Here is a 144,179-nt window from a genome sequence, read left to right as displayed (position 1 = left end):
CGTAAGAAATGGTTTGAAGACAGCTTTGGCCAAAGCAGACCAGGAGAGGAATCAGACCCTAGTTGGCTGGAAGGAGGACAAGGGTAGATGGGCTAAGGCCAAGGCTGGCCTACGAAGCCTCTTGGATCAACGGGGGGAAAGGTGGATGAAGGAGAAGGAGGAGATTAAGAGCAGGAGCACGCAGGCAGCGGAGGAGTGGATGACTGAGCTGAGAGAAAAGGAGAGAGCGATAGAGGCTCTGAAAAGAGAAAAGAAGAGGATTCTGTACCTGCATGGACAAGAGAAGAAGGGATGGGAGATGGAAAAGGGAGAGATGGAAAAGGAGAGGTTGGAGTTTACAGGGGAGCGGGAGAGAAAGAGCACTGAAATTGAGAAAATGCAAAGGCTAAAAGAGAGATGGGCAATAGAGAAGAGAGATATTGTGGAGCGGACGAAGGAGGCCCACATAAAGCTGCACCACATGCAGACTGTCCTGAGGTTCAGAGAGCAAGAGCAGGCACAGGTACAGCACTGCATTTAACCAGTCACAGTTCAGATTATACTATACTATCAGATTCAATGGATTAAGTTGTCTGCATGCTAGAGAAGGAGTAACAATAATATCTCAGGTCACTGTCTAACATATATGGGCTTTCTCTTTGTCTTTCTTTCTCTCTTTCAGATGGAAATTGAAATTGCCCAGATAGTCAGGGCAAAGCAGGAGAAAAAGGAGAGGAAAGAAAGAGAGATGTTGGAGAAGAACAAAGTGAAAGAGTTCAGAGCTAGAAAAGCAGCGAGTAAGGAAGAAGTCAGGAAGAACAAAGAGGGTGAAAGCCCACCAAGACGAGGTGGCAAGGATCTATAACGAAAAGAATCAGAGAGAGAAAGAAAGAGAAAAGCTGCTGAAAAAGTCATTTGGCAAAGAAAATCCCATGGTGTACATCCCAGACCGCGTACTGAAAAAGATGTAAGAACAGATTGAACAGATTGAAGAGTAAATATTGTCAGCTGGCATTGGTATTTTTTCATTTAGTGGAATACTTTGTTAATAAAATAATATGAGCATTTGAGTTATTTGTCAGTATTCATTGCCGTATGGAAGAAAAGATACTCAAAATATTAAAATGTGTATAAGATGTGTATTAAAGGTTACTGGATCATGCACTGTGAAGGGCTAGATTCTATCAGATCGGAAGTGGAACTGCGTTAGAGATGTCAGATCCACAAGCGGCTCCTTGCATTAGTTTATTCCGTACACTGCCATTGGATGTAATATGAGAGAGAGAGAGAGAGAGAGAGAGAGAGAGAGAGAGAGAGAGAGAGAGAGCGGCACCTGGGTTCTGTATCAGACTGAGCTTAAATACACTGTGAACATGCCTCTAATACTGCTGCTGTGAACAAGGCCAACAGCTGCTTGCCACATGGTATCGTAGGCAACATGTCTCTTGTTACTATCTCTGCCGATGATCAATACACTACAGAAATGCATCGACAGTACGACCTCAACAGAATACCCTTCGGTGCATTAATGCCTAGTGTGTTTATGTATACGTGTGTATCAGAGGAGGCTGGTGGGAGGAGCTACAGGAGGACGGGCTCATTGTAGAGGCTGGAATGGAATGAATGGAATGGAGTCAAACGGGGTTTCCGTATGTTTTATACTGTTCCATTCACTCCATTCCAGCCATTACAATGAGCCTGTCCTCCTATAGCTCATCCTACCAGCCTCCTCTGGAGTGTGTGCGTGCATGTGTGTGTGTGTGTGTATGTGTCGGTGGTGGACACGCCGCCGATGAGCAACACTGCTCGTATACCCTCATTCCCCATCAGTGACTCTTCCCCCTCCTGCTCCCTCTTCTCTCTCTCCCCCCGCCTTCCTTTTCCTTTCCCTCTCTATCCGGCTCTCTCCCGAGGGTTGACTCTGTGGCCCTGTAATCCTGGCACTAGCTCCGACCCAGCCCCCATCGGCCCCCAGTCAAGGATTAGAGAGTGTTCACCTTGTGGCCCCAACACAGAACAGAGACAGTCCCACCAGGGACCAATGGTCAGGGACCATGGCCACACACACACACACACACATACACACGCATAATTGTAAACAGAGCACTGCTTAATGCCCTTTGAAAACACACACACACATTTACATTTACATAGTGTATACACAAGCAAAAGTTTTAAAAAACTGAAACACGTATCACACACTGGTCTCACAATGGGACCAGTATCTTGACCTCTCCACTACAATAAACGGGGGAACATTTTCAGGTTCAATGTCAGCTATATCAACTCATTAAAGTGCTAATAATAACCCCATGCGGGTACCAAATGATCCCACCCATCTTTTCTGTGTGTACCGGACTATATCTTCTACTCTTCTAGCTACAACAGATGTTCAAACATTTATGAGGGAACAAAACATCTGTGGTAGCCTGGAGAAATCCAGTCTGTTGTGCTAACTAACATTTCACTTCTTGCTACTCCTTGTCATGCCAAACATGGCAAACACAGCAATGTTTAGCATGACAAGGATTGGCAAGGAGTGGAATATCCTATTAATCGTCAAACAGAGCAGTGTTAAATATTCTTCTGAGTGGTCCAACCAGACAGGGTGTTCTCCCTCACAGAGACAGGAGACAGAGACAGGACCGGGGGATGGATGGCAGGGAAGAGAAAGAAGGAAATATCCCTCCAAAAGATTCAAAGACCATCCTGCTCAGGGTGTTAAACACTCCCCCACCCTCTTTCCCTCCCTCCCCCCCTTTCTCTCTCTGTCTCTCGCTCTCTCCATCTTCTCACCTTCTCCTCTCATCCCTTTCATGAATTAAAAGTGCGTCCGGTCTGTGGGGAGAAGCATAGTTAATTCAGAACTCCCCCACCCCCACCCCACCCCCTCCCTACCTGCTCTTCCCGCCCGCTCTCTTCCCTCGGCGACGGTCGCCGTGGCATCTGACAGACGGCGATGGGATCTGACAGTAAACAGGCGTGCGGATGCCCGGGCGCGTGATTGACACGTAGGCAGGTAGGTGGGTGGGGGCAGGCCCCCTCCTAATCTTGCCCTGTCAGCTCTAATTGGGGAGGTGGGGCTCCGTGTCAATGGGGTGACTGATTGGCAGGGCCCCGGCTTTGCATAGATATGAGCTATGGAGGAAAGGTGGCATAACGGCACTACTGCTAATAGAGACGTGTGTGCTGGTGGGTGTGTGTGCTTGTGAGTGTGTGAGTGTGGCAGCTGTGTGCGCGTGCGCGTGTGTGTCTGCATAGACATGCATGCTCGTATGCTCGTGGTCGTAACCAGGCATACCCAGCTTCACACGTGTGTTTATATAGATGAAAATGCATATTGCACATGCGTATACCTACATTACAATATGCATACACTGTACAGTACATACACATAACAGGACACACACACACAGAGAAACAAAGAGTCTATGATGACTCCTTTGACTGCTGGGTTGAGAAGCAGAGGTTGTGGCCCAGTGACTATGGTGGGCAGGGAGGGACATTAGGCAGGGCATCACCTGTTCACAGGGCAGTGACTCAGGGGGTATGGTGGGACTGAGGGGCAGTGAATTCTAACCCTGTATATCAGTGGGTCACACAGTGTGCCCACACAGTGTGCCCCGCTGATATGCAGGGTCAGGTGTCTTCTTGAAGATAGGTATCTGAAATACACTGTACAGTAAGGGTTATTGGCTACATTGTTAGTGCACACTAACTGCGTAGTCAGTGAGCCTTCCTGTACAGTGTATTTCAGTTAGGTCAAGAAGAAGTGTATGTCTATGAGCGCTGTGTTAAATCCGATTGTGCCGCAGTTGCTGTGCAATGCAGTGTATTTGCTGTGAGTATATTGACTTTACGGTGTGTATGCTGGTGGTTTTCATGTGTGTGTAGGTGTGTGCGTGTGTTTGATTGACAGCTGCCACTGACCTGTGGCAGTCAGAGTGGCATGCTACGGGCGCCGGGGTCGAATGCTACAGAGGCGACCTCTGCCCTCATCTGCATCCCGTCTTCATTAGCACAGCTAGGCAGGGAGAATAACAACCTGATAAATGAATAAAAGTCAGGGAGAGAGAGAGAGAGAGAGAGAGAGAGAGAGAGGGGCGAGGTGGAGGGAGGGAGAGGGAGAGGAGAGGGAGGGAGAAAGAAGGTAGAGAGAGAGGGAAGAAAAATGTAAGGTTAAAGGAAGAAGGGAGAGAGAGAGATGGCAGAACAGAGGAGAGAGTGATGAAAGAGAGAGAGAGAGAGAGAGAGAGAGAGAGAGAGAGTACAGCAACCTGTTTAAAAATAGCAGTATAAGAGGTAGGCCAAGTTCATAAAACATCCCAGGCTATTCAGTCATGTAAAACACATAACTCTTTAACCCCTTACACTTGTGGGAATTGGCCTATATGGATAGGGCTAAATTTAAATGTTTCTTACTGAAGAAATATGGAAAGCATATGCATAACCATGGTCTGTGGTGATTTTTACACGTAAATCTTGGTGGGGCAACAACAACAAAAAGAAAGTGGGATGCATGCCAGCAAAGCCACTACAAAAGACAACACGTAACAATACATTAATTGCACTATAGCGGTGACAAACGTGGCCCACAAACTGTTAGGGCCTACATAAAGCTGTCCCAACAGTAGTCCCAACATCTTACCACTGCTACACCTGGCTATCAGTGGAGCCTTGCCTGGCACCGAAACAGTTCATTCAGCCTCTTTTACTGCCTTTGAAAAAAGATCTAGCTGGTATGGCTGACTTGCTTAAACAAATGTGGTTTCAATGACTATTGAGATGTACAAACTATGGCATAAAGGGATGACATGTGGATAAGAGGCAATTCGTAATTTTGATTAAGACATTAATGAGCGAGCTAGGATGGACGTAATCAATATAACTATTTGTTTAGCACTTTTGAAATGTACAGCCACAGAATTCAGAACATGGGCCATTCTTACAGTGTTCTCCCTGTACACCAAGTCAGAACCGTAGGATAAATAAAGGGGGCATATAAGCAGACAATTAAAGCTCTTACAATATTCAGTGATTACATTTCTCTAAAAAAGGTTATAGGCTACATGTGCACTACCAAGTCAGAACAGTAGGCAAAATTAAGAGCGATAAATAGACCAAATCAAATCAAATTTTATTTGTAACATACGCGCGAATACAACAGGTGTAGACCTTACCGTGTAATGCTTACTTACAAGCCCTTAACCAACAGTGCAGTTCAAGAAATCGAGTTAAGAAAATATTTACCAAATAAAATAATGTAAAAAGAAAAGTAACAGTGTAGAATTACATCAATAACGAGGCTACTGTATATACAGGGGACCCGGTACAGAGTGAATGTGCGGGGGTACAGGTTAGTCGAGGTAATTTGTTCATTTGTACATGTAGGTATGGGTAAAGTGACTATGCATTGATGATAAACAGTGAGTAGCAGCAGAGTAAAAACAAAGTGAGGGGGGGTCAATGTAAATTGTCCAGGTGGCCATTTGATTAATTGTTCAGCAGTCTTATAGCTTGCCATGCAGTAGTAGAGAGAACAGTCTATGACTTGGGTGACTGGAGTCTTTGACAATTTTTGGGGCCTTCCTCTGAAACCGCCTGGTATATAGGTCCTGGATGGCAGGAAGCTTGTCCCCAGTGATGTACTGGGCTGTATGTACTACCTTCTGTAGCACCTTGCGGTCAGATACCGAGCAGTTGCCAAACAAGGTGGTGATGCAACCGGTCAGGATGCATTCAATGGTGCAGCTGTAGAACTTTTTGAGGATCTGGGGACCCATGCCAAATCGTTTCATTCTCCTGAGGGGGCAAAGGTGTTGTCGTGCCCTCTTCACAACTGTCTTGATGTGTTTGGACCATGATAATTTGTTGGTGATGTGGACACCAAGGAACTTGAAACTCTCGACCCGCTCAACTTCAGCCCTATCAATGTAAATGGGGTCCTGTTCGGCCCTCCTTTTCCTGTAGTCCAAGATCATCTCCTTTGTTTGCTCACATTGATGGAGAAGTTGTTGGCCTGGCACCACACTGACAGGTCTTTGACCTCCTCCCTATAGGCTGTCTCATCATTGTCGGTGATCAGGCCTACCACTGTTGTGTCATCAGCAAACTTAATGATGGTGCTGGAGTCATGCTTGGCCATGCAGTCGTTGGTGAACAGGGACATTTAACAGAATGTGACTGGCAGAACGGGTGTTGTATGTGGAGGATGGAGTAAATATCTCAGAGCATCAACCAGTGGGTAATGTGACAGGTACAGAGATGACCAGTTTACCGAGGAGTATAGAGTGCAGTGATGTGTCCAATAAGGAGCGTTGGTGGCAAATCTGATGGCTGAATGGAAAGAACATCTAGCTGCTCGAGAGCACCATTACCTGTCCATCTATAAATTCCGCGTAGGACGATCATCTGAATCAGGGTTAGTTTGGCAGCTGGGGTGAAAGGGGAGCAAATTACGAAAGAGGAACCAAGTCTAGATTTAACTTTAGCCTGCAGCGTTGATATGTGCTGAGAGAAGGACAGTGTACTGTCTACCCATACTCCCAAGTACTTGTATGAGTTGACTACCTCAAGCTCTAAACCCTCAGAGGTAGTAAAATCACCCCTAGTTAGCAAACCAGGCCAAAGACCCCTCAGAGACACCAATACTCCTCAGCCGGCCCACAAGAATAGAATGATCTACCGTATCAAAATCTTTGGCCAAGTCAATAATGCTCACACTGCCATAATGCTCACACTGCCCTACCCTGTGCTCTGACCTCTTTCTCCCCTCTCTCTCCAGATGAAATCTCGCTTCTTGTGACGGCCGGCCGCCCAACAACCTGCCCGCTTGACCCTATCCCCTCCTCTCTTCTCCAGACCATTTCCGGAGACCTTCTCCCTTACCTGACCTCGCTCATCAACTCATCCCTGACCGCTGGCTACGTCCCTTCCGTCTTCAAGAGAGCGAGAGTTGCACCCCTTCTGAAAAAACCTACACTCGATCCCTCCGATGTCAACAACTACAGACCAGTATCCCTTCTTTCTTTTCTCTCCAAAACTCTTGAACGTGCCGTCCTTGGCCAGCTCTCCCGCTATCTCTCTCAGAATGACCTTCTTGATCCAAATCAGTCAGGTTTCAAGACTAGTCATTCAACTGAGACTGCTCTTCTCTGTATCACGGAGGCGCTCCGCACTGCTAAAGCTAACTCTCTCTCCTCTGCTCTCATCCTTCTAGACCTATCGGCTGCCTTCGATACTGTGAACCATCAGATCCTCCTCTCCACCCTCTCCGAGTTGGGCATCTCTGCGCGGCCCACGCTTGGATTGCGTCCTACCTGACAGGTCGCTCCTACCAGGTGGCGTGGCGAGAATCTGTCTCCTCACCACGCGCTCTCACCACTGGTGTCCCCCAGGGCTCTGTTCTAGGCCCTCTCCTATTCTCGCTATACACCAAGTCACTTGGCTCTGTCATAACCTCACATGGTCTCTCCTATCATTGCTATGCAGACGACACACAATTAATCTTCTCCTTTCCCCCTTCTGATGACCAGGTGGCGAATCGCATCTCTGCATGTCTGGCAGACATATCAGTGTGGATGACGGATCACCACCTCAAGCTGAACCTCAGCAAGACGGAGCTGCTCTTCCTCCCGGGGAAGGACTGCCCGTTCCATGATCTCGCCATCACGGTTGACAACTCCATTGTGTCCTCCTCCCAGAGCGCTAAGAACCTTGGCGTGATCCTGGACAACACCCTGTCATTCTCAACTAACATCAAGGCGGTGGCCCGTTCCTGTAGGTTCATGCTCTACAACATCCGCAGAGTACGACCCTGCCTCACACAGGAAGCGGCGCAGGTCCTAATCCAGGCACTTGTCATCTCCCGTCTGGATTACTGCAACTCGCTGGGCTCCCTGCCTGTGCCATTAAACCCCTACAACTCATCCAGAATGCCGCAGCCCGTCTGGTGTTCAACCTTCCCAAGTTCTCTCACGTCACCCCGCTCCTCCGCTCTCTCCACTGGCTTCCAGTTGAAGCTCGCATCCGCTACAAGACCATGGTGCTTGCCTACGGAGCTGTGAGGGGAACGGCACCGCAGTACCTCCAGGCTCTGATCAGGCCCTACACCCAAACAAGGACACTGCGTTCATCCACCTCTGGCCTGCTCGCCTCCCTACCACTGAGGAAGTACAGTTCCCGCTCAGCCCAGTCAAAACTGTTCGCTGCTCTGGCCCCCAATGGTGGAACAAACTCCCTCACGACGCCAGGACAGCGGAGTCAATCACCACCTTCCGGAGACACCTGAAACCCCCCTCTTTAAGGAATACCTAGGATAGGATAAAGTAATCCTTCCCACCCCCCCCCTTAAATGATTTAGATGCACTATTGTAAAGTGGCTGTTCCACTGGATGTCATAAGGTGAATTCACCAATTTGTAAGTCGCTCTGGATAAGAGCGTCTGCCAAATGACTTAAATGTAAATGTAAATGTAATAAAAATAGCAGCACAACATTGCTTAGAATCAAGGGCAATGGTGACATCATTGAGGACCTTTAAGGTTGCAGTGACACATCCATAACCTGAGCGGAAATCAGATTGCATACCAGAGAGAATACCATAGACATCAAGAAAGCCAATCAGTTGATTATTGACAAGTTTTCCAACATTTTTGATAAACAGGGCAAAATAGAAATAGGCCTATAACAGTTAGGATCAGCTTGATCTCCCCTTTTAAATAGGACGCACTGTGGCTGCCTTCCAAGCAATGGGAACCTCCCCAGAGAGGAGAGACATGTTAAAAAGGTCAGAGATAGGCTTGGCGATGATCGGAACCTTAAAGAACCTTAAAGAAAAAAGGGTCTCAAGTTTAAGGAGCTCCTTTAGCACCTCAGACTCAGTGACTGCCTGCAGGGAGAAACTTTGTAGTGGGGCAGGGGAAAAAGAGGGAGGAGCATCGGGTTTCGTTGCATTAGAAGGGGTGGTGAGGAAATGTTGGACGGTCATGGAGGCATGGCTAAGTCAAATAGGAATCCTGACTTACTGAAGTGGTGATTACACAAGTTAGCCTTGTGTTTCTTGTCAGTAACAACCACATCATCAACATTAAGGGACATGGGCAGCTGTGAGGAGGAGGGTTTATTCTTCAGGTCTTTAACCGTTTTCCAGAACTTCTTGGGGTTAGACCCACAGAGAGAGAACTGCTCCTAAAAGCAACTAACTTTGGCATTTCGGATAGCCTGAGTACACTTATTTCTAATTTGCCTGCAGTAACCGTTGCTAGGTGAAACATACTTGGGGGTTCACACTTGAATAAATGATTAAAAAATATTATTTAACCTTTATTTAACGAGGCAAGTCAGTTAAGAACAAATTCTTATTTACAATGACGGCTTACCTCGGCCAAATCCGGACGACGCAAGGGCCAATTGTGCGCCGCCCTATGGGACTCCCAATCACAGCCAGAACCAGGGACTGTAGTGACATGTCTTTGCACTGAGATGCAGTGCCTTAGATTGCTGCGCCACTCGGGAGCCCGATGATGACCATGTACGTATCATTGGAAAAAGTGTTGGTTGAGACTTTTCCCTAGAGGAGTGCAGACAGCCATGAGACTCGTGCTTCTGGAGAGTTCAACAAACCAACTTCATCTTCTATCATCATCATCACTGTCTGTAGGGATGGAGGAGACCTTCTTCACAGCAGATGAACTGAAGCTCAGTCTAAAGCTAGCCTGTTTTCAGGAGAACTCAAATACAAGCCTTCTCGCGCTATAAAAGAAGCCGTTTCGACTCACGCAATCAACAAAATAATGTTTAATCCCACAGCATTAGTTTACTTGTCCTGGAAAGTCTGTCACCTGTTATCAAATCAAATCAAAGTGTATTTGTCACGTGCGTCGAATACAACAGGTGTAGGTAGACGTTACCATGAAATGCTTACTTACAATCCCTTCACCAACAATGCATTAAGAAGTTTTCAGAAAGAAAATGTCAAGTAAAAAAATAGATAAGTAAAATAAAAAAAATAAAAGTAACAAATAATTATACAGCAGCAGTAAAATAACAATACTGAGGCTATATGCATGGGGTACCGGTACAGAGTCAATGTGGGGGCTATATGCAGGGGGTACCGGTACAGAGTCAATGTGGAGGCTATATGCAGGGGGTACCGGTACAGAGTCAATGTGGAGGCTATATGCAGGTGGTACCGGTACAGAGTCAATGTGGAGGCTATATGCAGGGGGTACCGGTACAGAGTCAATGTGGGGGCTATATGCAGGGGGTACCGGTACAGAGTCAATGTGGGGGCTATATGCAGGGGGTACCGGTACAGAGTCAATGTGGAGGCTATATGCATGGGGTACCGGTACAGAGTCAATGTGGGGGCTATATGCAGGGGGTACCGGTACAGAGTCAATGTGGGGGCTATATGCAGGGGGTACCGGTACAGAGTCAATGTGGGGGCTATATGCAGGGGTACCGGTACAGAGTCAATGTGGAGGCTATATGCAGGGGGTACCGGTACAGAGTCAATGTGGAGGCTATATGCAGGGGGTACCGGTACAGAGTCAATATGGAGGCTATATGCAGGGGGTACCGGTACAGAGTCAATGTGCGGGGGCACCGGTTAGTCGAGGTAATTGAGGTAACATGTACATGTTAAAGTGACTATGCATAGATAATACCGTGCCTTGCAAAAGTATTCATCCTCCCTTGGCATTTTTCCTATTTTGTTGCATAACAACCTGCAATTTGAATGGATTTTTATTTGGATTTCATGTATTGGACATACACAAAATAACTAAATAAAAACGGATATGTGGTGCGTGCATATGTGTTCACCCCCTTTACTATGAAGTCCAATAAATAAGACCTGGTGCAACCAATTACCTTCATAAGTCACATAATTAGTTAAATAAAGTCCACCTGTGTGCAATCTAAGTGTCACGTGATCTGCCACATGATCTCAGTATATATACACCTGTCCAGAAAGGCCCCAGTCTGCAACAATACTAAGCAAGGGGCACCACCAAGCAAGTGGCACCATGAAGACCAAAAAAACTCTCCAAACTGGTCATGGACAAAGATGTGGAGAGTATAGATCAGGCTTGTGTTATATTTATTTCAATCCGAAACATCGAACATCTCACGGAGGACCATTAAATCCATTATTTAAAAAAGGAAAGAATATGGCACCACAACAAACCTACCAAGAGAGGGCCGCACACCAAAACTCACAGACCAAGCAAGGAGGGCATTAATCAGAGGCAACAAAGAGACCAAAGATAATCCTGACGGAGCTGAAAAGCTCCACAGCGGAAATTGGAGTATCTGTCCATAGGACCACTTTAAGTACACTCCACAGAGCTAGGTGTTATGGAAGAGTAGCCAGAAAACAGCCATTTCGTAAAGAAAGGCATGTGGGAGACTTCCCCAAAGGCATGTGGGAGACTCAACAAAAGGCATGTGGGAGACTCACCAAACATTTGAAAGAATGTACTCTGGTCAGATGAGACTAAAATTGAGCTTTTTGGCCATCAAGGATTTTTTTTTTTATATCACCTTTATTTAACCAGGTAGGCTAGTTGAGAACACCTTTATTTAACCAGGTAGGCTAGTTGAGAACACCTTTATTTAACCAGGTAGGCTAGTTGAGAACACCTTTATTTAACCAGGTAGTCTAGTTGAGAACAAGTTGTCATTTGCAACTGCGACCTGGCCAAGATAAAGCAAAGCAGTGTGACACAGACAACAACACAGAGTTACACATGGAGTAAACAATAAACAAGCAAATAACACAATAAACAAGTCAATGACACAGTAGAAGAAATAAAGTCTATATACAGTGAGTGCAAAAGGCATGAGGAGGTGGGCAATAAATAGGCCATAGGAGCGAATAATTACAATTTAGCAGATTAACACTGGAGTGATAAATGAGCAGATGATGATGTGCAAGTAGAGATACTGGTGTGCAAAAGAGCAGAAAAGGAAATAAAATAAAAAACAGTATTTTTTATAATCTTTTATTTATTTCACCTTTATTTAACCAGGTAGGCAAGTTGAGAACAAGTTCTCATTTACAATTGCGACATGGCCAAGATAAAGCAAAGCATTTCGACACATACAACAACACAGAGTTACACATGGAGTAAAACAAACATACAGTCAATAATACAGTAGAAAAATAAATCTATATACAATGTGAGCAAATGAGGTGAGATTAGGGAGGTGAAGGCAAAAAAAGGCCATGGTGGTGAAGAAAATACAATATAGCAAGTAAAACACTGGAATGGTAGATGTGCAGTGGAAGAATGTGCAAAGTAGAAATAAAAATAATGGGGTGCAAAGGAGCTAAATAAATAAATAAATACAGTAGGGGGAGAGGTAGTTGTTTGGGCTAAATTATAGATGGGCAATGTACAGGTGCAGTAATCTGTGAGCTGCTCTGACAGCTGGTGCTTAAAGCTCGTGAGAGATGTGTTTCCAGTTTCAGAGATTTTTGTAGTTTGTTCCAGTCATTAGCAGCAGAGAACTGAAAGGAGAGGAGGCCAAAGGAAGAATTGGTTTCGGGGGTGACCAGAGAGATATACCTGATGGAGCGTGTGCTACAGGTGGGTGCAGCTATGGTGACCAGCGAGCTGAGATAAGGGGGGTACTTTACCGAGCAGGGTCTTGTAGATGACCTGGAGCCAGTGGGTTTGGCGACGAGTATGAAGCGAGGGCCAGCCAACGAGAGCGTACAGGTCGCAGTGGTGGGTAGTATATGGGGCTTTGGTGACAAAATGGTTGGCACTGTGATAGACTGCATCCAATGTATTGAGTAGGGTATTGGAGGCTACTTTGTAAATGACATCGCCGAAGTCGAGGATCGGTAGGATTGTCAGTTTTACAAGGATATGTTTGGCAGCATGAGTGAAGGATGCTTTGTTGCGAAATAGGAAGCCAATTCTAGATTTGATTTTGGATTGGAGATGTTTAATATGAGTCTGGAAGGAGAGTTTACAGTCTAGACAGACACCTAGGTATTTATAGTTGTCCACATATTCTAGGTCGGAACCGTCCAGGGTGGTGATGCTAGTCTGGCAGGCAGGTGCGGGCAGCGAACGGTTGAAAAGCATGCATTTGGTTTTACTAGCGTTTAAGAGCAGTTGGAGGCCACGGAAAGAGTGTTGTATGGCATTGAAGCTCGTTTGGAGGTTAGTTAGTGTCCAAGGAAGGGCAAGAAGTATACAGAATGGTGTCGTCTGCGTAGAGGTGGGTCAGGGAATCGAGAGCGACATCATTGATATATACAGAGAAAAGCAGAGCTGTTGGCCGGGGTTGGAGTAGCCAGGAGGAAGGCATGGCCAGCTGTTGAGAAATGCTTATTGAAAATTTTATTTATCATGGATTTATCCGTGGTGACCGTGTTAACTAGCCTCAGTGCAGTGGGCAGCTGGGAGGAGGTGCTCTTGTTCTCCGTGGACTTTACAGTGTCCCAAAACTTTTTGGAGTTAGAGCTACAGGATGTGAATTTCTGCTTGAAAAAGCTATCCTTTGCCTTCCTGACTGACTGCGTGTATTGGTTCCTGACTTCCCTGAACAGTTGCATATCGCGGGGACTATTCAATGCTATTGCAGTCCGCCACAGGATGTTTTTGTGCTGGTCAAAGGCAGTCAGGTCTGGAGTGAACCAAGGGCTATATCTGTTCTTAGTTCTGCATTTTTTGAACGGGGCATGCTTATCTAAGATGGTGAGGAAATTACTTTTAAAGAATGACCAGGCATCCTCGACTGACGGGATGAGGTCAATATCCTTCCAGGGTACCCGGAAAACGCTATGTCTGGTGCAAAGCCAACACCTCTCATCCTCATGCATGCTGTGGGGATGTTTTTCATTGGTAGGGACTGAGACACTGGTCAGAATTGAAGGAATTACGGATGGCGCTAAATACAGGCACATTCTTGAGGGAAACCTGTTTCAGTCTTCAAGTGATTTGAGACTGGAACAGAGGTTAATCTTCCAGCAGGACAATAACCCTAAGCACACTGCTAAAGCAACACTCGAGTGGTTTAAGAGGAAACATTTAAATGGCTTGGAATGGCCTAGTCAAGGCCCAGACCTCAATCCAATTGAGAATCTGTGGTATAACTTAAAGATTGCTGTACACCAGCGAACCCATCCTACTTGAAGGAGCTGGAGCAGTTTTGCCTTGAAGAATGGGCAAAGATCCCAGTGGCTAGATGTACCAAGCTTATAGAGACATACCCCAAGAGACTTGCAGCTTTAATTGCTGCAAAAGGTGGCTCTACAAAGCATTGACTTTGGAGGGTGAATAGTTATGCATGCTCAAGTGTTCTGTTCTTTTGTCTTATTTCTTATTTGTTTCACAATTAAACACATTTTGTATCTTCAAAGTGGTAGGCATGTTATGTAAATCAAATGATACAACCCCCCCCCCCCAAAAAAAAAATACATTTTAATTCCAGGTTGGAAGGCAAAGTAGGAAAAATGCCAAGGGGCGTGAATACTTTTGCAAGCCACTGTAAACAGAGAGTAGCAGCAGCATAAAAGAGGGGTCTGGCTAGCCCTTTGATTAGATGTTCAGGAGTTTTATGGCTTGGGGTAGAATCTGTTAAGAAGCCTTTTTGGAGCTAGACTTGGCACTCCGGTACCACTTACCGTGCAGTAGCATAGAGAACAGTCCAGGACTAGGGTGGCTGGAGTCTTTGACAATTTTTAGGGCCTTCCTTCCTTTGACATGCATAGAGGTCCTGGATGGCAGGAAGCTTGGCCCCAGTGATGTACTGGGGAGTATGCACTATCCTCGGTAGTACCTTGCAGTCGGAGGCCGAGCAGTTGCCATACCAGGCAGTGATGCAACCAGTCAGGATGCTCTCGATGGTGCAGCTGTAGAACCTTTTGAGGATCTGAGGACCCATGCCAAATCTTTTCAGTCTCCTGAGGGGGAATAGGCTTTGTCGTGCCCTCTTCACGACTGTCTTAGTGTTTTTGGACCATGATAGTTTGTTGGTGATGTGAACCCCAAGGAACTTGAAACTCTCAACCTGCTCCACTGCAGCCCCGTCGATGAGAATGGGGGCGTGCTCAGTCCTCCTTTTTCTGTAGTCCACAATCATCTCCTTTGTCTTGATCACGTTGAGGGAAAGGTTGTCCTGGCACCACACAGCCAGGTCTCTGACCTCCTCCCTATAGGCTGTCTCATCGTTTTTGGTGATTAGGCCTACCACTGTTGTGTCATCAGTAAACTTGATGATGGTGTTGGAGTCGTGCCTGGCCATGCAGTCATGAGTGAACAGGGAGTACAGGAGGGTACTGGGCACGCACCCCTGAGGGGCCCCGTGTTGAGGATCAGTGTTGCGGATGTGTTAGGAGGGGGGGGGGGGTCCGTCAGGAGGTCCTGGAACCATGTATCAGAGCGAGGTGTTTAGTCCCAGGGTACTTAACTTAGTGATGAGCTTTGAGGGCACGATAGTGTTGAACACTGAGCTGTAGTCAATGATTAGCATTCTCACATAGTGTTCCTTTTGTTCAGGTAGGAAAGGGCAGTGGTGGAGTGCAATAGAGACTGTATCATCTGTAGATATTTTGGGGCGGTATCCAAATTGGAGTGGGTTTAGGGTTTCTGGGATAATGGTGTTGATGTGAGCTATCACCAGCCTTTCAATGCACTTCATGGCACCAGACGTGAGTGCTACGGGTCAGTAGTCATTTAGGCAGGTTACCTTAATGTTCTTGTGCACAGGGACTACGGTGGTCTGCTTGAAACATGTTGGTATTACAGATGATAGTATACATTTACATTTTTTGTCATTTAAGCAGACACTCTTATCCAGCGCAACTTACAGTAGTGCATTTTACATTTTTGTAATATAAGGCCGTGGTTTGTAGGTGTTGTAGTTGAAGAAGCTTACATAATGCATCATCAGTACATTAATGCTGAGACAAAAAAGAGGAGCGGAATTCATGTCACCTCCACACATTACATCCCTCAAATTAAATTTTGGACATCAAAGCCAGTTCCGCTGCTTTTTTAATCGGAGAAGGATTTAGAACTTGGACACCAGCTGGGTGCAATTAATTAATTATCAAGTAGAACAGAAAACTAGCAGTAGTCCAGACCTTGTAGGGTAAGACTTTAATAACCTTGCACTACATCAAAGATTGTCTATTACATTGACAAGATAGACATGTGACCAATCTAGCAAAGGAAATACATGTCTTCAAATACGGAAAGCAGGAGGAAGGAGGCAAGATCAGCTGGGACCATTGTAGCCAATGAGAGGGCAAATACACATGTGAACCACAGGCCATAGATAATAGAGGACTCATCTTTGTATCCTCTGTTCTGTTCTGTTCCTCTGTTCCTCTGATGATGTAGAGGTGAATCCAGGCCCTGCAATGCCTAGCTCCACTCCTATTCCCCAGGTGCTCTCTTTTGATGACTTCTGTAACCGTAATAGCCTTGGTTTCATGCATGTTAACATTAGAAGCCTCCTCCCTAAGTATGTTATATTCACTGCTTTAGCACATTCTGCCAACCCGGATGTTCTAGCCGTGTCTGAATCCTGGCTTTGGAAGACCACCAAAAATTCTGAAATTTTCATCTCTAACTACAACATTTTCAGACAAGATAGAACAGCCAAAGGGGGCGGTGTTGAAATCTACTGCAAAGATAGCCTGCAGAGTTCTGTCCTACTATCCAGGTCTGTACCCAAACAATTTGAACTTCTACTTTTAAAAATCCACCTCTCTAAAAACCTCTCTAAAAAGTCTCTCACCGTTGCCGCCTGCTATAGACCACACTCTGCACCCAGCTGTGCTCTGGACACCATATGTGAACTGACTGCCCCCCATCTATCTTCAGAGATCGTGCTGCTAGGCGACCTAAACTGACATGCTTAACACCCCAGCCATCCTACAATCTAAGCTTGATGCCCTCAATCTCACACAAATTATCAATGAACCTACCAGGTACCACCCAAAAGCCTTAAACACGGGCCCCCTCATAGATATCATCCTGACCCTCTAAATACACCTCTGCTCTTTTCAAACAAGATCTCAGCGATCACTGCCTCATTGCCTGCATCCGTAATGGGTCAGCGGTCAAACGACCTCCACTCCTCTTTGTCAAACGCTCCCTGAAACACTTCAGCGAGCAGGCCTTTCTAATCGACCTGGCCGGGGTATCCTGGAAGGATATTGATCTCATCCCGTCAGTAGAGGACGCCTGGTTATTTTTTTTAAATGCCTTCCTCACCATCTTAAATAAGCATGCCCCATTCAAGAAATGTAGAACCAGGTACAGATATAGCCCTTGGTTCTCTCCAGACCTGACTGCCCTTAACCAACACAAAAACATCTTATGGCATTCTGCATTAGCATCGAACAGCCCCCGTGATATGCAGCTTTCCAGGGAAGCTAGAAACCAATATACACAGGCAGTTAGAAAAGTCTTGCTTTTTCAAGCAGAAATGTGCTTCCTGCAACACAAACTCAAAAAAGTTCTGCAACACTGTAAAGTCCATGGAGAATAATAACACCTACTCTCAGCTGCTCACTGCACTGAAGATAGGAAACACTGTCACCACCGATAAATCCAATATAGTGGAGAATTTCAGGAAGCATATTTCTACGGCTGGCCATGCTTTCCACCTGGCTACCCCTACCCCGGTCAACAGCACTGTACCCCCCCACAGCAACTCGCCCAAGCCTTTCCCATTTCTCCTTCTCCCAAATCCAGTTCTGAAAGGGCTGCAAAATCTGGACCCCTACAAATCAGCCGGGCGAGACAATCTGGACACTTTCTTTCTAAAATTATCTGCTGAAATTGTTGCCACCCCTATTACTACTAGCCTGTTCAACCTCTTTCGTGTTGTCTGAGATTCCCAAAGATTGGAAAGCAGCTGAGGTCATCCCCCTCTTCAAAGGGGGGTACACTCTTGACCCAAACTGCTACACACCTATATCTATCATACCCTGCCTTTCTAAGGTCTCCGAAAGCCAAGTCAACAAACGGATTGCCGAACATTTCGAATCTCACCATACCTTCTCCGCTGTGCAATCTGGTTTCAGAGCTGGTCATGGGTGCACCTCAGCCACGGTCAAGGTCCTAAACAAAATCTTAACCGCCATCGATATGAAACAATACTGTGCAGCCATATTCATTGACCTGGCCAAGGCTTTCGACTCTGTCAATCATCACATCCTCATCGGCAGCCTCGATAGCCTTGGTTTCTCAAATTATTGCCTCGCCTGGTTCACCAACTACTTCTCTGAGAGTTCAGTGTGTCAAATCGGAGAGCCTGTTGTCCGGGCCTCTGGCAGTCTCTATGGGGGTGCCACAGGGTTCAATTCTTCGACCGACTCTCTTCTCTGTATACATCAATGATATCGATCTTGCTGCTGGTGAGTCTCTGATCCACTTCTACGCAGACGACACCATTCTGTATACTTCTGGCCCTTCTTTGGACACTGTGTTCACAACCCTCCAGACGAGCTTCAATACCATACAACTCTCCTTCCGTGGCCTCCAATTGCTCTTAAATACAAGTAAAACTAAATGCATGCTCTTCAACCGATCGTTGCCTGCACCTTCCTGCCGTCCAGCATCACTACTCTGGACGGTTCTGACTTAGAATATGTGGACAACTACAAATACCTAGGTGTCTGGTTAGACTGTAAACTCTCCTTCCAGACTCACATCAAACATCTCCAAACCAAAGTTAAATCTAGAATTGGCTTCCTGTTTCACAACAAAGCATCCTTTACTCATGCTGCCAAACATACCCTTGTAAAAATGACCATCCTAACAATCCTCGACTTCGGCAATGTCATTTACAAAATAGCCTCCAATACCCTTCTCAATAAATTGGATGCAGTCTATCACATTGCCATCCATTTGGTCACCAAAGCCCCATATACTACCCACCACTGTGACCTGTACACTCTCGTTGGCTGACCCTCGTTTCATCGCCAAGCCCACTGGCTCCAGGTCATCTACAAGACCCTGTTAGGTAAAGTCCCCCCTTATCTCAGCTCGCTGGTCACCATAGCAACACCCACCTGTAGCACGCGCTCTAGCAGGTAAATCTCTCTGGTCACTCCCAAAACCAATTCTTCCTTTGGCCGCCTCTCCTTCCAGTTCTCTGCTGCCAATGATTGGGGCCAACTACAAAAATCTCTGAAACTGGAAACACTTATCTCCCTCACTAGCTTTAAGCACCAGCTGTCAGAGCAGCTCACAGATTACTGCACCTGTACAAAGCCCATCTATAATTTAGCCCAAATAACTACCTCTCCCCCTACTGTATTTATTTATTTATTTAGCTCCTTTGCACCCCATTATTTTTATCTCTACCTTGCACATTCTTCCACTGCAAATCTACCATTCCAGTGTTTTACTTGCTATATTGTATTTACTTCACCACCATGGCCTTTTTTTGCCTTTACCTCCCTAATCTCACCTCATTTGCTCACATTATATATAGACTTATTTTCTGTTGAACCCGGAATGAGGCAGCGCTCAGTTCGCTGGTTAGGAAAGTTTTGAAAGTGTCTGAATAGGTGATCTATTGGAAAAGTTTTGTTACTAGTTAGCTACCTTTTGATTTTGGATCCCGCAACGCGGTTGGTATCAGTTGCTGGGACCGCTGCTATCTGTCCAGGGATCCTAACGACAGAGAGGCTGATGATTGAACTGTTTGGCGTAGCAGCTAGCCTAGCTCCAATGATAGCTGCCTATCAAGCTAGCAGGGTTTCCTTGAGGGATTGAACACAGCCAAGCCTCTGGGTTCATAGCTTTAACACCGCAGCACACACACACGCTCACACACACCAACTGATTAATGGATTGCTAAATGTGTGTTTTTTTTCTATTACTTTGCTTGTTATTTTCCATATTATGTCTATAACTTGCTGACATTAGATAACATTAATATATTAGCCATTTATGAGACTCACTTAGATAATTACCTTGATAATACAGCAGTAGAAATACAAGGATATAACATCTATAGAAGAGACAGGAAAGCTCATGGGGGAGGTGTTGCTATATACATTACCAGTCAAACGTTTGGACACACCTACTCATTCAAGGGTTTTTCTTTATTTTTTACAATTTTATACATTGTAGAATAATAGTGAAGATATCAAAACTATTAAATAAGACATATGGAATCATGTAGTAACCAAAAAAGTGTTAAACAATCAAAATATATATATGAGATTTGAGATTCTTCAAAGTAGCCACCTTTTGCCTTGATGACAGATTTTCACACTCCTGGCATTCTCTCAACCAGCTTCATGAGGTAGTCACATGGAATGCATTTAAATTAACAGGTGTGCCTTGTTAAAAATTAATTTTACTTCTTATGCGTTTGAGACAATCAGTTGTGTTGTGACAAAGTAAGGGTGGTATACAGAAGATAGCCCTATTTGGTAAAACACCAAGTCCATATTATGGCAACAACAGCTCAAATAAGCAAAGAGAAACTACTGGCCATCATTACATTAAGACATGAAAGTCAGTCAATACGTAACATTTCAAGAACTTTGAAAGATTCTTCAGGTGCAGTCGCAAAAACCATCAAGCGCTATGATGAAACTGGCTCTCATGAGGACCGCCACAGGAAAGGAAGACCCAGAGTGACCATTGCTGTAGAGGATGAGTTCATTAGAGTTATAAATGCTTCACAGAGTTCAAGTAACAGACACATCTCAACATCAACTGTTCAGAGGAGACTTCGTGAATCAGGCCTTCATGGTCGAATTGCTGCAAAGAAACTACTATCAAAGGACACCAATAATAAGAAGAGACTTGCTTGGGCCAAGAAACATGAGCAACGGACATTAGACCGGTGGACATCTATCCATTGGTCTGATGAGTCTAAATGTGAGATTTATGGTTCCAACCATGTCTTTGTGAGACGCAGACTAGGTGCTTCTACACCTGCATTGCTTGCTGTTTGGGGTTTTAGGCCGGGTTTCTGTACAGCACTTTGTGACATCAGCTGATGTAAGAAGGGTTTTATAAATACATTTGATTGAATTTGATTGATAGGTGAATGGATGATCTCTGCATGTGTGGATCCCACCGTGACGCATGGAGGAGGTGGTGTGATGATGCTTTGCTGGTGACACTGTCTGTGATTTATTTAGTATTCAAGGCATAGTTAACCAATGTGGCTACCACAGCATTCTGCAGCGATAAGCCATCCCACATGGTATGCGCATAGTGGGACTATCATTTTTCAACAGGACAATGACCCAACACACCTCCAGGCTGTGTAAGGGCTATTTAACCAAGAAGGAGAGTGATGGAGTGCTGCATCAGATGACCTGGCCTCCACAATCACCGGACCTTAATCCAATTGAGATGATATGGGATGAGTTGGACCGCAGAGTGAAGGAAAAGCAGCCAACAAATGCTCAGCATATGTGGGAACTCCTTCAAGACTGTTGGAAAATCATTCCAGGTGAATCTGGTTGAGAGAATCCCAAGAGTGTGCAAAGCTGTCATCAAGGCAAAGGGGTGTCTACTTTGAAGAATCTCAACAATTTTTTGGTTACTTCATGATTCAATACATGTTATTTCATAGGTTAGATTTATTCACTACTATTCTACAATGTAGAAAATAAATATAAAGAAAACCCCTTGAATGAGTAGGTATATCCAAACTTTTGACTGTAACTGTATATATTCAGAGCCATATCCCTGAAAATTCTTAGACAAGATCTCATGTCAAGTGTTATTGAAGTACTGTGGCTGCAGGTTCACCTGCCTCATCTAAAGCCAATTATTGGCCACCAAGTGCTAACAGTCACTATCTAAATAATGTGTGTGAAATGCTTGATAGGGTATATAATGTAAACAGAGAGGTCTACATTCTTGGGGACCTGAATATTGACTGCTTTTCATCAAGCTGTCCGCTCAAGAGGAAGCTTTTCACTGTAACCAGTGCCTGTATTCTGGTTCAGGTTATTAATCAACCTACCAGGGTGTTTAAAAACACGACAGGAACAAGATCATCCACATGTATTAAATCACATTTTCACTAATACTGTAGAACTTTAATCTAAAGTTGTATCTGTACCCCCTGGATGCAGCGATCACAATATAGTGGCTATATCTTGGAGAACCAAGGTTCCAAAAGCTGGGCCTAAAATACTGTATATTTTTATTTAATCTTTATTTTACGAGGCAAGTCAGTTTTAAGAACAAATTCTTATTTACAATGACAGCCTAGGAACTGTGGGTTAACTGCCTTGTTCCGGTGCAGAACGACAGATTTTTACATTGTCACCTCGGGGGTTCGATCTCACAACCTTTCGGTTATTGGCCCAACACTCGACTGTGACTCTTATGTAAATGATCTAAAATATATTTGTTGGTCTGTTATGATTAATAAGGAGCATCCAGATGCTGCACTTGATGGATTTATGAAATTGCTTCTTCCAATTATTGATAAACGTGCACCTGTTAAGAAACTGACTGTTAGAACTGTTAAGGCTCCATGGATTGATGAGGAATTGAAAAACTGTATGGTTGAAAGCGATGGAGCAACAGGAGTGGCTAATAAGTCTGGCTGCACATCTGACTGATTTACTGCAAATTGAGAAATGATGTGACTAAACTCGACAAAAAGAAGTATAAACTGTATCATGAAGTCAAGATCAATGATCAATGGGAGAAAAAAAACTTTTGCATACTTTAAATGAAATTATCTCCAGAAAGACAAATTCAACTCCATCATTTATCGAATCAGATGGCTTATTCATCACAAAACCACTTGATGTTGCCAATTATTTTCATGATTGCTTCATTGGCAAAGTGGGCAAAATTAAACAGGAAATACAAACAACTAACTATAATAATGAAAGAAAAACATTGTAAGTTAGTTTGGAACAGGTGGGACAATTATTGTTATCGATCATTAATAACAAACCTCCTGGCATTGTCAGCTTAGATGGAAGGCTACTGAGGATGGTAGCTGACTCTATGGCCACTCCTATCTGTCATATCTTTAATCTGAGTCTAGAGAAGGAAGGTGTTTGTCTTCAGGAGGGAGGGAAGCCAAAGTAATTCCGCTACCCAAGAGTGTTAAAGCGGCCTTTACTGGTTCTAAGCAGACCTATCAGCTTGCTGCCAATTCTTAGAAAACTGTTGGGAAAATGGTGTTTTTGACAACATTTCCCAGAGACAGCCATGTATGTATGCATTATCGCATCAATTTTAAAATCAAACAATACATTTGACTTTGTTTTTACCAATCTAACTACATAACATAACGGTAGTAATTGTATTTGAATGGTAAATCTCTTGATAAATGAATAAATGGTAAAATAATATGGCATAGGCCTTACTCACAATACAGATATGCATATTCAATATGTGTGCATGCATTGAGTGTGTGCATGCATTGAGTTATTGACCTTGTTTCGGCTGATCAGTGGAGTCTATGGTGCTACAGATGACAAACAATCTTTTGGTCTTCCATTTGGGACTTATATTAGCCTACTGATCAGCAACATTTGCATTGAGGCATCACCCCAGTATGTCACGCCTGTATGGAAAGACATCATATCGGCACCGCTGTTAGTTTGATAATATGAAAAAGCATCTAATCAATGCAAATGGGACCACCGTAAACATCATGATTTGTGATCACGGCTACTTATGAAACGAGTGTTTTTAGTCATTGTCTGTGATCGGGATAAAGTTGTTGTTTTTCTCCAGCTGTCAGGACAAATCTCTAAACAATGCGGCTGCCAGGACGAAATTTGAAACAACTCAATTGGCAATTTCAGCTATCTGTCAAGAAATGGGCGGGTTGGAATTTGATCCTACTGCTACAATTGGATAGAGGCTTTATCTTCTCTATCACTTCTCTATCACTTACTGCTGTTTACTGCTACTATGAGAACTAGCTCAATGGCGATGACATTTGCTACCAAGCCATTAATGTGCATAATGTCTAAATAGAAGTTCGAGGGCAGTAAAAAAAGTTGAAACGACGCTACACGTTCTGTCTGAATGACTCAAATCTGCCCATAGTTTGAGAAAGTGAGAACTCACACACGAGCACTGATCTACACCTTTCCTGGTCCATAAACATGCAGGAAGATTCGCAGGTAGCTAAACCGATTGCCAACCTTTATTTAGGCATTTTAAAACACTTCCTTTTTTCCTATTACCACAATCATCTAATTCAACTATCAGCTGTCAATTTACGGATACGATTGGGGATGGAGTCATATCAGCACATCAGTAAATAGCTAACGTTCCACTGCAAGTCAGATAGCTCGTTGCCAAAAATTGTGCACTTTCAAAATGATAAGCAGTTAACGTTAGCTATCTACATTGGCTATTAGCTCCTATCTGATATCTTAGCATTATGTGTATCTAGCCAGCAAGCTAGATAGCTAACACCACAGATGAAAGGGTTAGGTATTGTAATATTGCTAACAGGTCACATAGCTATCTGCTTAGCTTATTTCTCAATACTGCACTTTTCTGTTGGAGAATGATCTGGCTTGCTGCTGCTGATGATTTTCCCAGCTAGACATTTCTCTGCATTGTGCAGAGCTTGAGGCATAGCAGCAGTTTCGCTATGTAGAGGGAATTTCAGCAAAGCCGATAGAGAAAGGCCGATTCAGCCCGATATATCGGCTTGGCCGATTATTGTCGCTCTCTAGTGCATATGCCACATCACGTTAAAGTCCCAAAATAGAATAGGGCTTATAGTGCATACAGCTAGGCCCAGAGTTGGTCACGGTTATCATTTCAGTGACTGATCAATTTAAACAAGCAAAACTGTTGATTGAAAATACATGTTATATTGCAGCAATGGGTCTTTGCTATTTTGATATATTGATCATCTGAAAATAAAATTGTCTCACTAACCAGATTGGTTTTGGTGTTTGGGCTCCATTAGATATTCGTACTCGGTTTCTATTCTTGAATTTGTTAATTAAAGCTTACAACGAAGCTACGATGTGATTATGTTTAAAAATTAAATAATTTTTAGCAATATTTCCCTCGAAAATTGGGATTCGTCAGGTTTCCAGGTCGCAGTTTGACAGGCAAACAGAAGTGCATTTGAGCGTGAAAGGTTTATCCAGTGTTGCTGGTCAGGCTAATGTTTCTAATTCCCAGGGAGAGCATGTCTGTATCCCTATGCTGTTGCTTATGGTTAATTAGGAAATTGGTATGCTCTGGTTGCATTCTGGGTAAGGTGTGTCCTATTTAAACCTGGTCATTACTGTTTTGGCCAGACTGTCAGCATACCGGTGCATATTTGATGCTTGTGTCATCTTTTGAAAGAGCGCTAGCCTACTTATATTTTGAATCAGTTCAGTTTATGTCCCTTTCATCATCCTGCTTGTTATTTTTGTCGAACAGGCCTATACTGAATACAGTTTTGCCCGGCTTTACATCTTCAAATTCACTGTTAATGAAAGCAACATCCTGGGCAATCAAACCGTAGGCTACCATCATTGTCTGCCTCCTCACTCTAGCATCCAGCGCGACGGCCTACCTCACACAGCTGAAGATGCTAATATCGGTTGCCAGTGGTTACTGTGTGAATCTGTTGCAGACAGAATTCTGGAAGAGGAGAGCCTCTGATCACAACTATAGATAAACGCAAGTCACCACCCGCACCTGCCAGAAAAGGTACAATGACTGTTCCAATGATGCAATATTAACCAAGGCAACAATAAACATGTCGTCCCTCGCAAATGATGCAACACCCCCCCCCCCCCCTTGGGCCAATTGAGATATTGTGTGTGACTAACACATTTCAGTTAATTACTACAGCTCCCGCCTTGGGAGAATCAGTGTCATTTTGTAAATGCCGGATCTCTATGGCAAGACGCATCATTCACCCGAGTTACGTCAAAATTAGGCCAGTGCTTCTCAGATATCGGAGACAGATGGATGGCTGGATGGAGAGCCACAGTCCCTTCCTCGATGTCATCGTGGGGGACAATGATCCAAAGAGTCACGAGACAGAGGTAAGGTCAGTTCAAAAGACACAGGAATTTAAAACATCTGCAAGACTCATATTCACAGATGGTCCCTTTCCCGCTCTCTCTCTCCCTTCCTCTATATCTTTCTCACCCTTACTTTCACTTTCTGGGAGCAAGCGGTAGGGTTGGAGAGTGTGTTCACTGTGGAGTGGAGGCCTGCTGTGCCCTAGAGGAAATTCTCAGGGTGATCGATTGGGAGGATTAGGACCGGCTTTGGGGCTCAGAGGCCTGGATCTGAACAGTACTCTCAGGAGAGACCTGGGAGAGCCAGAGGGGAGAACCAGGGGGAGAGAGGGGAGAGTTAGGATGAGAGGGGAGAATCAGGGGGGAGAAAGGAGAGTCGGGAAGAGAGGGAAAATGCAAACTTGTAACTGTCAGCAGGCAGCATGAGGGGCGGCTAGCCTGGGAATGGTAGGGTCAGGTTGATGTGAGTGGCACTCTGTGTCTCCCACATAATGCTTTTTCCATGACTTGAGGTAAGGTGTGGATAAAGATACAAGCCTGTGTTTGTTATGACTTAATGAGAACCACAGATGCCATTATGTTGCCACACAACATGATGAGCCAGGTCATTTTCTGTCTATCTGTGTGTAGAAACTGTTTTTCTCATGATCGGTCAGCTCATTCGCTTTCACGCCGCTCTCCCCTGGGTGGGCACGGTTGGAGCCATGATTGATTTCGGAATGGAGAAGAGGAGAGAGACGGAGAAGGAACAGTAGAAGACCATGGGGAAATTATGGCAGAGCTTGGTGGACCTAGAATTAAACAGCATAATTAATCAAGCAAAAAACAAGCACGTACTGTAGCTCATGCATTTATTATTTGCATTTTTTCCACTTCAGGAAAATGCAATCAGCGCACATGTTGGGGCCAACTAATTCACGGCACACGACAGTTAGGCCAGCCACCCATTTTGATGGACCACTGACCCCTAAAGGTGGCCCCGGTATCAGTTGGACTTAATGGTTTATTTTCACATTATCATCTTCACTCTCCCTTCTCATGACATGAACGTAACTATCAGCAGTTTCTATTGCTCTTTACTATTATGTTCCGTTCCAGTTGCACATTTTACACATGACGGCATTGGCCTATTATAAAACAGTGGAGGCTCCTCAGAGGAGGAAGGGAGGACCATCCTAATCAGTGAATTCCATTTTTTAAAACATTTAAACATAAATATATATATACATACATACATATATATATATATATATATATTATTTTTTTGATAAAACAATACTAAATATATTCACGTCACCAAATAACTAATTAAAACACACTGTTCTGCAACAAAGTTCTACAGTAGTCTCAACAGGACCCTCAAGGGTAGCACCTTGGTGTTGCCAGAGGACAGCTATTTTCCGTCCTCTTATGGATACATTGACTTCAATACAAAACCTAGGACGGTCATGGTTCTCACACCCTTCCGTAAACTTACACAGTAATTATGACAACTTCCGGAGGATGTCCTCCAACCTATCAGAGCTCTTGCAGCATGAACTGACTTGTTGTCCATCCAATCAAAGGATCAGAGAGTAAATCTAGCACTGAAAGCATAAGCTACAGCCAGCTAGCACGGCAGTGTAAAAAGTGTGGTGAGTAGTTGACTCAACGAGAAAAACAATTGTTGATCAGTTTTGAACAAATTAATTTGTTCAAAAATTAAGGTAGAAGCAGCAGAGAGTAATAATTGCATTTTAGTTTACCTTTCACTTGATTAGCTAGCTAATTCCTACTCAACAACCTGATTCAAACAGATTGGAATTGTATGTATGTTAGCTAGCGGGCTAAGGCTATCGAAACACTACAACTCCTCCAAGTCAAGGTAAGCTTTCGGTTTTATTCATTTATTGCCAACGGGGCCCGCTGGTATAGCTGCTAAATTGCTTGCTGTGCACTTTACTATGTGATTGTAAACATAGATTGAATTGAGGGTTTACTAACGTGTTAGTTCTAGTAGCTAGCTATGTCGACTATGATGTTGGCTAATATGGTGACAACGATGTAGCTGTGTAGCGGTTAGCGGTTATGGTTTGAAGGTTTGGCTTGGAGAGATTTTTTCGCCCGGTCGCAGAGACAGCTCAAGGAAAAGGTTGAGAGGAGAAGAGCACATAGATGTGAGAAGGAATTATACAATGGGAAAAGTGAGGATGCAGTAAGTGGCTGCTATGAAAATTAACTGTAAATGAATTAATTACATTTTATTTTTGTGTCAAATCGCCAATTGGCAACCCATCCCCTATGGGATTAATTGACAGATAAACAAACAAAACAATTCACTATGGTAATTAAATTATAATTCTTCTCCCATGTTCTCTGCATTGCAGAGTGAAAAATCAATACATAATAGTAAATAAGATTATCCAAACAATAATTACATCCCAAGAGCAGTAAAAGAACACATACATACATACATACATACATACATACATACATACATACATACATACATACATACATACATACATACATACATACATACATACATACATACATACATACACTGCTCAAAAAAATAAAGGGAACACTTAAACAACACAATGTAACTCCAAGTCAATCACACTTCTGTGTAATCAAACTGTTCACTTAGGAAGCAACACTGATTGACAATAAATTTCACATGCTGTTGTGCAAATGGAATAGACAACAGGTGGAAATTATAGGCAATTAGCAAGACACCCCCAATAAAGGAGTGGTTCTGCAGGTGGGGACCATAGACCACTTCTCAGTTCCTATGCTTCCTGGCTGATGTTTTGGTCACTTTTGAATGCTGGCGGTGCTTTCACTCTAGTGGTAGCATGAGACGGAGTCTACAACCCACACAAGTGGCTCAGGTAATGCAGCTCATCCAGGATGACACATCAATGCGAGCTGTGGCAAGAAGGTTTGCTGTGTCTGTCAGCGTAGTGTCCAGACCATGGAGGCGCTACCAGGAGACAAGCCAGTACATCAGTAGACGTGGAGGAGACCGTAGGAGGGCAACAACCCAGCAGCAGGACGTCACCGATTGAAACACTATTTAGCGCGCACCACCGCTAACTAAGCTAGCGTTTCACATCCGTTACACTCACCCCCTTTTGACCTCCTCCTTTTCCGCAGCAACCAGTGATCCGGGTCAACAGCATCAAAGTAACAGTATAACTTTAGACCGTCCCCTCGCCCATACCCGGGCGCGAACCAGGGACCCTCTGCACACATCAACAACAGTCACCCACGAAGCATCGTTACCCATCACACATACATACATACATACATACATACATACATACATACATACATACATACATTACATACATACATACACAAAGAGAAGATTCCATCCCACTGTGTGAGCGAGGTAGGCATTGATTTTCTGGGTCAGTGTGGAAATGTCTGTATTGTGCACTGGGAGCGCTCGCTGGGAACGGACCCTAATGACCAGTTTTAAGTGAGATGGTTGGTTTGATGTACACGTTAATGGAGGTTGAGGGTTACAATATGTATGTGGTAGCAAGAGGGGTCATGGACACTGATCAAATTCCAGTGGCAGTCAGTGTCGATTACGTTTAAGGAGAATGGCCATATTTCTATTCCAGCATATTGGATGACTGTCATTCACCCAGCTCAATGTAACATAATTATGTTTAGGCTACAACATGATGTAATCGTTAGTCCAAACACTTGCAAAAGAGTTTCGGTTTGCAACGAAAACGAGAGTTTCTATTGGACACATCCAGATAGGTTCATCGCCGTTTCGTTATGTTTGCTTCTATTTAAGAAACGTTTTGCAACAAAATCGGCGGAATTAAAATCAATGCCTACCTCGGGGACAGAGAGGGCACCAAAATGCATCAATGAGAGTGATCGGCCCCAAGTCAGGCTCGGACAGCGCTATTGATAAGAGAATTTCCACCTGTAGCGATGGGAGTGCTTGAGCCGGAGACTGCCTCATCTGAATTCAATACCCCCAGCAGCTGCAAGTGAGCTCCAGAAAGACACGGATGAACGGAGATACGTGCCTCGACTGATCATAAGAGCAGCCGGACCAGAACCAATAATCTTCTCTCTCTTTCTCCTCCACTTTCCCCGGAACTTTTCAATCACATCTTGTGGCATAAAACAACGGTAGCCTACGTAGCCCTATAAAATGACCGTTTGATTTTGTTGTCTTTCCGAAGTAGGCTAAATATTGTTTGACATCTCTGGATTGAGCACCGTGCAGAGGGCCTACCTGCTGCTTTTGCAGTTTCCTGGGTTGAACTTCACGGTTCATGCTGTGAGAGATGTCGAGTCAGGGTTTAACATCATGATTATAAATCTGAGATGGGCCGCTTTAAATTATATTGGTCACAATGTGCCGTATTATTAAGCGTTGTCTCCGAGTTAACACCCAAACCCCGGACCACGTACTACAGTCTCATTGGTATTAATGCACAGAGGCAATGGGACAGAAAATCTGAATGTGTGACAAGGAAGCCGCCTAGTGGTAGCCGTGTGTAAGCGCAGCACAGACCCATAGTGTGTTTCGGCCAATGACCGGTAATGAGGACTATATATACCTGTGGTGCGCGGGTCAGCTGTTTGTTCACCCGCAGCCGTCCGCAATTGCAAATAGCCCATCGGCAACCGCGCTACTATGTTATAAAGTAAAAAATCTGAGGCCCACTGTAGGCTGCAATCAAAGATGACGGAACGTGCAGGATTTTTGGGGGCGTGATTTAGATATGTTTCTGCTTATAATTTTCAACATTTTGGTAGGCTATTTGTTAATCAACTTGTCTATAATTAGATACATGCAGCTTCTCCTCTGGTGCTTTAAAATACTAAATAAACCCTTGATCACCAGAATAATGTTATTTATCAATAGAATTAATGTTTCAATCTCGTTGACATTGGTAACGTTTTCTGTCATCTTTTTCAGAGCAGATACGTTTAGGGGCCGGGGTGAAAATGCATTAACTCCCCCAAGAAACTGGAAAGATTTTCTGTGCAAAATTTCCAAATTGCATCAGTTTGACTAGTTGTAAGGTAAATAGAAATGTGTGAAACGACCCAAAATGTTGATTAAAACACACTTTTGCAATAAAGGTCTACTGTAGCCTCAACAGCACTCTCTGGGGTAGCATCATGGCGTAGCCGGAGGAAGGCTAGTTTCCATCTGCCTCTGGGTACATTGACTTCAAAAGAAAACCGAGAAAGCTCATGGTTATTATTATATTATAGTAATTATGACCATTTCTGGAGGACATCCTCTAACCTATCAGAACTCTTGCAGCGTGAACTGAAATATTTTCCACCCAATCAAAGGATCAGAGAATCAATCTGGTACTGAAAGCAAAAGCTACAGCTAGCTAGCACTGCAGTGCAGACAATTTGTTGAAGTAGTTGACTCAAAGAGAAAGACAATATTTGAACAGTTTTTGAACAAATACATTTTTTCACTTTCCCTTACTTAGCTAGTGATTGCAGCTTGCTAGTTTAGCCTACTCAAACACCCTGCCCCATCAGAGAGGGGTGTTATGGAAGCTAGCTGGCTATGGCTATCCAACACTGGAATTCTTCCAAGTCAAGGGTAAGCTTTTGGTTTTATAAATTTATTGCCACCAGGGCTCACTGGTGTAACTGCCTGCTGTACACTGTACTGCATGGTTGTAGCGGATTTACTAACGTGTTAGTTCTAGTAGCTATGTTGACTATGACTTTAGCTAACATGTTAACAACGATGTAAGCTGTGTGTAGCGGTTAGGAGTTATGGTATGAAGGTTTGGCTTGGAAAGTTTTTTTTGCCTGGTCACAGACAGCTGTTGTGTTGTGCAATGATGACCTCAAGCAAAGGGAAAAGGTGAGAGGAGGAGAGCGTGTAGATGCGAGTAGGATTTATACAATGAGCAAAATGATCATGGTGTTTGTATGTGGCTGCTATGAAAGTGAACTGTGATTGTGGGTAATTAGGGGTGTATTCATTCCACCGATTCTGTTGAAAAACATTTTTCTTAAAGCAAACCGAACTAAATGGGGATAAACATACCTGAATTTGTCCAATAAAAACTTTTGTTTGCAACTGTTGGACTAATGATTGCACCCTAGACCAGCTAGATTCAGGCAAGAGTGTGCAAGGTGGTATTGAATGTGTCACTGTCTTGTCACCTTGAATATTCAAATATTTATCTCGACCTGTGCACACACCTATGTTGTAAACTTCAATTCCTAGGCTAGGTTGTAGCAGCCTCATGATAGGTATAGGGAAAATCTAAGTATCATGTCGAAACCTAAACCTATCAATGTTACATTGAGCTGGGTGAATGGAATATGAATAGCAGACATCCAATATGTTGTAATAGAAATAAGGCCATGCTAAAAAATAGCATCCCTCATCTTAAATGGCACCGACTCCCGCCACCCTTCATCCACACAATATATAATGATCTTAAACGCGGCTGCCAAGCAGATATAACCATGGGTTGTGAGTCAACCCGCGCAACACTAATAAACTCAGTAAAAAAATAAATGTCCCTTTTTCAGGACCGTGTCTTTCAAAGATAATTCATGAAAATCCAAATAACTTCACAGATCTTCATTGTAAAGGGTTTAAACACTGTTTCCCAAGCTTGTTCAATGAACAATAAACAATTAATGAACATGCACCTGGGGAATGGTCGTTAAGACACTAACAGCTTACCGAAGGTAGGCAATTAACGTCACAGTTATGAAAACTTAGGACAATAAAGAGGCCTTTCTACTGACTCTGAAAAACACCAAAAGAAAGATGCCCAGGGTCCCTGCTCATCTGCGTGAACGTGCCTTAGGCATGCTGCAAGGAGGCATGAGGACTGCAAATGTGGCCAGGGCAATAAATTGACAGCGCTACAGGGAGACAGGACGGAGAGCTAATTGTCCTCGCAGTGGCAGACCACGTGTAAACAACACCTGCACAGGGTCGGTACATCCGAACATCACACCTGCGAGACAGGTACAGGATGGCAACAACAACTGCCTGAGTTACACCATGAACGCACAATCCCTCCATCAGTGCTCAGACTGTCCGCAATAGGCTGAGAGAGGCTGGACTGAGGGCTTGTAGGCCTGTTGTAAGGCAGGTCCTCACCAGACATCACCGGCAACAACGTCGCCTATGGGCACAAACCCACCGTTGCTGGACCAGACAGGACAGGCAAAAACGGCTCTTCTCTGACGAGTTGCGGTTTTGTCTCACCAGGGATGATGGTCGGATTCGCGTTTATCTGTACTCTGGAACGGGATCGATTTGGAGGTGGAGGGTCCGTCATGGTCTGGGGCGGTGTGTCACAGCATCATCGGACTGAGCTTGTTGTCATTGCAGGCAATCTCAACGCTGTGCGTTCCAGGGAAGACATCCTCCTCCCTCATGTGGTACCCTTCCTGCAGGCTTATCCTGACATGACCCTCCAGCATGACGATGCCACCAGCCATGCTGTTCATTCGGTGATTGATTTCCTGCAAGACAGTAATGTCAGTGTTCTGCCATGGCCAGCGTAGAGCCCGGATCTTAATCCCATTGAGCACGTCTGGGACCTAATGGATCGGAGAGTGAGGGCTAGGGCCATTCCCCCCGAGAAATGTCTGGAATCTTGCAGGTGCCTTGGTGAAAAAGTGGGTAACATCTCACAGCTGCGCCATTTGGAAGACCCCTAATGATCATGCTGTTTAATCAGCTTCTTGATATGCCACACCTGTATGGTGCATGGATTATTTTATCAAAGGAGAAATGCTCACTGACAGGGATGTAAACAAGTTTGTGCCCAAAATTTGAGAGAAATACGCTTGTTTGTGCGTCTAGAAAAATTCTAGGATCTTTTATTTCTGCTCATGAAACATGGGACCAACACGTTACATGTTGTATTTATATTTTTGTTCAATCTAAATGCTATTTCCTGCTGGTAAGTGGTCAAGGTAAGAAACCAGACCATCACTGTCCTTGTCTCTCTTTAAGATGAATTGATTGGTTGAAGGCAAAAAGATTAAGTCCTATCCAGCCCTTGACATACTAATGGGGAAAGAAATGAGGAATGGCGTACCAGACACAACCTCTATTCTAACCGAGTCCCTATACCCTGATCATTAATGCGATGGTGGCTACATCTCCAGGTCATCAAACCATCCACAACTCCCCCTTGACACCCCCTAAAGGTCGTAGTTCAGAGGTCAGTCTTCCTATGCGCTCATGAGGCTGCCCTTTTCAGTCCCAATCAGCAGCTCTTTTTTCCAGTGCCAGAATGAAAAGACGTGTGACAAAGGTCATGAAAATGGATTTACTTTGCATTTGACTGGATGAAAAGGTCAGAGGAAGGGCATCCCAAAATGGCACATAACCCTGCACCCTCACAGGGACTAGGGGAATTGCTTTGCCACCCTGACCTCCAAACAAACCCATCATAGGAAGAGACCAGTAGTGGAAAAATTACCCAATGGTAATACTTGAGTAAAAGTAAAGACACCTAAAAGTGAAAATCATCTTGTAAAATACTACTTTTACAGCAAGTGTTTAATATATAAATTCATAGGATCCATACATACTTTCTTCTATGTGTCCAGAGTGGACACCTTGGCTCTGTGGATCCTGGCTGTGGAGATCTCCATAAGTACAACCAGAGTGGACACCTTGGTCCAGTGTATCCTGGCTGTGGAGAGCTCCATAAGTACAACCAGAGTGGACACCTTGGCCCTGTGGATCCTGGCTGTGGAGAGCTCCATAAGTACAACCAGAGTGGACACCTTGGCCCTGTGGATCCTGGCAGTGGAGATCTCCATAAGTACAACCAGAGTGGACACCTTGGCCCTGTGGATCCTGGCTGTGAAGATCTCCATAAGTACAACCAGAGTGGACACCTTGGTCCAGTGTATCCTGGCTGTGGAGAGCTCCATAAGTACAACCAGAGTGGACACCTTGGCCCTGTGGATCCTGGCTGTGGAGAGCTCCATAAGTACAACCAGAGTGGACACCTTGGCCCTGTGGATCCTGGCTGTGGAGAGCTCCATAAGTACAACCAGAGTGGACACCTTGGCCCTGTGGATCCTGGCTGTGGAGAGCTCCATAAGTACAACCAGAGTGGACACCTTGGCCCTGTGGATCCTGGCTGTGGAGAGCTCCATAAGTACAACCAGAGTGGACACCTTGGCCCTGTGGATCCTGGCTGTGGAGAGCTCCATAAGTACAACCAGAGTGGACACCTTGGCCCTGTGGATCCTGGCTGTGGAGAGCTCCATAAGTACAACCAGAGTGGACACCTTGGCCCTGTGGATCCTGGCTGTGGAGAGCTCCATAAGTACAATTTCCTTAAATGTGAGCAGCAATTGCTGCAATGGTAACTGTACAATCATTTTATTTTTTTCTTTAGGGGATGGATCAGCTGTAATATTGCAGATTTCCAATCCCCCATAGTTTTTTGGGGGAAATATATTTATACGCATGCATGCATGCATACATGCATGCATGCATGTGAGCAGCAATTGCTGCAATGGTAACTGTACAATCATTTTATTTTTTTCTTTAGGGGATGGATCAGCTGTAATATTGCAGATTTCCAATCCCCCATAGTTTTTTGGGGGAAATATATTTATACGCATACATACATACATACATACATACATACATACATACATACATACATACATACATACATACATACATACATACATACATACATACATACATACACACACACACACACACACACACACACACACACACACACACACACACACACACACACACACACACACACACACACACACACACACACACACACACACACACATACACACATACATACATACATACATACATACATACATACATACATACATACATACAGTGGGGCAAAAAAGCATTTAGTCAGCCACCAATTGTGCAAGTTCTCCAACTTAAAAAGATGAGAGAGGCCTGTAATTTTCATCATAGGTACACTTCAACTATGACAGAATGAGAAGGACAAAAATCCAGAAAATCACATTGTAGGATTTTTTATGAATTTATTTGCAAATTATGGTGGAAAATAAGTATTTGGTCAATAACAAAAGTTTATCTCAATACTTTGTTATATACCCTTTGTTGGCAATGACAGAGGTCAAACGTTTTCTGTAAGTCTTCACAAGATTTTCACACACTGTTGCTGGTATATTGGCCCATTCCTCCATTCAGATCTCCTCTTGAGCAGTGATGTTTTGGGGCTGTTGCTGAGCAACACAGACTTTCAACTCCCTCCAAAGATTTTCTATGGGGTTGAGATCTGGAGACTGGCTAGGCCACTCCAGGACCTTGAAATGCTTCTTACGAAGCCACTTCTTCGTTGCCCGGGCAGTGTGTTTGGGATCATTGTCATGCTGAAAGACCCAGCCACGTTTCATCTTCAATGCCCTTGCTGATGGAAGGAGGTTTTCACTCAAAATCTCACGATACATGGCTCCATTCATTCTTTCCTTTACACAGATCAGTCGTCCTGGTCCCTTTGCAGAAAGACAGCCCCAAAGCATGATGTTTCCACCCCCATGCTTCACAGTAGGTATGGTGTTCTTTGGATGCAATTCTTTGTCCTCCAAACACGACGAGTTGAGTTTTTACCAAAAAGTTAGATTTTGGTTTCATCTGACCATATGACATTCTCCTAATCTTCTTCTGGATCATCCAAATGCTCTCTAGCAAACTTCAGACGGGCCTGGACATGTACTGTCTTAAGCAGGGGGACACGTCTGGCACTGCAGGATTTGAGTCCCTGGTGGCGGAGTGTGTTACTGATGGTAGGCTTTGTTACTTTGGTCGAAGCTCTCAGCAGGTCATTCACTAGGTCCCCCCGTGTGGTTCTGGGATTTTTGCTCACCGTTCTTCTGATCATTTTGACACCGCGGGGTGAGATCTTGCGTGGAGCCCCAGATCGAGGGAGATTATCAGTGGTCTTGTAAGTCTTCCATTTCCTAATAATTGCTCCCACAGTTGATTTCTTCAAACCAAGCTGCTTAACTATTGCAGATTCAGTCTTCCCAGCCTGGTGCAGGTCTACAATTTTGTTTCTGGTGTCCTTTGACAGCTATTTGGTCTTGGCCATAGTGGAGCTTGGAGTGTGACTATTTGAGGTTGTGGACAGGTGTCTTTTATACTGATAACAAGTTCAAGTTCCCCTTTTTTAGGTCAGTTAGGATCACCACCTTATTTTAAGAATGTGTACCTGAGGTGTACCTGTGGATGTATTTCAAGGCCTACCTTCAAACTCAGTGCCTCTTTGCTTGAAATCATGGGAAAATCCAAAGACCCCAGAAAATAAATTGTAGACCTCCACAAGTCTGGTTCATCCTTGGGAGCAATTTCCAAATGCCTGAAGGTACCCCGTTCATCTGTACAAACAATAGTATGCAAGTATAAACACCATGGGACCAAACAGCCATCACACCTCTCAGGAAGGAGACGCGTCCTGTCTCCTAGAGATGAATGTACTTCGGTGTGAAAAGTGCAAACCAATCCCAGAACAACAGCAAAGGACTTTGTGAAGATGCTGGAGGAAACAGGTACAAATATATCTATATCCACAGTAAAACAAGTCCTATATCGACATAACCTGAAAGGCTGCTCATCAAGGAAGAAGCCACTGCTCCAAAACCTCCATAAAAAAAGCCAGACTATGGTTTGCAACTGCACATGGGAACAAAGATTGTAGTCTTTGGAGAAATGTCCTCTGGGCTGATGAAACAAAAACATTATGTTTGGAGGAAAAAGGGGGAGGTTTGCAAGCCAAAAAACACCATCCCAACCGTGAAGCACGGGGGTGGCAGCATCATCTTATGAGGTTGCTTTGCTGCAGGAGAGACTGGTGCACTTCACAAAATAGATGGCATCATGAGGAGGGAAATGATGTGGATATATTGAAGCAACATCTCAAGACAACTTAAAGCTTGGTTGCAAATGGGTCTTCCAAATGGACAGTGACCCCAAGCATACCTCCAAAGTTGTGGCAAAATGGCTTAAGGACAACAAAGTCAAGGTATTGGAGTGGCCGTCACAAAGCCCTGACCTCAATCCCATAGAAGATTTGTGGGCAGTACTCAAAGTGTGTGCAAGCAACAAAGGCCTACAAACCTGACTCAGTTACGCCAGCTCTGTCAGGAGGAATGGGCCAAAATTCACCCAATTTATTGTGGGAAGCTTGTGGAAGGCTACCTGAGACGTTTGACCCAAGTTAAACAATTTAAAGGCAATGCTACCAAACACTAATTTAGTGTACATAAACTTCTGACCCACTGGGAATGTGATGAAAGAAATTAAAGCTGAAATAAATAATTCTCTCTACTATTATTCTGACATTTCACATTCTTAAAATAAAGTGGTGATCCTAACTGACCTAAAACCGGGATTTTTTTTTACCAGTATTAAATGTCAGAAATTGTGAAAAACTCAGTTTAAATGTATTTGGCTAAGTTGTATGTAAACTTCCGACTTCAACTGTACATACTATACACATTTTACGGACACAATCTATTTTAAAATAGTTATATTTTGTTTGTTTTTATTCCTGGCCCTCCTCCATTTCTCATGTCCATTCAGTTTGATTTCTATTTGCCATATTTTTGTAACTGTGCTTTTCACAGAAATCCTGAACCTATATACATTTTACAGACCCAGTATGTTTTACATTTGTTATCTTGTTGTTATGAAGTCCCACCCTTCAGCTCCATTCAACACCTCTCATCTATCTCCTAACACAACCCATATTGGATTTCTATTTGCCATATATTTTTCAACTGAGCTGTGGCGCTTCATTTTCTTAACAGCTGTGGTTTCTGCCAACCACACTCTCCGTTGGCGTTCTGACAAGTGTAAATCAGAGTAATCACAAAGCACCATCACTATTGGATCTAATGCCAGTATTCTCCCTATATCGATGACATCGTTGACTTTCCCCCAGAATTAAACAATGTTCGGGCATTTCCACAGCACATGCTGAGAAGTACCAAGGTCCCCTGTGGTGCAGAACTCACATAATGATGATGGACTAATTACCCATCTGATGTAATTTTTGAGGTGTTATTCTTACATTTTTTTATGAGCTAATTGGTTAATGGGGTTTCTAGACGATCCAAATATATTTTTCCAATACGGTCTCCCAATTGATTTTTCTGTCAGCAAGTGTAAAATCCTTTTCCAATACAGTGGATAGAGTTAATGGTGTTTGTGCAGGCTAGAATGAATTGACTATAGATATTAGAAACAACTCCTTTTGATGGGCATCTGTCCGTTAGAAGTTTGACCAATGGGTGTACTGCTAGTTCTGCTGGATAGGCGGAGTTGAAGGTAAAGACAAAATGATTAGCCTGGGACATTAAAACACTGGCGTATTTCCTGGAAACTGAGGAGTCCGTTCAAATTGAATATGTCTTTGAAAGTATAAATACCCTTCTTAGACCAAGAATCTGATAAATGGTTTCTTACACGCTAAGAATTCTTTATTACGCCATATTGGAGAGGATAAATGCCATTTTAGATTAGATCTCATATGCTTCTCTATAGCTTTCCACACATTTACTGAGTGTGCTATAATGGGTCCAAACAATAAGGCACATTTTTTAAGGAGTCAATCCAGAAATTAATACATCTTGTAATCTAATTGGTGAAACTATTGATTATTCTATAGCACACCAAGGAACTCTGGGTTTAACCAGGTGTTCAGGAAATGCATTTGGAATGATGTGGTGATAAAAAAAAAACATTTATTTGAAACTGCAAGTACACCTGAAGCTTTTTGTTCTCTGTTAGTGTTGCATATTTAATTTGTGGCCTCGTTCTCCCCCAAAATGAACTTCTTTCTGACAGTCAAGTTTAGACCATAGGTCTATAAGGGGAGGCAGTGGAAACATGGTGATGCCAGGGAGGACAATCATTTTGATAGCATGCAAAGAAGTGGCCATAGCAGACCATCATGTCTTTTTGAATCTTTTGAAAGGTTTCTAAGTAGTTCTTCCTGCCGGTATTGTAAATAGAGATGGATACGGTGATTCCTAATTAACGGATTTGTTTCTTCACTGGGATCATGGGTGGTAGTTGCACGCTTCCCATAGCTGAGTTAAGAGGTTAAGAGGTCGTAGAGCTGATTTAGACTAGTTGATCTTGGAACCAGACCATGAGCTGAATGCTGTGAAAATATACTTTATTTTCTGGAGGGATTTCTGAGCGTATGCGGCGTCGAGCAGTATGTCATCTGCATCCAGAGAAATTGCTGGTTCAGTTTGCTTGATTTTGAAATGTGAGGAAGCCGAATTTTGACGTATGCTTTGTGCCAGCTGTTCAAGAGTGAGCAAATAGCATAGGGAATGGCGGGACAATCTTGTTTACACCCTCGTTGTATGATAAAGGGATTAGAATGTGTAGTGCCTGTAGATATAATCGAAGGATTCACGTACATGGTGCGAATCATATGTATAAATCTAGCCCCGAAACCAAAATGTTCAAGAACAAGGCCATAAATATTCCCCACCTAAGCAGTCAAAGGCTTTCTCTGCATCTAAATGATAACACAGCACACGGGGTGTCCAGATAGGAAGCCTCAGCAAGCACATGAAACGGGTGGAGCATGTTATCGGCTGCCTGACGACCCTTAATAAACCCCGTTTGGTCAGGATGTACGCGCTTGTTAATAACTTTCTCTTCATGGCTAGAACTTTGGCATACATCTTCATTTCTGCTCCAAGTAAGCTGATTGGCTGAAAATGTTGCGCAATTTGTGAGGTCTTTCTCTTTCTTCGGGATATAACACCTGCGATTGATGTCTCTGTGGAATTGTCCTTTTTCAATAGCAATGTTAAGCGATTGAAGAATAACTGGTCCGAGCTCATCCCAAAAGTTGAGAATGAGTTCAGGAGGTATTCTATCAATACCAGGCACTTTATCTTTATTCATATTTTTTTAAAGCAGCTTTCAGTTCAGATAAAGTATCAGATTGCTCTAATAAAATGGTTTCTTCTTGAGAGAGTTTGGGCAACGGAACTGCCGACTCCAGGAACTGCCGACAAGCAGGAGTAATAAAGCTCTGTGAGGAACTCTATACATCTGAATAACATGCTCTAAGAGTTGTATTTACTTCTGTGGGATCAGATATCAGTCCCTCCGTAGGGGATCTGATCGGCTGTATTGATGATCTTGTTTCAGCTGCAGTAACTGGCTACTCCCGTGAAAATAGTATTTTTTTGCGTAATTAATTCTGCTCTACGTCGCAACAGGTCATGAAGTTCCAACCGACTTGTTTTTAGCTCAAATTCTCTGTTGAATAGTTGCTTTTAAAGAGAATCTTCCAGCATTTTACAACGATTTTCAAATTCACTGATCTTCTGAAGCCTTCATTTCTGTAAATTTGAAGGAGAATGTGTAGTGTTTCCTCTTATGAACATTTTTACAGCTAACCATATCATAGCGGAGTCCTCCGATGAGTGGTAATTTATTCCAAAACATTTTAAATGAAATCTAAACTGAAAATTGCAGTCAGTTGTGTAGTAAAGTATTATTAAACCATCTCAGTGCACACTTGTTCATTGGGAAGATTTGAAATTGACAAAGAATGGGATTAGGATCAGATAGAATGGCCGGTAATGTTTTTACAAGTTCCATGTTACCTGGAATTTAAGTAGACGTTAAAACATAGTAAATTCTCGAGAAAGTCTTAAATGCGAGTTATCTGTTATCCAAGCCTGAGACTGGGTTGGGTCATTTGGAAATTGAATTCATGATAAATACATAGGAAGTTCATGATTCGTAGATTATTATTTGGAGACAGCATTTTCTTGTTTATCTCCTGACGTACAAAGAGGCCCAACCTACTTTTTGATACAACACATACCGGAGTGAACGGAAAGACACCTTAATAGAAAATGACTAATGGAAAAGTGAAAGTCATTCAGTAAAATACTACCTGAGTAAAAGTCTTCACAGTATATGTATACAATGCCTTGCGAAAGTATTCGGCCCCCTTGAACTTTGCGACCTTTTGCCACATTTCAGGCTTCAAACAAAGATATAAAACTGTATTTTTTGTGAAGAATCAACAACAAGTGGGACACAATCATGAAGTGGAACGACATTTATTGGATATTTCAAACTTTTTTAACAAATCTAAAACTGAAATATTGGGCGTGCCAAATTATTCAGCCCCTTTACTTTCAGTGCAGCAAATTCTCTCCAGAAGTTCAGTGAGGATCTCTGAATGATCCAATGTTGACCTAAATGACTAATGATGATAAATACAATCCACCTGTGTGTAATCAAGTCTCCGTATAAATGCACCTGCACTGTGATAGTCTCAGAGGTCCGTTAAAAGCGCAGAGAGCATCATGAAGAACAAGGAACACACCAGACAGGTCCGAGATACTGCTGTGAAGAAGTTTAAAGCCGGATTTGGATACAAAAAGATTTCCCAAGCTTTAAACATCCCAAGGAGCATTGTGCAAGCGATAATATTGAAATGGAAGGAGTATCAGACCACTGCAAATCTACCAAGACCTGGCCGTCCCTCTAAACTTTCAGCTCATACAAGGAGAAGACTGATCAGAGATGCAGCCAAGAGGCCCATGATCACTCTGGATGAACTGCAGAGATCTACAGCTGAGGTGGGAGACTCTGTCCATAGGACAACAATCAGTCGTATATTGCACAAATCTGGCCTTTATGGAAGAGTGGCAAGAAGAAAGCCATTTCTTAAAGATATCCATAAAAAGTGTTGTTTAAAGTTTGCCACAAGCCACCTGGGAGACACACCAAACATGTGGAAGAAGGTGCTCTGGTCAGATGAAACCAAAATGGAACTTTTTGGCAACAATGCAAAATGTTATGTTTGGCGTAAAAGCAACACAGCTCATCACCCTGAACACACCATACCCACTGTCAAACATGGTGGTGGCAGCATCATGGTTTTGGCCTGCTTTTCTTCAGCAGGGACAGGGAAGATGGTTAAAATTGATGGGAAGATGGATGGAGCCAAATACAGGACCATTCTGGAAGAAAACCTGATGGAGTCTGTAAAAGACCTGAGACTGGGACAGAGATTTGTCTTCCAACAAGACAATGATCCAAAACATAAAGCAAAATCTACAATGGAATGGTTCAAAAATAAACATATCCAGGTGTTAGAATGGCCAAGTCAAAGTCCAGACCTGAATCCAATCGAGAATCTGTGGAAAGAACTGAAAACTGCTGTTCACAAATGCTCTCCATCCAACCTCACTGAGCTCGAGCTGTTTTGCAAGGAGGAATGGGAAAACATTTCAGTCTCTCGATGTGCAAAACTGATAGAGACATACCCCAAGCGACTTACAGCTGTAATCGCAGCAAAAAGTGGCGCTACAAAGTATTAACTTAAGGGGGCTGAATAATTTTGCACGCCAATTTTTCAGTTTTTGATTTGCTAAAAAAGTTTGAAATATCCAATAAATGTCGTTCAACTTCATGATTGCGTCCCACTTGTTGATTCTTCACAATTTTTTTATATCTTTATGTTTGAAGCCTGAAATGTGGCAAAAGGTCGCAAAGTTCAAGGGGGCCGAATACTTTCGCAAGGCACTGTATATACACACTTAAGTATCAAAACTAAATGTAATTGCTAAAATATACTTAAGTATCGAAAGTAGGGGCCGGGGCAACACACAATTGGCCTAGCGTCGTCCGGGTCAGGGAGGGGTTGGCCGGTAGGGATATCCTTGTCTCGTCGCGCACCAGCGACTCCTGTGGCGGGCTGGGCGTAGTACGCGCTAACCAAGGTTGCCAGGTGCAGTGTTTCCTCCGACACATTGGTGCAGCTGGCTTCCGGGTTGGATGCGCGCTGTGTTAAGAAGCAGTGCGGCTTGGTTAGGTTGTGTATCGGAGGACGCATGACTTTCAACCTTCGTCTTTCCCGAGCCCGTACGGGAGTTGTAGCGATGAGACAAGATAGTAGCTACTACAACAATTGGATACCACGAAATTGGGGAGAAAACGGGGTGAATTATTTTATATATTTTTTAGTATCGAAAGTAATAAAAAAAATTAAAAAGAGAATGAGTCATTTCAAATTCCTTATATTATGCAAACCAGACGGCACTATTTTCTAATTTTTTAAATTTACGGCTAGAAAGGCATACTCCAACACTGAGACATAATTTACAAACGAAGCATGTGTGTTTTGTTAGCCCGCCAGATCAGAGGCAGTAGGGATGACCAGGAATGTTCACTTGACAAGTGCGTGAATTAGACCATGCTCCTGTCCAGCTAAACATTCAAATTGTAACAAGTACTTTTGGGTGTCAGGGAAAATGTATGGAGTAAAAAGTACATTTTCTTTACAGATACTACTTAAGTACTTCAATCTCTAGCTCTTTCAGTGGTGTACAGTAAAATGTAGCAAATCGTTACTCTAAGTAAAGCTATTCTAATGTTCTAGGCAGTTTTAGTTGGGAAAAGTCACTTGACACCACTAAAAGTTAACTCTGTCTTTTTAGAATATAATGATTAGAAACACCTGTCAACTGTAGAAAAGTACTTAGGCCCATCGCCCCATGGAGCACAGGTCATTAATGACCGCAGCCTCTAGTGAACTCAACATTGGGCAGTTTTCTCCACTTGGTTCCAGGAGAAGCCGATCTTTCTGTGGAAATAAGTTATTCAATTCCTTTCATTCATTCGTTCATTCCTTTCCAGTCAATGAAATATGGCCAAATGTATGAATCCATAGTTTAATATTTGACACCTTCTCACAGTACACACTGATAATACTACATGTATATGCAGAGCTGTGTGTGATGAGCCAGGGGATGAGTCAGTGGGTTTTGCACAGACAGACAGACAGGAGGCAGGCTTTACAAGATTGATTTATTAACTAGAATACAGGTCCACGTAAGGCCTTGCTGTATACACCATTCCTATTGAGACAAATTACCATACTCTTAGCAAATAATGACAGCATTTTTTTGTGTTGACGTATTTTTTTTAGTTTACTTCCATTTTATCTTTTATACAGGTTAACTTTTTCCCCATTATTTCATTGTTTTTTAATCTTCTTGTCTTAAATACTGAAGAGTGGTCGAGCCACCTCCCTTGCCTGGGCAAATATCATGCACTATACCGGGCTGGTCTCTTCACCATTCACAAAATTGTTTAAAAAAAACATTTTGTTTTTTTTTAATTATTAAAAAGAAAAACAATTCTATCACCATTGACTAAAGGGCAAAGTGTTAGACCCCCTAACATACAAATAAACAACCATTTGAATATAGTTTGCTTGTTTCTCATTTTAACTTAACAGACCATTTCTCACCATTGTTGCAAAGAATAAAGAAAAAGAAAAGCCACAAGATCGCAGAACCAAAGTCACATTTTTAATACCATAGTTTTTTTCTTCTCCACTTGTTGCTTTGCTTCCTCTCTCCCCCACCTTTTTTTGTTTTGTTGTTGTTGCAGAGTCTTTGGCTGCCTCACAGTCTGTTCAGTATTAACACATTGATATACACAGGGAATGCCAATGGCCGGCATTCAAAAGTACCAGAGTTTGTGCCCCCCCCCCATCTCCCAAATAATGATCCCATTCACCTCTCTCTCGCTCTCGGACTCACTCTCCATTTGTGAAAAGGAAACCTATAGGTAACTAAGGTCAGGTCCAGTTTACATTATGTGGGGTAATGACCGTGAGGATAAATACATTCTCCACTATAAGCGACATGGTCTTTCTTAAGTGTCGAGTTTACACTGATGTCTGGCTACTGTTGACAGCTCAAATGACATCAGTCCTTAACACACAGACAAACAAACGTCATATAGGTAGTGTATGATAGGTCATTGGGTCGGCGTCAGGGTATAACTCCAGTGATTGGAAGGGAGGCCTGTCAGTCATGACAAAAATTTTTTTTACCTTTATTTAACCAGGCAAGTCAGTTAAGAACAAATTCTTATTTTCAATGACGGCCTGGGAACAGTGGGTTAACTGCCTGTTCAGGGGCAGAACGACAGATTTGTACCTTGTCAGCTTGGGGATTTGAACTTGCAACCTTCCGGTTACTAGTCCAACGCTCTAACCACTAGGCTACACTGCCGCCCCAAATGGGAACTGGAGAGAGGTGGAGACAAGCATGAGTGTGTAAAGCGGAGGGTCAAAATGAAACAAATTACATGACCTTGGATTCACTCTAACGTGCGCGCGTACACACACACACACACACGATCAAACAGGTTTCTATGACAACCACAGACAGAACCATTGGAATTCCGCAGTCATCAACACAGATGAATAGATGGCCTGTTCTGCTCCATCCCGGAGCGCCTCTCTGGACTAGGGAACGGTGCCGTTTCAAAAGAGGGCAGGGGTACCAAGTGGTGCCAACCAGGAAGTGGGACACCAATAAACACAGGATGGCATTGAGGGACTATCAACACCACTGGCTGCGTTTCAATACTCTGAACAAGCTTCCTCATCTCCTTTCCTTCGTGTCCTTCCCGGTCATAGTCAGCTGAATGGATCTGAACCGCTATCCTGAGCCAGCCTCGGTACAAAAACACATGACTACACATCACCACATACCGCCAACTAGCAGAGCCCAGATGGACACTGGACTAGTCACTGGACTAGTCACTGGACTAGTCACTGGACTGTCTGCATCATGGACAGCTGACATGAAATGTCATACGCTCCTTCAACACCACACTCTGGAGAGTATATACATCTGTAGCAAAGTGCTGGCACCCTAGCAACACAACAGATATGAGCCTCATCCACAGGCTAATCTCAATGCAGTTTATATGGCTTTCATAGTATAGACTCTCCATTTACGTTATATACAAAGAATTCCTATTGGGCTCAATATGTCCCATTTGACTTGACATTCAATAGGTAAATATGGGGGATTACGCATGTAGAAAGATCTAATATTACACCCGGGGGGAATGGTGTTCCGCCCATGCAGTGGTGGGTGAGGTCATAGCTGCAGTAACTATGTTGTCCACCAGATGGCAATGGTGTGTTCTCAGTGAGGTGGCTACACAACTTCACAACGCATTAGAGGTGGTGAGAAAGTGTTGGCGCACTTTGCACTAAAGAGGATCCCAAAAGTGCTCTGCAGTCTCTCAATCTCAATAAACTTCAGAGATCTCCACACTAATGATTCTCCCGCTCTCTACCATATTAGAAGCATGTGCACACATGTACGCAGACACACACACACACACAGGTCATGCCCCCCATGTCTCTCCAGGCTTCCAAACCCTTCATTGGTAACAGGAGGAAGTATGAATTCCCTGCCACCACTTCCCAATGCCTCCTGGGATCCTTATGGGAATCATTATGGTTGTTCCTCTTGGCATTCCGTGTCTAATTGTCTAAATGCTTTTCAGAGTCCGTAAAGTGCATCCCTGAATCCCACCCCTTCAAAATCCCAATCCATATCCCAGTCCTTCCTACCTCTCCCTGACAGTTATTCCCACCCTTCACAGAAAGCACATGGGCCAATAAGAAGTAAGCATTGATATCTGATAGGAGGGACTTGCTGTGTGAGAGTGCATTCTGATTGGTCAGTCATCAACAGAACACTCCAAAACTGATCCACAGTTTGAAAATCAAAAAATGGAAGCATGGGGGGGGGGGGCTAAAGAGGAAAGGTGGAACAACAAACATCAGGAAGAAACAGGGGGGGGGGGGGGGTAAAAGATATCCTCTTTAATCAAAAGAAAAACAACAGTCTTCCAGCGTTGCCTGGAGGCTCGGGGGCATGTGTCAGAGGAGAGAGAGCGGAACGGAAGGAGCTCTCCCAAGATGCCGAGGGTGTGAGACCACCCAAAGTTCTGTGCTCTAGCCTCCCCGCAGATCCAGTTAGTTGAGACTTTTGTTCTTGGCATCATCTCTGGCTGTAGCAGACACTGAAGCGAAGGGGGGGGGGGGGGGTTAGGAATGAGTCTATTGAAGTGGAAGCTGGTCCATGGGGGAGAGGTGAAGCATGCCTCTAGTCCATTTCCTGGTAACAGTGGTCAAATAAACATAGAGAAGCTACTGGTCAGGTCCTCCCTCCACCTGGACCCAGGATCAACCTGGGAGGACAGGGCAGTCGCTGGCAAACCACAGCCCCATCGCGGTGAGGAGTGGTGGGGGCGAGGAAAGTGGGACACTGGGCAGTGGTTTTAGAGTCCAGCTAGGAGGTCCATATAGTTCAATGTCCTCCCACACGTCCCCCACAGATACCCTGCCTGGCTACAGTCAGCAGTTCTGAGGTCCCTTATGGTTGGGGAGGGACATGTACACGTGGTGTTTGTGTGTGTTGGATGGGGAAAGAGGGAGGTACTCTCTAAGGCAGTGGAGAAGGGGGCAGAAGAAATGGTAGCGGGAGAAGAGTCAATAGACTACAGTGGTACGGGAAGACACATGTTGTACTAGTGGCTCAAAAGTTTCTCTTTCCCACCCCCTTCCGTGCGTAGTGTGTGTGTGTGCGTATATCTTTAAAATGCAAATGGGGGTTGGATAACCCCCTCTCCCAACAGTTTTCCCCTATATGTACTGCATCTCACTCATCCCCTCATCTTCTCGTTCGCTTTCCCTCTCTCAAACCCTCTCCTCTCGTTCCCTCCATACTTCTCACCACCCCTTCAAAATCTCGTCCACTTACATTCTTCTCTCACCGCTCCCTCATACCTCTGAATCTCAAACTCTTTCCATCTCGCTCTCAAATCTCTCTTTCCTTCCATCACTGGTTCACAGCATGTGTTGTTCCGTGGGGGGGTGATGGGGGTGCAGGGGGGGCAGTAGGGCCTGGATGGGGGACTGGGGGGTGTGGGGCGGGGAATGCTGGATCTGGGTATGGGGCGGCCCGTAGTGTGGGATGACGGGCGGCGTGGCGGGCATAACGTAAGGGGCCGGGGCCGGTGTGAGGGAGGGAGAGTTGTACGCCAAGGAGGAGTAGGCCGAGGTTCCCCCGTGGGAGGAGAGGGTGGCTGTGGGGGAGGCGTGCCCGCCAGGGTTGTCAGACAGGGGCTGGTTGTAGAAGAAGAAAGCACACTGGTGGATGAAGGACTCGATGATTGTCTGGTAGGTTCGTGTGGCCGTCAGGGCGTCCATGGTGGTGAAGTCGGGCCGCATCAGAGTGGGCCAGAAACAGATGGACAGATTCTCACTGGTCATCAGGTTCAAACGGTTATTCTGGCTCACCCTGAGAAAGGGAGGGAGGGTTAAGGGAGAGACAGAGAGAAAACAATGTAAGTTGTTCAGAAATCCTAAAGTAACAATCTAGAAATCTAAACTCCCCAGTGTTTGTGCTATGACTCAACTGACTGAATATAAAGCTGACTCAATAGAGCCAGGGGTGTAGCTGACAGGGTGGAAGGTCAAAGGTTGCGGGGTGGACGACTGTTACTGTGGTCAGCATGACTGTCATCGCCCCGTCACTGAGCCACTCACTTGTTCAAGTGATTGATGACGTATTTGAAGACGTCATAGTTCTCCCTGGGGAAGCGGCGCAGGATGTCCTTCATGGCGTGAACTCGCTGATCCCGATCGTTGATCTCTGATTGGGGCGAAAGGAGACAGGAGAGGTTAGAGAGAAAGGACGAAAGCGCACACATGTGCAGGGGAAGCATGGCACACACTGAGACAAACTGAAATCACAGCTGAGAGCCAGAGATGACTCAACAATGCATAGCAGTGATCACACACACAGAGTTCTAAACCCGCACATGAACACACACACAGGTCCTCTGGGTTGTGCTGAGCCCAATGATAGGAGTGAGTCAGACAAGCTGATATCAGCACTCCCAACACAGCCAGTCTTATGTCTCCATGTGAGCGAGGCAGATGGAGCCACACACACACACCATTTCACATGTTATCCATCTCCTTCTTCAAACCATGTGTTCACTTCTTCTGCAGTCTACAGGGTCATACGCAGAGTTCTTCAATCCATCCTGGAAGCGTTTATTTTCTAACTAGTCTTTAAACGGTGTGTGTAGAGTCTCTATCCTGCTGCAGGCTGCAGGGTTTCATCAGGGTTTTGTCACGGCTCAGGGGCCTCACACACACACACACTCACTCATTGAATGATGACCGCCCTCCGGAGTAGAGGTAAATCTCTGGGCCGCGCGCTACACCTTAAATCTCCACGACAACAGATTACAAAACGCAATGGGAGTGAAAGAACAGAAAGGAAAGCAGTGTACTTGATAAACTAACATTCTGTATGACTTTTGTTTGTCTTGCTTCACAGCAAATTTGTGCATCTTCCATTGGAGGAGGAGGAGGGGGAGGACCATACTCGTTGAATTTCATAACACTATACTAACTATATTGCACCATGGTGTAGCTGGAGGACAGGTAGCTTCCGTCCTCATTTTTTTCACACCTTTATTTAACCAGGTAGGCCAGTTGAGAACAAGTTCTCATTTACAACTGCGACCTGGCCAAGATAAAGCAAAGCAGTGTGACAAAAACAACAACCGAGTTACACGTGATAAACAAACGTACAGTCAATAACACAATAGAAAAATCTGTATACAGTGTGTGCAAATGAAGTAAGGAGGTAAGGCAATAAATAGGCCAATAGTGGCAAAGTAATAACAATTTAGCAATTCACACTGGAGTGATATTTGTGCACATGAGGATGTGCAAGTAGAAATACTGGTGTGCAAAATAGCAGAAAAACTAAAGAAATATGGGGATGAGGTAGGCAGTTGGTTGGATGGGATATTTACAAATGGGCTGTGTACAGCTGCAGCGATCGGTAAACTGCTCTGACAGCTGACGCTTAAAGTTAGTAAGGGAGATATGGGCTGAGGTGCACCTGTGACCAGCTCGGAAACCAGATTGCATAGCAGAGAATGAACGGTGGAATTTCAAATGGTCAGTGATCTGTTTGTTCCTGCCCTGCCTTTCTAAAGTCTTCGAAAGCAAAGTGATGGATATAGGTTTAACAGTTTGGGTCTAGAATTTCTCCCCCTTTGAAGAGGAGGATGACCTCGGCCACTTTCTCAGACGCTTTCTCAGAATCTCAGACGATACGAAAGAGGTTGAACAGACTAGTAATAGGGGTTGCAACAATGGCAGCAGATAGTCTTAGAAAGAAAGGTTCCAGATTGTCTAGCCCAGCTGATTTGTAGGGATCCAGATTTTTCAGCTCTTCCAGAACAGCAGCTGTCTGGATTTGGGTGAAGGAGAAGCGTGGGGGGGGGGGGTCCTTGGGCCAGTTGCTGAAGGGGGTGTGGAGCTGTTGGCCGAGGCTGGGGTAGCCAGGTGGAAAGCATGGCCAGCTGTAGAGGAATGCTTATTAAATTCTCAATTATCATGGATTTATCAGTGGTGACAGTGTTTCCTAGTCTCAGTGCAATGGGCAGCTGGGAGGAGGTACTCTTATTCTCCATGTACTTTACAGTGTCCCAAAACATTTTGGAATTAGTGCTGCAGGATGCAAATTTCTGTTTGAAAAAGCTAGCCTTTGATCTCCTAACTGACTGTTTGTATTAGTTCCTGACTTCCCTGAAAAGTTGCATATCGCGGTGACGATTCAAAGCTAGTGCAGTATGCCACAGGGTTTTTTTGTGCTGGTCAAGGGCAGTCAAGTCTGGAGTGAACCAAGGGCAATATCTGTTCTGAGTTCAACATTTTTTGAAAGGGGCATGCTTATTTAAGAAGGTGAGGAAAGTACTTTAAAAGAACAACCAGGCATCCTCTACTGATGAGATGAGGTCAATATCCTTCCAGGATACCCGGGCCAGGTCGATTAGAAAGGCATGCTCGCAGAAGTGTTTTAGGGAGCGTTTGACAGTGATGAGGGACCCATTACAGAGCCATTACGCAGTGATCACTGAGATCCTGGTTGAAAACAGCAGAGGTGTATTTAGAGGGCAAGTTGGTCAGGATGATATCTATGAGGGTGCCCGTGTTTACGGATTTGGGGTTGTACCTGGTAGGTTCCTTGATAATTTGTGTGAGATAGAGGGCATCCATCTTAGATTGTAGGACGACCGGAGTGTAAAGCATATCCCAATTTAGGTCACCTAGACAATAGATGGGGGGCAATCAATTCACATATGGTGTCAAGGGCACAGCTGGGAGCTGAGGGGGGTCTATAACAAGCGGCAACAGTGAGGGACTTATTTCTGGAGAGATGGATCTTTAAAAGTAGAAGCTCAAACTGTTTGGGCATAGACCTGGATAGTATGACAGAACTCTGCATGCTATCTCTACAGTAGACTGCAATTCCGCCCCCTTTCGCAGTTCTGTCTTGACGGAAAATGTTGTAATTGGGGATGGACATTTCAGAATTTTTGGTGGCCTTCCTAAACTCGGATTCAGACACCGCTAGGACATTGGGGTTGGCGGAGTGTGCGGAAAGTGAATAAAGAAAATTTAGGGAGGAGGCTTCAGATGTTAATATGCCTGAAACCAAGGCTTTTGTGGTTGCAGAAATCAAAAAATGAGAGCGCCTAGGGACACACGGGGCCTGGGTTAACCGCTACATCACCAGAGGAACAGAGGAGGAGTAGGATGAGGTTATTGCTAAAGGCTATAAGAAATTGTCGTATAGTGCTTTGGGAAATGAGATTAAAGGGTGCAGATTTCTGGACGTGGTAGGATAGATTCAGGGCATAGTGTACAGACAAGGGTATGGTAGGGTGCGAGTACAGTGGGGATAAACCTAGGCATTAAGTGACGATGAGAGAGGTTGCATCTCTGGAGGCACCAGTTAAGCTAGGTGCAGTCAGACCAGTCGTGATGGACCGGCGGGGCTCCGTGTTGACAAAGGGTCCAGGCCAACTGGCAAGAGAGGTATTGTAGTTGGTGTACTTCGTTTGCTAGACGGGAGATGGGCCTAGTTCGAGGCTAGCTCGAGGCTAACTGGTGCATGCTTCTGGACAAGGGCGTTAGCCACAGTAGCCACTCGGTAGCAGCTAACTAGCTGCGAAGATCTGGTGTACTGGTCCAGAGCTTGTGGCAGGAATCCGGTGATGTAGTGGGGAAAAAAATAAGTCTGATATGCTCAGGGCTGATATCGCTCTGTGCTGACTGGCAGGTGTTTTCCGGGCTAAAGTAGCTTGTGGAGACGCTAAAGGTAAAAACCACTAGCAGTGGCTAACAATGACTAAATAGCTAGTAGCTAATTATCTGGCTAGCTTCTGATGGATGTTCCAGTTACAAGGTCTAAAAAATAGCAGATCTGTACCACATTGGGTGAGGCGGGTTGCAGGAAGGTATATTTAATTTGAAAATGGAAAAAAAAGAGATTGAAATAAAATGTATACAAAAAATACAATATTTACATGGGACGAAAATAAACACGTCTTACTGCTGCGCCATCTTGGAAGGGTGCATTGACTTTAAAACGAAACCTAGGAGGCTCATGTTTCTTACCCCCTTCCATAGATTTACACAGTAATTATGAGGACGTCCTCCAACCTATCAGAGCTCTTGCAGCATGAACTGACATGTTGACCACCCAATCACATTATCAGTGAATGAATCTGGTACTGAAAGCATAAGATACAGCTAGCTCGCACTGCAGTGCATAAAATGTGGTGAGTAGTTGACTCAGAGACAGAAAGACAATAGTTGAACAGTTAAAGTAAATTCTTCAAAAATGAAGGAAAAGCAAAAGAGCTTTGTAGTTGTCTTTTTTTCACTTTCACTTATTTTGCTAGTGAATGCAGCTAGCTAGTTTAGCCTATTAAAACACCCGGCTCAAACAGAGAGGGATGCTGTTAGCTAGCTGGATATCCAACACTGGAACACTTCCAAGTCAAGGTAAGCTTTTGTTTTATTCATTTATTGGAACAAGGGCCCACCGGTGTAACTGATAAACCGCTTGCTGTTGACTGTACTGCATGATTGTAACGGGTTTACTAACGCGTTTGTTCCAGTAGCTATGTTGACCATGGCGTTAATATGGTGACAATATAGGCTGTGGAGTTTTGGCCTGCAAAGTTTTTTTTTGTCTGGTCACAGAAAACTGATGTGTTGTACACTGAAGTCCACAAGCGGTGAGAAAAGGAGAGCAGGTAGATGCGAGAAGGAATTATACAATGATAAAAAGGATCATGCTGTTTGTATGTGGCTGCTATGAAAGTGAATTGTTTTTGCGTGTGATCAGGGGTGTATTCATTCCGCCGATTCAGTTTAAAAAAAACATCTTAAACGGAAGCAAACGGAACGAAACTTGGATAAACATACTTGCTTATGTCCAATAGAAACTCTTGTTTGCAACTGTTGGACTAATGTTTACACTCTAGATCAGCTAGATGCAGGCAAGAGAGCGCAAGGCGGTATTGAACGTGTCAATATCTGTCACCTTGATTACTCACATTTCGCTTGACCTGTGCACCTAAGTTGTAAACTTTCATTCATAGGTTGTAGCAACCTCATGATGGGTATAGGGAGAATTTGACTATCATGTAGTGGCTTAAACCTAATGATGTTACATTGAGCTGGGTGAATGGAATATGAATGGCAGTCATCCAACATGTTGTAATAGAAGAAGGACCATGATCATAAATTTTAAAAAAGAAAAAAAAGAAAGTGTCCTCCTTTATCTTACACAGCACCGACCACCACTGGTTTCTTCATAGAGCAAGGACAACCCTAATAACTCCTCTCCCCAGCCCCAGCACTCCCCCAATCCTCTCCCCAGCCCAGCACCCCTTTCTCTACCCCCCCTCGCCCTTTTCCCCCCACCTCCCCAGCCCCCTTTTCTCCACCCCACTCTCCCCAGCCCAGCCCCCTCTGTCCCCTCTCCCCAGCCCAGCCCCCCCTCTGTCCAGACCCATGTCTTACTGAAGGCCTCCACCAATTCGATCTGATGGCTGTAGGGCACCAGGGGTTCTGGCAGCTCAGAGAAGAAGGCCTTCATGGCCCCGGCCACCGTGTTGATAGTGAAGTCCTTCTCCACCAGGTCCAGGTTATGGTCTAGCAGAGAGACAGAGAGCGAGGGAGAGATAGAGGTTCATGAGAATAAGACACGGAAGAGACACCTAATTTAGGACATGATCTACAAGAGACAACAATATGAAACGCACACACAAAAGGTCCGCCTTAAACTCGTTCGTTTCACTGCTATAGTGTCACCCCACCTGGTGATGGACTAAAATACCTGACTAAACAAACCACAACACCAGCACACAATAAAAGTTCTGTATATCTTAGTTCCGTATATCACTGCTTATCCCGTTAGAAGGAACTGCACCATATTGGCTCCAGCTCCTCGGTGAGTCTCTTTTATTCAGTGTGGCAGGTCAGCACAAGGGACCACATGGGAGAGAATGGGAATGAGGTCAGCAGCACCAGTAGCACAACTGCTGATTAAAAACTATAAACCAAGAGTAATCACAGGCGACGCCTGTCCCACTTGAAACGGGCTTGTTGATCAAAACATAGAGAAAAGAGTGTGAGAGAAGGAAGGGGTGAAGGAGGGGAGGAGAGAAGGATACAAATATATAGACTATTAAAAACCCTTCTCTGATTACTCTCTCCGATCTATGACAAATGTGGAAGAAGAGAGGCGGGGAGATGGGGGGAGGGGGATTGATTGTGGAAGAGTTAGACAGATATCAATGGTGAGGGAGAGGGGATAAACGAGGAAGGATGAAAAAGAGACCGAAAAGAGAGAGGATGAAAATAGGACCTGTTGTGTGCATAACAGAGCAGCTTCAGTGATGACACTGGTCCCAAGTCAGTTCTCACCCAGTAATGCCTTGTGCTTCTGATTCAGACCTGTTCTCAGACCAGGCCTCAGAGTGAACTCCAGATCTCAGTGCTCCGGTTTAGATAAAACAGCCGACATAAGAAGAGACGAGACAAAACTAAACCGTTTTAGAATTTTGTGTGGAAGAATAGCTGACTAAAGACAGGCCATTCAGATCAAGAAGACGAGATGGGCAGTTGAGACTGTTTCCACGGTAACAGTGAATCTTCACAATGACTTCGATAACAACTTTGATACAAAGTTGCCACTTGTTATAGCACGGTGTTGTAGTGAACAAGTATCATGAAATACATGCACCAGAAACAGGGCACACAGACTTGTCAGATAAATATCAGCAAGCTAGGCTTGCTAACGGCAGCACAATAGCTAGCTAGCGGTTTGCTTGGCTAAACACAGAACGTCAGGGCACTGCTCTCTAATTGGCTAAACAAATCCGTCTCATCCCAAGTCTTTAGCTAAGATTTGACATGTTGAACCTTGGAAACTCCAGCAGCCGGCTGTTGTATCTGAACTGGGTGTGTGGTTCTATCGCCATGGGTTACCTTTGCTGTAAAGGGTGGCTAGGTGATAGCTGATTGGGTGCTATGGTCTACCGGTGCTGTAATTTCACGTGTAATTGTATTGTCACCTTGGTCTAGGGTCCTGTTCGACTGGACACAGGACTTCGCTTCTGATTACCTCAGGCGGATTCAGCCTCACTGATTTCACACACACACACACACACACACACACACACACACACACACACACACACACACACACACACACACACACACACACACACACACACACACACACACACCAGCGAGCATGCTTCATTAACCAAACCAATCTGGGAGGAAATTAACGGCCCACACCACACATATGCATGTACGCGCGCGCTACGGTGTTAGGAAGGCCTCTCCTTCCTGCATATCCATGATACAGATGCTCCCAGGTTAATTAGGTGAATCCATTGGACAACAGGCTTCTGGACAGATACAACACACTAACACTGCACCTCCATGGCCTGTTTGTGCCTAGGTATATGTGTGTATTTATGTGTGTGTGTGTGTGTGTGTGTGTGTTGGTGAGTGAGTGTGTGTGTGTATTGGTGAGTGAGTGTGTGTATTGGTGAGTGTGTGTGTGTGTGTGTGCGCGCGCGTGTGTGCCTGTATGTGCATAGGTCAGTACATGTTTATTTTTATTTTACCTTTATTTGACTAGGCAAGGCAGTTAAGAACAAATTCTTATTTTCAATGACGGCCTAGGAACAGTGGGTTAACTGCCTGTTCAGGGGCAGAACGACAGATTTGTACCTTGTCAGCTCGGGGGTTTGAACTTGCAACCTTCCGGTTACTAGTCCAATGCTCTAACCAGTAGGCTACCCTGCCGCCCGACATGTAAATAGGTATTGGCCACGGGTGGCACGGGGTCTGACGACCCTACAATAATTACACTCAGTCTGACCAGGCAATGTTTTTCCACTCCTCAATTGTCCAGTGTTGGTAAGCACGTGCCCACAGCAGCCAGTTCTCGTTTTTAGCTGATAGGAGTGGAACCCGGTGTGGTCGCCTGCTGCAATAGTCCATCCATGACAAGGACCGATGAGTTGTGCTTTATCAAATGACGTTCTGCACACCACTGTTGTACTGCGCTGTTATTTGCACGATTCGTGCCATTCTCCTTCGACCTCTCATCAATGGCTGTTTTCACCCACAGGACTGTCACTGACTGGATGTTTTCTGTGTGTCGCCCCATTCTCGGTGAACCCTTGACCAGCGTGCAGGGGTGCACGTCCAGGTTTTTTGCCCTTACACGACACAGCGGATTCCAACTATCAAAGCTTGATGATTAGTTGATTATTTTAATCAGCTGTGTAGTTCTAGGGTTAAAAACTAAAATGTGCACTCCTTGGGGTCCCGAGGACAGAGTTTGGGATTACTTGCCATAGACACTCACGGGTTAAAAAAAAGCCCAGGAGGCCGGCTGTTTCTGAGATGCTGGAAACAGCATGCCTGGCACCGATGATCACACCACACTCAAAGTTGCCTAGGTCACTTGTTTTGCCCATGCTAATGTTCAATCGAACAGTAACTGAATGCCTCGATGCCTGTCTGCCTGCTTTATATAGCAACCCACAGCCACATGACTGTAGGAGTGGAGCTTTTTCGTGAACCTAATCAACTGGCCACTGAGTGTAAGGCATATTGTTGACAATTCATTTTGTTGGTGTGTGTTGAATGTCTACGGTCAAAAAGAGAGGTTCTGGTGACTCACCCTGGTCAAACTGCCTCTGCATGCTCTCCATCTCTGACTTGTTCCCACTCACCCTGTAGATCCCTTCTGTAGTGATACCTGAGAGAGAGAGCGGAGAGAGAAGCGAGAGAGAGGGATTCAGTACACTTTATCCACTTGATGCTTTCAACATGACATTTTATCATCAATCCAACACAGTCTGAACACACACCGATAAGTACCCCTATATAACCTCTGCGTAAGCAGCTCCAATAGAGTGCTGTTAGAAGCCTTGTTCTATGCAGAGATTGTGTGGTAATGAAACAACAGACACATTGGAGAGTCTATTAGTGGCCTCCCACCGAGACAGATCATAAGGGCCATCAATGAGACTCAAAGCACCAGGGCAGGCTTGCAGAAAGTGTTCCGGTGCTTTCTGTCCTTCTGGGGCTACTAGGGTTCAAGATCCATAAAAATGACTTAATGAACTCTGGTCCCATGTGTTCCATCATCCCGCTCTTTCTCCTCCTCTCTCCTTATCATCCTCGCCTCTCTCTGCAATCCATGCCTTTACCACAGTCATGGAGAGGACAAGGGTGTGGAAAGGTGGTGAGTGAGAGCGCTAGAGAGAGGGAGGCGGGAGGGAGACAAAGACAAAATCCCGAGACAGGGAGAGGCGGGAGGAAATGAGTCTCTCAGTCAAGACGAGCAGCATCGATCCCCTCCTTCTGCCGATCAATTATCCACAAAAGCTTTTCTAGCCAGACTCCAGGGGAACAGGGGATGGAAAGCGAGATGGAGAGGGGAGGAGGGAGACAGAGGGGAGTGGAGGGAGAGAAATAGAAGAGAATAGCAAAAGAAGAGGAAGAGACATACTATATAATAATACATGCCATTGAGCAGATGCTTTTATTCAAAGTGCAAACCCTTTCCCATTTGTGGCCCCAGCGGGAATCAAACCCACAACCCTGGCGTAGGGCTGTTATGGTGACCGTATTACCACCACTCACGAGTCATGACCACAGTCAAATTGCATGTGACCGCTGAGTCATGGCAACCAGGCTTCTCCAAAACCGCTGATGGTCATTAGTAGCCTACCAAACTTGCTTACGGCCAGTCGCTAATGGCCTGTCGCTAATGGCCTGGTACTCAGTGCTCTATTGTCCCTCTAATCACTCCGACATCAATGCAAATTCAATAGAAAATCAAATCAAACACTCCACGAGAGCCCTGACATTCAGAGTTTGAGCGGAATGGGATCACCTGTTGCTCAGCGAGAGACAGCTCCTCATAGCCGGTTGAGGCACGCGCTTAAATAAGTGTTCCTATAAACCCACGTTGCGCAACATTTCTATAAAGTATGCTAGGTAATTGTGTGAGAAAAAAATTAGTTTTGATTGCCTCTATTAAAAAAGAGGATCTCATCAGCTTTCTGTAAGCTATATAACTATATTTATTTAGAAACATTCCTAATATTAAGCACATTGCTTCACTTTTAAAAATCGGTGTAGACTATCTGGCTGGCATGAACATGAACGGCAGGAAAAGTGTCCTCCATTCGCCCCTCTTTCGACAGGTGCATGGTCATGGAAAGGTGCAACATATTTCGCAGATGTATCTAAATTCTTGTGTTCGTAGCGCCAACAGAGCAGAAATATAAAAAGGAATAAATAAAGGAATGTCACGATGAGCAATGTCAGAGTTCGGGGTATAAATATACACAAACATACACTACCTTTCAAAAGTTTGGGGGTCACTTAGAAATGTTCTTGTTTTTGAAAGAAAAGCAAAAAAAAATAAGTGTCCCTTAAAATAACATCAAATTGATCAGAAATACAGTGTAACGTTGTAAAAGACCAGCTGGAAACGGAAACGGCAGGCCAATTATTAGCAACCATCACTCCTGTGTTCCAATGGCACGTTGTGTGAGCTAATCCTAGTTGATCATTTTAAAAGGCTAATTGATTATTAGAATTACGTTAGCACAGCTGAAAACTGGTGTTCTGATTAAAGAAGCAATCAAACTGGCGAGTTGAGTATTGGGAGCATCAGCATTTGTGGGTTCGATTACAGGCTCAAAATGGCCAGAAACAAAGTACTTTCTTCTGAAACTTGTCAGTCTATTCTTGTTGTGAGAAATGAAGGCTATTCCATGTGAGAATTTGCCAAGAAACGGAAGATCTCAGAACACTGTACTTCTCCCTTCACAGAACAGAGCAAACTGATCTAACCAGAATAGAAAGAGGAGTGGGAAGCCCCAGTGCACAACTGAGCAAGAGGACAAGTACATTAGGGTCTAGTTTGAGAAACGGACGCCTCACAAGTCCTCAACTGGCAGCTTCATTAAATACTACCCGCAAAACACCAGTCTCAATGTCAACAGTGAAGAGGCGACTCCGGGATGCTGCCCTTCTAGGCAGAGCTGCAAAGAATAAGCTGTATCTCAGACTGGCCAATAAAAAGATTAAGATAGGTGAAAGAAAACAGACACCGGACAGAAGAAACTCTGCCTAGAAGACCAGCATCCCTGAGTTGCCTTTTCACTGTTGACGTTGAGACTGGTGTTTTGTGGGTACTATTTAATGAAGCTGCCGGTTGAGGACTTGTGAGGCGTCCGTTTCTCAATGGCAGGGACTGGGAGACTAGTCAGGTTTGATTGAAAGATGAACGGAGCAAAGTAGAGAGATTGAGGACCTCAGACTGGGGTGAAGGTTCATCGTCCAACAGGACAACGACCCTAAGCACACAGCCAAGGTAACACAGGAATGGCTTCTGAATGTCCTTGAACCCGATCGAACATCTCTGGAGAAAACTGAAAATATGAGAGGATCTGCAGAGAAGAATGGGAGAAACTCCCTAAATACAGGTCTGCCAAGATTGTAGCGTCATACCCAAGAAGACGAGGCTGTAATCGCTGACAAAGGTGCTCCAACAAAGTACTGAGTAAAGGATCTGAATACTTATATAAATGTGATGTCTGTTTTTTATTTTTAATAAATTTGCACAAAAAAAACATTTAAAATCTTTTTACCCACTTTTTCTCCCCAATTTCGTGCTATCCAATAGTTAGTAGTTACTCATCGCTACAACTAGCGCACGGACTCGGGAGAGGCGAAGGTCGAGAACCATGTGTCTTCCGAAACACAACCCAACCAAGCCGCACTGCTTCTTAACACAGCGCGCATCCAACCCGGAAGCCAGCCGCACCAATGTGTCGGAGGAAACACTGTACACCTAGCTGCCTGGTCAGCATGCACTGCGCCCGACACGCCACAGGAGTCGCTAGTGCGCGATGAGACAAGGATATCCCTGCTGGCCAAACCCTCCCTAACCCGGACGACTCTATGCCAATTGCGACAGTCTCTGGTGGCACAGTTTTAATTAATCAATTTTAGAATAAGGATGTAACATAAATGTGTAAAAAGTCAATGGGTCTGAATACTTTCCGAATGCACTGTATGTCTATCTACATACAGTGGTGGTTCCTCCTTTAAAAGTTGTGTCATACTGCAGCACACCCAGCATTCTGTGGCACGCCATTTAGTTCTCAGCCATTTCTTCTGTTACTGCAAGTTATTGCTAGTTTGACCACCAGAGGGCATCTTTGAGAAGCATTTGATAATATTCCGTATTGGCATTACCAGAGAATTTAAAACCTTTTTTTATAATAACATAGTATATGGGATTGATTAAGAAATTTGGTTTAATTAATTTGATTAATATTAGGGTGTTTCCATTCAGAGAAAATTGTCAGTTTGTAAATTTGGGCCGTTTCGCTCTCGGAGCGCAAACTGGATGTTCGGGCCAAGGAGTAAGGTTGATTTGAGTGTTCTGGCATTAACGGCAGTCATCACCCAAGCTAATGTTGGCTAGCTACTTCCAGACACAAATGAGAGAACTTTTTTTACAACCATTTTACTCGCCCTAGCAGAGCTGGTAAGGCCGTCGTTTTGAAGTGATCGCAACAGAACAAAAATAGCAATGCTAATAGCATTTCAAATCAGTGACGTCGCTCGCTCTGAGACCTTGGCTTTTGTCGAGCGATGGGTAACAATGCTTCGAGGGTGGCTGTTGTCTATGTGTGCAGAGGGTCCCTGGTTCGGGCCCAGGTGTGGGGCGAGGAACGGGATGGAAGCAAAACTGTTACACGGGCATCATTTTAAAAATCAGGATAATCTCCTCTTTGTACCTATGTAAGTTTGGGCAGCGTGCTCGTTTGTCATCGATCACCAGACCAGAAATAGACAAACGTTTATTTTTTCCCTACTTTTTCATTACGCAGACATAAGCACAGTTGACACCATCGAGGTGCTGATGTATACTTTTACACAAGTTGTTTCTTTCCAGTTTCGTGCATCACTCCAGTCAAAACAAGCTCTGCGAACGTTCGATTCCATTCATTTGCTATGGGCTCGCGCTAGTGTTCCAGTTTAGACAACTTTCTTAAGCCGTTTTTCAGCCTTGGGTGAATTTTGACTCGTTCTATTGTAGCCAGAGTGAATTTACGAAAGCACCCAAATGTCCATTGAGAAATCACAACGACCATAACATTTAGCTAAGCTAAGAACGACGAGAATAATCAAGTCAATAAACGTTGGGTAGTTAGATAGCATATAGGCTAATATACTGGCAAGTTTGATGTATAACTACTAACGTTAGGCAGCTAGCTAACATACAGGTACATACTGCTGTAAATGATATGCTATGATAGCTACCAAATTGTCAGACAACGTTATTTGAAAAGTCATTACTTTATTACATTGTAATACCCCTTGGTCATTGGGCAAATCTGGTCTGTGATAAAGGGGGGGTTTTCACACCTAGCTCAGCTATTAGACTATTCTTTAGTAAAGGTTGAATAGTCAGTCTATTGTTCAGTTATTAGCCCTCTCCCCAACTTGCAAAGGGGTCGAAAATGTATATATTGCCAGATGTTCACTCTCTGAGGAACAGGCAGTGGAAGCTTTATTGCTGGCAAAAGTGTCCATAACCAGAACTAATTAAACTGTTCTGTGTTCTTTTCTCCATCTCTGCCTGTCTTGTTGTACATGGAACCTGTCTCACATGCGTTAATTAAAAAACCCTTTAGATGTCAGCAGCTAATTTTCAGATTTACACCACATAAACACAGCCATTTTCACTGGGCTATCTGTTGCTGCCAAGTCATGATTTCCCTGGGGGTTAGCCTTGCAGTAACCAAGTGGTGAGACACATAGCCCTCTATATTTAAGTGTTTCAGGTACACTCCGATAGGTGTCAGCTTCACATACAGTATCTTCTATTGTTTGTCCTCAAGTGTCTGTTTTTCAGCATAAAGTTCTCCGTAGCCACTTAGTGTGGACACCAGGTGAGACCACACACACAATAACAGTCTCTCTTCTTCACTTCATCCCTCTCCCTAAATCCTCTAGGTTATATCAGCTGTGTTGGTGAACCCCTCCCGCATCTGAACTGGCTGACACAGAGGGAACAGCATGGTCATAGGTGAGAGGTCACTTGGTCGGGTCAACAGGAAGTATTATTAAAGAGATGCTTTACATTGAAATACAGACAGAGATGTAGGAGTCCCAGAGTTAATGATCCAAGGTCAGTTTTGCATTTCACCTCCTGATTTAAGATGACTGACCGTGTTAGAAAAAAAAAACAAGGCTTAATCATGCTCTCTCGTCTGCAGGTATGTTTTGATGTGAAAGAGGAAGGCAGTCCCGTCATTGCCACCTCACCCGCTCTTAAGATAACCCTCGGGCCAAACTGGGTGCCCAAGGCTGGTTAGGAGACACCACAACTGTGATGAACAGAGAGAATATTAGGGTAGCACTGCAATCATACGCTGTCTGCCACTGTTCTTACCTCTTTTACTTTCTGTCTGCACCTCTCTCCCCATCTCATCTTTCTTCCTCCTTTTATAATGCACATCATATGTGCATTGAAGTACAGATTGAACTTGTATTTATAATATTACAATTATCATAATTACAATGCATTCGTAACACCTGGATAATGAACTTCTTTCAATGAAGTGTTTCACATTCTCCACTGGTTGAAATGAAGTACCTCATTGAAATACTATCGTGTCCTCAGATTAATGCAGATGTAGGGAGTTAAATATGCAGTCTTTTCTCTGTAGATATAAATTACAAATCAATCATGTTTCTAGTCTATTGCATCGTTACAATGTGTAATCATTGATGTCCCAGGAGCAGACGTGGTTAACACCGTTGAAGTGTATAATTGTAATACATACATGCAGACACAGCATCACTCAAATAATGGAGTTCGAAAATGAATGTCTCAGAGATTTATACCTGAATTTGCCATTCACACCTTTATTTGCCAAGGAAGAGTACATTATCAGTGAATATATTCAATGTACAGGCTTCAATGTGTGAATGTGGGCTACAATGTACAGGCTACAATGCGTGGTAATAACTACAGTACATGTGTATATAGGACTTGCATCCTTGGCACAATAAAGTTATTATATTCTACTCTATCCATATGCGTCATTAATGCCATTCAGACTTGAAGTTGATACAACAACTATGATAGCTGAGGTTCATAGATAAGTTCTGAACTAATATTCATACCAAACGTTTCAGGGTCCATACACAGATCGGCTACATACTGTAACTAGCTACATATCCAAAGGCATACAGTTATTTTTATCCTCCACTACACAATAAGCAAGTAAACAGTTAGCTAGCTATGTTACTTCAGCTGCATTACAAGGCAAGCTTACACAATTGTACGTTCAATTTGCAGTAAATGCTTTAGCTAGCTAGATTCTTTAATCCACTATTTCACAAGACAACAGCCTGGTTTGCTGGTTTTCTCAGGAGTCCCTAAAACATTAAACAACACAAATTACAAATTAATTATCCTAACACTAGCTAGCTGGCTAATGTTAGCTAGTCATATAACTTGCTAAATAGCGATTTTCGTAAATGAACTTTATGACTAAAAAATATGCAAACGTTTATCTCTACATTAACATATTCCTCTCAATTGTACATTTTTTCCTTGACTCGTTATGACATTATAACAACTTACATCTGGTTCCACCGCAATGTTTTATCAGCCATTTTTGATGAAGAACGCCACATGGCAAGGGTGGCTCGATCCAAAATGCGTCATTGGAACCACGCGATATGATTGGTCATATAAAAACCTTGGGACCCAAATGCATAATGAGTGCTCTAACTCCCCCTTGTGGTGGCCTGGAGCAATGACGTCGTGACACTGGGTACCTCTAAGTCCCGCAGTGCAATCTCGCAACTTTTAAAGGAAGAACCTCTATAGGGCAGCAGGCTCTAAGGTGCAGGATTGAGTAACCGAGTGGTAGCCGGCTAGTAACAGTGACTAAGTTCAGGGCAGGGTACTGGGTGGAGACCGGCTAGTACCGGCTATTTAACAGTCTGATGGCCTTGAGATAGAAACGGTCTCTCGGTCCCAGCTTTATTTTGTTTATGTAAAGATAAGATAAGTGAGAATATTCAGTTGAGTGAGAATATTACCACTTGTGAATGATGCTCAGCTCGTGCAGTCTAAACCAAGATAAAGTGAAAGCCCTATTTGTGACTTTTTCAAAAAGCATAGTTGCGTGCGACATCAAATCAAATTTTTATTTGTCACATACACATGGTTAGAAGATGTTAATGCGAGTGTAGCGAAATGCTTGTGATTCTTGTTCCGACAATGCAATAATAACCAACAAGTAATCTAACTAACAATTCCAAAACTACTGTCTTATACACACAAGTGTAAGGGGATAAAGAATATGTACATAAAGATATATGAATGAGTGATGGTATAGAGCAGCATAGGCAAGATACAGTAGATGGTATCGAGTACAGTATATACATATGAGATGAGTATGTAAACAAAGTGGCATAGTTAAAGTGGCTAGTGATACCTGTATTACATAAAGATGCAGTAGATGATATAGAGTACAGTATATACGTATACATACGAGATGAATAATGTAGGGTATGTAAACATTATATTAGTTAGCATTGTTTAAAGTGGCTAGTGATATATTTTACATCATTTCCCATCAATTCCCATTATTAAAGTGGCTGGAGTTGAGTCAGTGTGTTGGCAGCAGCCACTCAATGTTAGTGGTGGCTGTTTAACAGTCTGATGGCCTTGAGATAGAAGCTGTTTTTCAGTCTCTCGGTCCCAGCTTTGATGCACCTGTACTGACCTCGCCTTCTGAATGATAGCGGGGTGAACAGGCAGTGGCTCGGGTGGTTGTTGTCCTTGATGATCTTTATGGCCTTCCTGTAACATCGGGTGGTGTAGGTGTCCTGGAGGGCAGGTAGTTTGCCCCCGGTGATGCGTTGTGCAGACTTCACTACCCTCTGGAGAGCCTTACGGTTGTGGGCGGAGCAGTTGCCGTACCAGGCGGTGATACAGCCCGCCAGAATGCTCTCGATTGTGCATCTGTAGAAGTTTGTGAGTGCTTTTGGTGACAAGCCGAATTTCTTCAGCCTCCTGAGGTTGAAACGGCAGAAAGTGTAGGCTCATTCCTGGCGCATTCACAGCCATATACGGAGACATTGGAACACAGCGCCCTCAAAATCTGGGCCATTTCCTGTTTGAAATTTCATCTTGGTTTCGCCTGTAGCATCAGTTCTGTGGCACTCACAGATAATATCTTTGCAATTTTGGAAATGTCAGAGTGACTTCTATCCAAAGCTGTCAATTATATGCATAGTCGAGCATCTTTTTGTGACAAAATATCTTGTTTAAAACGGGAACGTTTATCCAAAAATGAAAAGAGCGCCCCCTATATCGAAGAAGTTAAGTGTTCCCTTTATTTCTTTGAGCAGTGTATTATCACTTGTGAAGCATATAATTATCACATGTGAATGGTGCTCAGCATAAGAAACTGCCTTTAAAAAAAAGTGCCTTTTTCAAAATCATAGTCGCACACCTCATGTGGCCTAGCCCATAGGCATATATATTTTGATTTTGTATCATAATGAAAGAGGCCAAATAACATCTTGACATTAAGCATTAACATCTTGGAACTCTAGGGGCAGTATTTAATTTTTTGATAAAAAAACATTCCCGTTTTAAACAAGATATTTTGTCACGAAAAGATGCTCGACTATGCATTTAATTGACAGCTTTGGAAAGAAAACTCTGACGTTTCCAAAACTGCAAAGATATTATCTGTGAGTGCCACAGAACTGATATATTACACAAATGGTTGTTTTGCTATGGTTGAAAAGCATATTTAGAAAATCTGAGATGACAGTGTTGTTAAGAAAAGGCTAAGCTTGAGAGCTAGCATATTTATTTCATTTCATTTGCAATTTTTATGAATAGTTAAACCTCTTGATACTCCCCATCCCGGATCCGGGATCGTGAATAAAGCATCAGGCTCATTAGCATAACGCAACGTTAACGATTTCTGAAAATTGCAAATAAAATGAAAATAATGCGCCTGCTCTCAAGCTTAGCCTTTTCTTAACAACACTGTCATCTCAGATTTTCAAAATATGCTTTTGAACCATAGCAATTCACTAATTTGTGTAAGAGTATGCAAAGCTAGCTTAGCATTTTGAGTAGCATTTAGCACGCAACATTTTCACAAAAACCAGATAACCAAATAAATAAAATCATTTACCTTTGAAGAGCTTCGGATGTTTTCAATGAGGAGACTCTCAGTTACATAGCAAATGTTCAGTTTTTCCTGAAAGAATCTTTGTGTAGGAGAAATCGCTCCGTTTTGTACATCACATTTGGCTACCGAAACGAACCGAAAATTCAGTCACCAACAACGTCAAACTTTTTCCGAATTAACTCCATAATATCGACCGAAACATGGCAAACGTTGTTTGGAATCAATCCTCAGGGTGTTTTTTCACATATCTCTTCATTGATATATCGTTCGTGGAAGCCTGCTTTCTTCTCTGAATTCCATGGAAAAATACTTGCAGCTGAGGTTTGCGCACCAATTTCGGCGCAGGACACCGGGCGGACACCTGGTAAATGTGGTCTCTTATGGTCAATCTTCCAATGATATGCCTACAAATACGTCACAATGCTGCAGACACCTTGGGGAAACGACAGAAAGGGCAGGCTCATTCCTCTCGCATTCACAGCCATATAAGGAGACAATGGAAAACGGAGCCTCAAAAATCCTGCTGATTTCCTGGATGCCGTTTCATCTTGGTTTTGCCTGTAGCTCACGTTCTAGGGCACGCACAGAGAATATCTTTGCAGTTCTGGAAACTTCAGAGTGTTTTCTTTCCAAAGCTATCAATTATATGCATAGTCGAGCATCTTTTTGTGACAAAATATCTTGTTTAAAACGGGAACGTTTTTCATCCAAAAATGAAATAGCGCCCCCAGAGTTTCAAGAGGTTAACGTTGCGTTATGCTAATGAGCTTGAGGCTATAACTGGATACAGGGTTTTTTCGTAGCCAAACGTGAACAAAACGGAGCGATTTGTCCTACACAAATAATATTTTTTGAAAAACTGAACATTTGCTATCTAACTGAGAGTCTCCTCATTGAAAACATCTGAAGTTCTTCAAAGGTAAATTATTTTATTTGAATGCTTTTCTTGTTTTTGTGAAAATGTTGCTGGCTGAATTCTAGGCTTATAGCTATGCTAGCTATCAATACTCTTACACAAATGCTTGTTTAGCTAGAGTTCAATAGCATATTTTGAAAATCTGAGATGACAGTGTTGTTAACAAAAGTCTAAGCTTGAGAGCAAATATATTTATTTCATTTCATTTGCGATTTTCATGAATAGTTAATGTTGCGTTATGCTAATGCGCTTGAGGCTATAAATAGGATCCCGGATACGGGATTGCTCGTCGCATGAAGTTAAGAGGTGTAGAGCCTAACTGGCATGCATAAGCAGCGCGTGCATTTCAAGTTTGGGGAAGATCATTTATCATAATAAAAATGCACCTTTACAATAAAAGCATAATCGCATGTGGTCACTTTTGATAATGGTGTTTTCCCGCTATTGGAACATTTGTGCTTATAGCCTACTGCCATGTGCGCATTGATGCGCTTATAATTTGAAGAAATAGCCTAATAGTTTATCAACATGAAACTAAATGTTCTGATCTGTTGCACCAGCCACATTGCATAAAGAAGTTTGATGGTCTTTACTGCATCCCATAATTGTCCGGGACAGTTTGGAACATTTATTTCTCACACAGAATAGGACATCTTTTGTACTAAGCTAGTGCTTTCGCTGATCGTTAGGCCTACTCATCTTGTGGCTGACAAAAGTAAATGTGGACAGTTCTTCCAATATCTTCAATATGCACCTCAGAATTGGACAAGGACGCGTAGAGTTGCGTCCCCGATGTGTCTGTCTTCACTTGTAGCCTGTGAGAAAGACCTGATCACTGTGATGAGAGCCATGTGAGTGAGATGCTTAGGAGTACGCATCACTCAGGGAGAAGGGCACAACACAGCACTCCGGGCTAAAGGCACAACGGCCACTGGTGCATTAAGGCCAAAAAGGGGATGCCGCTGTGAAATTCGAGGCATTATCAAGTGCTTGTCAAATTGTGAATGAGAGACTGATGAAGTGTGTACAGCCTGTGCAAAAAAACAAAGCAGAGCTCATGCCTTTCAAGCGACTTTTTCAAACCATCATTAGAGTCGCTTCATGAAGCCTTATAATGTATTAAAAATCAAAACATATAGGCCAACGTTTGTAGAACAACTAAAAGTTAGATTAATAACTAAATTAAGCATATAGGAATACCTATTTATTGTTAACAGCTCAAAACAGAATAGCCGCATGCGCGCTCTCCCTCAGGAAATGGTTTAGGAAAAATATCCTTTCTATTTTATTTATTTAGCTATGTTCAATTCTTCTTACGTTAAAATAATGCCACAGAAATTATAGTGTAGCCCACAGCCATATCGTATAGTCAGATCAGGACCTAACATGAGGACGACTCCGAGTATGCTATCCTGTTCTTCTGAAATAGACTACATTTTCTTCATATCATGTTTCCTTAGACCTGACTAAAATAAATAGATTTACTGTTGTGGTGTAGGCATGACAATCACCTGCTTACAAAATGTAATGACCACCACAGCCCTACTCTGGTATGCTACCGCCACGCTCTTACCATACAGAGCCAGAGTGAGGTAACAAGGACAGGGGAGGAAGGGGGAGAGAGATATAGACAGAGGGAGGATGGTAGTGGAAATGCAGAGGTCAGAGAGCGTGATGTCGAGGTCAACTTCCATTACCTTCTTTGTTCTAAGAGCATTTCTGGACCAGTTTCCTTTCCTCTGCAGCGAGGTCAAACCAAACACTAGCACTTCCTGTGAACAGCTCATCTACATCCTGTCTTGAGCGACCATCTCCTGCTTCTACAGGACTATCCCATCTCATAATCATGACATATTTTTATTACATTTTCTTCCCCTCATCTCTCCCAGTCTTTTTCCACCTACAGTATATCAGACACCATCAAGTGATGTCCCAAACACAAACATGCCACGATAAGCATTAAACTGAGAATGTGTGAACAGCTCTCGCTCTCTTCCTATCACTCATTCATCATGACAAACACACACACTGAAGAGAGTGGCAGTTGGCTCCGGAGGCGTGTTGGCAAAGCATCCCCGACACAGGTCAGACTGATCCTCAGCCCAGATGTGGGTTTTGTATCAGGGTCTCATTGCCTCTGGCAACAAGCAGCCGTTTTTCCATAGGCTATCACTGGCTGCTGCCTTTTACGTCGCTATGGAGCTCGCTAGAACAAGGAGACGTGCCCACGCATGCTAACACGCATTCATCATCTCAATACACACAACTCACTGGGCGGGAACAGAAACCTTACTCTGTATGGAGAGAGCGAGAGAGAGCAAGAGAGAGGGTGGAAGAGAGAGTCAAATCAGAGGAAAAGAAGTGGGGGGTGCAAAAGGAGAGGAGTACGGGGAAGACGGATCGAAAGGGAATAGGAGTGTCAAAGGGGTGAGAGGGATGGAGGTAGAGAGGGAGGACAGAGGGAGAGACTGTTGGAAGACGAGTGGGGGTGGTGGGAGCGCCCTTACACAGACATTGAGAGGGGGGTGGAGGAAGGATAAGAGGATGTGAGAGGAGCGGGCAGCTCGGACAATAACGTAAGGCGGGTATGTATTTTTGGTATAGGGTGAGGATGTCGGTCTGATCCATAACGTCACTCATCCCCCTAACGCCCTGGACACCTTTAGTGTTACAATCATAGGGCCGTCCTCTGCCTCTCCTCCGTCACACTCAACAAAAGAGGGGGGCACAAGGAAGACACAGGCCCACGTACACATACAGACTAGAGGTCGACCGATTAAATCGGCATGGTACGTGTTGAACAACAGGCTCTGGACACTAACACCATTGAATGTCACAATGCCGTAAAAAACAAAAACATGGATGTCACTGGCAACATCATCCTTAAAATAGCCTACGTAACTTAAAAAACTGGACGGCACACTTAAGTTGGAGTCGGAGTGTGTGTGTCAGTGTGTGAGTTAGAGCAGAACTGGGTTTCACAGTGAGAATATTCCCATTTATTGCTAGTGTTTCTCATGTAAAACATTTGGGTGTGTCGCCATCTGAGCGAGTTTGTGTGTGTGCATATTTTTGTGCATGCCTTTATTTATTCATGCGTGTGTGTGTGTGTGTGTTATCCAGTGATTTGACAGAGCATCCTAAGGGATTTGGGCAGCAGATCTCTGGCTTGATGCTACGTGTGTGTGTGTGTGTGTGTGTGTGTGTGTGTGTGTGTGTGTGTGTGTGTGTGTGTGTGTGTGTGTGTGTGTGTGTGTGTGTGTGTGTGTGTGTGTGTTTGTGTGTGTGTGTGTGCACTGACTCCATAGTGAGAGTGTAATCAGAGGATGTGGCTAAGGGCTGTGCGTTGTGTTGCTGCAGTGAGTTCCTCCTCCCACCCGGTGCACACAGAGAAAAAAAAAGAGCTGAGCTTGTTCTAATTTCCTGCTCTGTGATATCGATCTGAAGGAGGGAGCTATAGGGCAGAAAATTACCACTACCCCTGAACACAGACAGAGACATTGGCATCACACAGGAGAGCGAGCGAGAGAGCGAGCGAGAGAGCGTGTAAGGAAAAGAGACAGGGGTATAGAAAATCTAAGCAGAGGAGGACAGTGGATCGAGAGAAGTGACAAAAAGAAAGAGACTAGATGGAGAGAGGGTCAAACGAGGACACAAGGGAATCTGCAGGGGAAGACAGGAGGGGAAATGGTGGATTAGGTGAAAAAGAGAGGGAGGCAGGCAGGAGGGAAACCAAGGAGCTGGTGTGTGTGTGTGTGTGTGTGTGTGTGTGTGCCACTCCACTCTGCCCCCTTGTGGTAGCTATATGCACTCAGGTAGGCAAGGGTGGCAGCGAGCGCCTCGCTGGCGCCCTGACTCAAGTGCGTATCTCTGGCCCCGTTACCCGCACATGACAGTGCAGAGGGCGTCTGACTTTAATCCCTGTGTGGGAAAGGTTTAAAATCAGACAAGAGATTACCCAGGAATGCACTGCAAAGAATGTCAATAAGGCATGTCATGGCTTTTGCATCCTCACACAAACACAACAACACGCAGAATACTGTGATCTCGATTTAGCATTCTACAGTCAACGCTCTCATTCGCGTCATGGAATCAGCTTCCTGCTAGAGTGTCAAAGATGTTCCATATAATAACTCCCCTGTGTATTCAGACCTGTCACTTCAACCACCATCCCGACACACACACACACACACCTCCTAGGGGGCTTGAGTAACAGCTGATGTTAGGCTGAGCGACATGCACCTTGTGGGCTCAGGGCAGTGAGGTATTATGGAGGGGCATTAGAGCAGAGTGTTGGCAGCAGGGTTAACTGAGCACAGGCCCATCTGTGCACCCAGTTCCACAAACAGAGAGACACAGACAGACAAACAGAAAGATACACAACGGTCAAGGAACCTGTGCCAGGTTCATCTGCTCCACACACACTGTCAAACTCTTTCACACATCAATGTTCACGTGCATGCACACACACACACACACACACACACACACACACACTGCATAAAACTAACCCTAGTACAGAACTAATGCAGACCACACAGCACAACGAACGCTGCTCCCAGGAGGTTTCCAATACAACAGAGGCCGCTTCCTAAATAATACCCTATTCCCTACATAGTGCACTACTTTTGCCCAGGGCCACTGCTGACTGTCACTATGGCCTCCTACAGCGCCACAGGCAAACACGAACAGCAGAACAATTCCAACAGAGGAGAGAGAGAGAAGCAGAGGGGAAGAGAGAGAGACATCCTGCGCTCTTATCACAGGAACAGGCACAGCTCTGACTTAGAGAAAACTACAGAAGCTTCCTCAGGGGAGAACCACAGTCCCACCAGAAACTACTGATAAAACACTGACTGGGGATTGATAAGAGAGGGAGAGGAATAGAATGAGATAAAGAAGGAATGGAAAGGTAGAGTTATGTGGGCTAAAAGTGAAAGCTGTGAAAAGCAGAAAGAGAAAGAGAGCGAGAAAGAAAAAAAATGCAAAAATCTTAGAAAGAAATTGAGACCCAGCAAACGTGAGCCTATGCCTTCACTATGTTGAATCACTAAAACAATACAGAAATACACTACAGAAAAAGAAGGAACAGCGCATCAGAAATCAGCTCGATGTGATTGAAGAATCCACAAACTAACCACTTCTGTGAAAATACTAAATAAACAACCCAAAGAGTAATTGTACATTTCCTTAGTGAAAACAATGTCCTGAGCAAACGTCAAATTGGCTTTTTACCAAATTATCGTACGACAGACCACACATTCACCCTGCGCACCCTAATTGACAAACCAAAACAGAGGCAAAGACTTCTCATGCTTTGTTGATTTCAAAAAAGCATTCAACTGAATTTGGCACGAGGGTCTGCAATACAGATTGATGTAAAGTGGTGTTGGGGGAAAAACATATGATATTATAAAAATCCATGTCCACTAAAAATCCCTGTCTCACCCCCCGGGGCCGTGGGGTGAGACAGGGATGCAGCTTAAGCCCCACCCTCTTCAACATATATATCAACGAATTGGAGAGCACTAGAACAGCCTGCAGAAGCCGGCCTCACCCTACTAGAATCTGAAGTCAAATGTTTGTTGATGATCTGGTGCTTCTGTCCCCAAACTAGGAGGGCCTACAGCAGCACCTAGATCTTCTGCACAGATTTTGCGAGACCTGGGCTCTAACAGTAAATCCCAGTAAGTCGCCAGGACCACAAATACAAATTCCATCTAGACACCGTTGCCCTAGAGCACACAAAATAACTATTCATAGCTTGGCCTAAACATCAGAGCCACAGGTAACTTCTACAAAGCTGTGAACGATCTGAGAGGCAAGGCAAGAAGGGCCTTCTAAGCCATCAAAAAGAACATAAAATTCTACATATCAAATAGGATCTGGCTAAAAAATACTTGAATCAGTCATATAACCCATTGCCCTTTATGGTTGTGATGTCTGGGGTCCGCTCACCAACCAAGAATTCACAAAATGGGATAAACACCAAATTGAGATTTTGAATGCACAATTCTGCAAAAAATATCCCCGGGGTACAATGTAAAACACCAAATAATGCACGCAGAGCAGTATTAGGCCGATACCCTCTAATTATCAAAATCCATAAAAGAGCCAATAAATTCTACAACCACATAAAAGGAAGCGTTTCCCAAACCTTCCATAACAAAACCATCATTTACAGAGAGATGAACCTGGAGAAGAGTCCCCTAAGCAAGTTGGTCCTGGGGCTCTGTTCACAAACACAAACAGACCCAACAGAGCCCCAGGACAGCAACATAATTAGACACAACAAACTCATGAGAAAACAAAAATATGATTACTTGACACATTGGAAAGAACTCACAACAGAGCGAACTGGAATGCTATTTGGCTTTAAACAGAGTGAGAGAGAGAATACCTGACCCAAACTTAAGGAAAGCTTTGACTATGTACAGACTCAAGTGAGCATAGCCTTGCTGTTGAGAAAGGCCACCAAAGGCAGAAATGGCTCTCAAGAGAAGACAGGCTATGTGCTCACTGCCCACAAAATGAGGTGGAAACTGAGCTGCACTTCCTAACCTCCTGCCAAATGTATGACCATATTAGAGACGCATATTTCCCTCAGATTACACAGATTCACAAAGAACTTGAAAACAAACCCAATTTTGATAAACCCCCCATATCTACTGGGTGAAATACCAGTGTGCCATCACAGCAGCAAGATGTGTGACCTGTTGCCACAAGAAAAGGGCAACTAATGAAGAACAAACACCATTGTAAATACAACCCATATTTATTTCCCCTTTTTGTACTTTAACCATTTGCACATCGTGACAACACGGTATATACACGGACACATATGACATTTGAAATGTCTTTTTTCGTTTGGAACTTGTGTGAGTGTAATGGTTACTGTTAATTTTGTATTGTTTACCATCTACTTCACTTGCTTCGGCAATGTTAACATGTTTCCCCATGCCAATGGGGGAGAGAAAGAGCGAGATCGACAGAGAGAGAGAGAGAGAGAGAGAGAGAGAGAGAGAGAGAGCGACAGAGACCTTGCTGATATTGAGGCTTGCAGCCTTTGCTCTCTGAACAGTACTATGGAATGAGCACAGGAGTAAACCAATAAAGCCACCGTTTCCATCTATATGCCATTATATTGATCTCCTCAATAGTCTCAGTAATCAATAGCATCCACTCAGAACAACAATCCAGCCTCCGTGTAATGCGTGGAAGCTTACCCGTTGCCTCAATATATCGGATGCACTTGTCAATGAAGAGCGGGATGGGTCGATCAGGTGTCACCACGTTGGCCAACGGCACGCCAAAGTAGTTGCTTTCTACTTTGGATATGGAATGCCTGGGCTTGGGCCGTGGTTTCTGCGAGAGAGGGGGAGAGAGAGATGAGAACGGTGTTATCCTTTCTGTTCGTCAACCATCCATGGCGTCGATGGATTTTTAGGTCATAGATATGGACACAATTTTAAAACACACACACATTACCACACTTTCATTCTTTAACATCGGCATCGAACTGTATCAACCAGCACGGCACACATACGCACCCATGCAGTAGATTCTTCTCAAGGCCCACGCTGATAGGAATGTACGATTCCCATCTCTAGCTGTGGGTGTGATAACACATCTTCATTCCACTTTTCACCTCTCTATGTTTTCTTTATCCTCTGCACTCTTTCCTCTCCGTTGTCATGCTCCCTTTCCACTACACTGCATTCCTTGAACATTGTCCCATCCGAAACACACTCATCGCTTCTAGTAAGCCGCTAACCTACTGCTGTTATCAGCATTTAATTTGATCTTATAAGCTACTTGTGCCGTTCAAGCAGTAACTCCACTTGTACGGTGCACTAAAATGGTGTTCAGTGAGAATGTGTTGCTGTCCCGAGAAGCGAGAGAGCAGAGCAGCATGATACTCTCAGAGTGAGCCTAGAAGCCTTGGCCGGGCCCTCTACTCCAGTTACACCGCCCCCCCATTACTTTACCCACCACCACTGACCTGCCCACCACCCTACATTCCCCTGGCTACAGTCACAACACAAAACTCTGCTCTGCTTTCTTTCTCCTTTCTACTGAGACAGGATGTGGCCAACGCTGAGAAGACAACAGACCTCTACCACACAAGGAAAATAATACACGTCCTTAACAAACAAAATAATTAAAAAACACGAGACCAGGGTTCCATCAATGTCTCCCTCTCTCTGTGTGCAGTGCTAGCGGCATATTAGAAAGGAACTAGGAGATGCAGGAATTGAAATTATTCCACTTGTCGGCTGAGGAGGTTTTAAAAAGGCTGGGGAGAGGAAACGTGTCTGGCATCTTGGTGGGGGGGGATGAACGAGAGAGAGAGAGAGAGAGACACACACACACCTCTGCCAAGTCAGCCGGCCACAGCCTGAGGTGAATGTATTTGAACAGGGAGAGAGGGTCAGTTAGTTTCCACTGTGTACTCACTGCTGAGGCGGCCAGGCAGACAAGACTGGCTGGTTCTACCCTGACCTCGGACCAGACTTACAGGGACAGTCTCTGTTTATTATACTGACCAGGCTACAGATGGTTCTATAGCGACCGTCACCAATAGAGTGACAGCTGATCTGGGAACCTGATGAACTTATGGCTCCCATTAAGTAATAAAGGCTTTAATGTACGTGGAGCGGAGACACAGGCCCCAGATCAGCCCTAAGGCTGTGCTCTGCAGTCAGGGGAGTCGCCATCTTAGTCCCCAGTAAGCAGTTTTGTTTTATTTGTTTTGGTGGCTTCAATTAAGTTCCCCCTATACTGGTTCCGCCAACCAAATTCACTCTAGATTTGTGATGTTACGGAGCATCGTTCAGGACATACAGTATACAACTAAACACGTGTATAGTTTATGGGGTAGAGAGACATCACTACTGTGTGTGAAAACATAAAATCTCCCCATACTGACACCCATGGTAATTATCACCCACACACAGCCAGACAGGGTGGTTTGTGTCTCTCTCCCCCAGCCAGTCTAATCATATACACTGCCTTCGCTCCCACTTAGGTGGCACTTTACCTGTCAGCCTCTCTGTGTGAATGAGAGGTATGGCAGGCAGATAAGATGGACGGTGTTGGGTCAAATGTTTCACCGCAGAGTCTGAGGGAGGGAGGGGAGGCTGACGCCCATGTATGAGTCCTATATTCACTGTATTCCCGCTTCATCAGCAGGAAGGTAAAGAGAGAGAATCGGGGAATGAGGGAGGGAAGGAGAATGTGGGGGAGGAGGAGAAAATAAACCCAGGGCATGTCCCACTAGTCTCTGGGCATGTTTTGGTGCCACACAGTTGGATCACTCGGCTGCCAATCGCTCTCTATTCACTTAATGAACAGCCCACCTCGAAACAGAGCATTTCATAAAGCCATTGGGTCTACTCTGCACAGATCTACTTGTTTTTAAAAACAAGCCACACTATGGGACTGCCGCTAGGGCTGTGGAAGTAACAGGTTTGTAATTTGTAATGAGTGAGTGGGTTAGAGCCAGGGCTGCTTTAATCCAGGATAAAACAAAACTGCTGTACAGAGAGACAGTGTGGAGGGGGAGTGAGGGCGGTATAATAATTCTCTCTCTTTTTACTGTAGTTAATGACCTCATTCAGTGACCAGTGAAAGAAATGTCAAACTAAGCCGGCAAAAATGTACCTTCGGTTTTACCGGCGTTCGTGTCAAATTATAATGACCCGTGTCAGCGCGGATTCCAAGTTTGAGAATTTTGTCCATTTGGGGAATAATGGACAGCATACACATAATCACTGACAAACACACACACACACACACGCATATGAAGGGAAACATTACACACATACACAACTAGCCATAGCCTGAGCGTACACTGTGCTCCCGATTCATTAAAACAGTTTCTCCTGAGCTGGGTGACTTCAATAGCTGGAGTTTCTCTGCTTCCACCCATGATTGGGCTGGTTTGGAGGACCACTGCGAAGCAGGAGAAAAGTAGGCCCACAGAGCGAGAGAAGGCAAGGCTGATTTAAAGAGCCTGGAAGGAAACCCAGACCCTCTATAGCAAGTCAGACTCCAATGAGATGGGCTCCAGTGAGCAGGACAACACAGAAAACCTGCGCATAGCTCATGCAATCACACAGGTGAGGAAATACACACGCCAATAAACACTGAACAGTGCATTAGGAACACTGTTGCTAGGTAACTTTGATAAAAAGGTGATAGGTGAAGACAAAACCCTATTAAAACAGATGAAAATCATCAAGTAGTCTATAATAGATTGATCGAGATTGTATATGAAGTCAGCCATAGGGTGAAATCTAAATGAGTACTCTATATACAGTATGTGACCGGTATAAATAATAAAAACGGAAAGTGTGAAACCTGATGTGATGTTGATGAACAATACACACAGACACAAAAACAGACACTGGAGCACATACCTTGGTGTTTCTGCGCAGGCTTCTGAGGATGTTCCTCCTCTTGGGGTCCTCGCCCTCCTCGTTAATGGAGTTGTCCCCTTTGTGCGCCCCGCTCAGCTCCTCTGGTGCTTTGGGCGGCCCCAGCTCGTCGTCACTGCCGATGGAGAAGCTAGTGCGGAAGCTGCTGAACTTGCCCAGGCGTTTCGAGCGGTCGCGGTACAGCCGAGGCTTCACCCCCAGAGCAGACATCTTCCGCCTCCGCTCCAGGGAGCTGCTGTCAGCCTCGCTATCCGAGCCATTGCCCCCGCCGTTAGAATGCTTGTTGGCGTTGCGGATGGTGATGATCTTGCCCTGAGTGCTGTCGTGGGGCACAGAGTAGATGCTCTCCTCCTCTGTGGGCCGCTGTTTGGTCACGGCATCCACGGGCTCGGCGTAGTCCGAGGGGTCGTAGCCACCGTCGCTGCCCGGCGCCCAGGTGACAGCAGGGGGTAAGGAGCGGCGGTTGGTCCCTTGCTGGTCCATGTAGGGCCCCAGGTTGACTTTCCGTATGGTGGGCTTGGGTCGCACCTGGGGGGGGACCTTGTTGTTGAGCTTGCTCTCGAAGGTGCTGATCTCGGAGATGACTGAGAAGGCGTCGCTGGACTCCAGGTCGGGGAGCTTGAAGCCCCCCAGGTGGGAGGTGAGGGTAACGTCAGGGTAGGGAGGCGAGGGCTCCACGTCCTCTTCAGAGTCTAGCAGGGTGTTGATGGGGCTGGGGGAATTGCAGCGGGCCGGGCTCATGCTCTCAGTGGTGCAGGCCTCTGCTACATTATCGTACATGTGTGTGGCCTCCACTATGGTGCGTTTCTCCACAACCTCCTTCAGGAAGGGCTGGAAGAGGTCTATCCTGTGCAGGCCTCCCACCACCCCTCCAGGCCCACACACTACTGTGTTAAACCTGGCCTCGATCTCCCGGGCCAGCTCCTCCCCCTGGCTCACCTGCTCCCTGGCCGCCTCAGAGTCCGACAGCTCAGCCTGGCTCTCCCCCACCGCAAGCAACTGCACGGGAATGATGTCCTGCACCTCACACAGGAACGCACACAGGGTCTCCATGGACGCCTTGCGCCTGGCAGAATACACGGCAATGTAGCCGTGCACCAGCCGACTTTTCCTTAGGGCAAATGAGGAGTGGAAGGAGAGCAGGGAGAGGTCAATGGTGTGCCTCTGGGCCCCCACCGTGAGCTCTAGGAGCACGGACGTGCCACTGCTCAGGCTGGAGGCCGGCCGACAGTGCTGGGGCAGCAGGAGAGGCGAGAGGAGCTGCTCCACGTCATAATCATCGCCACACATCAAGCACATGACTATCCGCAGGTCTGTCTCTGGGATGGGCTGGGAGTGAGAGTCTCTGAAGGAGGGGGGTAAAGGAGGGGAGCTGCTGCCTATGCTCCCAGGGGGCCTACGGCATTCCAACAGACCTTTTAACACCTGGTTGATCTGCTTTTCGTTCACATTGCGTCCATAGCCCACCCCAGGGGAGGCGGGGTCTAGGTAACCACACTGTAGCTTCCCAGCCACCTGCTGCCCCTGGAGGATAAGTGTGTGGGCCGTTTCCCCCCCAATGTCCCTGATGGACCCTACTCCCCGTTTGGTGACTAGGAGCAGGTTCATGGGCAGCTGAAATAGACTGTTTTCCCTTCGGCCTAGCGTGGACTCTCTGAGCTTCTCAATGCTCTCCACAATGTAAGATAGTGACTCCTTAGAGTTGTAGAGACACAGGACGCCATGGGGGGTGAAGGTAGGCGTGTGGAAGGAATTGACCGGCAGACGCACGTTACCCTCTATGGGCCGGAGGGACAACTCATACATTTTCCCATCCAGCACGTACCGGTCATCATTGGTGCACAAAGCCCTGATCTCATTGGCCAGTTCTCTCCCCAGGCCATCTTTACCCAGAATGACCAGGTTTATGCGATCTGCGTTCCCGTCGCCCGGTTTATGGCTATCGAAGAAGGAGTATCGAGTGGGGAACTTGGAGGCTAGAACCTGTTCAATCTTACAGTCCACACAGTGTGGGCTATTTGGGCAGGTCTCCTTGGTGGGGTGGTAGACAAAGTGGATATGCTTGAGAACCAAAGCGTCCCTCTCTGCCTGCAACTTCTGCAGGGCCTTGAACCTTTGCTCCTCCCCTAACACCTCCTGGATGGCCCCCATCTTCTCCTTACTGGGCTTGGCGTCTACCTCCAGCTCATAGAAGAGCTCTGAGTACTCCAGCAGCAGCTCCTGGAAGTCCTCCTTGGCTCGGTCAATGATCTCCTTCTGGTGCCTGTTGTAGATGTCTAGGTACTCTGGTTCCTCGAGCCACTGATAGAAGTCTTCATTCATGATGAAGCTGCGTGCCTCCTCCCAGGGTTTGCCTGCTGTGATGAAGGGAGAGGCACTGAGCTTCTCCTTGAACTCCCACCTCATCTCCGCCCGTTTGCGCTCATTTTTCAGGTGCTCCAGGTGGCTCTCGTAAATCGTCTCGGCCACCGGGGTCTCCAGGAGATCCTGGGGAATCCTCTCATCCTCCATGTTGTCTATGTGTGGCGTGGTCTCCCAGGGGGTGTCATCCAACACAACGAACCAATGGGAGAAGTCTTGCTTGGTCTCCAGAACCTTCTGGACCCCAGACCAGCTCAGGTGGTCAATCTCATCCAGCTCAGGGACTAGGGAACCCAGTGCCTGAGGCAGGGTGCTGAGATAGACCCTCCGCCTTCGCTCAATGTGTTCTTGTTTGAGCCTGTGGACGTGCTGCTGGAAGAGCTTCTTGGCTTTAGCAGTGCCCTCCAGGAAGACATACTCCTTGTACTCTGAGGAAGTCTGCATGCGCCGGTTTATGTTGGGCCACGTCTCATTGTGGTTCTTCACGATGCGGCTGACCAGCCACTCATAGCGGTCTTTAGCCGAGGCAATCTGCTGGCTCTGCTGCTTCAGGGCCTCAAAGTAGGGGATGATCTTGGGTTTGCCCCGGCCCTTGTCTATCAGCTGCACCAGGGTGAGGAAGGCCAGGTCTACGTTGACGTTGGAGCGTGCTGACGTCTCCACCACCTGGAGGTTCTTCTTGGCCAAGGCAAAGGTGTGAGAGTCCTTGATGTAGCGCTCCACCCCCTCGTCGCACTTGGTGAGCACCAGAACCACTGGCTTCTTGTTCTTGGCTAGCTGGTTGTAGAGATTAGTGATGAACTTCATCTGGTCGTCAAAGTTGCGGTTCATGCCCCTGCTGACGTCCACACAGAGGAGGAAGCCATCCACCATTAGCTTCCCCTCTGGCATCTGCTTCTGCTCAAAGTCCTGCTCCAGCCCTAGCTGGTCCGTGCAGAAATACATCAACTTCTCTGCAGAGGCCAGCTTGTTGGAGGCAGCCCTCTTGATGTAGGGCTGGAGGGCTGTGGAACGGTGTGGCTGGAACGTCTGGTCATCAATGAACTCTGTCTGCTCCACCACATGCATCCTGCACTCCGGCCCCTCCTCCAGCACCCGCCCCGTTTCCCCCCAGAACAGGAAGTGGTCATTATTCACCACACGTCCCCCGAAGTCGCTGGTGCTTAGCACGGAGGTGTGGTCCAGGTAAAAGTCATCTGCGCTGGGACGGACGAAGCGGTTGCACAGGCAGGACTTGCCCACACCACACTGCCCCTTCTCCTTCTCTGTGCCGGACAGGCCCACCACGACCAGGTTGTAGGTGGGCGCCTTTGCATCTTGCTTTTTTGCCATCATCATCGAACGCAGACACTCATCCTGCCATGCCCACAAGCTCTAGGGAGGAGGCTGCCGGGCGGTCTTTCCATGCAAAGATTCTTACTGGCCTTGGGTCTGACCCTACAAGAGAAGGAGAAAGAGGGAACAAATATATAAATAATTAAGACTGTGGGAAAGATTCAAGTCATTATTTGGAGGGTGTTCCATGTCTCATTTAAATTCCCACATTGTTGCTGTGTGATGTTAATGTATAATCTGTGACCCCATTTCACCACTGGAAGTTTCCTGAAGAGATTGGGGTCAGAAAGCAGTTGGAATGCTACACCTTACTTAAGACAACTGCAGTACAGTCACTATTAACTGACACATTCTTTCACATTTAACCTCTTTTTGACATTCTACTACCCAGCATCCTTAAAGTATTTTCCTTATGGCTTGTTTGAAAAACGTACAGAGCAGAACCTTATGTAATGATACATAATTCTCTCACAATCTAACAGTGCTGGCTAAGCCAGCAGCAGTTCTAAAAGACGTGATTATATAGTTCTCGCAAACACACAAATCCACATACATACACAGAGAGAGAGACCCTAATTGGGCAACTAGGGAAGACCAACTGCCTTTTTAAAGGCTGCATTGAATGTTGGCTGCTTTCATATATAAAAAAAATGTGTTTTCTTCTGGTCCTGAAAAAAATAAAAATAAAAGACTCCGCGGACAGACTGTAATCGCTAATTATGATCTCAAATTGCACGTCTCGTCACATTTGCCGAGATGTAATAGCGGTTCAATTTGGTATCCTGCCGTCTGGAGATATCACTTGCAGATGTTTCTTTCCATGCCCCGCACAATGTTCTCAGAGCAAAAAAAGTTCACAGCCACACAACATATCCTATTGGCAGAACACAGGCCTACAAATCATAACTAGAGCTACAATGGGTAGAACTGAATGAGGGAGATCACATTCATGCCGTTTCCATAGGCAGGCCCTTTCTAAGCAGTCAGGCTCGCATAGACAAAGACCCAAAGCACTAGACAGCTGTGTACAGTAAAAAGACCCCACACCCAGTTTACGGTAATTCATCCATGTATTTAGTAAACACATTAAAACCACTGTTAATGATGAATGAATGGGGCTTTAGAGGGAGGGTTTGGAGAATACGAAATACCCACTGAATTGATTTAGTCAGAGTCAGTATGAAGAGAGAACTATCTGCAGAGAAAGAGAAGAGTTCAAAGTCCATCTCTCCCTCACACACAGAGAGACAGAGAGAGATGAATCCAAACACTGTAGATAATATATATACACACACGCACCACGACCACAGGTAGGACGGTTGTAGGTTTAATAGCAGAAAGGGGACAATAATATAAGGGATTCAAAAGTTACTGTGCAAAGCTAGTTCCATCTACCCCGACTCTGTTCACTGTAACATTACAGCAGGGCACACCTACTACAGTAGGTGCATCACCAAGTGGCAGCACAAAAGAGATCCATGTCAAAAGGAATGTCTTGTGTTTTGATATTTGCAGAGTAAAACATGCATCCCAAAAAAAGGGTGGGGGGGGTGGGGGGGTGGGCTGGCTGGGAGATCCAGTACACACAGTCTGTGTAACGAAAGGAGTCTGTGCCTGGGCTACAGGTCGATAGCGGGCTGGTTGGTGATAAGACCTGGGCACCCATGGTTAATTCATTGCTCTACATCCCGCTGCAGGGCTCTGGACTGGCCAGCAGTGATTAGCCGGAGCTCAATGAGCCCTTCACATAGAGAAGAGCGCAGGAGAACACTTTTTTTCTTCTTTTTTTTTTACATTTTAGTCATTTTGAAGACTCTTATCCAGAGCGACTTACAGTAGTAGTGCTTTCATCTTAAAGCTGGAATCCTTAAAATGGTGAAACGGCCACGTCCGTTTACATCCTTGCACGCGAGATTGCAGTGCGTATTGTGCTCTGTGTTTTTCGGGAAATGCAGCACAACAATCCTCAGCTCGGCAACAGAAACAATAACAGTGGTGGTGGTGGTGGGGGGGGGATTCCCCTACTGTGGATTACATATTTAAGACAGCTTGGTGAGACAACCACATATCACAGTCGTAGTAACTTCTTTATTGGGGAGAAATGTATTTAACAGCAAAGACAGTGCTCGTTGGAAAAGACAAGTGAATTTAATTGTGTTTATATATTTTGGGGGGGAAGATGGGCAGGGACTCTGCTGTCCTAGCGTCAGGGGAAGTTTGGGGTGTAGGGTTTGAGCATAGCCTGAAGGTAGAGGGGCAGTTCCGCTTGCTGCTCCGTAGGTCAAGCAGCCAGTGGAGTGTACTTCCTCAAATGCAGGGCTGGGCATTGCCTCAGTCTCCTTGGTCCACTTAAAAGGCACTGCATGGTCATTCCAATGTCTACATTGGCTGTGCAGTATTTACGGTGATACGGCCTCTGCAGAAGTCATGGAATTCATACTTCCTGCACTTCGTGGAGCCGCACAAAGCTGTTGTGAAGAAAAAGTTGTCAAGGAAGTGAGTTTGGGTTTTACAGGTCAATGTGGAGCAATGAGGAGTCCTCCACAGCGTTTCAAAATTTGGGGAGGTGCACAGCGATGCGATACGGAGCTCAATTTGGCTTCTGCATGCCTCCGGAGGCTACACAATTGCGCCATACAGAGCCTCCGACCACATTTTCAGGTCAAGCATAATTTGGCATTTAGCCATGCCCACAGCAGGGCCGTGCTCAATTGATAGAATGTTCGACAATACTGACAGGGCATAGAAATTGAGAGCATAGACAAATGCATTCCATGTGGAATAAAGAGCCACAACCATTCTATATTTGATCCGACCTCCAGTACAATGCTATTATCATCGTCAGCGGGGTTAACTGGACCTTTACCGCAACACGGACCAGCTCCAGTCCAGACTGCCGAGAGTACCCGTCTCAATTAGTTCCATTTTAAACCGCTTTGAGCTGAGCCTAATGATAGGCTTAAAGGACAACAATGCTCCCCTGCCTGTCTATTTACCCCTTGAACTGGTTCAGATCAGAGGCATCAGAACCCATTAGATAGACAACCGTCATTCCATTAGATGTACAGTATTCATCAGTCCCTCATGTTATGTTACCACTGGTAATAGTATACTTCACACGGATGACAATTTCTGGGCTGACCTGTTCCACTGTGTGTGGTAAACAGGTGGCCATGGAACACCATCATGCAAATCTTGGCATGTAGAATAATTAAAAGGTAGACTATGGTAAATATAAACAGGGATCTGAAAATGGTTCGCGGGAGTTGCTATTGGTATGTTTTATAGTAGGGCAATTCCACGATAATGGAATTGCGCTGAAACTCAAGATTTTTCACTTAAAATGTATGCCATACAAAAAACATTGAATTAACCACACAACTGTATGCACAAAGACTACTTAACAATTGACACTTAACATTTCACAAAAACACATTTACTGAAAGAGCTGTGTAGATGCAAAGTTTGGTAACAGAATGGCAAAAATCTCACTCAGTTTGTGTGTCCACGTTTTCCAAAAATTAAATATCGGCTTCGAATGAAAGATGTCTGCAGGAAGAATGAGATGTCAGCTATGACATGACACTTTGACTTTGAAAAAATAGATTTTGGTTATTGAACTACAGTAAGTGAAGTGGATTTAAACCCGGTAACGGAATTGCGTTAATGAAATTTCATCACGGGTCCCTGATCTGTAAAATCACAGAAAGGCCTAATTATGGATATGAATGTCATTCTCTTCAGGTGATGTATCCTACACAAGAAAGATACAAATATGCTATATCTTCCTTTTGATATTTGGGTTATATTCTACACACTGGCTATTATTTGAAATGAGCTCCGCCCCAAAACAAGACCAAATTTGGTTGGTCCGAACCGGACTAAATCAAATCATAGATTTCGAGCATCAAAGTACAGCTCAAAGTACAGTACAGGGCTTTAAATTAATCTTTTTAGCCACTCGTCCTTCAGAAAAGTAGGAGAGATTGACTATTTTTTTTACTAAAAAAGTGGCTTGTCCCCCTCTCCCCCAAAAAACAGGTCTGTGACACCATGGACCAAAAAGGTGACAATTGTGTTGTTATCTTCATTACTATCACTGGTATTGAAATGGAAGGCTGCTGCTCTATGATCCCACGTTTAATATATCCTGAGCAAGGCACTTAACCCCCCTCAAAGTAAAATACTGCACTGATAAGTCTACTGTAGAAAACGCATGTGGTCCGTCAACCCTCCATCTGGAAAGCTACTGGTTGGGCAGGGCTTCTTTTTTGTTGAAAACTCTGCTCAAACACACCAGTCAGCTTATCGAGATTCTGTTGAGCGGCTGATTAAAAAAAAAAAAAAAAATTACAACGTTGTGTGTTCGAGCAGGACTGGAGCAAAAGCCTGCACACCCAGTAGCTCTCCTGGAATATCTTGGAGGATGGTTGGCCACCCTGCTACATTACAATTACAACCAAATACTTGTTATGTCTTTATAAAATATTTCCCCCGTTCAATGAACCAGGAATAAAATGGCTAAGGTGAGTGAGGTAGCTAACTAAGATGTTTGTCTATTTGTAAGGTGAAAATATTCAGTGTTTAGGGGAGATCTTGACAGCATAGGTTACATTGTCAATTAGGCTATTCCAATACTTACATAGAAAGTATTGAATAAAGGAGAATCCTAGCCAATTTTGAGCACTTGACTTATTTATACAAGCGGAGTATTACAACATTGTTTTAATCTCCAGCACTCATTAACTGCGCGTTGGCCATTTGCGGTTATACACTTGTGCCAGTGGAATAATACATGCTAAAAGTCTAAATAGTTAGCGAGATAGCCAATTCAAAACATAGTGTAGTTTGGCTAGTGTAGTTTGGCTAGTTATGTACAGTAGTTAGTCTGTTGTATATCATTTTACCTGTTGTGCATCTCACTCACCATTACTTTCTCATTGCTGACCAAAAATTAGCTGTAATTGGGCAAATAACTAATCTAGCAATAATTAATAAACAAATGTTTAAAACGTGGCTATGCTCGCTTTGATCTCAAAAACACACCTCGCGACTGCATGATTGAAAGACCACTCATGCCTGTCAAAGCAGGCCTACAATAATTATACTCCAATGCACTCTGCAGAGATTGGGTGGACAGTGAGCAAAACATCGCATCCGGAGGAGTAGCCCAATTGTTTGAGTCATTTTTTTTTACTTGTCCAATCGGACAATTTAAATCTAGAAACTGCTTGTCCAACTATTTTAACATTGTAATTATTTATTTTAATTTAAAAAAAAAAGTTTTTTGTCCAATTGGACAAGCATTAATGTTGAGCCCTGCAGCACAGCGATGTTCAGTAAAGTAGAGTATAGTTCAGTACAAATAATGTGCTCTAAATACAACTGTCGATATTAGTTGGCAGGGGTCTTCAACATTGTGTTTTGATGCATTTTTGTTACCTTTTAATACTTAAGCCGAAAAGACGCCATCGACGGAGTCAAAATGTGCGCATGAGAGTAGAGCATCAATTCACATAGCATACACTACGCAGTCTAACTTAATTGTCACTAGAATCAATCATAAACAGTTGTATTTGTTATGTTCACTATGTAGCCCTTGTGAATTATTGTTGCGTGTTCCTTTTGTCTCATCTTACATGTCCTACAGGAGCCGCCGTACCTGCCTCCTGTTATGTTGGCTCAAGAATGTGAGGCGAGTTGAGGCTAATAAACCCTAGCAGTTTATATAGTAATTTAGTCTCGTTCCTTCAACATACAGTATTCTCTCTTGAACGGAGTTCCTCGCGTCTCCCAGCTATAGCCTGCCTAGGCTATATGCCTGTGCTCGAAATCAACCAAGGTAGGCATAAAGTTATTGTTTTCAAATATGCATTATTGGCACTAGCAGCTAAACGTATCAACGCTAAATAAAACACTTAACTATACGTGTCACAATTCCAGATGTAAAAAAATGAACAAACTTTCTATTTTCTGGCAAATTATCCGCTGACTTTACCAGCATTGCTTCGCGGAGACGTGAGGACAAACAGACTTGCTTTCTAATTTGAAGCGCGTCACGTCAACCAGCATGTGAACGCTCGTTCACGTGCATAAAAATAAATTAAAGGTTTGTGCTTTATTCCGCTAGATATTTTTTAAGACCCCTTTTCCATCTGTTTGAACAGAAATCAAAGCCTTTACTTATTCCTAAATTTTGGGATGGAAAATGGTTGAAAAATATTTACATTTCTTAAAGATGGACTCTTAGCTTTCATTTGACATGCTCCTATAAAGAAAACGCCACATTGGTGCTCATTGATCCTTTTACGTGGAAATGACCAGTAGCAACATGCTGGAGTGCCATGGAAAAGGCTACATGAACAAATAACCACGACATCTGCAGTGACCACACAGATTAGCAATGACCCACATGAGCTAACCATGTAAACACACACAATTTTATTTGTCACATACACGTGTTTAGCAGATGTTAATGTGGGTGTAGTGAAATAGCTCCAACAGTGTAGTAATATCTAACAAAGCACACAATCTAAAGTAAAGGAATTAAGAATATATAGCAGCAGCAGAATTGGATACAGCATATACATCCGAGACGAGTAATGCAAAATATGTAAACATTATTAAAATGACTAGTGTTTCAAGTTATGTATATTAGGGCAGCAGCCTCTAAAGTGCTAGTGAAGGCTATTTAACAGTCTGATGGCCTTGAGATCAATGTTTTACAGTCTCTCAGTCCCAGCTTTGATGCACCTGTACTGACCTCGCCTTCTGGATGATAGCGGGGTGATCAGGCAGTGGCTCGGGTGGTTGTTGTCCTTGATCTTTTCTGGCCTTCCTGTGTCATGGAGGGCAGGTAGTTTGCCCCCCGTGACGTGTGGGGCAGACCGCACCACCTTCTGGAGAGCCCTGTGGTTGCGCCATACCAGGCCTAACAGTTTGAGGGTTTAAGGGGCCAAGCCAAATTCCTTCAGCCTTCTGAGGTTGAAGAGGCGATGTTGCACATTCTTCACCACACTGTCTGTGTGGACCATTTCAGTTTGTCAGTGATGTGCACACCGAAGAACTTGAAGCTTTCCCCCTTTCTCTACTGTGGTCCGGTCGATGTGGATAAGGGCGTGCTCCCTCTGCTGTTTCCTGAAGTCCACAATTAGCACTTTTGTTTTGTTGACGTTGGGTGAGAGGTTATTTTCCTGGCACCACACTCCCAGGGCCCTCACCTCCTCCCTGTAGGCTGTCTCGTCATTGTTGGTAAATCAGGCCTACTACTGTTGTGTCGTCTGCAAACTTGATGATTGAGTTGGAGGCCTGCATGGCCATGCAGTCATGGGTGAACAAGGAGTATAGCAAGGGGCTGAGAACGCATCCTTGTGGGTCCCAAGTGTTGAGGATCAGCGAAGTGGAGGGGTTGTTTCCTACCTTCACCACCTGGGGGCGGCCTGTCAGGAACTAGCAGCATTCCATCTCAACTGTTGTGAGACCGTTAACAACAGAGATCAAGGAAAATAGGCCCTGACGCGTTAGCGTGCTAAATGACAAAATAACTACCATTGCCATAAACAATTCATAAAACGGTTCCTGGTTAAACAGCAACTATGAAATACATCAAACTACTGCCTTGAGGCTTTAGCCTTAACCTTACCCTGCAAGAGTACATACGACAAGATCGATTACCAAACTATCTGTAAAAGAATGTACAGCGCTAGCTATATACAGTGCCTTGCGAAAGTATTCGGCCCCCTTGAACTTTGCGACCTTTTGCCACATTTCAGGCTACAAACATAAAGATATAAAACTGTATTTTTTTGTGAAGAATCAACAACAAGTGGGACACAATCATGAAGTGGAACGACATTTATTGGATATTTCAAACTTTTTTAACAAATCAAAAACTGAAAAATTGGGCGTGCAAAATTATTCAGCCCCTTTACTTTCTGTGCAGCAAACTCTCTCCAGAAGTTCAGTGAGGATCTCTGAATGATCAAATGTTGACCTAAATGACTAATGATGATAAATACAATCCACCTGTGTGTAATCAAGTCTCCGTATAAATGCACCTGCACTGTGATAGTCTCAGAGGTCCGTTAAAAGCGCAGAGAGCATCATGAAGAACAAGGAACACACCAGGCAGGTCCGAGATACTGTTGTGAAGAAGTTTAAAGCCGGATTTGGATACAAAAAGATTTCCCAAGCTTTAAACATCCCAAGGAGCACTGTGCAAGCGATAATATTGAAATGGAAGGAGTATCAGACCACTGCAAATCTACCAAGACCTGGCCGTCCCTCTAAACTTTCAGCACATACAAGGAGAAGACTGATCAGAGATGCAGCCAAGAGGCCCATGATCACTCTGGATGAACTGCAGAGATCTACAGCTGAGGTGGGAGACTGTCCATAGGACAACAATCAGTCGTATATTGCACATCTGGCCTTTATGGAAGAGTGGCAAGAAGAAAGCCATTTCTTAAAGATATCCATAAAAAGAGTAATTTAAAGTTTGCCACAAGCCACCTGGGAGACACACCAAACATGTGGAAGAAGGTGCTCTGGTCAGATGAAACCAAAATTGAACGTTTTGGCAACAATGCAAAACGTTATGTTTGGCGTAAAAGCAACACAGCTCAGCACCCTGAACACACCATACCCACTGTCAAACATGGTGGTGGCAGCATCATGGTTTGGGCCTGCTTTTCTTCAGCAGGGACAGGGAAGATGGTTAAAATTGATGGGAAGATGGATGGAGCCAAATACAGGACCATTCTGGAAGAAAACCTGATGGAGTCTGCAAAAGACCTGAGACTGGGACGGAGATTTGTCTTCCAACAAGACAATGATCCAAAACACAAAGCAAAATCTACAATGGAATGGTTCAAAAATAAACATATCCAGGTGTTAGAATGTCAAAGTACAGACCTGAATCCAATTGAGAATCTGTGGAAAGAACTGAAAACTGCTGGTCACAAATGCTCTCCATCCAACCTCACTGAGCTCGAGCTGTTTTGCAAGGAGGAATGGGAAAAAATTTCAGTCTCTCGATGTGCAAAACTGATAGACATACCCCAAACGACTTACAGCTGTAATCGCAGCAAAAGGTGGCACTACAAAGTATTAACTTAGGGGGGCTGAATAATTTTGCACGCCCAATTTTTCAGTTTTTGATTTGTTAAAGTTTGAAATATCCAATAAATGTTGTTCCACTTCATGATTGTGTCCCACTTGTTGTTGATTCGTCACAAAAAAATACAGTTTCATATCTTTATGTTTGAAGCCTGAAATATGGCAAAAGGTCGCAAAGTTCAAGGGGGCCGAATACTTTCGCAAGGCACTGTACTATCCAGATTCAGTTTGTCCAGCCACCGACAGTGTTCCAGTGCCGCCTGAGGCCCTCGCTGTGTGTCTAGTGGGCGTGTCCTGCCACACACTCACCGCTAGCCCCTGGCTGAAGGGAATAGGTTAGGGTCTACATTCCATCTACCTCCGACCCAGAAATACATGCAGGGGGAGCGGGGGGGGGGGGGCTAGGTCAGAGGCCTGGGTCATGTGAGCTGTTCTCCTTCCCTCGGGGATGAGGTTGGGACTAGGCCTGGAAAGGCGCACCAGTTCTCCCATAATCAGAAGCACAGCAACGATAGGGACCGGTGCCACAGTGGCCACCTGGCAGTGAAGTTTACCAACACGCGTGTCTGAGGGCAGCTGGGGGGGGGAGACTTAACTAGCCACAGGATCCAAGCATTCCAATGGTTCATAAACAGGGCGTTAGCCAGAGACTGTCAACAAGGCTTGACTTTGAGCCGGCGTCTATTGGGTCTTCTCAGGCCTGTCAAATAACCCATAGCCCTGAGAACCAACCGCCATGAGAACTAAGACAATGTTAGCCTAAGCCTATGTATGCAAGGCATACATTTTATGAGCTGTGCCTGATTTGTTAAGGGGGGGAGAGACTTCACTGTGCACATTGAGTTATTCCAATATTTCACACACAAAAGTCTCTCGCAGTGGTTTCTGAGAAAGAGCTGCCGCTATTTTCATATATCAGGGGACCGGGGGTTGTCACTGACAATGCCATATTTCATAAAATAATCATAACCTCTGTGATGGTGATGATGACAGAGAGCTGTAGCAGAGGTAAACCCCCCTTACTGAGAATGATGCCTTCTCTGGGCCCCATCTCTCGCTCTCTCCCACAGCCTGCTCTAATGCACTGCTAACAGCCAAACTGCTCCACATCCATCCGTCTTCTACCCACGTTCCCTTCTCTCGCTCTCCCGCTCGTCCTCAATCTCTATCTTTAACTTGAACTCAGTCGTCCCCTCCATACATCTCTCTCATCCTTCTCATCGTATCCCCTCCTCTCTCTCCCTCCTCTCCCGCTCTCTTTCACAGGAGGCCTGCCCTCCATTAGTGAGGGCACAGGGGAGGAGAACTCTCACACGGACACCACTTCCTGCCTAGGCGAGGTTCTCTCACAGAAGAACGGATGGAGGGAAGGAGGGAGGGGGTGTGGAAAGAAGGGAGATGCATCTGCATGGTCACGGATTCTCTCCACACACGCACTGTAATACATTAATACAGTGACGCAAGCACTAATAAATTAAAAACAGATTAGCCTCTTTCACTAATGCAATGAATCCCTCTTCCATTTACCAACAGGAAGTGTATACACACACACACACACATTCTTTCACTAATGCAGTGTACACACGCAAACAAACCAGACTACTTTTCAAAATATAGCACACACAAAATTGTTCCTAGTAAACAAACGTGTAACACTAAAACTCGGCACAAGTCATGTATTCACTAATTCCAGAGGTCACCATTGTCATGATATTATCTTAACAGGCACAGTCATACACACACTTGACGCCGATGTCATTGCAGTACACACACACACCTCACAGGGGCAGTAAACCAGGCAGGATGGTCAGACCGCGGGTGGGACAACACAAACTGTGGATTACCAGGGACTATAAGATCTTGACATTTCCTTTATCGCAGCATGTATTCGTACGATGCTCTGCTCACGTAGCATCAAGCCAGAGATCTGCTGCCCAAATCCCCTTAGGATGCTCTGTCAAATCACTGGATCACACACACACACACACACACACACACACACACACACACACACACACACACACACACACACACACACACACACACACACACACACACACACACACACACACACAAAACCTCTGTAACGCTTTAACGCTCCTTAATAAAACAGGCCTGTAGTACATCAAATCCTGGCAGGGTTCTCTGTGGAGCTCTCCGCAGTGGCTTTTCTCCCAGCTCGCAGCTTGTTTACCAGCAGAGTACTGTGTGACCTTCGCCAGGCCAAAGTCCAGCCGCTATTTCATTGGGTTTTACCCTGCCATGCCCTGTCACACAAGACACCACACTGAGGTAATGTCCTTTTCCTCCCTGCCTGGGGCATGAGAGACAGAGTTGGTGTTAGGGCAGGCCACTGTGTTCTTATGTAGCAAGAGATGGAAGGAGGGGGAAAGCAGAAGGGGGGGGGGGCATGGAGGAGAATATTGCTTTGTTTTAGAGCAGGAGATAATATAGGAAAGAGCCCTAGAGAGAAAAAGATAGTTTGGTTAAATATGTAGGGAAACGTAGAGAGGAGGACGAGGGGGAGAGAATGACTGTTGCACAGCAGGAGGGAGAGTGGGAGGGATAGAGGAAAAGGAAGGTGTCGTAGATTGGAAAGATGGAGCAACCATTGTTTGGTTAACACAGAGAGAAGCAGAGAGCAGGGCTGGGCGAAATGGCTTCAAACTCATATCGCCATTTTTGCAAACTTACGGGTGTTTCACGAGAGATCGATTTGTGTTATGGTCTCTCTAAATAAGCGTTGTTGTATAATTAAAAAGGTCAAATCCACCGCATTTCAAAAAAAGTCAACATTAATCTATTGAATTCAGAGCTTGTGTAATTATACCTAGGCTGAATGTATTTCCACAACCTTAAGACCCAGTAATAATTTAATTATTTTATCAAAATACTTGCTTTTTTTTGCAATAATCACTGACCTGGCTTTCAGGTATGCCTTTAAAAATGACATTTTTGTTACACGTGTAACCAGAACCATGTATCATGCTCATTCACTAATAATGTAGCAGGCGTTATAGAACATTAACACAATCTCTCCAGCACAAGCCAACGTGCTAGTGAGTCGCCAGCTAATATTTACATTTCAACCAACTTGGATCTAGGTATAATTTCACAATCTCTGAATTCGGTGAACAAGGCAAAACCGTTGACTAGTAATGAACACACCCTTCTGTCCGTCTCCAACTGTTTGAACAGGGTGCTAGCCTGTCCATTTTGTTCAGATGTTGAAATCAAGTGGCCTATCTTTATTTCTCAGAATGAGAATGAGTTGCCAATTCCATCATTATTTTATGCTTATTGCACATTTCTTAAACGGACTAAACAGCAAGTACAACAAACTTTGTTTGACTAAAATGCCGCTAGCGAAACGTGGTACTGTAATGCGCGCACAACAAACTGAGCCTTCATTTTTCAGAGTCAATGTTCATTGGAACATCTGTTTTTAGTAGTATCTGCTCTGCTTGAAATTTGAGGAGTTGAAACATAACCTTTCTAATCATACCCTGTTTAACTTCTCCTCTATTACAGTCAAATAATGTCTCCATCTGTTTCGGTGTCCGTATGACCGATCTTGTTGGAACAAACCTCAAATGCAAATAGCGAGTTGAAATTGGGGAAAATGGGAAGGTGCACAGCACAGAAAGGAGCGAACGAGACCAAAAAGACAAGTGGACAAACGCTCAATAACTAAAAATACAAAAAAAATATTGGATTCTGCAATACAGGCATCTGGAATATCGAACAAAAGAAAATTCTAATGAATCGAATTCATTCGATAAACAAATACATATCATTAATGGCCCAGCTCTAGCAGAGAGGGAGGGAGATGGTTAAGAGCCTACTAGAGAAAGAGGGGGAAATGAGGGAGAGGCTGAGCAGATCAAGATGGTGTCACCGAGTTTAACCCTTCCAAAGCGTCATGAGGCCTCTCTGACAACACAAGCCAAATGAACGTGCCAGGAACATGCACGGTGACAGCTATTAATCCCACCCAGATGACACGTTCCACACTGATGAGGCCTTCCCTCTCCGGCCACACACCGCGCCGGAGTCAAGGAGTGCCAGGGCGAAAGTGTTGGCTTAGCCACGAGGCGACTCCCTACATGGACAGCCCGACAACCTTCAGCTGACATTATCCCACTGCATACCGCGCCTGCTAAAAAAATGCTACCCACCGTCCTCTGGGTCAGTGTGCGTTTAAAACACAGTGTTCCTATTCACTCAAATTTGCCCGTGCCGACATGGTAAGAGAAGTTTGAGCCACAACAACGTCAACAGCTGCAAGACATCAGCAGGTCAGAGAGACACGACGCTCTGTTCTCCGGGATAAAGAGTTATTTGTATGCCCTCGCTCTCTCCGAGCAGAGCTGCGTGTCTCCCTGACTAACCCTACAACCCCAGTCCCTGTCAGACGAGCAGGGAGGCTGAGCTGGCATTAGCACATCGGATCTCACTCTGGAGTAAAGGGGTTGTCAGCAAAACGCGGTGTGAAGAGACACCGTATACAGCCACCGTCCCAGCCAAACTCAATACAGAGTGGAAACAAACCCTGCACTACACAGACAGATGAGTAATAATAAACACGGGCATGCATCTTTCACTCACCCAGCCACATAAAACAAACATGTAGAAAGGACACACACACAGAGAGAGAGAGAGAGAGACAGAGAGAACTGTAAATATCCCAGCATCCCCCTCCTCCTTTGGGGTAGCTATATCTCCTCATCCAGATGCCAGTCACCCACATGATTGTCAGAGCTTTGCAGGCTAATTGCTCGTGTAATTGGTCTGACAACACAGGTGTTGTAACTTTATACCCCCCCCCCCTCCCCTATTCACTGAGGCTCTGCTTACATCAGAACCACTGTTAAAATGCTGACAACAGACATGCTGATCCACATCTAAATGCTAGCCCAAACTATTAGCAGCAGAGATGTCGAACTGAACCAGAGTCGGGGCTAATGAGAGCTGTCAGGGGCATTTCCCAGCCGGTTCTAGGAAAGAAAGCTGCTGAAATATTATGATTAGCTTCCTGCCAGAGTGACTTGTATTGCTCGACAGTTTTCACAGAGTGCCCATTCATATTCCCCACAGTACACGCACAGCTGCTATCTAGGTTAGGAGTCTTACTCAGTAGTAATCTGCCTGGACCTGCAACCTACAACCTTTCGTGGGAACCAAACAGGTGTTGTGAAGTCCTGGGGGAGGCTTTAAAGAGTAACACCAATGAGAAAGCTCTGTACCCAATAACTATAGCTAGGGGACAGATGGCCTTCACGCGCAGATTCACACATACACTCATGGCACACCATATGCTCCAGCAAAGATACCCGAGATTCACACTTGCTCACACACAAGCCCCCACATTAAACTATCATGCCCTCTACTTAAAACGAGAGCGTTTTAGATAGCGTTTCATCAAGAGAAACATTCATGCACTACTGAATCCCGAGACCAGGGGTGAAAGTAAGGCGGTACCGCGTCCCGGCAAAAGAGATAGGCTCATGTTTTACTGGTACGGCATACCATCACAATAATTCAAACGAAAATATCAAGAAAACCGGAGGATATTACAACATTATTTACCATGACCGTGTGTCAGAGGCATGAAAAATTTGAGAATGGACTTGAAAACGTGTGGTATAACCTACGCTCCAAACAATGCGATGCGGTTTCGTGGAGAACACTTATGTTTTGCAAAGGCATAGATGAGTGGCTGACAAAGAGACTCGCGCCGACAGCAGTTGAGGCATTTATTCGGGCCTTATGACAATCTGCAAATATCATGACACTTTTTGGTGTTTTGTGTCTCTTTCCATTCACCACTGTTTGGAGGCTTGAAGGTAGGAAGTGGATGAACGTGCGCTGCTAGCCTGGTAAAGGAGCCCTTTGAAGTGACTGTTTGAGAATCAGATAAATGTCAAAACAGGTTGTGTTTATGCCACAATAAAAGGTAATGCATTTTAAATAGTAAAATGACAAAATCTTTGACTAGGCCCACAGAGGTGCTATTGAATTAATAGGGATTCTAAATATTCCCCCCCAATTTTTTAACTCTTGTTTAGGCCCCATGGCTGGCCCACCCATTAGACCGACGCCTAGGGCGCCATTTTCCGAGCTAAACTGACTACGAAGCATCTCCAGCAGCACCTCACATTCATTTAGCCCCGAGAACAATCATAACTCCTGTCACCCAGTGGCATGAGGGCTATTTAGGTGAGTGCTGATGTGTCGCACCATGATAAGCAATGCCCACTTCGCCAAAGGCAGTGGAGCAAAATATTTACATTGTCCATTCCCAGCACGCTGTCGGAGAGACGCAGCGCTCCGCCAACACTCCATCAAAATCATTTTAAAATAAATGGTGGTCTACAGTAGAAATAGTAGGTCGCCTGTGTTTTTTTTCTGAAGACCATAGACCAAAATGTACCACAGACATAATACCTAACGTTATATTTCTACAAATATAAAGCTATATTTTTTTTAAGTGTCCAGATAATATAAAAGGCTGCTATAACAATGCTTAACTCTGTTGCCTTATTCTAGAAACAAGCTTTAAAATGACCACACATGACGTGACTGGTCAACATGGGGATATATTGATTCTTCTCTACAATCCTTCTGAAGCTGAGCTGCGGCCTTCAATATTAGACAAAACATTTACTTTGCTATTCTGTCCCTATTAATTGAGATTCTCTTTTCAAGAAAGTGAAAATGTTTCAAAGAAGACAGCTTCTTGGGAAGCACTTCTGGATGCATAGCCAGCAGTTGAGGCTGAAAATGTATCTGGGTCGATCGAGCCTCTGTTCGGGAGAAAAGGTAACTTTTGAAAGTGCCATGCTTAGATTCATAAGGATGTATACAGCAACTGTTTCGTTGCAAACAAGAAACTCTGGTTTGACATTGGAGAAATATGTTAAGAATGACTTTCTCTGTCCATTCTTCCACAAAACTCATTTTCATTATCCACCTTTCTTTTGAGACTTCTCTGGATAGAAAGCTGTTTTTCATCAAATCAACTATTCTAGTTTAGTGGGGAGGCATTTTTTTTGTCTCGCCTAGGACGGCAAAGCGCCTCTGTAAATACTGCCACCCTAGGTTGCATTTGCTTTTTGGTAGGCAGTCATTGTAAATAAGCATTTGTTCTTAACTGAATTGCCTAGTTAAATATAAAAAAATAAAATAAAAAGTTTACAGGACAGTGCCGTACCTGGAAGAAATGTAATCTACCCCTGCCTTTGAACATCATTGCACACAGAAGACACACATGCACACAGAAGACACACATGCACACAGAGGACAGGAATGCTAAATATCCTAAACAGAAACGGAAGGTGAAGGAACGGAATTTTAGACGTTGGGAATTACATATTACCTCATTCATGACACTTCAAAGAGGGAGGCTATAAATAAGGTAGGGTAGGTAGCCCGTCATTTAGAAGTGGGGTTCAGGATTGATCAATTACCTGTACACATGGTAACTCTTAACGTGTCCCTTCTAGTATAATTGTTCTTTACCCAGTTGCGTATCCTAAACTGAACGTATCCTAACTGAAAAGAGGAAGTGCGTCATCTTTGTCAAACTCGCCAGACCCTCAACGATCTTGCCATGGTAGGTCAATTTCTGTTACAAATTGACCTTATCGGCAGAGACCTATTTAGATACATGTATACTGTGAGATCCCGTGTTAAATTGATTCCAGTCTCAAAATAGATTATTATTGGAGTTTGATTCATTCACAAATATTCAGCTGTTTTAACTCAAGACGTGGTGTCTTGTGTGTGTGGTCTAGGAGAGGACACTCAGAGGCTGTATCCAAGAGGCAGAAATGATCATGGTCCAACGTGTTCACTAGAGGTGGTGCTTAAGAGATCATGAGTGGCTACAATTGAATTGTTAGTCTGGTTCAATTGCATGGTTACACAGGGTGTGATTGTGATTACAGGTGTGTGGGGGGGCTTTGGACACTGAGCCTTGCGTTTCAACTAGACAGCGAGCTCTTCCAACAAATCGTGACACTTGTGAAATGGAATACAATCAAACTCCGGGAGCTCCAAGATCTTCTTGCCTGACAAAACATGACTTATTCGGGATGTGTACGTTCCCGTTGCAGTTTAATTTGTTAGCTGTAGCTTATTATTCAATTATTATTCATTTAATCACATCAATATTTATATTAATATTGTTTGTTGTTTACTATTTCAGGTCAGCGACATGTACAGTGGGGAGAACAAGTATTTGATACACTGCCGATTTTGCAGGTTTTCCTACTTACAAAGCATGTAGAGGTCTGTAATTTTTATCGCAACTGTGAGAGACGGAATCTAAAACAAAAATCCAGAAAATCACATTGTATGATTTTTAAGTAATTCATTTGCATTTTATTGCATGACATAAGTATTTGATCACCTACCAACCAGTAAGAATTCTGGCGCTCACAGGCCTGTTAGTTTTTCTTTAACCTCTTACACCTATGGTGGCGCTATTTCATTTTTGGAAGAAAAACGTTCCCGTTTTAAACAAGATATTTTGTCACAAAAAGATGCTCGACTATGCATATAATTGCTACTGTTCGAAAGAAAACACTCTGACGTGTCCAGAAATACAAATATCTTCTCTGTGCGTGCCCTTTAACGTGAGCTTCAGGCAAAACCCAAGATGACTTGGCATCCAGGAAATGACAAGGATTTTTGAGGCTCTGTCTTTCATGATCTCCTTATATGGCTGTGAACGCAAGAGGAATGAGTCTGCCCTTTCTGTCGTTTCCCCAAGGTGTCTGCAGCATTGTGACGTATTTGTAGGCAGATCATTGGAAGATTGACCATAAGAGACCACATTTACCACGTGTCCGCCCGGTGTCCTGCGCCGAAATTGGTGCGCAAAAGTCACCTGCCAGTATTTTTCCATGGGGCACAGAGAGAGAAGCAAGCTTCCACGAACTGCATGTCAATGAAGAGATATGTGAAAAAACACCTTGAGGATTGATTCCAAACAACGTTTACCATGTTTCGGTCGATATTATGTAGTTAATCTGGAAAAAGTTTCACGTTGTAGGTGACTGCATTTTCGGTTCGTTTCGGTAGCCAGGCGTAATGTAGAAAACGGAACGATTTCTCCTACACACAGACGCTTTCAGGAAACACTGCGCATCTGGTATGTGGCTGGGAGTCTCCTCATTGAAAACATCAGAAGCTCTTCAAAGGTAAATGATTTTATTTATTTGGTTATCTGGCTTTTGTGAAAATGTTGCGTGCTACATGCTACACAAAATGCTATGCTAGCTTAGCATACTCTTACACAAATTAGTCAATTTCTATGGTTCAAAAGCATATTTTGAAAATCTGAGATGACAGTGTTGTTAAGAAAAGGCTAGGCTTGAGAGCAAACGCATTATTTTAATTTTATTTGCGATTTTCAGAAATCGTTAACGTTGCGTTATGCTAATGAGCCTGAGGCTTAGTCACAATCCCGGATCCGGGATGGGGAGTTTCAAGAGTTAAGAAGCCCTCCTGTTCTCCACTCATTACCTGTATTAACTGCACCTGTTTGAACTCGTTACCTATATAAAAAGACACCTGTCCACACACTCAATCAAACAGACTCCAACCTCTCCACAATGGCCAAAACCAGAGAGAGTGTAAGGACATCAGGGATACAATTGTAGACTTCCACAAGGCTGGGATGGGCTACAGGACAATAGGCAAGCAGCTTGGTGAGAAGGCAACAACTGTTGGCGCAATTATTAGAAAATGGAGGAGGGTTAAAGATGATGGTTAATCACCCTCGGTCTGGGGCTCCATGCAAGATCTCAACTCGTGGGGCATCAATGATCATGAGGAAGGTGAGGGATCAGCCCAGAACTACACCGGAGGACCTGGTCAATGACCTGAAAAGAGCTGGGACCACTGTCTCAAAGAAAACCATTAGTAGCACACTATGCCGTCATGGATTAAAATCATGCAGCGCACGCAAGGACCCCCTGCTCATGCCAGCGCATGTCCAGGCCCATCTGAAGTTTGCCAATGACCATCTGGATGATCCAGAGGAGGAATGGGAGAAGGTCATGTGGTCTGATGAGACAAAAATAGAGCTTTTTGGTCTAAACTCCACTCGCCATGTTTGGAGGAAGAAGGATGAGTACAACCCCAAGAACACCATCCCAACCGTGAAGCATGGAGGTGGAAACATCATTCTTTGGGGATGCTTTTCTGTAAAGGGGACATGATGACTGCACAGTATTGAGGGGAGGATGGATGGGGCCATGTATCGCGAGATCTTGGCCAACAACCTCCTTCCCTCAGTAAGAGCATTGAAGATGGGTCGTGGCTGGGTCTTCCAGCATGACAACGACCCGAAACACACAGCCAGGGCCACTAAGGAGTGGCTCCGTAAGAAGCATCTCAAGTTCCTGGAGTGGCCTAGCCAGTCTCCAGACCTGAACCCAATAGAAAATCTTTGGAGGGAGCTTAAAGTCCACATTGCCCAGCACCAGTCCCGAAACCTGAAGGATCTGGAGAAGGTCTGTATGGAGGAGTCGGCCAATATCCCTGCTGTAGTGTGTGCAAACCTGGTCAAGAACTACAGGAAACGTATGATCTCAGTAATTGCATACAAAGGTTTCTGTACCAAATATTAAGTTCTGCTTTTCTGATGTATCAAATATTTATGTCATGCAATAAAATGCAAATGAATTACTTAAATATCATACAATGTGATTTTCTGGATTTTTGTTTTAGATTCCGTCTCTCACAGTTGAAGTGTACCTATGATAGAAATTATAGACTTCTACATGCTTTGTAAGTAGGAAAACCTGCAAAATCGGCAGTGTATCAAATACTTGTTCTCCCCACTGTATCTGTGTCAAAACCTTCCAATTAGATATATGGTTAAGAACTACTTCAAAACAGCTTGAAGACTTTCTTTCACTTGAGGTAAAATGTAGGTTGCATTTTTTGTCAATTGTGTTTAAATAAACAATTGAGATGGGTGGAGTAGGCCTAAACCTATGGTGCATTATGGATTATTTTCACCTCAAAACATACTTATTTGGGGTTTTCTCTTTCAGCATTTCAGCTCGTGGTAATGAGAGGTCGTGAGTGCTGAAAATGGGAGCATCCTGGGGGATTTTTTACAAGAAAATCTAAAATTCAACAACAAAAGAAACACGTGTGAGAGCAGCATAAAATGTGTAATTTTGTTGAAGATATACAATTTACAGTGGCATAATTCATATGTTTGTTATTTCTCCGGGTTGCAAATAATTGCCATGTAAGCTATAATATTTCAATAAAGAGACAAAACACACCTTATATTAGTGGAAATTGTGTGGTGTGATGCACCGTGCTGCCTCCCATCAAAAATAATAGTGCACGTGAGTGCACACACAGGAGGTCCCGCACCGGGAAGAAGTTAAAATCTACTTTCACCACTGCCGGAGACCAATTAAAACAGAATATGGAGGATATGGGGGGAGATAGATACAGAGAGAGAAGAGAGATAGAGGGGGACAGGGAGCGATTAATAAGAGGGGAAAAGTACAGTAGAACATGTTGCTGGTACATGTGACAACACTGCCAGGTGCTAGCAAACATATAGGGGGGTGTGTGTGTGTGTTTTCATATCAATGAGCTATGGGCGTCAACATGGTCGCCTGGACAACTGCCACCCCGCGTTACCTTTTGCTGTCAATGGAACAGGAAGCAATAGATGCACCATTTCCACTCCAACCTCGACTCCACACAGGACTAATAGAGCCTGCTGATGGAGTAATGCAGCTGGTCCACAACACAGAGCTTTTAAAAGCTTTCTGACACACAGCCAGGGCAGGCCCAATACATGACGTACCGGACACAGGATACAGGGAGGACGACGCCGGGGGGAAAAAGAGAGCAAGAGGAGATGCATAAAGAAAGTCGGCAAAACACAGAGGGAGACAAAATGAGGAGGAGGAAGACAACGTGAGGAGGAGAGAAAGGGAGCATGGGAGGATGAGGGTTAACACTTAGCATTTGTGCTTGGCTAATGGCACCCAGGGCTACTTAGGGCTCATGCAATACAAAAGCCTCAACGTGGAGGAAAAACTCTGAACCAGGGACAGGTGTAACCGCTCTCGCACCCTCTCCTTCTGATGAATAACACAGCAGAGGCAGTGGGGGCGGGGACCTCACAGACAGAGAAGAGAGGGACCCACGCCCTAAATCACTGCGCTGCCGAAAGATACACACCATGCACAGAAAGAGAGGAATGAGGGGGAAAAGAGAAAGTATTTACAGAGAGCAGCCAAAGAAGGCGATGAGTCACTCTGCAGTGAGTAAAGCAAATGACACAATTGAAAACACCTGAACCTGCAATAGTGTCAATTAGACATAATTACTTTTTACTTGTTGCCACAGAAACCAACTCTTGGTGCAAAGGCAGATGGCTGCAGATGCTCACCCCCCCTCCTCCTCTTGCTCTCTCGTTTCCCCTCTCCCCAGTGTGATTCATGTAGGAGGAACTAAAAAGGCAAACTGATAAACAGTTTAATAACCCCTCGCTACAGTGGCATCCTCTTCTCAGTTCTGTAAAACACACGAGACCTGCAATTGGCTAAGCTTGAAACCCAGAATGAGGTCCTATGTGTGTTTCTCCTGCAGCCTAACTCGCTCTCCAGTATATGTGTGTGCGCGCGCACGTTTATTTTGTGGTCTGACTCCCCTCCAGTGTGAGCAGATACGGGAGGAAGCTGACGGGCCCAGGGGCAGACAGCAGTCCAGAGGTTGGAGGGTTACGCTTGCTCATCCATTTTAAATGAGCCTCCAGACAAGAGGAGGAGCACGGCCATTAGAGCCCCTGCCCTGCTTCCTGCCTTCTCCTCCTGCCGGTCCAGGGCTGAAGTTGACTTAGATCTGTCCACTGCCCAGCTGACCCAGCCCCTACCCACAACACACTCAGAGGAATGTTGCTCGCTGGGGGTTAAGGGTCATCTCTGATGTGGAGTTGGGTGACGGTGTTATGGGAGGCTCTCACTGTTATGGACCAGTAGGCAGCGTACATGTCAGGGACCCACACTACTAACACTAGCCTGGGTGCCACCAGACTGTTTCTGCTCTCTTGCCAACTCCTTATGAAATTGTCACGCCGTGTTTGGCTTGCGAATTATAATGGAGTCGGCAAAAACACAAACAGATCTGAGACCGGGCTATACGAACATCTCGTGTGAATTGTACAATTAGCAGGAACAAAATCAAAGATCACCTCTATCCTCTCCCCTCCCCTCATGACCATGACAGTTGGAGGCCACCAGCTCCCGTGAAACAGTTCTACATTGCCTGTGCAAAAACCACACTCCTCTGCCAAGGGGTGCTATGGAGCAGAAGAGGTAGGGGCGTTAACCTGTTGATGCTCTGGGGGCGCTATTTCATTTTTGGATGAAAAACGTTCCCGTTTTAAACAAGATATTTTGTTACAAAAAGATGCTCAACTATGCATATAATTGATAGCTTTCGAAAGAAAACACTCTGACGTGTCCAGAACTACCAAGATATTTTCTGTGCGTGCCCTAGAACGTGAGCTTCAGGCAAAACCAAGATGAGACGGCATCCAGGAAATGAGCAGGATTTTTGAGGCTCTGTTTTCCATTGTCTCCTTATATGGCTGTGAATGCGAGAGGAATGAGCCTGCCCTTTCTGTCGTTTCCCCAAGGTGTCTGCAGCATTGTGACGTATTTGTAGGCAGATCATTGGAAGATTGACCATAAGAGACCACATTTACCAGGTGTCCGCCCGGTGTCCTGCGCCGAAATTGGTGCGCAAAAGACAGCTGCCAGTATTTTTCCATGGGATACAGAGAGGAAAGCAAGCTTCCACGAACTGCATATCAATGAAGAGATATGTGAAAAAACACCTTGAGGATTGATTCCAAACAACGTTTGCCATGTTTCGGCCGATATTATGTAGTTAATCCGGAAAAGTTTTACGTTGTAGGTGACTGAATTTTCGGTTCGTTTCGGTAGCCAGACGCAATGTAGAAAACGGAACGATTTCTCCTACACACAGACGCTTTCAGGAAAAACTGCGCATTTGGTATGTAACTGAGTCTCCTCATTGAAAACATCAGAAGCTCTTCAAAGGTAAATGATTTTATTTATTTGGTTATCTGGTTTTTGTGAAAATGTTGCGTGCTAAATGCTACTCAAAATGCTATGCTAGCTTTGCATACTCTTACACAAATTAGTCAATTTCTATGGTTCAAAAGCATATTTTGAAAATCTGAGATGACAGTGTTGTTAAGAAAAGGCTAAGCTTGAGAGCAGACGCATTATTTTCATTTTATTTGCGATTTTCAGAAATCGTTAACGTTGCGTTATGCTAATGAGCCTGAGGCTTTAGTCACGATCCCGGATCCGGGATGGGGAGTTCCAAGAGGTTAAACCAGTGAAGCGCAGAGAGCACCCACCACCACCCAGCCAAGAAGGCTCAGTCTGGCCTGTCCTCAAGGCCAGTCTCAGAGGACAGAAGTGGGGGGGACGGCGTGAAAAACATTATTTTACAGCTGCCTTGATTGTGTTGATCTGTGTGGTTTAGAACCCCACCCGTTGAATTTGTTTGCTTAGAGGCAGCATGCAGATGCCAACCCCCCTCCTTCTCCTTCTCCCCTCAAACCCCAGTGTGTGCCTCATGACTGGCACTGCTGCTCCCCCTACCTCATTTACCAGGGTTCTCGCCTTGAATTACTGGCCAATTAAGCAGAGCCTACAAGCCCTATGACATCAAAAGGCTTCTGGAATGGAAAATAAATGTTGTCGTTGGATGGCCGAGGAGGTTTTTACTATCCTGTACTCGACTAACCAAACAAACACAGATATAACCGCATCCTCCGCAGCCAGTAATGGAAGACCACACAGTTACTCACTCCATCCTCGAAGTGACGTCACCTTAGTTAGAGCACACCTCTAACACAAACATCTGGGGTCTCCACCAATAAGCGCTCTAATCCAGGGGCTCAGATATAGGAGACGCCGGGCTGTCAAAAACCACCTCACGCACACCCTCCAACTGCCTGCCATTGTCTAGTTCTCTCCATCAATGAGCCCTGGCTAAGGTCATTATTGTGATTGTCATGTGGTGGGAAATAAGGATTACGCTGCGGTTGTCTGCTCCGCGGCAGGGGACTTTAAGGCTCTCCCTCTCTCCTGTCTCCATGGGGATTCGAGAACAGAGGGAGGGGGGGGGGTTGGGCTGAAGAGTCAACAACTTCTGGATTTTTTGAGATACGGAGCACTTGCACGTATTTTCCTTAAGACTTGACAGGCACACTGACCAAACGACCTTGAGCGGGTTCATTCATAGCGCCGGCTGTAGGAGGGGGAAGAAAACAAGCAAACGTGATAAAATCTCAGAGGGGAAAAAAGGTCCGGATAGAAACAAATAAACAAATTAAACCTTCGCTCCCACTGCACTCTGGAGACGAAATGCTATGAATGAGAGAAGAGGAAAGGAGGAAAGAAGGTTTTCAAAGAAACTGGGTGAAAGACAAAAAAAAGTGGTGAGAGGCCAACTGGAAGTCTTCTCTAGAGACCAAAAACCAGCTAATACACCGAACATCAGTGAAATGTTCTCATATGCCATCTCAAATGTTCCTAGAATTTTCCAACTATGTTTTACTGGCTATGGTAAATGGTGTGGTAACCAGCAGTGAGGCTGGCCAATGTCCCAGGAGGGCCACTCCTCTCGTGTGGAGTTCTCCAAGGGAGCCACTTAGCCTGAGAAAAACAACTAGAAACAAGAGAGAAGTGAAAGAGCCAAGCTCAATAAAACCAAACATTTTGACAAAAAAAAAAAAAAAAACATATACAGTGGGCAAAAAAGTATTTAGTCAGCCACCAATTGTGCAAGTTCTCCCACTTAAAAAGATGAGGCCTGTAATTTTCATCATAGGTACACTTCAACTATGACATGCAAAATGGAGCAAACAAATCCAGAAAAATCACAAAAAAAGGGGGTACAGCCTCACCTCCAGGCCAGGCACGAAACCGGGAAGCTCTGCCCTCTGTCCCAAAGTTCCTACTCCAATAGGCAGATCATATGGGGTTAGCTAAGGAAGGTCAAAATACGCAGTATTTTTAAAAATGCATTTATTAAATAACACGCTGCTGGCTTTATTCTTCATTAGACTGTAGTGTTTTCAGAGAACATGGGCATCTTACCATGAACAAAGCATCTACCTGATGAACACGGATTTTCAGTTAAGGCTTGCAAAAAAACAACAACAGCCAAAGCATTTGAAGCCAGCACTGTATGTGTTCAATCAAGCCCTTATCCCCAGGGGCATGCGAACAGTCTACCAGAGTATGTACACACGCAGTGGTTAAATTGGGATTTGGGAGGTGGGGGGAGAAAGTTCTGGTGATAAAAAAGGCCATTCTACTCCAAAATGAATGAAAATAAAATGATGCGGAGATCTAAAATATAAATTCCCCCTTCGGAAATGAGCCCAATTACATATTGGTCCATATTATCAGGTGTGCTATTCGGCAATAAGCATTATCACCTGATGTAGGCCATCTGATGCAGCATAGCAGCCAATAAATAAATAGGCTGAGGGTTGGTTACCCCTCACAAACATTAGGCTCTTGCTGTTAGTTTAACATATTGATGACATGAATGTCGCCACTTTATTTTTCTGGCACTCAGCCAACCAAGGATCATGTACTGTGAATATAATGTAGGCCTACCTGTTACACTTGACCCTTGTTACATTAACCCCCCCCCAAAAAAACAGAGAAAATCTGGAAGTCTCCAGTGAGCTCCGATAATGGCATGAGGCCCCTGGAACTGGCCTGTGAACATTGGGACCAGTGTTGAGTGTTGAGAAACATTCCTTCCGTAGGCTGATCCAGGGTGAGCTACATAGAAGAGGGAGACTACTCTCTTGAAGCAGCCCCCCGCCCCCCCCCCCCCCGCCAACATCACTCATCCAAATGAACAGAGCATTAATCTGATCCGGCGGGTGTGACCCACAGGCCGTCACATGCTACTATAGGTGTGACTGTGACAAAAAAAACGGGCCGTCAGACACCCTCGGCGCGAGCACACACACGCAGGGCGGCATGTGAAGGCACAAACCCTCGCACAGAAGCGTGCTAACATTCTCACACAGTTCATATTTGCCAAAAGAACCCCCCCCCCGGAAACATATCACACTTTAAGACACGAATGCCCAAACAAGCGGACCGCACTTGCTCTCAGGGAGCCAGGCGCCGGACCTGACTACTGTGACAAACCCTCCCATTTCATCACCTTGCCTGGCCCTGAGGACAGTACATTCCCTCACAGTGACAGGAGTCAGAGCACTGGGAACACACACACACACACAGCTTAGCATACAGCATACACACACACGGCACACACACGCAGCTTAGCATACACACAAGCACAGAGCTTAGCATACAGCACACACAAACACAAGGCACAGCCTGTGTGTGCGTTCACTACCACAGAGATAGCGCAGAGGGGCGTGTGTGTGTGGCGCGTGTTTGCGTGGGAGGGGGCAGGGGGACATATTCATTTGAATGCGAGCGCATTAACTGAGACTCTGGTGGGGAAGATAAGGGGGCTTCTTTATTTCAGCCTTCTGTGTGTGTGTGCATGTTCTCTCCCCTATCTGACAGTACAAGGACACGAGACAGAAAAACCTGAGATGGAGGACTAAAAAGAGGGGGGAAATTACAAAAAAGGAAAGGGGGAGAAACTAGGAGACAGGATGAAGGGAAAGGGGAGAGAAAAGGGGGGGGGTGAGATCAAAAAGGGTAAATCTCCCTACTTTCTACAAAATACACCAATGAAGTCCTGGGAGCACCCTGAGACACTGTACCACTGCTTTAGCTTCTCAGTCTAGCCAATAGCACTCACTATACTTTACTCAACCAACTGTCAACCTGGCCCTGATGTCTCATTTCCCCTGATATGAACTGGACTTTGTGAGCAGGGGCACAGACAAACAGAAGACTGTGGTAGACAGACAGTTAAAATATTGGTTGGGTTAGCCAGAGATTAGCGGTCAATGGTAGCGTGGATGACTTTGTGAGTGTAAACAACGCTTTCCTTCATAGTGTGTCTGTGTGTGTAGGATTTGGTTAAACCGGAGTTGTCTGATGGGAATTGGTGGAGGTACAGATGGTGTGTGCATAGTAAGGTCTTCCAAAGGCCCTCTGAGAGTTAACTTTTGGTCGCTCTAGGTCACACAATAGTCTATATGCCTGTATGCGTGTCCTATGCATCCTGAGCAGACAGTGTGTGTGGTGTTTAACTGTGTGGATGATGTTAACAGAGTAACAGGCTAATGTGATGCTGGTATTTCTCACCACACAGAGGAAGTACTGCACAGACCTGGCCCCTCCCTCAAAAGGTTTAGGGCAGCAGGTAGCCTAGCGGGTTAGACCGTTGGGCCAGTAACCGAGCCGACGAGGTGGGAAAAAAAAAAAAAATCTAAGGATGTCTCCTCGAACAAGGCACTTAACCCCAATGTGTTTCAGGGGCGCCAAAATACTACGGGTGAACCTGCAAAAAAAGACATTTCGCTGCACGTATGTAACAATAAATCATCTTTTTTCTTTCTTTTTTTTTTTGCCATGAAACCTCCCCATGCATGTTTTAAAGTGCTGCACGGCAGGGATTCAGTGTGTGTGTCCGTGTGTCCTGTAAAATAGGAACACTCGTGTAATAAGAGCTGAAGGGTGTGCTCTCCTTTTCAAAGCAATTGCACATGTGCCTTTCGTCTGACACGCGCGCACAAGCCCACCGAGTCAATGAATAGAAGGGAAGGAGGCAGGCTACCAGGTGCAGTGTTTGTGGAAGATACGGCTTTTGTCAACCTAAGCATTTCGAAACACAGAGCTATCCCCCCCCCCCCCCCCCCGAAGTAGAGGTCACTGCTCTCCTCCTCTCAGCGGAGCGGCACGTTCATCAGGCAAAACAAAGCGGCCTCCAGCGTCACACACATTGCTGAGTCTAATCAAGTAAGACCACAATACAGAAGCCCCCCCACCCTGTGCTTCACTGAGTGGTTATGTGATACTGTGGAGCCGTGGGAATTGTCTCCATCCTTAAGGCGAGGGTGAGAGAGAGAGAGAGAGGTGGAAAGACAGAGTTGGATAGGTGGTGCATGGACGAGACAGGAGAACGAGGAGAGGAATACGGATAGGTAGAGAAAAAAAGAAGAGGCCTCAAAAAAGAAGTGCGAGGTCATTTCTCCGCCAAAGCTCTGCGATTCATTCTGATGATGAAACTCAACAATGGATGACTGAAATCTCTCGCAGACAGCTAACGCATGTTCGGAGCGAGCGCAGAGGCCACTCCTCTGAGACAAATTGACCGCAGTTTAAAAGAACAACAGCTAAGTTACAAAACACTATAGAATAAAAAGAGAATGTCGCTGCAGAGCTTGTAATGACAATTTCTAAAGACAATCAAGGTCTGTAGGGGGAGAGGGAACATAGGACGAGGAAAGGTCAGACCTACAGTACATTTTGGCCGATCCTCCAGCCTACATTTCCTGTCTGTTCCATCATTGACCATTTGGGACATTGGGATGTAGCCTCTTTCCGTATGATGCACAGTGGGGGAGGGGAGAGCAGGGAATATGGACTGAGACCTACTTAGGCCTACAGTGGGCAGAGAGCGAGGAGAGCAGCCCCAGGGTCAGAGGGGAAAGGGGAATAGGACACACACACATCAGTGGGCAGTGCCAGGGCAGCCTGAGGGTCAGATGGGGAAAGGCAGGAAGTGTGTCACTAACAGGAGAAGCACTTCCACCATGGGGGAGAGCAGGGCAGCCACAGCCCCAGGGGGCAGGATCACTCACAACACACTAAGGGTTAACGCCCTATACGGTACACACATCACTCCTAATACACGCACAGACCCCAACACAAAAGCATGTGTGAACCCATACAGTGGGCTTTGCAAACGGTGTAAATTCATCCGAACTGAAATGATCACACAAGGCTTGGTGTGGTCCCTAAATAGCCCCCCAATAGGACAACTATCCTATCAAAATCCATGACCTTCTCTGAACCAACATTTCAAATCATCCCCTCTCTCCACCTATGCATTCTAACCCCTTGTGCTGTCCCCATCCCCGTACCTCGTCTTCCTCCCTCCCTCCTCCTGGGGGACGAGTCGCTCCATCTCTCCTCCAGTCATGTCCAACTCCAGGCGGTGGGTGGGCGGCTACACCGGCAGTGATGGTGGGGTGGAATTTGCGTCTTTTAACTCCATTAGTTCTGCCTCAGCCTGGGGCCTGTAGATTATGACTAATTAAGCAGCTTAACGTGGCTTAAAACCGCCACACAGAAAGGAGAAGAGCCTTATCTGTCAACCTGCTCAAAAGATTTCTTCCTTTTCTTCCAGTGGCAAACTACACAAATTCACTCTGCGTGTCCTTTATATGCCAAGGAGATTAGCTTCATGCAGAGGCGTCGGAGAGGGCAGACACTTCTACGAGACAACAGGAGGTGTGGATGTGCGCAACATGGCGGATCGTCCCTAGCAACCTCCCGCTTACCAATAGCGGTCTTCATAATAGCATCTCCTTTATCATGTCATATTTGACAACCAAGGCTGAGGCTACTACTCACCCCCAAAAGTTGTTAACCTTTGACACTGGAGGTGCATGCAGTTTGTGTCGTTATGAGACACAGGATGTGTCACTAGGGAGCTCGGTCGGTGCTGGTTAGTGGCGGTTAAACAGCAGCCCAGCGTGGTTGGACATATTTCACCCTGGAGCCGTGGCCGTTTGAAGGCACTATTCAGACATCAGGGGGCCGTTGGGGGGGGGTTCACTTCAGCGTGTTTGCCATGCCAGAGCTCCTTCAGGCCAGCTAGGAAGTTAAAACATGTACACACTCACTTGCCTAAACACAAGTACTACCTCCATCACCAAGACAGAATGTTACATCATCAATGTGATTGCACACCACTGGGCCAGGCAAGATTGCCACCGCCTCAGAAACTGGTTGATCCTAATAACAGGGATATTTTGGGATTTTGGCCCTTTTATCTACTTCCCCAGAGTCAGAGGAACCTGTGGATACCATGTTGTGTCACTGTCCAGCATGAAGAAAGTTATAAGTAGTTTCGCTATCAAATGCTAACTAGCATTACCCATAGCGCAATGACTGGAAGTCTATCAATCGACATGCTAAAAACGGTATCCGCTAGTTCATCTGACACTGATGAAGTTGATAAAGGGCCTCATTGGCAAAAATCCCGAAGTATCCCTAAAACCGTAGTTCAACATTCACTGATCGGGATTAGAAGACAAGAGTTAGAGTATGACTGACAAGTAGACTGTAGAAATCCACAGAAGTTCATCTGGGAAGGTCCATTTCAACCTCTCACATGGAAGCGTTTCCCGCCACGGAGAGAAGAAATGTCCCAGAGATATATTTGGCTGAACGAGACAAAAACACCACACAGGCCCACCTACAAAAAAAAGGTAGAAATAAAACAAGGCGAGGTGGGAATGAGAGTGAATGAGATCGAGATAAAAAAAACTAGAGAGGGGAACTCGAGAGAGCAGAAGAAAGGAATGAGGCAGAGATGGTGTCAGAGGCTGACGGATGTGGAAAAGAGAAAGAGGGACGTGGAGGGGATAGAAAAAGATCATATCTGATAGGAGGGATTTGCCCATTGCTCGAACAGTAATTCACTAAAGCCATTCTACTGAAGCCCATCAGTCCCGATCTGGCGTCAGATTAAACAATAAAACCCCATCCCTCCCTTGTCCTCCACCTTGTCTTTTTGAGCTGAATTTGGGAGACCTCTTAACACACACATCCAGGAGATAGGATTGGACACCGCGCTATTATTTCTATGATTTCCGCCCCAAGATTCAACACACTGATGATGATGATGATAATAATAATGATGAGCGTGTATGTGCGTGGGTGAGATCTGAAGGCTCGCCGTGTAGAATCAGTTCCCCTCGCGTTCCTTCCCTCGCCCTTTTTCAGTTTGTGTCCTGCCCCGCAGGCTTTCACAGCATCCCTCCGTTCACTCGAACTACCTCCCAGTCAGTCACTCTCCCTCGCCGCTCTCGCACTTTCTGTAGATCTCTCTCGCTCTCCACACACGCTGCAGGAAACTGTCGTGCCCCAGCTGTGATTACATTGCATTATTTACCACAGTACATCAGCCAGCCAGCCCCGAGAGTACAGCCCCACAGCCTCCTACAGCAGTCTGAGCTGTCAACATCCCCCGCAGCATGCAAAACAACCCCCCACCCTCCAAAACAACTCAACAGAAAATAGATGATAAAATAACAAAAAAAGGCAGACCTAGCTGTGGAAACGGAGAAATGTCGTCATGGAACGAGTGAGACACGACCGGCACCATCCTAAGCATGCTTTTCAAGGCATATCCGAACCTCGTCTCCATTGCTAACATTTACTAACTCCAACCCTCCACTAAGAACAAAGTGTACTTGCCCTTCATTTTTTATTATTTGCCATGGCCATTAGTCATCACTGCTCCTCTGGGCCATAGAGGTCGGGGTTTAGAGGTCATAGGATCCCAGTAAGAACCAGAGGGTCTTGCACAAAACGCCAATGCTCATTACGCCAAACATCACTACACACACACACACCAGCCAAAACAGTTTGGTAGAGTGTTTGCATATATTATGATGACATTTTGCAGTTTTTGTTCATTTTGGACTGGAGTTTTTATTTTGTATTTTTTGGGGGGGGTTTTCATGCATTTTCCCATTTAGAAATACTGCACCATCTTCTGTAAAATTGCTCGGCTAAAATCTCCTCTGCAAAAACATCAAAATAAAAGACAGATTTCTTGAGTTATCTGAGATTAATTCGGACTATTTTGAGGCTCAAAATGGACAAAGTACAATTGCGGCTTTTATCTCGTTTTTCAAGTGAATGTCTTTTAAGTGAGTATGCGAGCACACTCGTTCGGTTCGCCTAGCCGACTTCGGCTACCCACCAGCCAAACTGAAGCATGCTAACACCTTTAGAGTGCAGCCCAAACCTGACAAACTAAGCAACAGCGAGCTGCTCCTCCCCCTCCACCACCACCACTTCCCGCCCTTACTCTGGAATTACATCCCGAACCATTGAGGACTGTCTCCAACAAACTCTGACCCCCAGGGATGGCGTGGAGAGGCCCCATGGATGTGTTATTGGGCTCAGTGCTCCATAAATTGGATGTGTGTGTACTCAGCATTGCACAATTTTCCAGAAACTGCTCTGCTATGGCAACATAGTGGGACTTTCTGGTAGAGGGCACTACAGGATGTAGAGATGACATAGCATGAGTATGTAACTACGTGCACTCAATGGCCCTCAAACCATCATAGAAGTGTAAAACTGAGTGTATGTGCACTAATGTAATATTCAGGAAATCTCTGGTTCAAGGGCAGGCTAGTCACAGAAAGCATGACTATAAAAACCTCCACACAAACAGGCAACTGTCCTACACACAAAGCAATGTCACAAACTAGACCCGTTCATGTCAACACCCCCATGCATATTAAAGAGAGCCTCATCTCTCCACCTCCCGCTCTCTTTTCGTCACACCCTCCCATCGTCAAACCAGTCAGTCACAGTGGAATAGAACAGGGCCTAGCGCAACCCAACCAGACGGACAGCATTCTGAACTGCCTTTTACCTAAATTGGGTGACGAGGCCTCCATTGTGTTCCCCTGCACGGCCGCGACTGATCCAAGTCATGGTGTGGAATCTTGCTCGCACTCTGAGCATGCTCCCTCCACATTTCAAAACAACCGCCCCACAGAAATGTTTTCAATCTTCAGCCATGTTTCCCCCTTTCATCTCCATGACTTATGACATACAGCACATGACAATCAATGGTGGAAAAGAACCTCAAATACAGAGTCAACATGGAGTTCTGGTCATTTTCCTTCTTTGAACCAGACAACGAGTACGTTTACATGCACACTAATAATTCAATAAATTGATTATGTCAGTAGGCTGAGTACAGCATTAACTCATTCTGCTTATCAAAATTAGGTTGTATTTGTCACATAAACGTGTGTAGCAGATGTTATTGTGGGTGTAGCAAAACGATTGTGTTCTAGCTGCAACAGTGCGGTAACGTCTAACACACACAATCTAAACTAAAGGAATTTAGAATTTATACATCTTTGGACGCGCAATGTCAGAGCGGCACAGACTAAGATACAGTACAATAGAATACAGTACACACACACACACACACAAGTAATGCAAAATATGTCAACATTAAAGTGACTAGTGTTCAAATGATTAAAGTGGCCAGTTATTTCAAGTCTAGGTATATAGGGCAGCAGCCTCTAATGTGTTAGTGATGGCTATGTAACAGTCTGATGGCCTTGAGATCAAAGCTGTTTTTCAGTCTCTCGTTCCCAGCTTTGATGCACCTGTACTGACCTCGCCTTCTGGATGATAGCGGGGTGATCAGGCAGTGGCTCGGGTGGTTGTTGTCCTTGGTGATCTTTTTGGCCTTCCTGTGTCATTGGGTGCTGTAGATGTCTTGGGGGGGGAAGGTAGTTTACCCGCGTTGGGCAGACCGTACCACCCTCTGGAGAGCCCTGCGGTTGTGGGCAGTGCAGTTGCCGTACCAGGCGGTGATACAGCCCGACAGGATGCTCTCGATTGTACATCTGTAAAAGTTTGTGAGGGTTTTAGGCACCAAGCCTAATTTCTTCAGCCTCCTGAGGTTGAAGAGGTGCTGTTGTGCTTTCTTCACCACACTGTCTGTGTGGGTGGACCATTTCAGTTTGTCAGTGATGTGCACGCCGAGGAACTTGAAGCTTTCCACCTTCTCTACTGCGGACCCGTAGCTGTGGATAGGGGGGTGCTCCCTGAAGTCCACAATCAGCACCTTTGTTTTGTTGACGTTGGGTGAGAGGTTATTTTCCTGGCACCACACTCCCAGGGCCCTCCCCTCCTCCCTGTAGGCTGTCTCGTCATTGTTGGTAAATCAGGCCTACTACGGTTGTGTGGTCTGCAAACTTGATGATTGAGTTGGAGCCGTTCATGGCCATGGGTGAACAAGGAGTACAGCAATGGGCTGAGAACGCATCCTTGTGGGTCCCCAGTGTTGAGGATCAGCAAAGTGGAGGTGTTTCCTACCTTCACCACCTGGGGACAGCCCGTCAGGAAGTCCAGGACCAAGTTCCACAGGGCATGGTTCAGACCCAGAGCCTTAAGCTTAATGATGAGCTATGGTCGAATGGTACTATGGTATTGAATTCTGAGCTATAGTCAACAAACAGCATTCTTATGTAGGTATTCCTCTTGTCCAGATGGGATAGGGCGTGGTGATTGCATCGTCTGTGGATCTATTGGGGTGGTAAACAAATTGAAGTGGGCCTAGGGTATCAGGTAAGGTAGAGGTGATATGATCCTTGACTAGTCTCAAAGCACTTCATGATGACAGAAGTAAGTGCTTCAGGGCGAGAGTCAATTAGTTCAGTTACCTTTGCATTATTGGGTACAGGAACAATGGTGGACATCTTGAAGTGTGTAGGGACAGCAGACGGGGATAGAGAGAGATTGAATATGTCCGTAAACACTCCAGCCATCTGGTCTGTGCATGCTCTGAGGGCGTGGCTAGGGATGCCGTCTGGGCCAGCAGTCCTTCGAGGGTTAACACGGAGAAGGAGAGCCCACAGTCCTTGGTAGCGGGCTGCGTCAGTCGCACGGTGTTATCCTCAAAGCGGGCGAAGGTGTTTAGCTTGTCCGGAAGCAAGACGGTGTACGCGACGTGGCTGATTTTAATGTGTCGGTTATAATGGTCACAGTGGGTACAACATCTCCAATACACTTCCAGATAGACGAATACACTGATACAGTGACTGAGTTTACGTTGTTCGCGGAGGCATATTCCAGTCAGCGTGATTAAAACAACCGAAGCATGGATTCCGATTGGTCAGACCCGCGTTGAAATAGTCCTTAGCACGGGTACTTCCCGTTTGAGTTTCTGCCTATAGGAAGGGAGGAGCAAAATTAAGTCGATCAGATTTGACGAAGAGAGGGTGGCGGAGGGCCTTGTAGGCATCCCGGAAGTTGGAATAGCAGTGATCGAGTGTTTTAGCAGCGTGAATACCACAGTCAAATGTGTTGATAGAACTTCGGTAATGTTTTAATCAAATTTGCTTTGTTAAAATCCCCAGCTACAATAAATGCAGCCTCAGGATATGTGGTTTCCAGTTTACATGAAGTACAGTGAAATTCTTTGAGGGACATTGTGGTATCGGCTTGAGGAGGAATATACACGGCTGTGACTATAACCGACAAGAATCCTCTTGGGGAGGTAATACGGTCGGCATTTGATTGTGAGGTATTCTAGGTCGGGTGAACAAAAGGACTTGAGTTACTGTATGTTACCACAATCACACCATGAGTACATAATCATGAAACATACACCCCTGCCTTTCTTCTTCTTCCCCGAGAGTTCTTAATTTCTGTCTGCGTGATGAACTAAGAACCTAACTGGCTGTATGGACGGGGACAGTATATCCCGAGATAGCCATGTATCCGTGAAACAGAGTGTGTTACAATCCCCGGTGTCTCTCTGGAAGGAAATCCTCGCCCTGAGCTTGTCAACTTTATTATCCAGAGGCTGATCATTAGCGAGTAATATACTCAGAAGCGGTGGGTGGTGTGCACGCCTCCCGGGTCAGACTAAAAGTCCCCTACGAATACCTCTTTTCCACCGGCGGTGTTTTGGAACAGCCTCTGGAATCAGTTCAATTGCCCTGGGGGGTACGAACAAAGGATCCAATTCGGGAAAGTCGTGTTCCTAGTCGTAATGCTGGTGAGTTACCGCTGCTCTGATATCCAAAAGTTCTTCCCGGCTGTATATAATAACAGAAAATGTCCTGGGCTAATAATGTAAGAAATAACTTTAAAAAACAAAATACTCCAAAGTTTCCTAAGAGCTAGAAGCATGGCAGCCCTATCTGTCGGCGCCATTAAATCAGCATGAAGGTCAAAATCGAAATAAGCACACGCAGATTAAAACCTGTTTTTCTGAGCAATCTTACAATTTCTTAGGACATGTAACTCCTTTTAAATCAGAGCTCCAGCCTCCCTCTTTTGCGCAAGTGAAATGAGTTCTGAAAAACTGAACATATGCATCTTAGAAATAGCTCACATAACTTGATATATGTCCAAACTCAGAAACAAATAGGTCTCCCTTAAATAACATGGTCGTTGTGGTATAACATTTATTTTGAGTGCCATCAAGTAGTCTGATTTCAGACGTGTCCATGTAAAACAGGATGAAATCGTTCTTCAGGCAAAGGACGTAAACATTTTAAAATCAAACTAGCTATTATATTCATCTGACTATCCACAATAAATCACATTACTGTGCGCATGTAACTGTACCCAATGCCTATATCTGAGCTGTAGTTCAACTAGGTGCCCTCCCTGGCATGGGATTGAACTCCAATGATGAACCACTTGCAATAAACAGTCCTGCCCTTATCTGCCTTTAGTCTTTGACCTAGAATCTACTCGCTAATGTAATGTCTTTCTTGCTCTGATCATCCAAGTCAAAATTTCTTCTGTTTTCACAGGGCTGTTACAAAATGGTGGAGCTCAAAATCCTCTAAACTACAAAAGGAAATGAACTGTGATGTAAGAGCTTTGGACCCTGGGAGTCCTGCTGCATCCTGGGGAATCAGGGTGCCGAAAGATCATTTCCCCTCGATTGATGATCCACATCACCTCCCCAAACCCACAGCTAGCCTAAAGCATAGGCCTTTTGGGGTTACTACCTTGGGGTAATAATGGATTTGATGGGACTGAATGTGTTGCTTGTTGCCACGACATTGGCATCTCACAGCGATCATTCGAAATGTCTTCTTGGTCATATCAACAAAGAAGAGACTTCTTTGCACAGGTTAGCCTGAGAAACACTAAAGCGCGAGGGCAAGAGGGGAGAAAGGGGACAGTGATAGGAAAGAGACGGGAGAGAGAAGAGAGACCGTGTGAAGCAGTCGTAGTCAAGCGGCTCATGACTCCTTTCCTGGGAGCGCCCCATCCATCTTCTGGGCGGCGGCGCTTGCGGTTTTATGGCCGTTTCCCCAGCTGGATAACACTGACATCATTAGCTAAGTGGTGGCGAGATGACAGTCCGATCGATAACGCCGGGCCAAGTCATCCTTAAGCAGAGGCCTGCAAGCCCTGGCCTGGACCCAGGAAAGATAAGGGACGTGTCGGCCGCTATATTAAAGAATGGCTATGAACATCCACCTTCTCTTATCCACGGTCATGTAATAGCTATAACAACTCTGAGCGATAGGTTTTGGAGCAGTAAGATGGTGGGGGAAGGTAAAGAGGGGTCAGTGGTAAAGAGGGGTCAGTGGTGAGGGTGTGTGAGTGTGTGTGTGTGTAATGGGTCGGGATCAGTGTCACCTGTGCTATCAATCTAGATGTCCTTGTGATTGCTTTAAATAAATCATAATTTCAGCTTTCAAGACTCGTTGACAACATATCAGCGTCCACTCCCTGGGTCTCTGTGCTCGGGGTTTAAATTCAATAGGTAAACAAATAAAAAACAGATCTTCAAGTAGGTAATAATTTGGAAGGTAAAAGTACCTTAGGCAAGCTTCTAGTTGGAAATGGATCCTCACATGCCATCCCTACCTGCAAAATGTTATTTTTTGTATGTGTGCACTTAATATTCTGTGAGCGTGCACGCACAAATACATGTGTAAGGGGCAATTCCATGATAACTTACTTTTACACTTTGAAAATGTATGCCAAGCAAAAACTTTGATTCAAAAGATGAACAAACGATACACCTACAGCGCATTCGGAAATTATTCAGACCCTTTGACTTTTTCCAAATTTTGTATGTTACAGGCTTATTCTAAAAATGATACAATTATCCCCCCCTCCTCAATCTACACACAATACCTCATAATGATTAAGCAAAAACAGTAGAACAGTTTTTAGAAAACTGATATTTCACATTTACATACGTATTCAGACCCTTTACTCAGTACTTTGTTGAAGCACCTTCGGTAGCTATTACAGCCTGGAGTCTTCTTGGGTATGATGCTACAAGCTTGGCACACCTGTATTTGGGGAGTTTCTCCCATTCTTCTCTACAGATCCTCTCAAGCTCTGTCAGGTTGGATGGGGAGCGTTGCTGCACAGCTATTTTCAGGTCTCTCCAGAGATGTTCGATTGGGTTCAAGTCCGGGCTTTGGCTGGGCCAATCAAGGACAGTCAGAGAATTGTCCCGAAGCCACTCCTGTATTGTCTTGGCTGTGTGCTTAGGGGCGGCAGGTAGCCTAGTGGTTAGAGTGTTGGGCCAGTAACCGAAAAGTTGCTGGATCGATTCCACAAACTGACAAAGTAAACAAATCTGTTATTCTGCCCCTGAACAAGGCAGTTTACCCACTGTTCGCAGGTAATCCATTGTAAATAAGAATTTGTTCTTAACAGTCTTGCCTAGTTAAATCAAATTAAAAAATGAGGATCATTGTCCTGTTGGATGGTGAACCATTGCCCCAGTCTGAGGTCCTGAGGGCTCGGAGCAGGTTTTAATTAGAGGTTGACCGATTAATCGGAATTGCCGATTAATTAAGGCCGATTTCGGGTTTCATAACAATCGGTAATCTGCATTTTTGGACACAGATTATGTCCGATTACATTGCACTCCACGAGGAGACTGCGTGGCAGGCTGACTACCTGTTATGCGAGTGCAGCAAGGAGCCACGGTAAGGTGCTAGCTAGCATTAAACTTATCTTATAAAAAACAAATTAATCTTAACATAATCACTAGTTAACTAGTAATATCATCAACCATGTGTAGTTTATCTAGCTTGTCCTGCATTGCATATAATTGATGCGGTGCCTGTTAATCTATCATTGAATCACAGCCTACTTCGCCAAATGGGTGATTTAACAAGCGCATTCGCGAAAAAAGCACCGTCATTGCACCAATGTGTACCTAACCATAAACATCAATGCCTTAAAATCAATACACAAGTATATATCTATCTTTAATCCTGCATATTTAGTTAATAATGCCTGCTAACACCAATTTCTTTTAACTGGGGAAATTGTCACTTCTCTTGCGTTCTGTGCAACAGTCAGAGTCAGAGTGCAGCAGTTTGGGCCGCCTGGCTCGTTGCGAACTGTGTGAAGACTATTTCTTCCTAACAAAGACAGCCAACATCACCCAACGGGGATGATTTAACAAAAGAGCATTTGCGAAAAAAGCACAATCGTTGCACAACTGTACCTAACCATAAACATCAATGCCCTTCTTAAAATCAATACACAGAAGTATATATATATTTTTTAAACCTGCATATTTTGTTAAAATAAATTCATGTTAGCAGACAATATTAACTAGGCACATTGTGTCACGTCACTTGCGTTCATTCCACGCAAAGTCAGGGTATATGCAACAGCTTGGGCCGCCTGGCTCGTTGCGAACTAATTTGCCAGAATTTTACATAATTATGACATAACATTGAAGGTTGTGCAATGTAACAGCAATATTTAGACTTATGGATGCCACCCATTAGATAAAATACGGAATGGTTCCGTATTTCATTGAAAGAATAAACGTTTTGTTTTCAAAATGATAGCTCCGGATTTGACCATATTAATGACCTAAGGCTCATATTTCTGTGTGTTATTATATTATATTAAGTTGACTGAGCGGTGGTAGGCAGCAGCAGGCTCGAAAGCATTCATTCAAACAGCACTTCCCTACGTTTGCCAGCAGCTCTTCGCAATGCTTCAAGCATTACGCTATTTAGGACTTCAAGCCTATCAACTCCCGAGATTAGGCTGGCAATACTAAAGTACCTATTAGAACATCTAATAGGCAAAGGTATATCAAATACAAATGGTAGAGAGAGAAATAGTCCTATAATAACTACAACCTAAAACTTGGGAACCTGGGAATACCTGGGAATATTGAAGACTCATGTTAAAAGGAACCACCGGCTTTCATATGTTCTCATGTTCTGAACAAGGAACTTAAACATTAGCTTTCTTACATGGCAAATATTGCACTTTTACTTTCTTCAACACTTTGTTTTTGCATTATTTAAACCAAATTGAACATGTTCAATTATTTGAGACTAAATAGATTTTATTGATGCATTATATTAAGTTAAGAGTTCATTGTTCATTCAGTATTGTTGTAATTGTCATTATTATTATTATTATTATTATTATTTACTACTACTACTACTACTACTACTACTACACACATATATATTTGTAATTAAAATAATTGTCAGATTAATTGGTATCTGCTTTTTTTGGTCCTCCAATAATCGGTATCGGCGTTGAAAGCCCATAATCGGTCGACCTCTAGTTTTCGTCAAGGATCTCTCTGTACTTTGCTCCATTCATCTTTCCCTCAATCCTGACTAGTCTCCCAGTCCCTATCGCTGAAAAATATCTCCACAGCATGGCGATGTTGCCACCACCATCTGTAGGGATGGTGCCAGGTTTCATCAAGACGTGACATTTGGCATTCAGGCCAAAGAGTTCAATTGGTTTCATCAGACCAAAGAATCTTGTTTCTCATGGTCAGAGTCTTTAGGTGGCTTTTAGCAAACACAAAGCAGGCTGTCAAGTGCCTTTTACTGAGGAGTGGCTTCCGTCTGGCCACTCTACCATAAAGGCCTGATTGTGGAGATGGAAGAACCTTCCAGAGTCACCATCAGGTTCTTGGTCACCTCCCTGACCAAGGCCCTTCTCCCCCGATTGCTCAGTTTGGCCAGGAAGCCAGCTCTAAGAAGAGTCTTGGTGGTTCCCAACTTCTTCCATTTAAGAATGACGGAGGCCACTGTGTTCTTGGGGACCTTCAATTATGCAGACGTGTTTGGTACCCTTCCTCTGATTTGTGCCTCGACACAATCCTGTCTCGGAGCTCTATGGACAATTCCTTTGACCTCATGGCTTGGTTTTTGTTCTGACTTGCACTGCCAACTGTTGAACCTTATATAGACAGGTGTGTGCCTTTCTAAATCATGTCCAATCAATCGAGTTTACCACGTGGACTCCAATCAATCTCAAGTCTATTCAGTGGAAACAGGATGCACCTGAGCTCTCATAGCAAAGAGTCTGAATACTTGTGTAAATAAGGTATTTGTTATTCATTTTAAATAAAATGTGCAAAACTTTCTAAAAATCTGTTTTTGCTTTAACATTATGGGGTTGTGTGTGGGTTGATGAGAATGTTTTATTTGATTCATTTTAGAATAAAGCTGTAACGTAACAAAACGCGGACAAAGTCAAGGGGTCTGAATAATTTCTGAATGCACTGTATATGCCGACATCTACCTTCAACAATTGCCACTGAACATTTTACGAAAACACATTTACTTGAGGAATAGTGCAGATGCAAAGTTTGGTAACTGAATGACCGTAAAATCTCCCTCCATTTTTTTGTGAGCACGTTTTTCCTAAAACTTAAATATCTACTCCGAGCTAAGATTCAAAGATGTCTGCCGAAAGAATGGGGCATCAGCTATGACATGACACCTCGAGTAAAAAAAATAAAAAAATAAAAATGATTATTTTAAACTACAGTAGGTGAAGTGCATCAACACCCAGTAATAGAATGTAGATAACATAATGACATCATGGGTCCTTCATCGGTATTATACAGAAAAGCATAATTACACTCAACAAAAATAGAAACGCTACATGTAAAGTGTTGGTCACATTTGTCATGAGCTTGAATAAAAGATCCCAGAAATGTTCCATGTCCACAAAAATCTTATTTCATGCACAAATATTTGTTACATCCCTGTTAGTGAGCATTTCTCCTTTGCCAAGATAATCCATCCACCTGACAGGTGTGGCAAATCAAGAAGCTGATTAAACAGCATGGTCATTACACACCTTGTGCTGGGGAACAAAAAAGGGTGACTGTAAACTGTGCAGTTGTGTCACACAACACAATGCCACAGATGCCTCACGTTTCAAAGGAGCATGCAATTGGGATGCTGACTGTAGGAATCTCCAACAGAGATGTTGCCAGAGAACACTGTCATGCTGGAGAAGTGTGCTCTTTACGGATTTGCTGATGTGAAAGTCGTGAACAGTGTGCCCAATGGTGGCAGTGGGGTTATGTTATGGGCAGGCATAAGCTACGGATAAAAAAAAAAGTGCCATTTCTTCTATGGCAATTTGAATGCACAGAGATACAGTGATGAGATTGAGGCCCCTTGCTGTACCATTCATCTGCCACCATCACCTAATTCAACATAATGCACGGCCCATGTCGCAAGTTTCTGTACACAATTCCTGGAAGCTGAAAATGTCCCAGCTCTTCCATGGCCTGCATACTCAGACATGTCACCCATTGAGCATGTTTGAGATGCTCTGAATAGACACGTACAACAGCGTGTTCCAAATCCCAGCAACTTCGCACAGTCATTGTGAAGGAGTGGGCCAACATTCCACAGGCCACAATGAACAGCCTGATCAACTCTATGCGAAGGAGATGTGTCGCGCTGCATGAGGCAAACGGTGCTCACACATCAGACACTGACTGGTTTTCTGATCCACGCACCTTTATGTTTTAAGGTATCTGTGACCAGATGCATATCTGTATTCCCAGTCACGTGAAATCCATCGATTAGGGCCTAATGAATTTATTTCAATTAACTGATTTCCTTATATGAACTGTCACTCAGTAAAATCTTTGACATTGTTGCATGTATATTATTGTTCAGTGTATGAATGTCATTCTCTTCATGGTGATATGGGGCGGCAGGGTAGCCTAGTGGTTAGAGCATTGGACTAGTAAACGGAAAGTTTCAAGTTCAAATCCCTCAGCTGACAAGGTACAAATCTGTCGTTCTGCCCCTGAACAGGCAGTTAACCCACTGTTCCTAGGCCATAATTGAAAATAACAATTTGTTCTTAACTTACTTGCCTAGTTAAATAAAGGTAAAAATATAAATAAATAAATCTAATAAAAAATATTCTGAATAGGTACACAAAGGTAGAAAAATGTAATATCCTCATGCTTGGGTATTATTCTACACATTGGCTGTTATTCTAATGAGCTCTGCCCCCCCAAACAAGACACAAATCTGTACCAATCATAGACGTCCATGTTTCACAAGTTTGGGCATCAGAGTACAGCACAGTAGTAGAGTGCAGTACATTCGAGTAAAGAAAGGTAGAGTACAGTTCAGTACAGCACAGTAACGTATAGTTAAATACAGTACAATAGGGTATTTACATTATACTGTGCTCTACTGTTGCAACTGTGGTTTGTGACTACTACACGCACCCTACTTTCAAACTACGCCAAAATGCTTCATGCCCCTAGGACCAGGTGACGCACAATGGGGGACCATGTCTTTACCTCCCACACCTATGGAACGCCCTTCTAGATCATCTCAAAGCTGTTCGGACTGTTTGAGCTTGTAAAGGAGACTTTCAAAAAGAGGAACTGACACAGCACTGTGATATCCTATTAAAAAAGGGGCAATATTTAACTTTATGGGCGACCCGACCAAAAATTAACATAGAAATGTCAGTAACCAATCTGTAATTCTCATTAAAAGCAAGTCTAAGGAACGGTAGATCCGTTCTATGTGCACTATTTCTATGTGTTCCGTTACTAAATATTGTTTTTGCGTCTTTTACTTTCGGTTTCGTACACAAGAGCTGAAAATACAATATTTTTGGTTATGGAAAATATATTTCCATAACCATGGTAGATGTTACAATGATTTTCCACACTATACTAGCCTACTTTGTCACACACACGGAAATGAGGCTAACTATTAGAATTTTAGCAACCCTGAAGCGGCAGAGCAATTTCTGCATAGTGTAGCTTTACCATCTTCACATACACCCTTGGGACGAATCGGTCGCTTCTATTTTTGCAACAAGCAAGCACATAGATATGCTAATTTTCACTATGTTTTCATACATTCATAGAATGTCTTGAAATAACATCTAGTCGGGTATTTGTGAAAATCCTACAGTAATACGAATAGGGAACCCGCTGTGGGTTTGCGCAATTAAGACACTGCAGTAAACAAAAACTAAAAACTTGCCAGTCTTGTCCAGGGCCGCTCTACACAGAACGGTGCGCCATAACCAAATCACAGTTTAAGTACGCCCCTTATGCAAATAGGCCATGCCATACACGCATGTAACATTCAATTAGCAATTGCTGCTGCACCTAGACTGGACTGTGTTTACAGGCAGCAGAACTTTATTTAGATCGGTGGTTTAGAAAGCAGTAGCAAAAGTCACAAGAAGAAAGCTTAATGTTTTTTTGCGAATACATAAAATACCATGGGAGACTTACTTCTGGTTAATTTAAAGACCCTTTGATCAAACAACCAAAAAAGTAGGCTCTATCTCCCTCGGTTGCCTATGCACAACAGCAACGATGTTAGCCTGAGCCAGATGAGAAAAAAATGTGGCACGGGGGACGGTAGGTTAAGGGGGTTTAACTTTTTCAGTCAAAAATTGCATTGTGAATATGATGGGTAGTAGCAGCCTGCTTTGCCTCCTGCCCCGAGTCAAATAACAATCCACAATTGAATGGGATTTACAGCTTGCCTGCCTGCTCATTTGATTGATGCCAAATACATTTTGAATGACAACTAAGAGGTATGCTAACAGTCGTTCAAGTTCGATTAAATGAGTAGCTTAGTGCGTCACATTTCTTGGGGAATGTTATTAGTTATGCATTGACCGCATCCATTTAATTCTGCCAACAGTGACTTATTCTAAGTAAATGGAATTTTTTGACCGCATCCATTTAATTCTGCCAACAGTGACTTATTCTAAGTAAATGGAATTTTGAGTCAAATATAAACCATTTTAAAAACTCTTATGGAAGTTGGTTTTGAAACAAATTGCGAATTTGGTCTTTAAGACCAGTACTACAATGACCTGTTTCTTTCATTTATGGAAAGTTTTTCAAATGGTGTCAGTTCCACTTTATGACTCATCTCCATAGGCTGGCCTGCCCTTCCTCCTAGACTTTGTTTCTTCCATGTTGTGGTCAGATATATTTGCTTTGTTTTTTAACGATGTTTTGATTATATGCCCTTTGAGGTTATTCTTGTATAATGAATAGAACTTTACACACTTAATAAAGTATTTTAAATTCCCATTGTGGCCAATTGTTTCATGTATTCCTCTGATTTATATAGAATATAATGTTGCACAAAACAAATAATTAAATGCTGTTTTAGGTCTACACCGTCACTGGTATTATCAGGCTGTATTGCTAATTACATTTGCTCTGACTCAGTACATTTAATTAGCTAGCGACTAGCATTAGAGGCTAACAAGATTTAAGCGGGACGTATCACATTTAACAAAGCAAGCTTTCAAGTACAAACCCCAACCAGCCCATGCAGCAATACCGGTATATTGGAAAATACGGTATACCGCCCAGCCCTATCAGACACAAGAGAAATCTTATTGCCGATAGATATCCAGCACCTCCGCCCATGATACTAGCCAGATGGCCACAACTAGATAGCTAGTGTAGCTAGCAAAATTATAATTAAATCTCAATGGATTCATTTAATGAAGCAGCTGCCGAGAGCCAGTGAAGCTAGCTAACGAGGTTTTGCTACTGGTAAATGGTAACGCGAACAGTTAAGCTATGGTTAACTAGCAAGCAAACTGGCAGTGGCAGTGTGGGATGATGGAGAGTGAATTTAAGTATTTCTAATAATCTTGCAAGATATTGCTTTACCAAGCTAGCAAAAGTCAGAGTTTCTAAACCCAGAGGCTCAACATTGCGGGACTTCCGGTAAAACTTGCGTAACAGACCAATCATTTCTATTGGAGAAACAGTTTCTGCCCATCTTCACATGTACGGTCTTTGATTAAGTGTAGTGTGCATTGTGCTGCACTTACCAGCCCATTTGTTTAATATGAAGTGTGTGCGTGTGTGTGTGTGTGACTGCCTTGTTCAGTTAACAAGCTAACCTTACGACAATATTTCTTCAATTAAGCAAAAAGTTTCTTAACTTGCGGAAGGGCCTCCCGAGTGGCGCTGTGGTCTGGAGACGTCACTACAGACCCGGGTTTGATTCCAGGCTGTGTCACATCTGGCCGTGATCGGGAGTCCCATAGGGCGGCATACAATTTTTACTAGTATGTTTTAAGACCCCCCCCCCCCCTTATCTGTGTGACCAGAAATCAAAGCCTTGCTTATACCAAATTTATGAGATGGAAAAACCTTCATTTGACTGCTTTCATTTGAAATGCTCCTATAAAACTTCACGTTGGTGCTCATGGGTCATTTTACATGGAAATGACCTTCGACATAAAACACAAAGTCACACTTGGTTTGATATGAAACCTGTGTGTGCCCCTCACCTCCCAGTCTGCTTGGGCCAATGGGGAAGTGGTAAAGGGCAACATACTGGTCACGAGAACTCCCAAAATGGCATCCCACACTAACGCCTTGTGACAAGGTGGTGCCCTTCCACTGTCTTGAACCACTGCTGACACTAATGTAGCACCACGATTCTACGAAGAGATGCGGAGTGCTGGAGGGAGACAGGTGGGGGCGGGAGAGAGAGAGCGATCGAAAGAAAGAGCTAAGCTCAGAAAAGTGGCTGTTTAAGGCCTCTAGTCGTCTGTGGGCTCTTTTTCCTCCTCTCCTGGCAGCTTATCAGTCGGTGATTAAACCTGTCACCTTTAATTAGAATATGGTGGAAGGGGAACAGCGCGCTCTTTCTGTGCTGCAGGTGTAGCGACGTACCAGACAGTTAGAATAAAAGACAACGCTTCCTGCGGTGACAGCACATAAGAGAACCTGGAATCCCCTCAGATGCTGGGAACAGATAATACAAATTAAACCTCAGTTAAGGCCATGTTCTAGAAGGGTCTATGGATTTCTAATGACTCGGGATCTACTCCAAAGCAGGTCTCCCCAAACTCAGAAAGCACGTGGGACCGTTCCCCCGTTGATTATACTAAATCTCAGAAAAGGAGGCCCAATTCCACACCCAAAAGGCCTATTCCAGTGTTTCCCCTATATTCATTTTGCAGCGGTGGGATGGCCAAATGTTTTCAGTGGAAACAACTCAAACCAGATTTTAAAATATGTAGAAAATATATTGGAGTGATATTTTTTTTAATAAGATCTTTTACGCACATGCTGGTACACACACGTGCTCCGGGTTAGCCTGCTTAACCCAGTGTGGGTGGAATGCGCTGAGAGCTCTTCCCCTGATCTCGCACTCCACTGTGCTCCTGTGGGTCTCTAGCCTCTCGTGCCCCAGATAAAACAGCTGGCTCAGTCGTTCACAACCACAGATGGAGGCTCCTGAGCCCCACTAAGATGCACTGAAACTGTGCTGATATACTCCAAGATATACAGTGCCTTGCGAAAGTATTCGGCCCCCTTGAACTTTGCGACCTTTTGCCACATTTCAGGCTTCAAACATAAAGATATAAAACTGTATTTTTTTGTGAAGAATCAACAACAAGTGGGACACAATCATGAAGTGAAACGACATTTATTGGATATTTCAAACTTTTTTAACAAATCAAAAACTGAAAAATTGGGCGTGCAAAATTATTTAGCCCCGTTAAGTTAAGCACCTAGCACCTTCTTCCACATGTTTGGTGTGTCTCCCAGGTGGCTTGTGGCAAACTTTAAGCGACACTTTTTATGGATATCTTTAAGAAATGGCTTTCTTCTTGCCACTCTTCCATAAAGGCCAGATTTGTGAAATATACGACTGATTGTTGTCCTATGGAAAGAGTCTCCCACCTCAGCTTTAGATATCTGCAGTTCATCCAGAGTGATCATGGGCCTCTTGGCTGCATCTCTGATCAGTCTTCTCCTTGCATTTGCTGAAAGTTTAGAGGGACGGCCAGGTCTTGGTAGATGGTCTGATACTCCTTCCATTTCAATATTATTTCAATATTATCGCTTGCACAGTGCTCCTTGGGATGTTTAAAGCTTGGGAATTCTTTTTGTATCCAAATCCGGCTTTAAAACTTCTTCACAACAGACTTGATTACACACAGGTGGATTGTATTTATCATCATTAGTCATTTAGGTCAACATTGGATCATTCAGAGATCCTCACTGAACTTCTGGAGAGAGTTTGCTGCACTGAAAGTAAAGGGGCTGAATAATTTTGCACGCCCAATTTTTCAGTTTTTGATTTGTTAAAAAAGTTTGAAATATCCAATAAATGTCGTTCCACTTCATGATTGTGTCCCACTTGTTGTTGATTCTTCACAAAAAAATACAGTTTTATATCTTTATGTTTGAAGCCTGAAATGTGGCAAAAGGTCGCAAAGTTCAAGGGGGCCGAATACTTTCGCAAGGCACTGTACTTCAGGCCGAATTTGCTGTCAATCAGGACAAAGAATGCTTCGGAAAAGAGACGTTAGAGAACTCCCATTGGATGTCTGCATCTCTGTTCCTGCCCATTGTAGTTCAGAGCCCTCATCTTCGTCGCCAGCATTACTCATAGCCTCGGCTGAATGTGCTGAGTAATCCCCTGTGGCCAATAGCCAGACAGCAGGGTTACTGACGGTTGCCATTGATTGCTGATCCCTTAGCACAGAACTGAGGGGGCACATACCAGGAACACAGCCTAAAGGGCCAACTGTGTCTTACATCATTGGAACAGCTCACTAAATGTGCATCTCTCTGTCAGTCACTTTTTCCCCCTCGCTCAGAGTCTCATTCCCTCGCTTTTTACTCCTTTCGATTCTCTTTCCTTGTCGACTAAATCCTGCATTCTTCCCCCGTTCCATCACTCCTTTTTCTCTTGCTCTCGTTTCTAATCTCCTTCATTCCCCTTTCTCCCTCTTGCAATTGTATCTTGTCTCGAGGAGCACTGCAGCGAACAGTGGCCCACATCCTGGGCCTCCATCTCCATGGTCACCATTCATCTAAACATCATGGCCCCCTTTTGTCACCCAGGACATGGCGGGCAATTCAAACTGCCCTCACAAAGGCTGATAACCCCTATTCACACAACAGCTCACCCATACCTTTCACTGGAGCGCTCCAATAGCAGTATTTGTAACGTGGGTATATACCATCTTTGCAATTCAGGGGGGGGTGGGGATTTGTGATCGATAAGAGGAGACATTGCATCCACTTTCTCATTGATGTCCTGTGAAATATTTTACAGGCTTATGGGAGTACAAGGATTTCTAGGAAACATTGGGTTTATAGGCTTCTGCAGGACAGGACTAGTTATTGTTCAACCCCATAAAACCTTGAGATATGTTCCCCTATGCTGCAATGGAATCAGTTTTTCCCTTCCCCAACTCTGGCCTTGACCACTCAAAGGCAACAGATCAAACTGACTTTGGACCAGCACAAGAACCTGGAGTCCTTTGTAACAAGCTATCGTCATCCATAAAATCAGCAATTCAACACATGCACACTTTCTAATGGTTCAGATAAAAATGGTCTCTTATTGCCATTCCCCTGCCTTATACTCTGGTCTCAAACAAGGCAGCCATTCAGAAGCGAGCCACTAATCTGGCCAACAAATTCTATAGCTGCTGTCTATAATTAGCTCTCCTATCAAAACACTGGCTTCCACTTTCAATCAAACTTTTCAACATCACTTTTCCTAGTTAGACACGGGGACGATTTAACAGCTCTCGCTCTGTGAAACATTCCCACGAAATATGACGTCTCCCTAGGCTGGCGGGAATGTGAGATCTGTGAATGAACAGGTGAACATTTCATTCAGAGGCAAGGTGGCTTGAGAAACGAGTGTTTCGTCGTCACTTAATGAGATGTGGCATGGTTACTGTTGGGTAGATTTAAGGGGTTAGTGGCCAATATTTGTATTTATTATGCATTCCCATACATTGGCAGCAGCTACTCTTGCTGGGGGTCCAACGAAAATTAAGGCATTATACCTTATAAAAACTTTTTTTAAACCATAAAATACATTTTACAACAGATTTCGCAATACATCAATTGTGTGCATTGATTCTGCTTATAGCCGAATTGTGATCTGAACACTACATGATGTTAGTCTTTACCAAAGGCTGGACAATAGATGTTAGGCCCGTTGATTGGTCATTGTCAGAACCAAAGGGACAGAGCATGCATGTCTGTATAGGCTAGTAGATGAGGAAATGAGGCCTCAGAACTAGTGGACCTCGTTATTTACAGCATGTATAGTATAAGCCTTGAACAGCTTTTACAGGTGTATTGTGATGGTCAGGACCTACTAATAAACAGGACGATGGCGAAAGGTGGAGAGGTGCCCTTGCTCCTAGAGAAGCTGAAGACCTCTGGTGCTCCTCTCCCCTGAAACGGGTGACGAGGCCCTGTAGAATTATTTTTTTTAATTGCCGTCTGTATCGACCCAAATCAGTACGTCCCGGAACTTGATGTCTATGACATGGCCTGGTCCCTCTGCTGTGTGTGGATGAGGAGGCGGACCAAGGACTCGCGGCACAACCTGCGGCCCAGGGAGGGGCAATGGCGAGCGGGTACAGGAGAGCGGAGGGGCCTGCTGCTCGAGCAAATTGTACCGCTATTTGTGAGGTACGCGGCTTCCTGGTGAGGTGTGTCTGCGCCGCAAAGGGCCCAATCAGGCGGAGACCAGGAAGTCCTGACTGCTAATACGTTACCTGGGAGATGAGAGGCAGGCTAGCTGAGCGGCAAAACCAAAAGCGGGTTTGTGATCGGTTCAGTGGAAGAGCAACTAGCCAAAAGAGTGCAGTGGAATTCACGGGGATAATGTAGCCTGTGACCCTTCCTCAGAAGAGTAGATCGATAACTGGATAGAATGTAGAATTTAAATATGGGTAAAGTATTTATAGCATTACCATATAGCAGCTCCATGCTATTGGTGGTGTTTGCATGAGTCTGACACATGGGTTTGTGTAGTGTCCAGTGAGTCTTTCCTATGAGGTTTATTGAGATTGAGTAAAATGTTCAGTCATACATTTTCCGATATAGCAGGCCATTGTAGACCAACACAGCAGAAGTTTATTCTACACGTCCACCTTTACTCTCCTGTCTGGAGCAGGTTTTGGAATTTGACTCGAGGAGGAAGTGAAATCCACATATACAACTCTGGCATGACCAATGATGCATTATTGAGAGCCTGCTACAGTGCCTTCAGAAAGTATTCATACACCTTGACTTATTCCACATTTTTTTGTGTTACAGCCTGAATTCAAAATGGATTAAATTATTGTTTCCTCACCCATGTACACAAAAAAAACAATAACAAAGTAAAAACATGTTTTTAGACATTTTTACAAAATTATTGAAAATGAAATACACAAATATCTAATTTACATAAGTATTCACACCCCTGAGTTGATACATGTTAGAATCACCTTTGGCAGCGATTACAGCTGTGAGTCTCTCTGGGTAAATCTAAGAGCTTTGCACACCTGGATTGGACCATTTTCTAAGCGCTGTCAAATTGGTTGTTGATCATTGCTATACAACCATTTTTTATTCTGTACAGGCTTCCTTCTTTTCACTCTGTCATTAAGGTTAGTATTGTGGAGTAACTACAATGTTTGTTGATCCATCCTCAGTTGTCTCCCATCACAGCCATTAAACGCTGAAACTGTTTTAAAGTCAGCATTGGCCTCATGGTGAAAACCCTGAGCGTTCTCCTTCGGCAACCGAGTTAGGAAGGACGCCTATATCTTTGTAGTGACTGGGTCTATTGATATACCATCCAAAGTGTAACTAATAACTTCACCATGCTCAAAGGGATATTCAATGTCAGCTTTTTAATTTTTTACCCATCTACCAATCGGTGCCTTTCTTTGTGAGTCATTGGAAAACCTCCCTGGTCTTTTTGGTTGAATATTTGTTTGAAATTCACGTAAATGTTTTACTTAAACAGACAAGTACCTTACAGATAATTATATGTGTGAGGTACGGAGACAAGGTAGTCATTCAAAAATCACGTTAAACACTATTATTGCACAAAGAGTGAGTTCATGCAACTTATGTGACTTGTTAAGGACATTTTTACTCCTGAACGTTTTTAGGCTTGCCATAACAAAGGGGTTGAACGCTTATTGACTCAAAATTACACCTTGAAATTATGGGGTATTTTGTTTTGGACAGTGATAAAATCTAAATTGAATCCATTTTAAATGTAGGCTGTAACAACAAAATGTAGGAAAAAGTCAATGGGTGTGAATACTTTCTGAAGTCACTGTGGTTCCTCTTCTGACCTCTAAAACTTTCTCTCCCTCAAATAAAACCAAAACACTGTCTCTGCTCCTCTTCACACAGAGGGAGGAATGAGAGCTTAATCCCTCCCTCCATACATCCATGTGTTCAGGGACTGAGAATCTTGTTTGTAATGAAAAGCACTATACAAAATAAATCTATTATAATTATTATTCCTGCTCGGACTCCTCTCCGGACCCCCAGCACAGAGCAGGTCAAACCCTTCCAGCATTCTTTTCTTAGCAGGCGCTAAATATCACAGACCCCGGGTGGTGGGAGGTCAACTCAGATCCTACTATCTGCAGAAGCAGGATTGGGAGACAAGGGAGCCTACCAATTCATTACTCAAACGGCCTGGAAGTACTAGGAAGTCGAGAGGCTATAGTGTAAATGTGTGTGTGTGTGTGGTGGGGGGGGGGGGGGGTGAGGAGGAAATGTTAGGAAAGTTCTTGACACTCAAGCCAACAACTCCATAATTGTGTTGTCATACTAGCTGTGTAAGGAGATGACTAATACAGTACTTCAATAGGCCTATTTAAAAAGGTATATAATAATAAATCGCTGAATGATAGGTAGGCTGTGAGGAGGAGCTATAGGAGGATGGGCTCATTGAAACGGAACAAGTCAAACATGTGGTTTCAATGGTTGATATGTGCTATGCAATCCATTCATTACGATGAGCAGATCCTCCTATAGCTCCTCCCATCCGCCTCCACTGATTGATTTGTCAACCACAGCCTCTCTTTTGATCAGGATTTGTTTTTGTTTTATAGCAGTGCAAATAACTCTCCAAAGGGCAAACTCACCAAACACACACGTCGTGGTTCGATAAACTTTTGACTACTTGACCTTAGCCGAGGAACAGGCTAATTTCAACTCAATTGTCTGTGGTCACCAAATTCCTCTATTGCGCAGGCCTGTATAATGTCACATAGCCATATGACTATTCCTCGAAACGAAACAAATGAAATCCCATATTAACAAAACATGGCTGAAGAACTACAAAAAGGTCAGACTTAACTCGGACCTCTGAATGCAAAGAGATTGGTTACAAAACGAGAGAAAAATCTATAGGCCCTAATAGCCTACAATTCACCAAAATGTGTAAGACTAGACGTGTGTCTAACTACAAGACCGTCTCGAACGTGATAACTGGCAGACATAAATACAACAGTGACAATTGACATAGTGGAGTACAGGGAAGGCAAACCAACCGTGGCTGTTTGTCAATATGTCAGAGAGCCTTTACACCCGTAGAGGAAACCGTTGACAAATTCACTGCTCCATGCGCTGAGCGATGTTGGATAGCGTAGTACACGATACCACACGCACTCCAACATAGGAGTGGCCACAATGCGGACTTCACTCATTCTCAGCGCAAGCACAAATTAATGCCTATTTGTTAAGGGACATGTCATCCTATCTGTGTAGTTACATTATTGGATGAAATACTTGCTTTTGTAAGACACTTAGGATATACAATGTTGCAACTTGCATCACAAACAATGATGGGTATGGTGCGCAGTCTATATTCCATTTTGAAGTTCAAAATTAATGTTCACTGAAAACAGAAAACGCACGAACTCGAGACATGCAACTTGATAGAATTGGAAATTGTAGACTAGATTAAAATAGGTCATAACACTTCGATGGGTAGGCCATAAAAACGTCCTCCTGAAACCGTTCAGTTTCTGTAGGAAACAAATATCAAAACATGGTGACGGATTAAAAACATGCCTTGCACTCCAGCTGCCCCTTACTAGTGGGATACTATGGGCCTATTGGCATTATGCCGGAAGCTTTGAAATAAGACTAACTGCCATATAAATAAAATGTCGAAATGGCGATAGGATAGTCTAGCCTATAACCTATTACGCAGTACCTAACGAATATTATGCGTCCATAACTCTTTTGACATGGGCCTTGACCGATACTAGTGCAAAATTCTCCCTGAATAGAGGGGAAATGACAGATCGTTGGGTGATGTAACGTAGCCATCCATAAGACCTGATTTTATTTGTTATCGTCAAAAACCATTTAAACTTTCTCGGCCCATAACATAGGGCTATTACGCATGGGGACAGAATATTTCCAAATTGCTGAAGACATTTTCGCCAATGAATGCAACCTTCTGTCCAGTCACATGTAATTGTGAACAAATGAATGAAAAACAATAAAACACTGCCAGTAATTGGCACAGATGAAAAACGCTTTGATAATTATCTATTCTAAAAGTACACTTATTGGGCACATTAATTAAGATTAGAGATTTATTTTACGCAAGAGGGTTAATTCTCCCAGAAGAGCTTGGCCTGGCCTGACCAAGCCCCAGTCCACACAGAAAGATTGCAAACCCGTTTGCTACACATTTTTTTCTTGTCTGAACGAGATTCACTTATTACCCCCACTTCACTCCCAACTACCCATTAAAACCTGGAAAACAACTGTTATACGGAACATTGTTTTCCTTGCCACACCATCATAGTCAGTTAACGTCAATTGTTTTCATTTTTGAACCGTTTAACCAAATAAAACATTGGCTAAATGAACTGTTACATACCATAGCATTCCTCCCTCTTCTCTCCTTTCTCTCCAACGTTCTCCTTCGCAACTCGCAAAAACAGCACTCCCAACGCCACGAGAATTTAACAAAGAGGAAATTCTATTCCTCGATCAGTCACATAAATATCGACATTCCCCTGTTGAACACTTGGTATATTTTTTTACCCTGAAATCAAGACTCCATTTTCACAAGTAGCCTATTAACTTTTCGGTGCCATCTGCATGTGGAGTTCCTCTTCTTGCCTTTGGACACAAAACATCTAAATTATCTCGAAAAATGCAGTAGAACTTCAATTTCTTGTCCCCTGGATGTTCGCGTTAGGAAAGAGGGGCGTTGAAAAGACTTGATTCGTTGTGTTTTTCTCTTGGTTCACCACGTTGTTTTGACCAATTGTTATTTCCTTTGTTGTGTCCAATATACAGATATGCCCATACGCGTACACATCATATGCGGTGTTAGTTGATGCGCAGTGCTCAATTGATAATTACAACCCTAAATGTTGTGTTTCCTATGAGTATCGCTTCACAGACTGCCCAAATGTATGACCGTGTGTAAGTGTATTTTTTTCAGCTTCCCAATAATGGCGGCCCGGCCCTTCTCCCGAATATAGACTCTCCTCCTCCGTCCTATTCCGAGAGGATAGAGAGAGAGAGCTGTAGTCTCGCCCAGTGGCGCATGGACACAATTACAACACGCTCATTATGTTTCTAAATACAACAATTGCTTATATTCTCCTAATAATTAGTGAGTCATCATAATTCGTTTTAATTTTTTGCTGTATTAATAATATACTTTTTTTTAATTAAAGGGGGCAATCTGCATTTTCTACATCAATTTGTGGATATACCCATTGAATTTAGCTTATATATATATATATAAATGCCTCAGGAGCTCAGTTTAACTGTCAGACCCCATCAGGATGCAAAATATAAGCTTGTTTTACTACAATGTTTGTAAACAAAGTACATGTAAAACACTATAACTCGAAACGTGGTCAAATTACACCAAGTATACAAAACATTAAGAATACCTGCTTTTTCCTTGACATGATCAGGTGAAAGCTATGATCCAGTATTGATGTCACTTGTTAAATCCACTTCAAACCAGTGTAAATGAAGGGGAGGAGACAGGTTAAAGAAGGATATTTAAAAACCCTGAAATAACTGAAACCTGGATTGTGTATGTGTGCCATTCGGAGAGGATGGAAATATGTAAGTGCCTTTGAATGGGGTATGTTAGTTGGTGCCAGGCACACCAGTTTGTCACGGTTTTTCACGCTCAACAGTTTCCCGTGTGTATCAAAAATGGTCCACGACCCAAAGGACATCCAGCCAACTTGACACAACTGTGGGAAGCATTGAAGTCAACGTGGACCAGCATCCCCGTGGAATGCTTTCCACACCTTGTAGAGTCCATTCCTGATGAATGAAGGCTGTTCTTTGGAAAAGGAGAGGGTGAAACTCAATACTAGGAAGGTGTTCTTAATGTTGACTCAGTGTATAATTTTGATATCATGGACAGTCGGCCCTTGCATCCACAGCTCTGTCTATGAATTGTAGAGTGGTTACATTTCCCCAGCCTCATCCCTCAGCTTTGTTATCGTTTCAACTGCTGATTGCCCCATTAACTGCACATGCCTTTAATTGATAGAATAATTAGGAAATGAGGTCAATGCAATTTAGGACAAGAAATTAGATGCAACTTGCAAGAACTGGAAAAACACTTCCAGCTAAATTTCTATTTAAAAAAAAATGTCTGTGCATTTTAATAAATCTCCAAGAATTGACCCCAACTTTTGCAGTAGAACACATGTATCCATGTTCGTCAATTATAGATATAAACCATTTTCGCAATATCATGTCAGTTATGTATTCATCACGATAGTAAACTCTGTTAAATACTATACTTGTATTGCATTTGATGTATTTGATATAAAATGCAACGGATGTCTAACTTACTAACTTCACTGACTTCCGTGCATAAATCATTTATGTACGACACTCACAAATCTTACTTCCCAACATGAACTAACCATTTATCTGATCCAGCACACAGGGAGAATGGGAAAAAGAATATTATTATTTAGCCATTCAGAAAATCTATAAACTCAACAAGGTTATTCCCGGTCCTCTAGACTTACTCGTGCCATATGGCTGTTCACTGAATTGTTGGAAATAACTTTTTTCACCTGAGAAGAATTCAGTCGTCCTGATTATAACATGTCAGCTTAAATGCTATGGCCTTCCCCAAGAGTACACGACTAAATATGATTGTTGTTCTACTATGCCTGATGAAGACCTAAGGGTCGAAACGTTGTAAATAAGTATCACATGGGAGCATGAACAGCAGCGAACGGCAACAGAAAGCCCCCCCCAACATCTTTACAGCATGCAGTCCGAATCCGGCTGTGACTAACTGATCCTTATGTATTCATTTGGGTGTTGGATAACTTTCTTTATTGGCAGAACATTTTATCATAATTACTTTGCTAAATATCCTAAAACAGTCCACATACTAACAGTTACTCTTGATCTGTGTATTTTAAATGTTTTAGGTGAACATCCTCCATTTAAACAAAGTTGAAAGTACAACATTCCGAGTCAACAAGCCGCTTGCTGTCCAATCATATTAGTCAGTGAGTTCACGGCAATATTTGCACGACCCCAGTCACACCGAGCAAGACTAGCAGGGGTCAAAGTGCCATTCATAATTTGTCCCCGTTTTTTCATTTTCTCCTTCACCACTGAACTACTGCTGGGACACTCACTGCGACAAGCTGGTCCAACTACACCGATCTCTCTGACCAAGACCTTTCTGACCAAGACCTCTATTCATTTAAAGCCACAACAGCCTTCGAAAACCTATTGGAAAACAAGACAGCAAAGCAGCCTAACAAGAGAGAGAAGCTGCCCTGTTTTCTACTTGGTTTCCCTTTTACTCTCTCTATCCCATCTCAACTCGCTCTGCAGCTGAAATATTTCTGGGTCCCAGGGGCACGCACATTCCTCCCACTCACAGTTGTGCAATCCCTGACAATCACCGCCCTCCCCCTTCGGCCTCCCCAGCCTAACGCACAGCACAGAGGAGCTGTCCAAGCTGTCTGGACAATGTTCTGCAGCGGATCGGCTACCCACCAGACCAGTTAACAAACCCAGGGGCCGTGATTTTGCAGAAGACAGCCAAAGGGATGTAACATAAATGTCAGACTCTCCTTTCTGTTACTGCTTGGTGTGGGATTGGAAACAAAAGTGTATTCCTTGCCTTTGGTGTGGAAGACACAGGCTGTGAAAGACAGCTTGTGTTTTGTTGTTTTTGCTGAGATTTAGGGTTGTGCCCCAGTCTTCCTGTAAAATGGCCTATGTTACACCCTGCAAATAGGCCTTGTGGTTGAAGGCATGATGTTGGAGAGTTTGTCATGTATGTTTCATTTGGACTGTGGAAAAATGTAAAAGTATTATGGTTTCTTTCCTTTGGGGTTTAATATGGTCAACAGAAATCAATGATAATGGAATAGGTCAAAATTATATGAGACATCTTGATTATGGGAGTATGGCTAGACGGTACACTGTCCTGCTCTCAGCACACATCAAAGCTGCAGACTAAAGTCAAATCTAGACTTGTAAACCGCTCCTCTTTCACCCCAGTTGCCAAACTAACCCTGATTCAGATGACCATCCTACCCATGCTAGATTACGGAGAACTCCTCTGTAAACTGGTCATCTCTGTATACCCGTTGCAAGACCCAATGGTTGATGCTTATTTATAAAACCCTCTTAGACCTCACTCCACCCTATCTGAGACACTTATTGAAGCCCTCATCCTCCACATACAACACCCGTTCTGCCAGTCACATTATGTTAAATGTCCCCAAAGCACACACATCCCTGGGTCGCTTGTATTTTCAGTTTGCTGCATCCAGCAACTGGAACGAGCGGCAACAAACACTCAAACTGGACAATTATCTCAATCTCTTCATTCAAAGACTCCATCATGGACACACTTACACAGTTGTGCCAGCTTTGCTTGATGTATTGTCGTCTCTACCTTCTTGCCCTTTGTGCTGTTGTCTGTGCCCAATAATGCTTGTACCATGTTTTGTGCTGCTGCCATGTTGTGTTGTCGTGTGTTGCTGCCTTGCTATGTGGTTGTCTTAGGTCTCTTTATGTAGTGTTGTCTCTCGTCGTGATGTGTGTTTTGTGCTTACATACAGTTGAAGTCGGAAGTTTACATACAACTTAGCCAAATACATTTAAACTCAGTTTTTAACAATTCCTGACATTTAATCCGAGTAAAAGCTCCCTGTCTAAGGATCAGTTCGGATCACCACTTTATTTTAAGAATGTGAAATGTCAGAATAATAGTAGAGAATGACTTTTATTTATTTCATCACATTCCCAGTGGGTCAGAAGTTTACATACACTCAATTAGTATTTGGTAGCATTGCCTTTAAATTGTTTAACTTGGGTCAAATGTTTTGGGTCACCTTCCACAAGCTTCCCACAATAAGTTGGCTAAATTTTGGCTCAATCCTCCTAACAGAGCTGGTGTAACTGAGTCAGGTTTGTAGGCCTCCTTGCTCACACACACTTTCAGTTCTGCCCACAAATTTTTATATAGAATTGAGGTCAGGGCTATGTGATGGCCACCCCATTACCTTGACTTTGTTGTCCTTAAGCTATTTTCCCTCAACTTTGGAAGTATCCTTGGGGTCATTGTTCATTTGGAAGACCCATTTGGCGACCAAGTTTTAACTTGTCTTGAGATGTTGCTTCAATATATCCACATCATTTCCCGCCTCATGATGCCATCTATTTTGTGAAGTGCACCAGTTCCTCCTGCAGCAAAGCACCCCTACAACATGATGCTGCCATGCCCGTGCTTCACGGTTGGGATGGTGTTCTTCAGCTTGCAAGCATTCCCCTTTTTCCTCCAAACATAACGATGGTCATTATGGCCAGACAGTTCTATTTTTGTTTCATCAGACTAGAGGACATTTCCCCAAAAAGTATGTCCCCATGTGCAGTTGCAACCGTAGTCTGGCTTTTTTTATGACGGTGTTGGATCAAGTGCTTCTTCCTTGCTGAGCGGCCTCCTAGGTTATGTCGATAGAGGACTCGTTTTACTGTGGATATAGATACCATTTGTACCGGTTTCCTCCAGTATCTTCGCAAGGTCCTTTGCTGTTGTTCTGGGATTGATTTGCACTTTCCACACCAAAGTATGTTCATCTCTAGGAGAAAGAACAAGTCTCCTTCCGGAGTGCTATTACGGCTGCGTGGTCCCATGGTGTTTTTACTTGCGTACTATTGTTTGTACAGATGAACTTGGTAACTTCAGGCATTTGAAAATCTCCCAATGATGAACCAGACTTGTGGAGGTCCACAATTCTTTTTCTGATGTCTTGGCTGATTTCTTTTGATTTTCCCATGATGTCAAGCAAAGAGGCACTGAGTTTGAAGGTAGGCCTTGAAATACATCCACAGGTACACCTCCAATTGACTCAAATGATGTCAATTAGCCGATCAGAAGCTTCTAAAGCCATGACATAATTTTCTGGAATTTTCCGAGCTGTTTTATGGCACAGTCAACATAGTGTATGTAAACTTCTGACCCACTGGAATTGTGATATAATGAATTATAAATGAAATAATCTGTCTATAAACAACTGTTGGAAAAATTGCTTGTGTCATGCACAAAGTAGATGTCCTAACTGACTTGCCAAAACTATAGTTTGTTAACAAGACATTTGTGGTGGTTGAAATAAAGAGTTTTAATGACTCCAACCTAAGTGTATGTAAACTTCATATATAAAATTATTTGATCATATATATTTTTATTTATCCCAGACCCTGTAGGAGGCCTTTTGGTAGGCCATCATTGTAAATAAGAATTTCTTAGGTTAAATAAAAAAATATCTGCCTATTTTTTTCCTTTTCATAATCAAGCACAGTGGTAGCCTATATTACATTTATCCATTTTTGTTTGAGATAATTGGATTCCTCATATGATAGATACATCAACTCACAAAAACCACAAAACTTTATTTAACTAGGCAAGCCAGTTCAGAACAAATTCTTATTTACCCTGACCAAACCTGGACGATGCCGGGATAAATTTGCATCCCAATCACGGCTGGATGTGATTCAGCCTGGATTCGAACCAGAGACTGTCGTGACGCCTCTTGCACTGAGATGCAGACAGCTGCGCCACTCGGGAGCCCCCATTTAGCTTAAAGTGATACTTTATCAACATACTTGAAGTGATGTCAACAAAATGTATTAAGGGTGCATTCGTAAATTCACTCTGGCTATCTACTCTATTTCAAGGCGCTCTCGTCTGTGTGCCAGAGCGCAAAATTGTTGATGAATTTAGGAACGCTCAACACCAGTTGAACATGGCCGGTGTCAGTAAACGTCAAGCAATAAAAAAAATCGTAATTCAATTGTTGCCATCAGCACAGTTAGTCACCAACGCTCTGGATAACATGAAAACAGCCTAACCAGTTGGGGGGAATAATAGTGAGGTGTTCTCTCGTTTGTCTCTGGAAGTAGCTAGCCAACGTTAGCCATTTAGCTTGGGTCGTTGTGAGGTCAGAACGCTCGGTTCAACCCTACTCCTCGAACTGTTCGTCCAGTGTGCGCTCTGAACACCCCGAAATTACGAACACCCAGAACACACTCTGGGACTCCAGATTGAATTTAGGAACACACCCTAAGTGATCAT

General features: G+C 44.2%; 1 pseudogene; it reads right to left on the bottom strand.

Annotated features, from left to right (window-relative positions):
* Window positions 1-44,808: 44,808 nt before the first annotated feature.
* Window positions 44,809-107,754, bottom strand: LOC135546104 (rho GTPase-activating protein 35-like; annotated as a pseudogene).
* Between the last annotated feature and the right edge of the window lie 36,425 nt (window positions 107,755-144,179).

Source organism: Oncorhynchus masou, chromosome 9 (assembly GCF_036934945.1).
Source record: "Oncorhynchus masou masou isolate Uvic2021 chromosome 9, UVic_Omas_1.1, whole genome shotgun sequence".
In the NCBI taxonomy this organism is placed as follows: Eukaryota; Metazoa; Chordata; class Actinopteri; order Salmoniformes; family Salmonidae; genus Oncorhynchus; species Oncorhynchus masou.
This window is presented reverse-complemented; position numbering and strand designations above follow the sequence as displayed.